Source organism: Styela clava, chromosome 10 (assembly GCF_964204865.1).
Source record: "Styela clava chromosome 10, kaStyClav1.hap1.2, whole genome shotgun sequence".
NCBI classification, from domain to species: Eukaryota; Metazoa; Chordata; class Ascidiacea; order Stolidobranchia; family Styelidae; genus Styela; species Styela clava.
The window spans coordinates 20,298,282-20,442,460 of NC_135259.1; the positions used below are offsets into that span (position 1 = coordinate 20,298,282).

Here is a 144,179-nt window from a genome sequence, read left to right on the forward strand (position 1 = left end):
TGGCTGTTTGAATACATTATATCTTGTTTTGTTTGAAGAAGTTAGACTATGATCTAACGAAAGTTTACAAATATACTTGCTACTTCGGGAAAAGAAATTATGCTATTCTCAATTAGGATATATTAAAAAATGACTTATAACAAAAATCGTCAGGACTTTATGAAAACCCCGTATTATTGGATTGTGTAAATAGGTAATAGTCAAAAATCTATGAGGGTAGATTGATCAGTGTCACTTTAGTATTATAATTTTATTTTTTAAGTATGTATATTGAATTAATTCAAAATAAGACTTTTTTTATATTTAATTAATATGAAATAATCGAACACTATCTCGGGGGGAAAGGAAGCTGATAAAACGGCATATTCGTATGGCAAACCACGGCCTCTTATCTGGTTACCAGTCCGTGCCCGGTATGAAATTCTGTCGTCCGTTTAACACACATATACCGTAACGTTGATTCTCCAATACGTCTTTAATGGTGGAAACAGAATTTAGAAGAAAATAATATTAAATATGGGATCGTAAGATTGAAGCTTAATCTGTTTTCTCTACCGCATTATAATAAGATAGGGCAGGGCTACTCGATTGGCGGAGCGCAGTCCGAATCCGGACATTTCTAGTACTTAATTCGGACCTCACTTAATTCTTTATTTTATATCATTACGCCCACTTTTAAAGTTTATTTTATAAAATGACTTTTATTGTTTTAAGTATATATATATGAAAATAACTATAACACCATAATAAACAATCTTGATTAGATGATAATCATTAGCCGGTCGAGGAAGTGCGCGTTTCGGATGACGAAATATAATTTCTGGAAACACCGGACCCAAATAATTTTGAAGTTTTGTATGCGGATCTCCTCAAGTATGCGGAAAGAATAGTTGAGTAGCGCTGAGATAAAGTTTTCATTTTTATTTTGGGGGAGACCATGGGCGCACTGCATGCCGTTTAGTATTTCAGCATATCCCAGGGCCGCGAGATTTTACACAATTTATTTTTTACAAAAGTTGGGTCGCTTACAAAAATGTTGAGAACCACTGGGTCTATAATATACATATAAAAATCATTTTTTTCCTAACAGCATGTTTTACTATACATCTGTGTATTTGATATTATAGTTGTAAATATATGGTGACAGTACATTTGAACCCACGTACATTTGAACCCATACATTTGCACCCGTATATCCGCGGGTTCAATCTATATGCGGGTGTTAAAATCTATGGGTTAGGGTTATTATTGGTTTAAATTTAAGAAAAAAAAAATTCCATATGGGCAATTGTCGTGGGTTCAAATGTAATGAAACCTAAATATATACATTGCCTTTTATTTCATTCGGTGCCCTTGTATCGAGTACATAAATGTTACCTTGGATTTACAAAAATATGGATATCTGGCAACACAGATATTCTGTTTCTTTACCACTGAAGAGATTAAGGTAGTGTCATTATGTCACGATCAAATATGTCATAATAGTAATCAGTAATCAGCAATTTATTTCTTCACTATACTGAAAATACAAAGTATACATACACAAATTCAAAAAAAAAAAAAAAAATTGAAAAAATACTGCTGAGCATACGCAGAAAATAGAACCCATTATTCTTATACTCTGAAGATTTTCCTTACCTTGTGCAAAGTACAATAGTTCACTATAAACAATTCGGTAGCCACCTATTTTAGCATATAGTTTGAAATCTCGATTTTATTAAAACTGTTTACAATTTTCCCGGTGAATTCTAAAATTTAGCTCGCAATATGTTTATACTTTCACTATTACCAAGTCCAAAAACGACAACCCTTTCCTAGAAAGCGAGGCAACAAATAGTTTGGCCAAAACTGTTCGCCTTTTCCTTGTGAGTTCTAAAATTTAGCTTGCAATTCGCGCGTATTCCGTTATTGATAACTTCATAAACGACGGCTTTGCTAGAAAACGTAGCAAAAAATTATTTTGGCAAAACTTCACCTTTTCATGCGAGCTCTAGCTTCCAATTCGGGCATATTTTTACTATATCTAATTCTTTAAAATAGTCGTATTTTTTTAATATTTTATATATAATATTTTTTTGGCTGTTTACCTTTCTTTTTATTAGTTCTATCATTAAGTTTGCACTTTGTGTATATTTTTGATATTACCAGGTCCATGAACAACAGCCCACCTTTTTTAGAAAGCTTGGCAAATTTTTATTTATAGCAAAACTGTTCACCTTTTCCCGGTGAAAAAAAATTTAAAAATTTAGTTTGCAGCTTGTGCATATTTTCCCTATTACTAACTTTACAAACGACAGCCCTAGTTTTTTTGAAAGCATGGCAAAAAATCTTTTTCACAAAACCATTTACTTATTCCTAAAATTTTGTATAATTTATGAGCGACCCTTATAAATCTTAAGCCGACCCAATAATGTCCAGCGGTGATAAATATTTAAAATACGATTAGGAAAAGTCAGACTCCTTGCCTTCTCGGCGCCATCAACTCATCGATACAGGTCACCAGCGGTGATTTTATTTGTTTTTAATTGTTTAGAGAAGGGTTACAATGCGATTAGTTAGCAGAACTTGTAGCCCGAATAGTAAGTGAGTTGTCGCGTTTACATTGTAAAACAAGAAGCAAATTATATACAAGTCTTTTTGCATTTTCAATTTCAATTTTGTGTTTGTGTTTGGTACCACGCGTTTTTATAGCAATACATGCCAGATTTAAAAAAATTAAAAAGCTACTGATGAACGATATTCTAGTGATTGTATGGTTTTATATATTACTTTTTATTTTTACTATTTAAACTTGTGAAAAATGTGTTTGAATAATGCAAAAAATCGAAGCAAGAAGCGAATAAATTTTAGCCAGGTTTGTTTTATTCGAATCAGTATTTATTCAGGATTTTTATTTTTTTCAATACACCAGTGGCATTGTGTTTTTTTGCGGTTTATAAAATTTGAACACTATTACCATTTTGTATGTGTGAGTGATTAAACTAATGTACACTAGGTCAGATATATTTCTGATAGCTTTGGTCTGAGGAGGTCCGACTTTGGTCAGGCGAAACGTTACAGAAGTATATTTGTGTTAGTGTGCAGCAAGACTCTTGAATCACTTAGTACAGATATTTTTATTCTTGCTGCAACATCTTTGTGTTATATGCCTACATATCCACCAGCGACAATGAAATGTGGAGCTCCTGGGAGTGAGTTTAAGTGAACTGTAATTTTAAGTAGTTCAGTTGGCTAGTGCACTATTGCGTCGAGTTCAAACTTTAGGTGTGTAATTTTACAGTTGTCATTTTTTACAGGACATCAAGTCACTTTTGATTTGCATTGAATTGTTTTCTAAGTCAAGCTTAAATTAAACAATTTTGAGAAGTGAAAATATCTCACGGAAAACACTTCGGTAATCATTCTAAAATTCGCCGTATTTTTTGTAACGCGCTGCCGCGCGATAACAGTATTCGCGCGGGCAAAGAGCTAATATAACTTCTGTTAATTAATGAACTTGCAAAGCCCATAGTATTACTATATAATGCTTTTGCACTGAAACTGTGTTGGTGATAATCAAAAAAATAAATAGGGCTAACTGTTGGGGTTACGTAAAACTAATCACCTTTCCTTGCTCTATGCCTTTGCGCAGGTGGATCCGTATGCGTAATACGCAAGGATGCTGTAGCAAGAGGGAAAATGATTATTCTATTTAATTCAAGAGTCTTACTGCACGCTAACGCAAATGTATTTTTGTAACAACTATATAGGGCATCGTGGAATTGCCTCATCGTTGTTTTTTTTTGATTTGTTCGTTGACTCAGTTTATATTACGTTTGGTCATAGAGAGTTCGTTTTGCTATTTAAACAAAGAAAAGCGGGACGATAAACCCGCAAAAAAATTAAAATATCATAATCTCCTACTACGTAATAGCAAGTATTTTTGTGAACTTTAGTTAGATCATAGTCTAACTTCTTCAGACGAGCGTTGAGGAGTGAGGAAAATTCACTATAGTGTTAAGACTGTTGAGAACGCTAATTGTTAATTTGATTAATCAAGAAAATTTTGACTTATTTTATCACCGTGAAAATCCAGAAATTCTGATTTCGGAATATTTTAAAATACGACTCCTATTCCACATGCACCTTCATAGTTCAGACAAAACAAAACATAACTTATAATAAATGTTATTATCTTTGTCAGTTGAAATATACCAGTCTAAAATAGGTTAACCTCTGTCAGACCGAACGTTACATATAATACATGTGTGCTAGTGAGCAGCAAGACACTTGAATCACTAAGAATAAAATTAAACTAAACTAAATCACTCGCATATCTGTTGGTGGATCGTTTTGTAATCAGCTATGGTCGTTGCTATGCTGTTCGTTGCCTATGGTTACCCCTCCCGTACTTGGCGGTGCCTTGAGTCTCTTTTCTGTAACAAATTTGGTTTTAGGACTTTAATACTTGGTGTATCAATTTATATATTGTTCGTCTTATTTCTATTAAATTTGTATCAAAGTTAGACTCTTATCACAGGTGTCGCTGCTCGGTAACCAACTTTGTTTTATTCGCGTCACGTTTCACCGTGAAATGTCATTTTCAACTTTTTTTAAGCTTAAGCTCATTGTAAATGCATTTTCAATTTGGTGAAAAATGAACTACTGACTGACTGAGCCATTGTTCTGTTTTGTGGGACAGAAAAAACAAAAGAACTAATATCCTTCCCTTATAGCGTATATGAATAGACGGAGGAAGTCGGTATAAGCAATAAGGTTAATTTTTACGCTTGAATTATTTATTTTCGAAGTATTATGCTGCCTGTAATATTGGAAGTTAGCAGAAGATTTACACACGTAATCGATTAAGTTCGATTGCGTGGCTCACCACTCGACATTATTTGTCCGGAAATTTTGAAGTAAAATATTCATTTAGGTGACCGTACATTTGAACCCATGGGTTAGGGTTAGTATGGGTTCAAATGTACGTGGGTTCAAATGTAATGGAACCATTCATTCAGCATATGTTATAGTCCTAGGCGAGCATCGTATCAGAAATAATGTAAAGTTCCATTAGTCAGGCGGCATAGTTGAGTCGTGTAGTCTGTCTTTACTGAAGAAAATGCTAAGTTTTGGTCCGAGATCATAGAAAGTCTGACTCATTTTGGTCCGAAGTTGTCAGTTCCGAAATTACACCATGGTAAACTAGGACGAGTAATAGCCACAATTCAGAGGGAACTCAGATTCAAGTTCATGGCAAATTGAATTACCGTTGAAAAATTTTCACAGAAAATATTCGAATATATGTCATTCCTTATTTGCTAACCAAACGAAAACATAATATGCTGAAATCGTCTAATCAGCTTTCCGCTCTCGTCGTATTATTATGAAATATTCATTAGTCGCATGCGAGGTCCGAAGTAACTCTTGATCGTCGATCTTCCAAATTAGGTTTCGTAAGTAACAGCGCGCGAACGGTCAACGATAATTATGTGCTTTTCATATTTAGGATGTCTTTATTGATTTTTGTGCTCATTCTTGCATAAAGTGACGTCATTTAAAAAGAAAATTCGGTGGTAATAAAGCGACATATCCTTCGGGACTTGGCGTACGACGGTTACATGTTAAACGTGCTAATGTGGGGTGTACCTATATGTAGGAAAATACACCGCTTCGAGGTAGAATACTCAAATGTGTTGAGATGGATTTTCTGTTGATTTTTTTAAGATAATTTTCTGAGGTCGAGAAGGTATTTGTGGCAAACAATACTTCGCCGAGGATGTAGTTTTTAGGATATTCTGATCAGAAGTTATCAGCGTGTCCTTGGGATGTTTACTACAAGCAAGATTTACTCATCTCCGACCATGGTTATGACCACTCACTCAGAAGTAAAGTTGACTCATCTTTAAGCAAAGTTATAGTCGCACTAACAGCGACATTTATATACTAGGATTTTGTGTATTGTATAGCACGTGTTATAGATGGATTTCATATGAACCTATTTTAAACTTTGAACCTATGTGTAACGCGGAAGATTGTCATCAGGAAGTTTTCAGACGTAAACAAACAGACAACTTGTTGATAATTGAAGGTGATTATTACATTTGTAAAATACATCCTCGGACCATGTATATTACCAATAAAATATCGTAGGACCATACTTGGCATATATGTACTGTGTATTATCCATTACTAACAGTACGACCCCTTACCTTTAGGAATAAGTTTGCTTCAGACACGGATCATTCAGTTTGAGGTTTCGCGAGTGTTACTACCTGTTTTTACTCTGTGCTCTGTGCTGTGGTTCTTTCTGCGTGAGTCGCTGGTATACCTATGCGTGCGTATTACGCAAAAAAGGCCTTAGCAAGATTAAAGATGACTGTTTTAAAGAACTTAAAAGTCTTGTATTGAATATTCGGTACTCCCGTAGTATGTGTACCAGGTTAGGGTTAGGCCATAATTTTATTCCGATTATCCTCATTTTAGTCCTATTACGAGTTCGGGGACTGTCTGTGTTTGCGAAGTGAATGTACCCATTGCTCATATGCTCAGTCCCTTTACAAAACTTGATGTAAAGTAGGCGAACAAAATTAGTTACCTCCATATTGGTACACACACTTCTGGACCGCCTATTGTGTTGTGCGTATTGATATGTTTTGCTGTATGAGTGCGTGTTTAGGAAAAAGAGTTACATTAGCCGCAAAATTACTCTTTTGTTTACGCGCTGTTTACTTTGCAAAAGGTCGACGTAACAGTGTAAATATATGATTTTCATGATTTATACGTGGTAGAAAGCCGACAAGACGACTTCATAAAATCGAAAATTACATTTTTGAATGGCCACCAACGATAGTAAACGCATTTATTGTGAATTAGGGTAATAAATGCTGTCAGACACGCTACACAGATTTTGAATTTTTAAACTAAATAAGGTTTTGATTTATGTACGTGTTTATGTAAATGTTGTATTGGCTGAACACATCTTCGGTGTCAATATGGCCGCGCAACAGACAAATGGCGATTGGGGCCATATATTTATTCCTATTCATAACTTACTGATTGAATGGCAGTTCAGTATTCATAAACAGAGGATGGCGATTGATTGGGCAAAGAGCCTATCCCAACACCTGACCTAGTTCAATTTAGCATCATTTACTAATTTACATTTCCAGGAAATAGATAAATAATAAATGATCTGAGATTGATGAAGAAAATTAATAAATGATAATTGTGATCACGTGACATACAGAATGAAAAGGAATACAAAATGGATTTTACAACTGATTATATTGGGAATATGTTGGGCCCACGTCAAATGTGAGTATATATGTATATAATTTTATGCGACGGTGTTTACTCAGAACAAACTGTTCGCGGCAGCAACCGCTCAAGAGCCTAGCCGGCCCAAAATTTTGCGGTAGGGTTGGGCGGGGTGTCGTTTGTGCAAGTCGTTTTGAATAATGACCTAATAAAATGTTCGCGCGTGCTTTTGCATCTATTTTGCTTGCCACAATGACAAAAATTCGCTTATGGCAAACAAATAATTATGTCGAAAAATGGCATTAATATGTATATATATATATGTGTGTATGTGTGTATATCCGTGACCGTGAGATTTTACAAAATTAGTTTCTACAAAAGATGTGTCGCATAAAAAGACGTTGGGAACCACTGTTCTAACACTACGTCATCACTTTTGTAAGTCATTTCTTGGTATAAGACAAAGGATTAGGAAAGAAAACCTTTTAATTAGAATTATCTCAAATTTGCCCGAGATCTCACTTGAACAGATTTATCGTGTAATGAGATCAGTGGATTAGTCATTAATATTAAAGTTTATCTTTGTCCGCTACTCGATTAAAAAAATTTGAAAATGGTAATTTTTGACTTTTGCGTTAATCGGGGCTTGTATACGGGTAATACGACACCATAATTATATATTTTTTTCAGTATCCTTTAGCATTTCAATCATCGAATCGGGGTTGGGGTGTGGAAATTTCCTATTGTCAAGTTATACCGTAACACCTAGCGGATCCGGTTCGAAAACTCTTTTAAGGCTACAAAAAATGCTATGTATGATATAGGAAAATATTTGCTTTTTATACACTTAAAATAAGCAACATCTTGGCTACATTCATTCTTTGAATGTAGACGAGTAATACGGCACCGTAATTATATATTTTTTTCAGTAGCTTTTAGCATTTTAATCATCGCATTGGGGGTCGGTGTGTAGAAATTTCCTATTGCCAAGTTACACCGTAACGCCTATCGGAACCGGGTTGAAAACTCGTTTTAATCTACAAAAAATTGCTATGTACGATATTGGAAAAAAAGGTTGACCGTACATTTGAACCCACGTACATTTGAACCCATGTGTATATCCACAGGTTTAATCTATATGCGGGTGCTAAAACCCATGGGTTAGGGTTAGTATGGGTTCAACTATCCGAAAAACAAAAAAAATTCCATAGGTGCAATAGCATACAGGTGCAATTGTCATGGGTTCAAATGTACGTGGGTTCAAATGTAATGGAACCGAAAAAAAGTTACATACTTGCTACATTCATTCTTTGAAATATAGTACATCTTCATGACTCCGTTGCTGGTTTTACAGAGCCTCATTTGCAGTCTGTACGGTGCCTTATCAGAACAACAATGTACTTAGAATGCAAGTTTTATCACGTAATCTAATTAAGTAAGAATTTGTCAAATACATTTTTCCACTTAGACTAATATCTATTTGAACATTTGAGATTAAGGACTAATTCAAATCCTCTTTATGTGTCTGACTTATTTTCTAACCGAATCACATGTATATTTTAGCATATCTGGCTTCAAATACTATTATCTGTATGATAGGCTTATGGTATTGATTTGATAATCTTTTAAGGTTTTAGTCCAGAATTAGATAGAATAATATGTTATTTTCATTCCATGCAGTTTTATTCAGTGATCACTTAGTGAATTGCTTTGAAAATGTTAAGTTTCAATGAATGATAGTATCACATATTGATAATTGCATATTGTAGTAACGCGGTTAAAATCGTGTTGTCTTCGTTCTTAAGAGTCGTGGAGCGCCCACGTTAGCGTTTCGTGTTCAAACTACGAGCACAATATACCTTTATATTCCTCTCACAGAATCAATTTGGAATAGTGTTTATTACACTTTCACGTCGAACGGTGATGTAAAAGCAATCGTGTAGCGATCTACTATTAGGGCTGGGCGTTTCGTACATTTGAATCGAATCGAATAGTAAATTATTCGAATCGTTCAGACGGAAATTCGAATCACCGCCATCTTGTTCACCCACAGGTTGAGATTCAGTCCATTTTTTTTATTCACGGTGAATTTCTAAAATGCAATTCTGACATTTGAAGCACTTCTTCCGGGTGAACTCTCTTTGGGAAGGTGAAACAGAATTTCCTTCTACAATACATAGCAATATTTCGTAACTTGAAACGTCTTGTAGACCCTTAAGAAGCATGGAAACCTACGTTTTCCGACCTCCTGCCATGTCCGCTAGCTGTTACAGCCTAACTTGGCGATTGAAAATTTTAGTAACTGATTCGGGTATTGACCTGACATCCGTATATAGATACGGTTTTTAACGTTTTAAAATAGCAACGACCCTTATATTTAATTCATATCTATGATACGATATCAAGAATTATTGGAGCATTTACAGAATAATATCAAGATTTGATATGTTACAGATACGAGATTGATCGTTTAAAACCAGTCAGCGACCTTTTCTACTTAATCCATATGTATAACTAGGCCAGGGGTTCCCGTAACATATGCTTAATCTGTTGTATCGGTTTTTTTTTCCCCGAGGGACGGTTAAGAAAATTTTATTTTATCTTTCCGTGCTTTAGTAGTCTTTATTTGAGATAAATTTTTTTTAAAGTTGGGATGAGACGAATCTCTGAGCATTGATGGCCACTGAATTGCCAAGAGCTACTGAAACTGTAGAGTCGATAGTCCATTTCTTGGTACTCCCGAAGTATGTGAACCAAGATGGCGGGCACCGCGCCGCGGTGTGGCTCATCGTGCTAAGGGTGAGGAATATGCTCGCCACCGCACCTCTGATTTCTCTGCGTGGTTCGCAGGTTCAAATCCCATGCGGGAATGGTCATGTGCGAGAGTATTGCTGGTTTCTTCGCCGCCGTTGGGTGGTTCACGTAACCGCTGGCAAGTCCATGCTTCCGAAAACAAACTACTGGCTAACTGATTCCATACTCGCATGGGTTGGTAGCTGGACGAAAAGCGTGGTTCGCCATATGATTAAGCTATATTATCGGCTTTCCTCTCCCCCGGGATAAATATGTAAATCCTATCTTATCCACCGGAACAAGTGGACGAACAAAATTAGTTCCCTCAATATTGGTACACATACTTCTGGAGCGCCGTTTATTGTATGTTCCTGGATGAATATTATAGTAATAATAATAAATAAACAAAGAATATTAGTACAGCAAATACAAAGCAAAATTCCTCCCCAATATCTACAAAATCCCCAATCCCCCCCCCCCCCCCCCCGATTGAAAAACGTGGATTTATGTAATAGTATTTTGCTCCTATTAATATTCAAACTGATACATGTTGAAGGAAAAATAAACCATCCGTCAAATGGTTTAAAATGAGCATAGTACATTTCATTGTGCCTCATATAATTATATATAAACATGCTATTTAGGGTCTATTTAAAGAAAAATTAAATTCGGTTTCAGAACTGTCATTTAAAATAGCTCAGATGTCTGCAACTGTTATTTTTAGCTCACTTACATCTGCCCAGACAGTAAGTGCTGAAATATTCATAATTTTGGCACAAAATTGTCGTTAGATGAAAATGACACGATGAAGCGTACTGGACAGCTAATTAAATAGAAAATTTTTTGGGGAACGATTCCACGAATTGAGTACTTAGCGCGTCCACGCTATGAAAGTGGTGACATCTGTTAAACGCAAAAATTTTTGCGGGAAAACTATTTGAAGCGTATAAAAATCCAAAGATTGAACGTTTTCGCGAAAAGTTTTTTGTGAGAACGTCGAAGAATGGAGGGCGCATAAGGACAATGGTGGTGGACTAATGGTGGTGGCCGTTAGCGCTAAAACTGTTTGCACAAAAATATATTCTGAGAATAGCGCTTTTAATTCGTATAGATATTCAAAGCAGCGTTTTGTGCAACAAATATTGAGGGGACGATTCGAAGAGTTGAGTACTTAATAACTTTAATTAGTTAAGCCCTTTGACGAGAAGATCATTGGCGCGAAAACGATTTTGAAGCATGGGGTATTCAAACCGCACGATTAGAAGTCGGTGAACCTTTTTTCGCAAGAACCGTTTTCACGAAAAATGTACAGGATATGAAAAGAATATAGTTATTTAAAAGGGTAATGTCGTTTGCGCGGAAAATAATTGTCGAGACTTTTTTCAGACGAAACGTGATCAAAAGGATGTTCGTGTTGGTGTGCAGCAAGACTCTTGAAATAATTGTAATCATTATAATAAAATATTCAAGACGCTGCGGCTCCTAATCCTTGACATCGACGCCGGCTAACTGTCAACACGGACATATATGAGTCTGTCACTATTGTCAATAAATGATTGAAATAAACTACTGCAATTCACTGATAAGCATTGTTTTTTTAAATCACGCGTGTTACATGTTACATATACGGTCCATAAGGCGCACTTTAAATAATTAAATAATTTCTCGTGCGATCTATAGGCCGGTGCGCCTAATGTATGGATAAGGTAGTGCAGGGGTGTGCAACAGGCGTCCCGCGGGCCACAATCCGGCCCGCCAAGGCATTTAGTGCATCCTTGTCAACACTCAAATTTTTCCCATCAAGTTTAAAATTCTAACTTCTGTCAAAGCTGATGTTAACAAAATACGTAAAAACGTTAACGCTATATATGGAATATGGCAGTTTTCCTAAAAAACTTTTTCGATCACGACCCATTTGGCACGGGCAAATTTTTTTCTCGACCTCGAGAACCGATGTGCTTGCATAATCTCGCTGGTTTACCAGTCCATGTCCGGAATGGGATTAGTTTGTCTTTGTTTACGGAAGCATGGCCTTGATGATGGAGGAAGTTGTAACCGACCAGCGGTTACGTGAACCACTAGGGCGGAGAGGAATCAAGCAATCCTCTTGCATATGTATATTCCCGCGTGTGATAATATATGATATGGTAAAGCTTCTTTCATGATAAACTTACGGTATTTTGTATAGTCTGTGCTTTTTTCGTCGACTTTTTGTAATTTCCAGATTTTCGTCAACGAGACTCAACTCATTTAGCTTGAAGCTTGTTGATTAGCAATACTGCACGTTTCCGTCGCGCCACTAAATTTGTCGAATATGCCAAAACATTTTGGCACTCTATATCGTGTTTTCAGTCAACGCGGTATTTAGTAATTATGCATGCATTTAAGTCCTTCCATCTAAAATTAAGGATCAGTCAGAAATTCCCATACCTGTCACGGCCTGAAGGAATGTTGCACCAGATCCGATAATTGTGTTTCGAATCAAAATATATAGATATAGTACTATAGTGTGAAATTGGTGTACTCTTTGATGTCCATGAGATTCACTGATTCCCCCCGCCAAGCGGGCTCGCGACCCCAGTTTGAGAATCCCTGCTTTAAGCAACCTTCTTTGTATATAAAAAATAAAACGAAATGATGGATGTTTTCTCGACCTTTGACACCAGGAAAATTGTTTCATTGCTCTGCCCTCGTAACATTTTTGATAGCGGTTTTGCGAGTTGCTGCTAACGTGAAACATCTACCTCTGAGTATCCGATGTTGGCTTCACACCTTCGATTTAAGAGGAGTACTGGATTCCTGTTTGTCGTAGGGTGGTTGATGTAACCCAGTATGTTCCCCAGCTTTTCATTTTAGGGGACAAGGTAAAAAGGAGATTGTATTTTATTGATCATCTGCACCGGCATATAAGCCGCTATTTTCTGAATATTCAAATAAATTCCTATTATCTCTGAGATTTTTATTAATTGTGGCGTCATATCTCAAATATGGGTGGGTGTTAAAAATTTTAGGGGACTGTTCACGCCCTATAGAGGGGGTGTAGAGAAATCACTGGCGTAACTGTTGATTGGTTGATTTAATTTGTGGCCAGCCCCAATCTTCAATTTCGAAACCCACCCCAGTTTTGGTCATAGGAATACCCCTCTACTAATAAGAATATCTCCTCACATTAGTCAGATATCAGTTCGTGAAATAAACCTTTTATAAATAGAGAGAGATTAATACCAATATGTAATTAGGTCTTATGTACTGTCGTCAATTATCCAAAACCATAAAAGGACATTTTCCGACTTAATTAAATATTTGTATAATAACCTTTTCTAGACAAACAAATTTTCCCATACGATTTATTTTCGTCTCATTCGTACTACACATGGGCCGCAGCTGAACCACAGTTTCACTGTTTTTAAACGTCTTGAAAGGTTTTTGGTGGTTTTCACGGGTTTTCACTGTTTGTATCTTAATGACCGTTGCGACCAATGGATCAAGGATGACCACGTATACATTTTTGATCAATTACAGTTTAATTCGAGCATAAAATGAGTCACAGCCAATAAAGCGTTATTATTTGCTTATATGACTCGGTATACATCGTAAATATGTTATTTTGTTATGCGATTTTATTTCAAAATATTAGGAGAATATGCTTCAGGTATTAGCGCTTACGTGAATTCAGTTTGGCTATTAATTTCATTTTCAATTCGGAATTGTTACCGAAGAGATTGTCTAATGTTATTTGAAAGTATTGCTACGCTCTAACTCAAATGTATTTCTGTAATTATTTTGTCATATGCTTGTATTTACTCCCAATCGTCAAGTATACATCCCGTATTTGTATATCTATTTCGGCTCATAATAACGTTTATATTTGAATGTACTATATTTATAGCGTTTAAAGCGTTATGGCTAGTTATACATCGTAAATATGTTATTTTGTCGTGCGAATTCATTTCTAAAAATTGCTTGAATAGGCTTGAGGTATTAGCGCTAACGTGAATTCAATTTGGCTATTGAAATCATTGCCAATACGAAATTGTTACGGACTAGATGAGGCCCGCGACTTCATCTAGCTATTTGTATCTTGCCCTCGTGTGTTAAAGATTTCACACCCCCGGTCTAAAGCTTTGTGAACCAGACAATATCATCTAATTATGGTCTCAGTCATCAAATCGCTTTATTTCGTTTGCGATTCTATCCGTTTATATGGATCAAGGCAATATTTTTTTCTCTTTGTTGTCGCATACATGGCCGTAACCTCCATGGCCGAGTTTTTTTTTTCTTTTTTTCTACTTGAAAAAGGGCATTTATCTATATTATACACACCAATTTTTTGTATATTGAAACGCTTTATACTGGAGTTTATAAGATTTACAGAATGGGGTTGACATAATTATCCAAGGGGAAAGAAAAGCCGATAAGACGACTTGATCATGTGGCGAACCACGTCTTCTCGTCCGTTTACAAGTTTAGGTCTGGGACTAGTTGGCAGATAGTTGTTCTCGAAAGCACGAACTTGACATATCTGACTATACATATTTGAGCTCTTTATAACGTTTCAATTGAAATGTAATAGCAATCAAAACGGTATTATTTTATTATATGACTTGTTATACATCGTAAATATGTTATTTTGTTGTGCGATTTCTAAACGATTAATTCCAAGTATAGCTTAATATGGTATTGCGTAAATTCGTACATCAAGTCACGTAAAACTACGTAAATTGGTTCACTTTCAAATGACGTATCATTTGTTAAAAAAAATTGCTTTAGATTTATGCCCAAAATACGAATTTTGAATTGTAGACACTTTTGCTCGTCTTGTTATTTCTACCCACTTTTAAGTAAATATTCCTAATGCCTTCTGTTTGTTTGACCTATTTTTGGATGACAAATGGAATCGGTTTTTGAAAAGCCCAGCATGCGCCCAGACAGTCATCAAAAATAATGGTTTAAATAATGGTTCGACCGTTTAAGAGTGATTTACTGATTTAGGACCGGATTTTGAATTAACAAAGAAATCTCCAAATTTATTGAATCAATTTCCATTCGGGATTTGACATTCCGTTGTTGAAATTCATTTCTGTGAAGTAGTTATTGTATGTATTTAAAAATTGCTTAAATAATCATTGATGTTATTTCGCTCTATTGTAATTCTCTGTAATTCGCGTTTTCAATTACTAAAATGAAAGTGAGCGTTACATGTACTAAATTGTTTTTCGGCAGCATACATAAACATGGGGAAGTTGAGAGTCAAAACCCGCTAGATGTCATGATCTAACTTGGCAATTAGAAATTCAAGACCTTCCTTTTTTAAACTGCCTGGCTATGACCCGAATGCCAAATTATAAAAAAAAATGGGAATACCTTATTATTACCAGTGCTTTCTCACCCTGACTCTCGTCCGGGTTCTTCAAATGTTTATTAGGTACTCCGGAAGTATGCGCACCAAGATGTTGCATAACCTGAATGAACCCTAACCTGTTACACAACAGAGTTCAGGTTGTGCGCCATCTTGGTGCGCATACTTCACGAGGTCCGTTTTTCATTTATTTCTAACACTCGTTAAAATATCATATACATATCTTTAAATTCTCATCAATTCTCCGTATGCCAATTTTAGAATATCAAAAGCATCCCGCATAGCTTTGTAATATATAGGGTCAATCGTCTGACCTTAATTTGAAATTATAATTTAATTTTAATATTCCACTCGGCAGGAAATGTATTCAGTAAATTATTAGGAATTTGACGATATATTTTATATCAGTATTTCCTAACCTGGGTTCAATCGAACTTTTGGGGTTCGACGAAAGCTCCCAGAGTAACATATGGGGTCGACGAAGGCTTGCAAAGGTTCAAAAACCACCGCTTCATTTATAAATATGTAAAGGAAATTATGTATTAAATTTGAAGATAATTTACGTTCATTCCTATTAGTATCTTGACCAGTAGTGGGCAGAAATGGATGAAAGAATTCTTTTGTAGAAATGTAGATATTCTAAATTTATTGCGTTTTAAATTTGCATACCTACTAATAAACTTCTCTGTAGTCAGAATATAATAACATTTAATATGCAATATTTTCACTTTTTATGATTGCGAAATTTCACTTTAATTTTTTTGATGACGTCACACATTCCATTTATATATTTTTAAGCGACGTCATCACAGTGAAAAAAAATTATTGAAAAAAATCATGATGACGTCATTGAATCAAATTTACTTGTTTGTGATGTTATTCAAGTAGCAATTGTTTTAATTGCTGCGTGTCCATAAGACTTAAGAGAACACTTATTTAATCTTAAATGAACAATCCTTTATCCATTTTGTCCTCTTAGTTCAATAATATTTTACATCACCGAGCATTAAATTGGCATTCTCATAGTGAAAGTATCTGGTCGAGTGCTTGTAATAATGAGTTTTGATTTGATGAAAATGGAAAATAAAATTGCACGACAGAGACGAGAATTTTTCACAAGGCATACCAAATTTTATCTTTGGGCTTTGTAAAGGAACCGGTGATGGAGGTCGGTTGGGTCATGGATTCTATGTTTTCAGAATATTACCGTGTTTCCCAAAAAAATAAAACGGTCTTATTTCAATTCCCTTCTGGAAAATAACACTAGGGCTTATTTTTATTTTTATTTATTTTTTTTTTTTGGGGGGGGGGGGAGGAAGGCCCATTTTTATTTATTATTGAAGGCAAGATTAAAAAGGAGAGAATTAGGAGATTATAAAATATACAAAATATGAAAACCGACGGTCATTTACTTTTCAATAACACGTTTTAATTTGAAATAAAAACTACAAAACAAAGAATATTCAAAAATTACCATACCGTACGAGAGATTTTTTGCTATCGAATAGGTCAAAAAAAAAATTTCGTCCTATCGACTAGGTCTTCTTTTAAGGGAGAGCTTATAATAAAATCGTTTTAAAAATTCAGGCTGGTTCATTGCAATAAAAAAAAGTCGCATTCAAACAAAGTTATTTGATATTCTTCTCAATTCGAGAAAAATATTGCATTTGTTTTTGTAATTGTCAGGTGTTCGAAATTGCTCAGCTCCACTCACGGCCTACATCAGTAAAATCATAATTCAGTGTTACAAATTTAACCGAATATGACTAATGTAATATTAATAACCTATAGGCCGTGGGAACGTTTCGAACGATAATTTTATTGCTTATTATATTACGTTACTTGATAAATGGCTCCATAAGTAACGAGACTACATTGTCTGGTTTCATAGGCCAAGCTAATTATATTCAGTGCCAGCCGTTATCAGCTGATATCACTGACGCCTGTAACAAAAAAACACTAAAAATCCTGCAAAAACTTTCAAAAACAATCCAAAACCGTGGAAAACTACCATGGAAAATTTATGAAAATCGCTAAAGTGACCCAAATCGTGAAACAATTATTTGAGAATAGTATTTCTATAATTTTATTCTTTATTTTTAGCTTTCGACTGGGGGAATGACTTTCCTATAAAAACGGAAATTGGATGCGACCTGTACCCAATAGCACTCGGATGCCCCGGAAGTGACGTCATACAGGTAGGAACAAAGGTCCAAATTTTCAGATTTTATGATTGCAAAATTACATTTTGAATAATTTCGATGACGTCACTGATTTCATGTTTATTTATACTTGACGTAACCACAGTAAAAAACGTATTACGTCATTGGTTCGACTTCCACTTGTGTGTGACGTCATTCTAGTAATTTTATTATAAAATTTCAACTTCGATTTTTTTGAGTTTTTGTCATTGCCAATAAACGCTCTTATCCTTGATAACCGCCTAAGCTCTTATGATGTCACAAGTTGTGTATACGTGTGAAATGTCAGCAAAATTGTCCGCGTTGAGAATTTCAAAATATTTTTCAACTCGAATAAACGACAAACCATACATAAATTGGATTTATCGTGGCGTGAAATTTTTAAAAGCTTCGGATAGATTGAGGTTTTGTCTTGTGGTGAATCCACAGCCGTTATAACAGATGGCGTCACTGTTAGCTGTGAAAAAATATGTTTTAACAAAAATTATGTCTGGAGTTGTACATCGGTGGTAACGTGCATTATCACGTAGATTTTACCACTTTGAAACGATTAGAAATATTATGAGGGGCTGCAGCTTCCATATTACAGGGTGTCCATAAAGTCCCTTTGCAATTTCAATTTTGTTATGAAGTCAGTTCTCGATATATCTTAACCAAGTTTATTGTTTTTAACCAGTAATTGTTAAGCATTTTTAGTTCATTCAATACATCTGTGAGGTCCAAAACAATATATGGTATCGATAGATTCCTTTTGCATTTTCGAAACGTTTTGAAACTTTATAAACTTTATCTGAATCATGAATACAGACATATAGCGAGTGTGGAGGAGTTGACACATTGCCGCCTATAATTGCCTACTGCTTTAGGGTGAGGCCATAATTTTATTCCAATTTTCTTTATTTTAGTTCTTTTATAAGTTTGGGGATTTGCCAAGTGACTCTGTACCTGAGATGATTGATTAGTCCTAACCTAGTAGACATACTACTTTGCGGTGTCCGCCATCTTGTTTCACATACTACGGGAGTACTCAAATTTTGGTTCTCCTGAGGTATGCGCACCAAGATGTCGCACAACCTGAACCCTAACCTGGAACACAACCTGAGTTCAGGTTGTGCGCCATCTTGGTGCGCATACTTCAGGAGGTCCTAAATTGCTTTATTAAACTTAAATACACAATGACAAAACATATACCTATTCATATATTCAGATTGTCACTGCAGAATATGGCCGTCAGAACACAGACACTTGTATTACGTCCAGTGGGAAAATGAGGAACACAAAATGCTTTCTTCCCGAAGCTAAAGAAATAGTAGAAAATCTGTAAGTACATCATTTGTCTCTTATTCGAGGGTATTTGAAGTTTTGTCTCTAATTTCAGGGATAAATAATTATATATGTGTTTCCCATATTTGCTTCGAACTTGGCTTTAGACAGTAAGCCACTTGTTTTTAGTGAGCAAGTTTGTTTTGGGAGAACCAGACTTTTTTTTAAGTCGCCACACTCTGCATTCTGGGTAAATTTGGGGTTCTGATCCAAGATTAGTCCTGAGCTCGCCACCAATTTAAATGCGACAATCGTGAACTTTTGATTTTTCTGAAGACCTAATAATTTGAACAAATGCAAAAATGAGTTTTGACTGTTGGCATTCATAATTAAATATGCTGTATTTATTCACATATACAATTACTATTTTGTAACACTTCAATTCAAATATAAAATAAAATAAACAATAAAATTTACTAGAAAAGGGAAACAATAACTTTTAGGTTTTTGTTGAAAAATAGGCGACCCACGAAAATTTTTATAGGACGCAATTTTGGGTAGCGACACATAGGTTGGGAAACACCTCCTTAGCTGGTAATACGCACTCTATAGCTTTCGTGCAGTTTTTATAGTGTATAATGCGTGCATAAATACAGCAGCATAATTACTATGCATATTACAGAAAAATACTTTCTTCTACGTTCCATAAGGGTCAGACCTTCAACATCGTATAACTAAATTTCTCCCGCTCATAAAGTTCAAAATTATCTGAACTGTGGGCAATAAAACAAAACCCTAAAACAACTTATCGTGTAGTTAAGAATCTGTAATACGATTAAACTAATCCCTCAATGTTCCGCATGATAGAGACCGACCGCCTGAACACGCAATTAAGTGCTTTAGGTGTTGTTAAAATATTTGAATTTCGAAGATATTATGTGAGCTCAAAAATTTGAGGTTGACTTGTTGGTAAAAGGAGAAATGCGAGTTCACGCATGGCGTTAGATCTCTGCTTTTTTCTGAAAAATGTTCAAAAAATAGAAAACGAAATTTCAAAATGAATTTATAGGGATATTTCAATCATATTTACTTTAGTTACAATAATCTTGTTGTATATTAGTGGTTTCCAAAGTTGATTGACCGGGGGCAAAATAGAAACAGAAGGATATTTGCGGGCCAGGCAAGGGGACGCCAGCAAGGGTCTCGATACCAGTACCGTATGATTAATATACCGGTATATTTGAAATATACCAAATATACAATGTGATAATACATATACATAAAGTGTTTGCAATATATGCTTACGGTTTGCCCAGCTAAATAGCAATTTTAAGAGTTTTCAAACCGTAAAAATTTCTTCAAATATTTGCTGTCAATAATCTTTTTCAAATAAGAATTCAATCCCATCCTAGAATATTTGTGTTAATGTGCAGCAAGACTCTTGAATATTATGTTTATTCTTGGTAAAGCATCCTTGCGTTAAACGGGTTCACTAGTGCAAAGGCTTAAGGAAAAGAAAGGTGGCCTTTGCAGATAGTTACATACAATTCCCTTACCTTTTTCATTTTGTTCGCCATTTTAAGATGCAATTACTCATTGACAGAAACCCCCAAGTTGGACTTGTATTCTGATGTTTTGATTATTACAAATGACCAACGCAGCTGCATCTCCCAGCCCAAAACATTCAATTAGGCACGTTCGCTATCTTTTTGACCAAAACATTGGAAATGACCTCACTCTTGGTTTGGGTTAAGAATTTGGGATGAAAACATTAGGAAAATTAAAATGGAATTTTGTAGTTATTTTTTAGTGAGCGGTTCCGATAACTGTTTTTTTTCTACAAAACCTAGCGTATGCAAGCGTTCTGCAGTTAACTTTAAGGAACACTGATTGAAACTAATTGTTTTTTAATTGTCGTAGAAAGTTTTGAATTTGATTGACACCATCAATGTGGAGCGTTCTAGCGTTTTTTTTATCAATAAGAGGTGCTAACTCTCAATTTTAAATATTTGTGAAATAAGTCAATTTTTTATGCTATGCTTCTTACAGTATTTCTCTCAGAACATAACTTTGTACAAATTATTTTATGTTACGATATGCGAGGAGCTACTTTTTGATACGACCAGAATTCTGCGATTTTACCCAGCGATGCCATCAAAGTTCATGCTTCAAATACTAGTCCATAGTGCTTATTTTTATAGCTGCATTTTTCAAACAATTTTTTTTATATTCGATGTTAAACATGTCAATTAGTTTTATTTCAGACCACCCCGCCGTCTGACAATCTGACAAACAGTCGGCAAATTGAAGTATTTCTTTCCTTCAAGCCAGCCCATATGTTTAAAGATCGGCTGTCAAGATAACGTGTCTCTTCTTTTAATGAGTTGAAACCGCATCGGCGGTGTCCATTTTTCTTAAAATTCAAAATTATTTTTGTTTCGCTTGACCGGCGCTTGTTTCCCTTTAAGATTTGAATTTTGATATGAACATGGTTGCTATGGTTACGGCACGAACGCCGTGTTTGAAAAGAATTAAATCATTATGACGTAATTTTGGGCCAATTTTGAAACGATGTCTTTTGCTTAATTCTATATGTTCGGAACTTTTACTCAAAATATTCATCAGTATTGGGGCTTGTAATGGCGGAAATTTTCACTCATTCTTTGTGGAAAAGACCAGTGTATTTTAAACTTTTTTCATCACGAACCACGTGACACGAACAAATTGTTGCGATCCCCAGAAACTGATCTTAAAAAATTAAAATAAAAAATAATGAAATTGTAAATTTCTCCAATTTGACCTACGTGCTTACATATTCTCACACAAGATCGAATCTTGGTTCTATTTTGGTGATGGTGGGTCTCAGTACTGGCTCTATATCTTCCAAATTCAATCAAAATTTTATTTTAACATTAGTTAGTGTTAAAAAAGTGGGAAAAGTAAGCCTATTCGCGACCCACCTGGGTTCGGACCCCATTTTCAAGAGCCCTAAAATATATTCGGCTGGAACCCAAAATCGTACCCGCGTAGTTTTTCTTGTGCTATTCCACGTATTTGTGGTGTTGCATTACATATTAGTTTGTCGGCTATGTCTTCATCCACAGGCATTAAAAATGTTGGTGCTCGCGTAGTATGCGCACCAAGATGGGGCACAACCTGAACATATTGGTATACCAGGTTTAGTTTCAGGTTGTGCGCCATCTTGGTACACGTACTACGATGGCGCCAAAATTTTCACAGCGGACGCATTTTCAAACTTGTCATGAGCGTCATTTTACGTAGATACGCTACTGACGTCTTCAATCTTGTTTTTTAGATGCAACAATCAAACACAATGTTCCTTTCAAGTTTCGTCAGCCAACTTTCCTGATCCTTGTCCCGGTACCCACAAGTATTTGAAAACAACGTTCAACTGTGTAAAATACAGTAAGTAACTGAAGCCATATTTTCAAACAAATATATTATTCGATATTGATTGAAATTACTAAAGATTTCAATTTCAATAATTTGGACTACTCCAATTTGAGTTTTTTGAAAGAAAAGGCTTTGCCTACTAATGTTTACTTGGTTCATGAGTGGCCGCTTGTTAACCTAATAAGGGATTTTCGTGTAAATGTCGCTGACATCGGGTCAACCCTTTTATTCTATTTCATCTTCTAGTTGTGGTGTCGAAACATTGCTTTTGCGAAGCTTGCATATACAAATGTCACTTTCGGCGTATCAGTGAGGATTTTTAGTCGAAAAGTCGGGGCCTTGCTATGTGCAAACTTGTCCTTTTATCAATATAGTCTTTCCACCGAGGTATCGAGGCCTTACTTTGAATAAACTTCAGTATTCTTCACATTTAAAATCGGGGGACCTTGGTTTTACCGAACTTCTTCAACAGCGCGGTCTAACGTAGCCTATATATTGATTTCATGTCAGTATATATTACACATCGTTAAGCACAATAAAATGACACGTTACGAGTTCATGAACTGAACTTTTGGCAAAGTCTCGGCATGTGTAGTTTAACCTTCATACGAGGCAAAGTCGTTTTTAAGAAAACCTCTTGCACAATTGACACAGCATTGAAATATTTGAGTTGGTTTATGTGCAGGGTACCCATAAAGTCTTAAACATTTTTTAAAAATTGCAAAGGAAATTTATCGATACCTTATATTGTTTTGGGCGTCACAGATATATAAAATGAAGTAAAAATACAATTACTGATTTAAAAAAACAAAATAACTGACTTCATAACAAATTGAAATTGTAAAAGGAATTTATGGACACCCTGTATATAGGAGCACTGGAATTATAACCTCAAAAACATATGTAAATGATAACAATGAAAAAAATGAAAATAAAAATAAAATAAAAATAAATTAAGGCAAAGTTATTGTATCAGGTGAAAACAATTTAATTTTGAGTAATATCTCATAGATTTCTAATCTAGGTATTCCAAAATGGATATTCTCCCTCAAGAATAATTGAATCGGATAATGCCGAAAAAAAAGTTCACGATCCTTCTGAGAAATGTAGCTCTTTCTGTGTCAGTGTTTATCTTAACCATCTGGATTGCAAAAAAAATTGTTGCTTCTGGAATTAGCCCAAACAAGGGCAAATCGAGTTATTCAGTTTTGCTTCCAAAAACAGCATTTTGGCAACTTTAGCAATTCTAGAGTCCCGCGGCACATTAACACAAATATATTTCGGTAACGTTTCGTCTCACCAAGGTCAGAAATATATTTGTGTTAGTGTGAAGCAAGACTTTGAATCAATTAAGATAGTTATCTTTACTCGTGCTACAGCATTCTTGCATTATATACGTACGCATAGAAGGATAAGAAACTAAATCGTTAGTCAAATCGAGTCTCAAACCTGGCCACCTCCCTTGTTCAGAACCTCATCCAAAGAGTAATAATTAGGGTAGATAGTTCCTAACCGGGAATATCCTGATATCATATATCGTTGCGCATTAGTGGAAATCATAGATACCACAATTGAAAAAAAGAATTTTCATTTTGGAATTTGGTTAAGACAAGACCAAATCGACTTATTCTGCAATACTCCCAAAATTGCATTTTGGCTACTTTAGTTTTACCTCGTATTCGCAAGTGCAACATTGTGTTCCATCCAAATTGATTTTTACTTCACTTGATTGATTTTTAATTTAAAATTAAAAAGTGACGTCAATGGCTATCTAGCTGTAGTTATCCATGGCCAAGCGTGGTTCAAATATGTGTATTTACATGTTTATCTACCGAGCCATGGTTGGTCCGAATATAATTTAGATAATTGTGCAGGGTTGGATTTATTGCAAATTTTAAGTGATTTAATTGGTTAATTTAAATATTTGAATCTTGAAATCTAGCCATTGATTGGTTCGTCTGTTTAGTCATTTAATGCATACTAAAAATTTAAATGCATTCATTATGAGAGATGTGCACGAAACAAGGTCACACGCAGTTACTCAAATGTAAATGAAACTCGTCTTTGGTGAATTATTGACCAAATACTTAAAGAAATGATAAATGAACATGATAAACAGGAGATGAGATATGAGTGCTAAAACTCGTCGGAGAAGATTCATAAAATATTAGAAACTGCTGTCATATAAGACATATCACCAGTAAATGTGCACTGTAAAAAAAGTAAAATTAGGTGAATTTTATCGTCATTCTGCTAGACAATGTGGCCCATCTTTGTTCATGTATTGTATTTTGTTTATATATAGTGACAACCGTTAATGCCCAATGTCATTAGAAATTTGAAATGGTGTAAATATTGACCCAACTCGCGAATTAAACGCTTTCTAATAAAAGAAGGCCATCGCTTTAAAATGTAGGAATTTTTACAACCTTCAGGTATCCCGGTTTGTTCACTGATTAATTGGATATTTCGAACAAAACGTATTGAGTTGGAGATCGCGGGTTCAAATCTCATTCTAACCAATCATATTAAACAAACAATTTTGATTTTCCAGTGTTTGGATGTCCTGGTTCTCTGACTGGAATCGGATCCGAAATCGTGACTGCAGTTGAAATTCAACCTCAATCTGGAACTTGGACGAAAGATCCGCTTTCCAGTCCAGATCACGTGTTTTTCATGTCTTCCAGTCAACAAATTATACAGGAATACCGGAATTGGGATGATTTTGTGACGGGAAATCCCTCATATCGATATAATTTGCCCTCGAAAGCAGCTCTGGGAAATATTGTCGTATATGACAGGAATTTATATTATGTAAAGGTAAGAATGATTTTATATGTCGTGCACCAATTGTACCATTTGTAACGTACCGCCTGTACCATTTTTACAAAAATTTGAATCGGGAAATATCTTCATTTATGGTTGATATATAGGGTAACCATAAAGTTTCAAAAAATTGTTTAAATTGCAAAGGGAGTTTATCGATACCATACATTGTTTTGGCCCTTTTGTATTAAATGAAGTAAAAATACTTAAACAATTGCTGATTGAAAAACAATAAACCTGGGTAAGTTATATTGAGGGCTGACTTCATAACAAAATTGAAAATGTTAGGGGATTTTATGGACATCCTGTACATGTTATATATGCAAGATAAGTTTGTTTGCCACGTTTTTTGAATGTTTAATATGTCGTGCGCCACTTGTCCCAATTGCATCGCTTGTGCAATTCGTTTAGAAGTCTATATCAGGAAGTAGCGACGTTGTGATTCAAAAATCTCGTGTGCCACTTACACCCCTTACACAACTGTTTTAACTGTACCGTGCATTTTGAGATGCATATCTCGGGGCTCCCGAAGTATGCGAACCAAGATGGCGGACTTCGGAACGAATATGTGTACTAGGTTAGGGTTAGGCTATAATTTTAGGTATAAATACTACGGGAGGCTCTTGGCTAGTTTTCGAACTGATAATAGGACTAAAATAAGGAAAATTGGAAAAAAATTATCGCCTTAACCCTAACCTGTTACCCATGTTACGTTCCGATGTCCGCCATCTTGGATCGCATACTTCGGGAGCCCCATATTCCAGTAATCTTGGGGAATACCCAACAACCCTACGGATATAAAGAATACTCATAATCGACTTGTTAAGCAAAAAATCCCGAAATTCCGAATTCCGTTCCGAACATTAACGCTATTGGAAACCCCACCTCAGAATTTCGTTTAATTCCTGTTGTTAAGTTTATCTCGGCTATTTTGGTTATATCTCACAACGGGGGGAGACTGCTTGTCTAGTGTAATTTTATTTTTGAATATAATTTGTCGAGGTCTAATGTCGTTATTTTTTTTTAGGCGAATTCCCGCAGTATCATCCGATACAGTCTGATCACTCAGCGACGAACAAAAGAAACTGTTATACAGCCAGAAACTGGTATCACTCAGAATCGTGATATCTCCTTATCAGTAGATGAGAATGGAATCTGGGTTATATATCCACGACAGAGAGGCCTTATCACTATCAGTAAACTTGATAAAGACCAACTAACTATATCGGTAAGCTTTTGGCAGATTTAGATTTTTAATACGACGTATCCATTACATACTAGTTTGGGTGCACCAAGATGTCGCACAACCTGAACCCTAACCTGGTACACAACATAAGTTCAGGTTGTGCGCCATCTTGGTGCGCACACTTCCGGGGGTTCCTATTTTGTCTCCAAACAAGGCCGTGTACAAGCAGCCAGAGGGAGGGGGAGGGAGAATCCGGAAAAAATGGGTGCTCAATAAACTAGTGGATTTAAAAAAAAGTTTTAACAAAAATTTCTATGTGTCATACAATTTTTTTGGACCCTCAGAAGTATGTGCACCAAGAGGGCGCACAACCTGAACATATTATGTGTACAAGGTTAGGGTTCATCTTGTGCGCCATCTTAGTGCATATACCTCTGGGAGCGTCTTTTATCTTACATTTTTAAAATGAGGTCCCGTCCAACCTTGGTCGGACGAAACGTTACCGAAATACATTTGCTTGTGTTAGTGTGTACCGATATTCCTAGGTCACTTAGAATCGCCATATGTCTTGCGTGTTTTACTGAATTTTATGCATGGTTAATCATGTGTGACAGTAGAATTCACACTCGAATGATCATGATCACCCATCCACGAAATTGATCATATTTGAAAAGAAACATGTTGTATTCGACACTTACGTTTAAATTGGGCCTGATTGATCCATATATATTATTGGTTTGCGAAATATATATAAAAAAAACGTGAAACTCAGCTTTTTGCGTCTTTTGATGTCTAGGCTCAAACTTGGGTACTCCCGTAGTATGTGTACCAGATTAGTATTAGGCCATAATTTTATTCTATTACGAGTTCGGGGACTGTCTGTGTTTGCCAAGTGAATATACCCCATGCCCATAGGTTTCAGTCCCTTTACACAACTTAATGTAAATTGGCGAACAAAATTAGTTACATCCATATTAGTACACACTTCTTGGGCGCCCCATTGCCAATATAGGTTCCGCTTACTTGGAACAAACAGATTAGCTTGTAGTGTTCCTTTAGTAGTCTTTCCACTTCTATTTGATTTATTAGCTTGCTTTGAGCAATTTTGCACATATATTTATCGTTTTCAAATTTTCTCATCAGTGCAGTGAAGTTTTTCTGAATAGAAATTCGAAACGTCGGCAAATTATATCGTTTTGCTATACACCGGTTGTGCTTTATTTATCTTTGACAGTGCTCTTTCCACGTTAGTCGAAGGGCGATTGCTTTTAGCAAACGTACAGAAAACCGTGAAAAACCATTTTTAGTCGAAGTGATATTCAGTTGCTTTTAGCAAACTTGCAAAAATCGTGAAAAACCCCAAAAAACATTGCAAAAACAGTGAAAACCGTGAAAACTTTGGCGAACTCACATGTATAAATATTGCTTGCAAATTTTTCTATCTGTGCTGTTTTCACTTTTCGTCGAAGGGCTATTCAATTGTTTTTAGCGAATTTGTATTACATATCGCAAGCGCTTCATTGCTGTAGTATAGCAAAATCTGACGTCATACGGATCTTTGATTATATCCCGTCCCCCGATAATGAATAATTAAAGGCCTTGTCCGTAAAACGGATGTAGATTCAGTATTACAGTCGCGAGATCTTTATCGGTCGGTAGCGGAACTTGTCCATAAAGTAAAATGTATCGACTGTTTATATTTTCTTTCGTAAATAAATAGTTTTTGCCTAAACTATCCATATCGTCGAATAGATCGATTCAAAACTACGCAAAAAACGCTAAATGCAGCAAAAATAAAACACACGAATTTCTTAATTACTTCAATTTTCCACTTCAAATCTGACAACTTAAAAGCAAAGTTGATTTCAAACTTTTCAAAGTTTGATTTTAAGCTTAATGGATAAACACGCCTCAAACCATACCATTACGGGTTAATCATGTCAGTTTCCAATGCTGTGCGTATCTCATCCAAACGTGTCAAATTAAATAGACAACACCTAACCTGAAGATACCGTTGCTCAGAAGAGTAGCCAGGGTGGTGGCGGTGGTGACGGTTGGGGGGGGGGGGGGAATGTCAAAAACTTGAAATTACACCCCCCTCTCCCCCATTTGAAAATTTTTGGCCACGTCCGTTGCTTCAAAGAAACGTAGAAAGAAACTTATTCAGAGCTTTGTTATGTTAATAAAACACTACATAAAAATTATTTTCATACATATATTTTTATTTTATTATTTTCAGGAAACTTGGAACACGAATCTTCGAATATCTGAATCTCTTCACACTTTTATCATATGCGGAGTTCTATATTCTATTAGTTCGTCAACTGGACAAATGGACTATTTCTATAACACGGAACTTAAACAAGAAAAACGCGGAATTAATGTTCCTTTTGACGCAGTCCGGGCACCTAATTTTGCGTATGGGAATAATTATCGAAGCGATTCTGGCCGTCGATCGTTTCTTCGCTACAATGCTACCTCTGTAGCTTATAGTCCTCGAGATAGACTTTTATACGTGTGGGATGAAAACAATGCCAATGCTGTCTACTATAAGCTACATTTTGACGACGGGAATAAGAATGGCGGCGGTATGTTTGTTTATATTGCTAGATATTGTGCGTAATTTTGAATTTTTTTATTTAAGCCTCGCATCAGTTTCCATTTGCTGGAGCGTAATATACCACCGATCTATAGTTAGGAATAGGGATAAATATAGGGTCCCAATTGCCATTTGAATTGTTCTCATCCTTGAAGCGTATATGTTTCTTTAGCTTATGACATAGCGTTGGAAGTAACTGTGCTAGCTTTTGGGTCACCTTTATCTCTGAGTGAGGGCACGTACCTCTGCTCCGAGCTCCGATGGTTTCTTTAAATTGTTGTTCTTGCAAAAAATTCGATTTTTTCAGCAATTAATACAAAAATTGATTTCATATCCTCAATAATCGGAGGATGAAATTTCATTTTTTCAAATTTCATTTTCAAGATTTCATCATGAAATTTTGTCATTCTATTTCATTTATATGGGAACACTTTTTATAACAAACGGAAGAACTTTTATGTGACATTCGGCCTTCAAGTCCATGAATTTCAGCTTAACACCCTTCTTATAGTCACCCACTTGAATATTTTAACGTTTATTTACTATCCACAGGTGGACGTGTTAAAACAACAAAATCCACGTACACCACAAGGATCCTTACGACACCTAAACGGAAACCAACTACCAGAACTACAACAACTAGGCATGCTAAACCAACTTTGGTATCCAGTGTACCAGTACAACCGTTACCGAGTGTTGGAGAGCCAGATGGTGAGATATAGTGTTTTGTTTAGTTTACTATTTTCCTCGCGGGGAGAGGAAAGCTGATTAGACGGTCTAAATCAATGGTTTTCAAACTTCCACAAACTCTTCTTGCATCTTCGCTGTTCCTTCAATAAGAAGCATTTCAAATAGTTTCTACCAATTTTATTATGTTCCATGTATGAACAGTTGAAATAAAAATGGTACCTTTGCCGAGTATAGAAGGGCAAAAGGGGAGATAGAATGAAATACGTTGTTTAGTTATTTTTTTCTGTTCATCTTGAAGGGGGGGGGAGGAAAGTTGATAAGACGGCTTAAATGAATATTGGGAACCGGTGGGTTTTGTCCCGGTAGCATGACCTTACCTGGTATTCTAGTTCCAAGTGCATTGGCTTGAATATTTGAGTAAGCCGCAACCGTCTGTCATTAATTTGGAGTTGAAAATTTGAATTATCTGATCTTTATTTCGGAAAAATTTTAATTATAGGGCAAACCACTGACTCGTTTGATCTGCCGTCTAATCCGTGCATGAGAATAGCTTACCTTATCCAGATAATTGTACTAAACACGTCGACTTGCTCGATGTAGAAAACAGAACGTAGCATGTGCCATGTAACATTTTGCAAATGCCAGCAACTATCGCAATTTTGACAAATTTCATGGGCTCATCCGTTTATGGAAAGAACATTTTGCGCAAAACAACAACAACAATAATGAAATACTATCCCGCGAAACCAAACCGAATCTAGCCATGATGAATTTTTATATGTATTCTTCAATTCATAAATTTTACATCCAACTATATTTAACAGAGGATTTCTTCCCGCTTGTAGACTTCTGCTTCCCGATTACACGAGGGAATATCAATTGGCCTAAAACGAACATTGGGCACACAGCGATCATGTCTTGCTCGGATGGATCCGGCGGTGAGTTTCAGCAAAAATTTTATACAATATACAGCACAGAATTTTTTTTTTTTTCAATTTTATTAAAAAAGCGTCTTTGTAGCGTCAAAATATGCAAAGAGGTGGGCAAATTACGGCCCCCGGGCTGGATTCGGCTCACCGAAGTGTTTCATCCGATCCACTTGTGTTTGTTGAAATTACGACTGAAGTTTTACGAATATAAATTTCCGTTGAAAATGTCGATGAAGATACCGAATCGTGAATGGCTATTGCATTAAATCGGGGAAACAAGCATGCAGGCGAATTTTTATGGACGCTTGTTATTTGCAAATAAACTTTTTCATTCATAGTTTCATATTGAGTTTTGAATATCCGTCTATTATCTGTAAATGGCCCACTTAGAAAAGAACAGGTGGTAAGTTGCAATGAAAATTTCATACAATATTCAGAACTGAAAATTTTTCGTTTCGACTTAATATAAAAGCGTTTTTGTAGCGTCGTAATTAGAGCAGTAAATTATTCGAATCGGTTCGGACGGAAATTTCGAATCGCGGAAAATTTTTTTTTTCTGTCTACCAAATGTTGAGATGAATTCTACAATTTTCTTTATTTCAACCATATTTAACAGTTTTCCGATTTTCATGTATGAAACAGCGGTACATGCATAGTTTTTTCGTTGTTTGTATGCACATGCCGGCATCACACGCAGATCAGCTATTTTGTTCATTGTATTGTCGATTTAGTCCACGTATGTTATATTAATTAATTGCTGTTCCACGTCTTGCAATTTTGTTGGTTCATGTCCTGACATGTGCATTTCTCTATATCACACATAGCAATATTTTGTAGCACTTTTTAGAACTTCAAAACTCTTGAAAACACGACCCGCTGGGCATTATGTCTAACTAGGCAATTTGCATCAGGTTGTGTAAAGGGACTGAATCTATGGGCAGGGGGTATGTGTATATTCACTTGGCTAGCACAGACAGTTTCCGAACTCGTAATAGAACTAAATTAAGAAAAGTCGGAATAAAATTATGGCTTAACCCTAACCTGGTACACACACAACGGGAATACCCTATTTTATACTCAACAGCCTAAGTATTGCGGTGCCCAGGCACGGATTAAGATTGAATTGCTTTTCCGCGATCCTTTCCTGCTTGGCATGCCTACATATAGTATAGAAGAAATAAACACCTTTTCAATTACTTATAAACATTATTTTCTGTCTGCATTTCCCTCCGCCTGTCAATTTGTATGAACAGCTAAACGCAGTTCCCGTGTCGAATTACGCATTAATTATTGAATGACTTTGACAATAAATATAATTGAGACCCAAAGATACTCCGAATGTCATGATGGAGTGTTCCTAGATGTTACGGATGTCTTGATTAAGTGTTCACTTTTTCGCTCATGTATTGAATACGGTTCCATTACATTTGAACCCACGTACATTTGAACCCATGACAATTGCACCTGTATGCTATTGCACCTATGGAATTTTTTTTGTTTCACGGATAGTTAAACCCATACTAACCATAACCCATGGGTTTTAGCACCCGCATATAGATTGAACCCTTGGATATACGCATGGGTTCAAATGTACATGGGTTCAAATGTACGGTCACCATTGAATACGTATATTTCAACAGCGAGATAGAAGTTTAATCGTCTATTAAATTTTAGCCGAGTGTCATAGAAAAGTGCTCCTCGATGCTTAGAATGTCATGAATAGGTGGTCACTCCGTTGCTCTTGGTCCAAGTACATATATAGGATTTAACTGCTGTTCGTCTACCAGATACTAAACTTTACCAGAGTGGCATAATGAAGTGTTGCAACTTTCTATATAAAATCATCATCTCTATGTGTGTGCCAGTCAAAATTTTTACCCTATCCGAAATGTCCTAAAGCTGGTAGAATGCTCAAATCCGAACTGTTCAGCCGCGTCTACACACCAAATCTTATGCGAAAATTTTGGTCGAATTTACCAGATCAATCCGATTCGATAGTAATATGTAATATGTATGGTTGAACCAACTAAGTGTTTTTAAAAACTTTACCGTCGAACGCAAAGAAATTCCCGAAAAATCCAGATGAATATATCACTGAAAATGATGAAAAATCGGTCACGTCCAATTGAACATATACATCTGGTCGGGAATGTCCGTCCGAACAATTCTCTTGTCCGAAAAGTTCGGCCGAAAAAACAGATGAAATAAAAAAAAAGTTTGGCGAGTTGGCGAGCACGCAAAGTATCTCATAAAGGTTGATTGAATACACACAATTAGGAGGGAATGAGCTCAGAGCATACGAATGGGTTCCGTTTGGTCGCGCACTTCTAAACTGGTCCGAAAACCTTGTTGAGAATGACAATTTCGTCCGAAAAGTTCGGTCGAATTTAATAAATCCATCCGAAAAATCCGGCCGTGCACGATTCGAATCTAATTTAAATCAAAGCCAATCTTAATTTTATCTTTCCCCCAAATTCGACCTTTTCAATGAATTCTTTGACTTACATAAAAATAATTAAATTTCCCGAAACAAATTAAATAAAGCCTTGTCACTTTGGACTTGCGATCTAATTTATAAATGCATTCGTCCGTGTTTGCAAAAAATCAGCATAATAAATTGGGTATGATATGAATATATAATCTTCTGAGCTGCCATGTTGCCTTTTTGAGTCGATATCAAAAATAGTTCGTCCATTTTGAAGTTCGGAAACAGTAAACACGCAAGAAAATCCCTCTAATTTTGCTTTAATCATTCTACTTAGGTTCAGGGGAAGAAATGTTTAAGTTGTCAAATTTTTTTACTAGGATCTCCAGTAGAAACTATTTTTCTTGATGGTGATTCCTAGAACTGTCCCGGGTTTCACGTCATTCAGTATTTTTTGGCGCGCACTATAATCTTTATATTGTCATTGGCTCTTCGCATTTTAGTGGTGACCTTGCTCAGAAATGATTCAGAAATAGATGCAAAAATCCAGCAATACGGGAAATGCATCAATCTCATTTGGTATTTGCTGGCACATAACGCGCGCTCCGAAAATTTAAATATTTTCTATGAATATCAGCATTTCTGTAGTGCCTGTAGCTCTGCTCATTAATTCTCTGCTGCAAAAGATGCTACTTCAGTTTGAATCGACTTGGGTCATACTGGTTCGGTATTGTTTGCTCAACTTAATACACCCTGAGGGGGTATGCATGCGGTGCTTGTGAAGTGCCTTGTTAAGAGCGAAATGCGCACATCTTATAAGAGAAAAAAATATCAATATTATTCTGAATTAACTGGAAACAATGGCAAGCGAAAAAAACAATTTTAATTGTTATGGTTTTTGTTTTCAATGTTTTCAAAACATTCGCGACGAATGATTATACTTTATTTCTTAACCAACTCGCAATTTTAATGATCATATATCTAGAAATGAGTTTACTTCTGAATGAAAGCGAAAATTTACAACTCTGCTCATGAATGAATATGCTTTATCTCTTAAGTCATCTCGCCATTCCAATGGTCGTTTTCTCGGAAATGAGTCCCTTTCATTAATGAGTGAAAGCGAAAATTTGCAATGCGCCTCGTGCTACAAATCTGATTCCATTACATTTGAACTCACGAACATTTGAACCCCTGACAATTGCACCTGCATACTATTGCACCTATGGAATTTTTTTTGTTTCACGGATATTTGAACCCATACTCACCCTACCCCATGGGTTTTAGCACCCGCATATAGATTGAACCCGCGGATATACACATGGGTTCAAATGTAAGGTCACCTTCAAATCTATATAGCTTCATTATGACATTGCATTTCAGTTTTCGGGTGAAAATGGCACTTGGAATTTGTTTTAATTCAATTATCCTTGCTTTTATGCACTTTACTAAATATCTCCATATTTTATATTTTAGAATTCGCTACATGGAAATGCGTCCGTGAACCATCCATGCGTGAAGCAGCATGGCACGTGGCAGGTCCTGATTTGTCGAAATGTATCACGTGGGCAAATGACGTGGAAACAAAATTCGACGCAGGTAATGTGTTATTACTAAAATTAAATTATGTACTTAATTAACCAAACTCAAAAATACATTCGATATTTAATATCAGGGTTGTGCAACCTTTAACACAAGAGTGCAATATACAAACTGTAACCCCGGACGCGCCCTTATTTAACACAAGCTTTTCTAGTAGTTGCATGCACAGAAATTTTGGTTGTTGATCTTATGATATGCGTTGTTCGCTAGTCACAAGCTAGCTGTTAGGGCATTGTAACGTCATAGGCATAGATAATAAATTTGGACTCGGGTATACGCTTTGCGACGCAAAGGGATCAGAATTACTCGCACTTACCAGGTTAAACTAAATTAAAAACTCATTTTGAGGGCCGCCTATCATTCAAAGTGGCACATATTCGCTGGCCGCACAATATTTCCTTATGTTCTGCATTTGGCCCGCGGGTCGCAGGTTGCACACCCCTCCTATTCTATACTATAAAAATACTTTTTGAGAATGTATTTCGTTTGCTAGACTATTCGGTTTGTATATCCATGAATGCTCCTTCCTTTCCAGGTCTCATAGACCGAGCAACTGCATTCTCGACTCTCGCTTTGCAAATTTCCGAAAAAAACGAACTCAGTGAAAAGTCTGTTCAACTTGCGATTGAATTGATGAAGAAATTATTGGAAGACCCGGCGTTAGGGTCGGTGGAAGAAGTTGAAATTATACTCGAGGTTTGTTTGCGTGAATATTTATATTTAATAAGAGTGACATCATAAGCTTGTGACGTAGTCTTGCATATGTAATAATATTATCTCAATTGATTTTGATATCGTGAGATTGTATACCGATGACGTGATTTGTGACATCACGTTGTATAGCAATGACATTGGTTGAGATATGACGCCATTACAATTACAATCCACATACATTCAAACATCCTTCTTCAACATGTCGCTAAAAACAAGGCCCACGGGGTGCTCCCAATTAATGTTAACCAAGATGGCGAACACCGGAACGTAGTATGTGTACCAGGTTAGGTCATAATTTTATTCCCATTTTCCTTACTCTAGTTCTATTACGAGTTCGGGAACTAGCCAAGTGACTCCTGTAGTATTTGTACCTGAAAGTATGGCCTAACCCTAATCTGGTACACATATTACGTTCCGATGTCCGCCATGTCGGTTCACATACTTCGGAGTACCCAAGGCTGTACATGTTGGTTACAAACACCGTTTTAAACTTACATTAGTTCAATAGTATTGAGAATAGTTTCCCAGACGTTACAATTCATCAGTCATCTGCTCAGCTAATTGAAGACTGATCCCATCCGGATAAAATAGACAGAAATAGACGCGACTATTGATCTAACGGACTAATTCAAATCTTTCAGCACTTTTTCAAATGTAACGATATTAAAAAATCGAAACCATTTCACAATGGAATTCTAGAAGGGAAGGTTGCACGTCTTGAAAGTGGCTTGTATGAAACTTAGTCGCAAAAAATAGTCTGTTAGATTAAAATGGTATCTAATATTATTCATAATAAAAATTTGCGCAAAGAAACATCAAAAATACTCTTGCAAAGTAAATATGTAAATTCCTCAAGCGTCTATCTAATTCCCAGGAGTATTCCAATCATACACACATACGAATTAAGGTTTAATCCTATCCGCCGTTACTGGTAAATGTGACCTCTGGTGATCTCATGAAATGTTACGTCAGGACAAAGGATATACTTACCACAGGCCAAGTATGGCCACTTTTCACCTGGCGGCCGCTGTCTAAAACGAGCGAGACTGTTTGGAAACGTAACTAACAGTCGGGGTTACGTGAAACTAATTACCTTTTCCTGGTCTATGCCTTTGTGCAGATGGATCCGTATGCGTATAAAGCAAGGATGCTGTAGCAAGAATGAAATTGACTATTATATATAATTCAAGAGTCCTGCTGCACGCTTAGACAAATGTATTTATGTGCATGCCATTGCTTTTCTTGTCCCAGTTGTAAAATACTTGTCTGAAGAAGTCTTGTCTTCGGTCAGACGAAACGTTACGGAAATACATTTGTGTACTCTTGAGTTGAATAGACTGTTTAGAAAGACGTTCAAATACAAAAAAATTGATTTTTACGGGTCCCGTATCTGAGTCATGAACAATCAGGCCACATATCGAGTTACTTGAAGAGGTGTGTTTTTGTTTCAAAATTCGCAAATTCTTGCGTATTAATGGATGCATCCGGAAGGCTTTGGATATAGGATCGGAAAACTTGAAATAACCTTCTTACAAAGTATCAAAATTTCACAAGTACACGGTTAATAATGAATTAGCTAATTGAGAAGTGTTACTGATTGCTATACTCATGGGAATAGGCTAGACACGTGCGTGGCAATTTTGGTTCGAATAACAGTTAAACCGCAAATCTGTTAACAACATATTATCATTACAGTAATTATGGTTACTGAAAGATAGCTGAGAGACACCGGTTAAAGAAATATGATTTGGTTCAGCAAAGGCCGGGAATAAAGGATCGCTTTGAACCAGGGATTCCAAAACCGCGCGGGCCATCTGCGGCCCGCGTAACGATTTAATATTGCTCGCCGAACTTACGTAGAAATAGTTTATACGTTGCGTTCAATACTAATGTTTTAATTTGCGATCCAGATACCACCAATTGTTACGTCATTATCACAGTTTAAGCACGTGTAATTCAATTCTACAGATATTTTATATAAAACGGTAAAAAACGCACCGGTACCGGTATCGGCTCTTTGTAGGCGCACCTTTCTCCTGGCCCGCGAATAGCTTTCCGCTCTTATTTTTGACCCCCGGTCAATCAACTTTGGTAACCACTGCTTTGAACTGTCTGACAGCCATACCCATGTCCACAATTTATCAGGTTACTGTGCTGGTATTGTTGCGCGATCCTCGTGTCTAATTATTTTAACATGTTCACCCTCTTATTCAATTAGTAATAAATTGGATTCTAAGTTTAGCGGCGTAGCCAGAAGTTTTCGAAGGGAGGGTGTGTGTGAAATTTCAAATTGCCAATTTAGACTGTAACAGCTCGCAACTCTTGTGGGTTTTTCAAGAGTCCTCAGAGCCTAAAGGGTGTGGCAAACTACCGAAAACTGATATGCATGATACAGAAAACAGTTTTCTTTAAACGGGGATGCGTCCCACGTCCCCTGGGTACCACCTGGCTATGTTACAAGTCGGGAATATTCCCGTAATTGAACATAAGTTGCAGATTTTATGATTAGAAATTTTCCTTGTCACGGTGCGTCTATTTTTAGTGAACTAGTTACTTGCAAGCATTGAAACAAATCTACTTTGTGTCCCTAATTGATTTCATCAAAAACAATATGGACCACATTCATTTTTGCGTAAAAGTTACAATGCTTCCCTTTTACACAAATTTATTCATTTATACGTTCATTTCAGTTTCACGACTTGAAGATTTGAATAATTTATTGGAGCTTTGTCTCTGTGGTTTTAGTATCTCACTTTATTCAATTATTACTTCGTGGTATTGGCAAAGACGGTAATGTAAAATATATTTCCAATATTCATCGCTTCAACGAAGCATTGACGTTGGAATACGAAAATATGATGTAATGGAAAATATCGTTGCAATGGAGTTCATAGGCAACGTGATGGTCTATACGCCAAGGGTGTGCAACCCTAAATACAGGAATAATAGACACAAATAACTGGGTGAAACTGCAAGTCACACCTTCATTTTACATAGGCTTTCTAGTAGTTGCAGCACAAAAATGTTGGTTGTTGATCTTATGGCATGTGTTGTTCGGTTAAAGGACTTGGATATGGGCTTTGCAACGCAAAGGGTTCGGAATTATTCGCACATACTAAATTAAATTAAAAACCTCAGTTAAAAACTGACGCTTCTCCGCGGGATGCACAAGTTTTCCGAAGACCGCAGGTTGCGCAAACCTCGTCTAAGCTCTTAAAGTGTTATATTTAACTCTGTTGCCATCACAGAATACACAACTCGGGTTCAAATACTATGCGAACCACCTCTCCCATGGAGTGAAAAATTGTGTAGATCATGCCAGAAAGCGTTGGTTCTTCCAAATAAAGGTATCTTCCCTCAATTCAGTGGCGTTCGTGCAGATGCTTTTCAGGCAGAAGGCGCGGTGATATTTCCATGCCCTAAATCTTTCCGGTTCAAAATTGTCTACTCATTCGACAATGTCAATTATAACACTTTGGGTGAGATGGTGAACATGGGGGTTGATTTTATCCTGTGATGCACGGTCGAGTCTAACGCTTAACCATTCGGCCATCGCGTCCACATGTAAAAATAGAAATACTACATTCACCCCGTACGAGAAAGACAGGAATCTGGGTGTTTTCTACCCAATTTATTATACTTTGGGAGGGCATGGGGCATAAGACGCGATACCAGCAAAGTTAGGTTTAACGGTAACCGCTAGGCCACCGCGCACACTTTGCACAGAATTCATCAAATTTTTTTCACATTTTTAGTCGGTGACAACTATTGCAAACAAGATACTCAATTCTGCTGAATTAATGAAAGACATGAATACGAAGAAAAAAGCTGAAATTGCGGATACACTAATGAATGAAGTTGAAAAGGCTGCGTTCCTTTATGCCGACTCGGTTGCTATGACACCTCCTGACACAAGAAATAATGGTACGTGATTATGACGTCATTTTATTACGTCGAAACACCTATGCGTTGTGTTTGATGAGATCAGATTTATTACGTGATCCTGGTACATTCATGTCTTAGCTTCAATAGTGACGTCATACTGTTACGTCACAATGTCTGGCGTTTTTTACGGTTTATTGATCGATGTTTATTATGGATAAATTTATGACGTCAGTGTAGTATCATGTGTCATAATTACGTCAGCTTACCACGTCAAAATGTTTTTGACAATAAACATTATTTATTCACCTAATTTGAAAGAGAACCATGTTAAATATTTTTCTCATACTTCATAAAAGCATAGCATTAAGAGTTCTTCAATACAATGGCATCATTTATCCACTTCGTTTCAATTTCGCAAATAAATATTATTTGTAGCTCGTAGCGAATCTGCGGTCTCTTGCAACTCTCATAACAGAATTAGTCGAAAACTCGGAACCTCATTTTGCTTGAAATTGTATAAAATATGAGGATGGCTGTTTTACGTAATTCAAGATTCCTATTGTCTCACACAACTCATTCTCTTATGAATTAACACCATCGCTTTATTTAATTTTTTATAAGTGTTTTTTCAATATATTTAGAACCATTCATAATTGAAAACGACAAAATGATTGTTCAAGTTGACGTCAGGGAAAGAAAATCCGAACCTATGACGACAGAATCTGTGACGTCATTTCCAAGTGAAGAATCCTGTGCTTTTGGCACGGAAAATTGTGGTGATGACGTCATAAGAATTCACGACTCCGAAATTATGGGACAAAAAGGCCTAGGTAGGATTTTAATGAAACTGGTAGCTACTCTCTGGAGATTGCTCCGTATCTAAATTATGCCTTTTTTTATTTAATCTGTTTTTTCCTAATTTGAGTAAGTCAGGATGCTTTATATTTGGGCAAAATCCCGTTATGGACCTCCTACCGGTTTTTGTTGATTTGTTGTTTATCATAGGTTAGGTTAGAAGGCAGGCCAATAATCTAAAATAACCATACTAAAAAGTCAGGATGTTACCCACTGAAATGTGTTGTCAACTTCTGAGATGTTTTAGTGATTTGGGTTTTCTTACCTTGGTCAAAAAATTGAACCGTTCAAGTTGGCGAAGTCAAAATTCATATAAATCTCCATTCGTTCAACAATTAAATGTAGAGTTCCGGTGCTTCGGGTTCTCGCTCTTCACCCGAACAGCAAGGAATTAAATTTCTAGTTGATTTAGTTTTAAATCACTATGTACGAGTTAAATTGAAGTAAAATATATATGATTCGGTTTTGCACTTCCTACCTAAACCGGAAAACATTCAACTTCCTAGTTTACTCAGTACCATTACAAATAATGAATCGTGCAATAGACTACAGACTATTTTTCAACTTCTGAGTTCACGTTAGTATTTTTTCCTTGGGTCGGAAAATTCGATCTTCCATGTAATATATCCATGTAAATCACTGTTTGTCTTGAAATGATTTGGGCAAAATTTAAAAATTCGAGTTTGCGCTACTTACCTAAACCGGAAAAATACAAAATAAATATCTAAATAAGTACATCAATACAACAAAAGATTTAAAGCCTGTAGTTTCATTTTTTAATTTCTGAGATTGTTTCGGGCCTCGGGTTCGCTCTCTTTACCTAAACCGGAAAAATCGTCTCCGATACGCAATATAAATACCCGCATAACACCTGAGCGAAGTGAAGCTGGAGGTAAACCCCTACAACAAAGGTATCGTTAAGTTTTCTTTGAAGTATTTTTTTTAAATTTTGACACATCAAATGATAAACGTATTCCTTGAGTATATTTGAACAATTATTTGGTCTAGATAACTATTAGCGTATATGACTACGATAATATCAATTTAACTTATTTGGCGGTAGGAACCTTTATTAATATATAGGCAATCGAATTATCATTACGAATTCTTTGCTGTAACGCTAGGTATTAATGTGTCATTTAACGGTTTTGAACGGTTTTGCACGTTTTAGCAATTTTTTTTGTGGTTTTTGACAGGTTTTCATTTAGGACAGATTTATCGAGCTTTTTTGGTGATTTTGAACGGTTTCTGTGCGTTTTATCAAGTTTTTTCTTGGCGATTTACAACGGGTTTGACGGTTTTTGCATTTTTTTCGAGTTTTTTTTTTGGCGATTTCCAACAGTTTTTGCACGTTTTATCAAGTGTTTTTGGTGGATTTCGACGGTTTTTGCACAATTTAATATGCTTTCGGAAAACGCGAAGTGTTTTTACTTATATCTGCTACATGGCCTTATTTGTTTTACGTTGGCCTCGTCTCGCTTTACAATAGGCAATCGAATTGCCATTACAAATACCATGCTGTACAAATCGCAACGCGCTTCAAATACACCTTTGGGAAATGCTTAGTGTTTAAAATATATCTTCTACGGCCTCACATTTGCTTTGCGTTTGTCTCTGCTTATCTACCGTTCAACTTCGACCTTTAGATATTAAACGATATTTAAATTGTCTGGGAGTTGTGTCTAAAAGCGTTTCTCGCGATTATGATAATGCCATTAAATCGTTATTTAACGCTTTCGAGATATCGTGGTTTATGATAGCTACACTCATTACCATTACTATGTAGTACATTTAAATCATTAAACAGAGTGTCCATAAAGTCCCTTCACATTTTCAATTTTGTTATGAAGTCAGTTCTCAATATACCTTAACCAGGATTGTTGGTTTTTAATCAGTAACTGTTTAAGTATTTTTACTTCATTTTATGCACCTGGGTGGGCCAAAGCAATATATGGTATCGATGAATTCAATTTGCAATTTTAAAAAAAATTAGGACTTTATGGAAACCACACATTTTATAATTTTTGTGCTTGAACGTCGATAATCACTGTCATTTTGTAGTTTTTATTTTCTTAAATGTAAGTGAGCTTACTCAAAACACAAGGCGTCAAACTCCCAAAAAATATTACTGATAGTTAAATTTTTGGGGAACACTGACGCGCTAAGCGGTATATGTGGAAAATTTTTTTTAGAATCCACTCCAAATGAAGTTTACAGTTAAAAAAAGTTAATTTGAAATTATTGGTTCTTATTTATGACCCTAGTCTATAGTCAAAATATAATTCAGACGTAATCACCTGCATTGGCACCATTTGAAATAAACATGGATTATTCTGTCTCGTCATGTTTCATTGGTTCCGATCGTGCAATTAGTATTATTGATTTATTATTACTAATAGAAGAGTTTTAGGTGAACACAGACGTACCAATCGCGGGTGTTCCAGAAGTATGTGCACTAAGATGGCGCACAACCTGAACATAGTATGTGTACCAGGTTAGGGTTATCAGGTTGTGCGCCATCTTGGTGCACATACTTCTGGAACGCCCGATGAGATTCGCCCCAAACAAAGCTTTACACAATCAGGGACTCTTTATCTTTTTTGTGACCCAAGTTTAAATGCGTTTGCGGTAAAAAACGTTGAAAATATTTACTTTTGTGGGATATGACCTCATTCTAACCTGAAAGTTATTCAGACAGAACCGTTAGCATCTGCACCATCTGTAGCAAACATAGATTGTTCTGTCTCTTCACGTTTCATTGATTATTATCGGTTGTGCTATTCGTAATCAAACATTTTGTCTTCCATTTTAGGTCCAGCGACCGTCGTTTTTGCGTTGTACCAAAACCTTGGTGATTTTCTCGACCAATCAAGTAATGACGTCATCGATGAGGTCACATCGTGGAAAATAGACTCCAAGGTTATATCTGCAACTTTTAGAGGTCATGGATTCCAGACAAAATTGGATAAACCTGCCGTAATCGTGCTTGAACATAAGAAGGTAGGTTCACGAACATATCATTATTTTTATGATTTTTTATGCTTTTTTACAATCTCGATCTAAGCTTGGATCTGCCTAGGCAGCTGAATAGACATTAAAAAGATTTCAAAAAAAATTCTCTGTGCTGTAACATAGTCTCCTAGTTTGACCATATATAAACTCGCAATGCAATACATGATATCATGTAACTCATTGTTGTTAAGTTCTTGGTGTGTTTTCGAGCCGTGCTTTTGCGCAAAAAAAATGAACATAACCACATACATAATTTTGTTGTGTGTTATTCCGAAAATGTAGGTGTTTAATTTTTTATGTGCCATTTCTGGGATCTCTGTACTTTAATGCGATGCGATCTGATTTGCAACGTAGTGATGAATATTATGCAAATAAATATATTGTGTCCCATTTATCACATAAATAGTTTTTTGCAATTCGCACACAAGGTTTACTCAAAGTATACATTTTCTTCGTTTTTTGGTGTTCCAGAATTTACACAAATTTACACATTACCGCGAATGTTATTTGGTACTAATTTATAATCTTTCATTCATTTAGGACCATTATATATTGATTTACCATAAACACTTTATCATCTCGTTTTCCTATTTGAAATAAATGTGTAATATTATTTTTAGCCGTCACACCTGCCACACCGCTGCGTCTACTGGGATTACTCGGAAAGGTTAGTGTAATTTGCTTGTCATATTCGTGTGATAATATCCATGTAATAAGTTTTGATAAGTTGAAAGTAGTTTTCAATGAGTGTTTGCATATACAAGTTAGCCCAAAGGGAAGTATCGAATAAGAGTATTGATAGAAATGTCACGCTAAAAGGGATGAATAAATTCAACCTTCCAACATAAATGTGATCAGATAGGGTTGACTTTGAAACAGTTCCAAGTCTCCTTTATCAGAGTTTGCAAAATATACACCAAATTCAGGTACAATTAACCTTTTAAGATGTACATTCATTTTGTTCGCCTATTTTACATCAAGTTGTGTAGAAGGACGGAAACCTATGGGCAGGGGGAACTTCACTTAGCTAACACACAGACAGTCCCCGAACTCGTAATCGAACTAAAATAAAGAAAATCAGAATAAAGTTATGCCCTAACCCTAGCCTGATACACATACCACGAGAGTACTCTTTGAAATGGTAAATTTATCCCCAGTGGGAATTAACAAAAATAGTTCGAGATAAATTGTCTTCGGGCTTACTACTCAAATCTCTATTACAATCATTACATTATTTTGTTCTATTACAGCACAAATTCTGGCAACTGGAGCGACGCTGGTTGTCAAATGATACAGAACAACAAGTCCCATACAACCTGCGAATGTGATCACCTGACAAGTTTCGCGGTTCTTGTAAATCACGCGGGAGTTACCATGGCACCGATTGATGACGTAGTGCTTGACATCATAACGAGTATTGGAATTTGTATCTCTATTGTCTGCCTCGTAATGTGCATCTTTACGTTCTGTTATTTCAGGTAAGCTTTGACGTCACAATGGCCGAATGGCCTGTTTGGTTTGTCATTAGAAGATCCTTTAGTTTTGCCAGTATTAGTTTTTGTTTTATAATTATTTATGGTTCATACAAGTCAGGGTATTATTCTGAGCGAATATCGCGTATGAGCGTTGTAAAAAAAATGAGCCATCAATAACACAGCCTTTACTTTAGAAATGTCATGCACTTTTTTTATCAAATAAAAGGAGTTTTCCAAAAACAAACTCAGCCACGAGAGATAACAATTTAGCATTTGTTTAAAATTCCTCGGTCGCTAAGCGGAACTTCGTCGCGAATGTTTTGAAAACATTGAAACAAAAACCATAACAATTGAAATGTTTATAACCGTTGCCAGTTTCCAGATATTCCAGATGAAATTTGTATTTTATAGGAGGTAATTATACGCTATCGCTCCAAACAAAGCTATGCACAACCATCCACTGCTAGGTAAAAATGCTGGCAGAGGCGCAGCCAGGGAGAAGTATGGATCGAAAGCCCCGTTTGTGCATGATACAGAAAAATGCTCTTTTTTACATTTATAAAAGACGGGTGGGTTCCAACCCTCACCTCAACCTCTGGCAAATATTAAAAACGAGATGGCGGCAATTCTAAATTTTCGTTTAAATTTAAACCAATTCGAATGATTAACTACTCCCAATTGATTCGAATTGCCCAGTCATAGTAAATAGTTGCTTGTCTAAAGTCATCTTTGGACCTTACGCCCAGCCTACGCCTTTTAATAACGTCACTGACGCGAGAAGTCAAACGATAGCACCATACATAGGTAACACAACTGGAGCTTTGTTTAGACTCATGATTTACCTGCCGACTTTCACGACGAGATTAGAATGAAAGGGGACTTAGTCCATTTCAAATATTTTCACAGCACCTCCTTAGATATCCTAAATGTTTCAGTTTTTTGTAATTTTTTCTGAGTATGTCACTCAAACATCAATTATTGTTTGCTCTTTTGTACAATTCAATATTTTATCGCCGGTCCGCCGGGGCAGAGAGATTGGGAGCCACTGGTCTAATCGACACACCTTCCTTACACCCCTAGAACAGCTGTAGTTAACAGTAATCAAAATTTTCGATTTCCTTTTTTCCAGAAACCTTTACAACGATCGCAACACAATCCACAAGCACCTCTGCATCTGCCTTCTCATCGCTGAAACGATATTTTTAATCGGAATCAACCAAACGCAGAATAAAATTGCTTGTTCAATCATTGCTGGTTCGCTTCATTATTTCTTTCTTGCTGCTTTCTGTTGGATGACATTGGAAGGCTTTCAACTTTACGTCATGTTAGTTGAAGTATTTGAAGCAAACAGTTCAAGATGGAAATGGTATTACCTTGTTGGATATGGTGAGTTTGTTTGATAGTGTTGTAAGTTGAAGTTCCGGGGTTCAAACCCCGTGTCCACCGCTTTACCATGCATGATATAGATTGGATAAATAATGCCAAACTAGAAGAAATTTGTGTCTTTCAAAATATAGTAAGATCATACATTGTGGGCTGAAATGAATGCAGGGCAGGAAGGCAATAATATTACTTCGGTGACATCGTAAATTTTAAAAGACAATATTTACATGCTTGGCTTCTGGCATCTGGAACCCTCTTCAGACTGCTTGTAATAAATCTAGCAATAAGCCACATGATATTTAAGGAAAAAAATTTAACGACTGGAAGGCTATAGAAACCACCACGATATATCTTTTACTTAAGTGTTGGACTAAATTTCATAGAGATTTTGAGATAATTGCCCGAGCAAACAAATGTCTATAAATATAACATATAACAAAACTATGTGTAATAAATAGTTGTAAATGATATTTTAATTTATATTTTTTATATTATATTTTAAGTGGGATAGCTTATACTTGTAAAAAGACGTATAAGCTATACATGGTGCCCATAAAGTCTCTTTACAGGTTTTTAATTAATTTCCCAAGCTGAAAAGAATGGGCACCCTGTAAACTCATTCTTCTGAATTTATTTTCATTCACTCAACATTACTTTTTATTGCAGGCGTTCCAGCTTTAATTGTCGGTGTGTCTGCTGGTATCGATCATGCAGGGTATGGGACAGACAGTGTCTGTTGGTTGGAATTCGATTCCGGTTTTATTTGGAGTTTCGCTGGTCCCATACTAGTCATTATTCTACTAAACCTCATTTTCCTCTCAATCACTGTATATAAGATGTACGTTCATACGATGTCGTTTACTGATTCTGGAAAGATTAATTCAATCAAGTAAGTTAGAGTTTTTGCTTCGTTTTTATAGGAAATTTTCATGTTTCCGCTTCGAACAAGTCTCATTACAAGTTTCTGATAGGTAAGAAAGCAACTTTTACTTCACAATCAACAGACTTCTCCACGCTTTCATTTCGAACAAAACTGATACGTAAGATGCTACTAATTTTAAAATGTTCGGAATGTTCCAATTCATTGTAACTTAGGCGTTGAAAATACAACAAATGGCATGTGGCCCAAAGGTAAGACCACTAGATAGTATACGTTGACATTGTCAGCTAAATATCTTGCCTACGTATCCAATTAATCAATATAACCCCACCATTCCGTACGAGATCTGAATTTATGGAGAGCAAATTTTGACGTAAAGCTAAATTTTTTTCTTATTCTCGGATATATGAGATTCCCAGATTGATGATATAATAGCGAAAAAATAGATCGATTTTCCATATATATTTTTACTTAACTCAAACCGATATTTCTGTTTCAGAGCGTCAGTTCGTGGGGCGTCTGTTCTTCTCTGCCTTCTCGGAATAACTTGGGCGTTTGGTTTCTTATGGATCAGCGAACACATGACAGTCGTGGCTTATTTGTTCTGCATATTCAATGCATTTCAAGGAATGTTTATATTTATATTCCACTGCTTATTACCAAGAAAGGTGAGTTCTTATGACGTCATTAAATATTACAAACATCATTGATTGTTATAATATCATTGTCTAATGACGTCATAGCGAAAATCTGATTTTGAGATTCTATTGAATATTATACGGTGCTCTCACAAACTACCAATATAATAACGTTACTGATGACGTCATTTGTGATGCCATTAATGAAGACGTCAATAATTTGCAATTCAGTAGTCGTGACGTCATTTTGATAATATTCTTCTCTTTTGGTTTTGTTTAACTCAAAACGCTATATGACGTAATTATTGACGTAACTGAATTTTGTCATCTTTAGATACGCGAGGAATATAAAAGGGCTTTCGACTCAATTACATGTTGCCAGAGAATGCAACGAGGGACTTATGCAAGTAACAGCATGTCGTTCTCAAAGCGATATACACCCGAGAGGACGTTACCAAATGGATTGACTTGCCAAGCTAGTCAAAATGTAAGTAATCAATTGGACTACGTTGTGAACTGCTTGTCTGAGGATGTCTGATTTTGGTCGAACGCAACGTTATTTGTGTTAGTGTGCAGCAAAGCTCTTGAATTTCACATTATGGTATTTTATTCCTGTTACAGCATCTTGCATGATACCCATACGGATCCACTCGCGCAAAGGCATTGAAGGATTGGGAGTTAGTCTCGCGTAACCTCTGATAGACAAATTGGATTGTTTGAATACATTAATAACGTTTCACACTGTCTTATCCTGCTTTTATTGCGTTTTCTTCACGCCGAATTCCTTTTTTCTCGTGTTTCAGTGATTTCACTCTGAACAAGATTCTGTATTAATAATTTAATGGCTGAAAAATATGGTACTCCCGTAGTATGTGAACCAAGATGGTGGACACCGAAAAGTAGTATGTGTACCAGATTAGGATTAGGGCATAATTTCAGATACAAATAGTACGGGAGTCACTTGGCTAGTCCCCAAATTCGTAATAGAACTAAAATAAAGAAAATTGGAATGAAATTATGACCTAACCATCACCTGATACACATACTACGTTCCAGTGTTTGTCATCTTGGTTTACATGCACCGGAGCGCCAAAAATAGCTATAACCGACTTCGGTCAAACGTAAAATACAAAATGAAATTAGTGCAAGTAACGAATATACATATTGACAATATTTCATTTATTTAACTAGGCACAGAGCCAGCTTCAAATAATGTGGAATGAGACTGTTGCACCAAAAGCTACCGAATCATCACCGATTGCTGGTTCTGAAATTTCAGCGAATATTCTTCACGACAGAGGTAGGAATATATGCGTGTGGGAATAAAATAAATACAATTGGCCACATAAATTATTGACATGAAGCAATATTTAGGAATGAGAAACACCGTGATGCGTTCTTGCAATTTACTTGATTTGCGCTATAAACACCAATGAAAACGTGAGGGTGGTGTGCGGTGCTCTGGTAGTTATGGGTTAACCAATGCAGTGCACTCTCTGGCATATTTCATTGTAAGAATATACATCGGCGCATTGCTAAGAAGACGCTGAATTTTGGGTTTTATCGCAATTTGCCTGGAATGTTCCAAAATGTTTCAATTTGATACTCATTTAAATGTATGAACCTAATAAGTTTGTTTTTCCATTTTTGGGTCAATATTGGATGCTTTTTTTAATATTTCTAACGATTCATCTCAATTTTGACAATTTTTTCCCCACGCTGCTTTCTTATGGAATGGATGCAGTCACTCAATCTCTCTCAAGAGAACTCTCAAATATGCAAGGAGTCTCACTCCGCGATCGTTCCAATTCAACATCGTCCTTTCTTTATTTCTACTCTGTTGATAAAACGCCTCATAAGCCCGATAAACCGGCAATATTCGGTTCCACGGAGCCCCGACCTGTGAGACGGCATATGGTTATTGTACCAACTTGCAAACGACACACTATTATAATACCAGGTTCGCATTGGCATGCCATTAAATGTTGGGCATGACGTATGTTTAGTGACGTCAATAATGATAGATGTAATATTTTGTCTAACTTTATGTCACATGCGTACCGTTGAATGTGAAAATGTGGGGCTGATGTAATGTTGTGATGTCATCATTGAGCGTTGTCATATGTCTTGTATGACTAAATGCTGTCTACGTCATTATGTTTTATGGATTGCGTTTCTTTGATAAGTATGACGTCATTAATTGGTCGCGTCATATTCAGTTTTATTGGTTGTAATGTGGGTTTTAATATTGTATTGTTACTCCTAATGCTTAGGCTGCCATCAGTGGTTATTCCTGAAAGTTTCCCTCATAGACGCTTGGTGATAGAAGCCAAGACGCTTGGTCATATTTATGATAGCTCGCAACAAATCAATGTCTCCAGTCGTACCCTTAATAGGGACAATAGCTGCGAGCTCTGCGGTAATTTCAAAATCATTATTAACTACCCGCAAGAAGATCGCCAAGTCGCCAACTGAGCAGTAACCTTGATGTCAGCGCTTTCGTCAAGCGCTAAGGAATACGATGGAAATTTTCCCGACTTTGCAATTAAAGTTTCCGCTACAGAGTTCTTAAGCTCTTCGACATGAAGAGTTATGGTCTGTCTTGACAGGCTATTTCTGCAAGAATCTCTTTTATTTCCCGACGTAAAACATTGGCAACCCGAGCAATAGGCTACCAAATTTTCAATCTGAGAATGGCTTCGATTGTTTTGCGATAACGTCATATAGAGTAGCAAAATACCAAATGTGTAAGCGGCTCCTTTATTTATCGATATATCCTTCCAGTTGGTTTCGATTCAAAATGGCACTAATGGCTTGTTTGAAAGGGCTGACAGAGCGCATTTCAGGAAAATAAACAAATCGTTTGTATCAAATCTTTGTATACTACATCACTCGAAAAATAGTTTCGCTTCAATTTTTTTATTATTTAATTCTGAAAAATACAGCGCGGGCCACTCGAAATGCCCCGCGGGCCACGGGTTGAACGACCCTGATGTAAATGATCTGTCAAACACATACCACAATTTTATAAGTTACAAATAGTATTATCGCTAAAAGCAAAATATTCACCACCCCCTCATTTTTAAAACACTTCTTTATAATGAAAAGCTTCCATAGCTTTCAGCACATACTGATCTATTGTAAAACCTCATTGCATTAAGCTTTCTATTTTATATTACAGATTCCAGTCGCGTTACCATGGGTACAAGGGGTTTCTCTACTCGTAATCTGCAACAAAATCATACACTGCAACAGGAAGACGAAGTATTCCTTCCCTCGCAACCTGAGTTCGAATCCCACCCACATCACCAAAATGAGACAATGTTACAAAACAGCACGAATGAAGTTTCGTATGATCGTTTACAACATCACCGACACCAGGAGGCGCCATTTTATTCTCACCCCCACCCCCCACCTGGGAGATTCCATACCGGAATACCACCATCATTTAGACATTACAATGGAGATAACCGTACGTCTACGGTCGCACAGCACGACTGCCGTACGCACCATCACGCTATGGCCAACACCCAATCTCATGTTAACAACTTTACAGTTCATAGTTCGACTCCAAGGCTTGCGGAAGCTATCCATCAATGCGGAAATGAACATCATCTAAAGCGCTACCCCGAACGACAAAGTAGTTACGATGACAACATAGTAAATAGAAAAAGAGACTCTGGAATAAGTATAAACAATTTACCACAAAATTCGATTCTACCTAATATGGAACACGATGCAAAAAGGTCGCATGATAATTTGATATACCATGCCAATGGTCCCAATATACCGATCATACAAAGGCAGTCTCAGCCAATCAGGTTAGAGAATTCACAACGAGACATTTATTCGCCCAGTGATTCGGCAGCCAGAAGACTGTCTCAGCCAATCAGAATCGAGAACGAAATTTTGTCATCCAATCAGAATTGCCCATTGGTATCTTCGGACGACGAAAGACATAATGAATTACAATATTCAAGTTCGAATACTCAAAGGTCCGAATTGGCTCAAAATTGCGCAGCTAGAAATAATGTAGCAGGCAATCGTACTAACCCTACATCGAGACTACAAAATGTCCGAAGATGCCGTAAATCGCTGAGTTCCGAATCGGACGATCCAATAGTTACTGATTGCAGCATCACCAGCAGTGCGGGTTCGTCCTTAGAAAACGCATCTCCGTCCATACATACTTGCCAAAGCATACACGAAACACTTCCCAAAGAGCCGTATTACGAAGAACCTATTTGCGTTCACAAACGAAGGCTTCCGAATCCACCTATCAGCGTCCGAAATCACAAAGAGCACTGGCATCCCACAGCATCGATAATTTCGGACCACAGCAGGGACGAAACCGACTTTGAAGTTGAAAGGTTAACTTCGGACGCATGTGCCAATGACTACGATACATCTACGGACTACCAACTTTCACCATTATCAAGTATAGGACATAGTGATGGGACATCTCGGTCCGAATTTACGGACGCAGAGGAGAAGTTAATTTCGGCCCCAGCTGGTTATAGAACGGGTATGGTAGGAAATTCTACTTATTCATCAATGCCCGTGAACGTTGGGGGCAGAAATGTCCCTCAAATGGGGTGTTTCGGACAAAAAATATTTCCAAGTTCTCAAAATAGCGTCGATTATTCTCAAAACCCAAATACGTATCTCTCATGCAAACAGCCGAGCATTCATGAAGATATGGGCACGCGCATGATCACCAACTTATGAGGGTTCACTTTGTCAAAATCTGGAATAATTTATGTGTTTCGCTCCTTTGCTTTATATAGGGCTTAAAAAAGACAGATTGTGCTGTGTAAGAAACTATGTTGTTTCAGTAGCTCTTGAGTTGTTCAGTGTTTGCCACTCGCTTTTGCTCAGAGATGAGTCTCCTTCACTTCTGAGTGAGTGTCTGTAACTTTTGCTCAGAGATGAGTCTACTTCTGAGTGAGTTTGCATAACTTCCCTCAGAGATGAGTCTCGTTCACTCATGAGTGAGTTGTTGTAACATTGTTCAGAGATGAATCTCCTTTGTTTCTGAGTGAGTAATATTCAAGATTCGATTCGAAAAAATATCCGATTCGATCCTGAAATATCACGTATTGGAAAATGACTAGACATTATACAAAGAATTCATTTAAAAAATTCTCTTTATTTATAGATTAGAATTGATTTTCTCCGGGTGGAATATTCCATTGTGAAACTTTACGAGGAAAGAATTTTCTGCGTGTAATTTCGCTTCTTATTTCTGTTCCAACTAATTTTACTTCAATTTCTTTATTAATTTTTTTTGGCATTAAGTAGCACTACTTTATTCTTTTTTAGTTAATACCTAGGAATGCATTAGCCAAACTTAAACGTTAAGTTAAACGTATGAAGCTGATTATTTTCAAACTTAATTTTCAACTAAGCCATAGAACTGTTTTTACATATGTATTGCTATTGTAGCATTTTCACATTTTCAAAACAAGTCTCTACACGAAAAGCCTCTGGTATTTTCTGTGTCAATTTATTTGAAATAAGTCTGAAACCCTAAAACAAGTCTCTACACGAAAAGCCTCTGGTATTTTCTGTGTCAATTTATTTGAAATAAGTCTGAAACCCTTGATTCGATTCATCAAACTGAACTGAATGGGTGATTTGCCTACACTGGTTTCTTGCAAAAGTGTTAAACCCTAATAGGTAATCTAGCTTAGCGATCTTCTGAAAGCCTGAAATTAGTTTGTAGAATGGGTACTCCCGTAGTGTGTGTACCAGGTTAGGGTTACGGCATAATTTTCTTTCGATTTTCCTTATTTTCCTTCTATTACGAGTTCGGGGACTGTCTATGTTAGCCAGGTGAATATACCCCCTGTCCATAGGCTTCAGTCCCTTTTACTTGATGTAAAGTAGGCGAACAAAATTAGTTACCTCCATATTGGTACACACTCTTACCCATATTTGCAAGTTAAGTATTCTAAACCGTTTCGACATATTTCAAACTTGCTTTTCAACTCAGACCGTTTCAAATTCCAACTTCGAACCACTTGCGTAGAATTACTCAATTCGTTTATGTTTGCAAGTCCGATATTCCAAACCGTTTACTTTATTTACTTTATATTACTTAATTACCGAACTCGAAAACTATAATTGTTTTAGCGTTAGACTAAACTGTATTGAAATCTATATCCACCACTTCTTCCAGCGTGTAATAAATTGAGTAGGCAATGTCTCTTCAAACCTATAATAACTTTAGTGACTGCTAGTTACAGCTGAAGGCTATCAATATGCCGTATAACAAATTAAACCCGGCAGCATTTACAGCTCACTCACTCCCAAAACGTCCTTCGGTCAAACTATATTGTTACAGAACACCATTATTTCAAATTTCATGTAAATTTCTGTTTTTTTTTTATTGCAATGTACAAACATAATTATTTAAACTGCACTTTTCATTTTTTTTTCAACTTATTTTTTGAAATAATAAATTTTGATGCGAACACGATTTGCAAATTTGCAAAGAATGATAATAGTTAGTCCAGGGGTAAGCAAGGTTTTAGGACCAGGGGCCAAAAGGGCCACCTAGAATGTTGGGCCATGTAAGTGTGACGTAAAAAGTTTTTTTGAACAATATTTAGTGTTAGCAAGTGGAAAGCCTCGTGCCAAAACTGAATTTGATCGTAATCTCAACAAATTCCTTGAGTTATTTTTTTAGCTAAAACGTCGGGGCTCCGAAGTAGGCGAACCAAGATGGCGGACATCGGAATGTAATATGTGTAGTAGGTTAGGGTTAGGCCATAATTTTAGGTATAAATACTACGGGAGGCTCTTGGCTAGTCTTCGAACTGATAATAGGACTAAAATAGGGAAAATTGGAAAAAAAATATCGCCTAACCCTAACCTGTTACCCATGTTACGTTCCGATGTCCGCCATCTTGGTTCGCATACTTCGGGAGCACCGCAAAGTTTGGTTTCAATTTGGTTGTGGCGGCATCTAGCGGGCTAGATTGAATTACCCAACGGGTGAGACTTGGCTCATGAGTCCTAGTTTGCCCATGTCAGAGTTAGTCCCATTTATTCAGGTGATTGATTGCCTACCATATTTTTTTTCCTTGAATCGGTTAGAATAGTTATCTTTATTCTTGCTATAAAGTCTTGAAGCGTCTTTCTTTGGCCGGACGAAAGAAAGGTTACAGGAATAAATTGGTGTTAGTGTGTAGCAACCCTCTTGAGTTAATAATTATGGTCAGTTTTAAATTTAACGCGCGCTTTATAACTCAATGCGCACCTGTAAATTCCGCCTCCGATATTTTAAAACAGATGAGTATCACCTATTCCAGTGTTACCCAGCCTTTTTCAGTTCGCGACCCACATTCCCATTTTTTTCGTGCGACCCACAATGAGATGTTATTATATGAGAAATAAACATTCTATTTCCATGCAATTTACTAAATATACAAAGCTTGATCTTGCATATTATTGTATATCATCAGATCAAATCTGATACCGACGCTTAAATTTAATTGTTACATTGTTTCATAATTGTTATGTAATGGTAATGTCACAATATACCGATCTAAATAAAAGCTATATGTAACATGTGGTAATACTTTGCGACCGACCTTGAATAGACGCGTCCCACCGGTTGAGAGGCACTTCCTATTCAATACCCATAAAAAGTTATGCTCAACCAAGTACAATCCAATTATAAACCGCGTCCAAGCGCTCGTAGTATAATCGGTCAACATATGGCCACGTATAAAGAATCAAATTTATCTAATCGACTCTAGCAAGAGCGTTAGATAGAAAATCGTTACAGAAGCGCAGCGTGTGGTAAGCTTCTTCTAATACCTTAAAATGAAAAAAAAATAGATTAAAATTTTTTGCGTACTTTGGAACACAGCGTGCACCTTGAATTCCATATTTAACTTTATATAATAGGCAAGTATCAACTATTTTGTACTAAAAAGTATGCAAGCTTTTTCAACCTTAATTGAATGCTAAATTAGGGATAAGCGATTGACTTTATATGCGGCCATTACATGGCCATGTATAAAGAATCAAATGTATCTAATCGACTCGAAAACGAGCCTTGGATAGAATTACCTCTGATCTCACCGCTAACCGTTAACACTTCAGAAAATCCCTTTGTAAACTTTGTGGCTGTTTGAATGGATATTGGATATGTAGATAACCAAACTAATGAATTTTGGGTGCTCCCGAAGTATGCGAACCAAGATGGCGGACATCGGAACGTAACATGGGTAACAGGTTAGGGTTAGGCCATAATTATTTTCCAACTTTCCATATTTTAGTCCTATTATCAGTTCGAAGACTAGCCAAGAGCCTCCCGTAGTATTTATACCTAAAATTATGGCCTAACCCTAACCTAGTACACATATTACATTCCGATGTCCGCCATCTTGGTTCGCATACTTCGGGAGCCCCGAATTGTGTGCTTTAATTATATACGTCCATGCATTTCCCGATGTGAAAACATGCTCTCAAAATATTGCCCGTAGACGAATTTGGAATTTTATTTAGGATTTTAAATAAGAAATTAAACTTTATAACTGATTGACTGGATATGTGAAATAAAATAAAGGATTATATGCTTCAATTATATACGGCCATTGACTGCTGTGAAAATATGCTCTCAAAGTTTTCTACGTAAAATAATTTGGATTTTGAATTAGGATTTTCTTCAGCAATTGCTAACGGAGGGCAGAAGGTCCAAACTTATGTTATTATGTCGTCAGAATGTCCGATGGGAAGAATTTTGCTTAGTATTTGCTGTCGTATAACTACTAATATTCTTCATTATTATTAATATAATGCTTATACATCCTCACATAAACTACTTAAACTGCTAAATGCGTATAAAACGGCGGTCCAGAAGTATTCGTACCAAGATGACGCACAACCTGAACAACCCTAACCTGGTGCACATACTATGTTCAGGTTGTGCGCCATCTTGGTACGAATACTTCAGAAGCACCCATAAAACCAGCTGTGGATCCATTCAAGGTTGAATATATAAAGTAGTTTCTATGCATAGTATGGGAGTAATAAAGAGTTCCTTATTAGGCAAGAAAGTAATTTATTAATAAGCAGATGGGCACCACTTCGAAGGCATTTAATAAGCGCAACACAATATGATATGCCCAGAATAAGATAATTTAATATGAACCTAGCCAAGAGACTTTGAGCAAAACATAAGTAACAACATCGTTGTAAAATAACAATCCTAATCGATTGTATCCAATAGGCGCGTAAACACGGTAAATGTGTCGTCCAAGTAATTTAATATATTATGCTTTGTATCAACTACATAAAGGAATTCCAATTCTTTTTGTTGCGGATTTCGTGAGGTCGCCATTTTCAACGAACAGTTGCCAGGGATCGGCCTTTTTTATTATATGTTAGAACGTACGTGGGCAAAGCACGGCCCACGGGACATTTACATCTGGCCCGCCTGATACTACCACAGCCGAACTGAAATCAAATTTTGATGTTTCAGCTAAAACAGCTCCAGGAATTTTCGAGATGGCGGGGTTTATGGTTTTTCACCTTTGCTTTGTAACACTGTGAATATTGTTCATAAAATGTAACTTTTTACGTCACACCGACACGCCAGTCTAAGTGGGCAATATTTTCGGCCCCTGGTTCAGAAACCTTACCCAACCCTGGGTTAGAACACAATGGGGTACGTTTTGAGTAGCTTTTAGGGTTACGCCGAAAAGCGGTTAGTATTTTTTGGTGACATCTTTCACGCTGAACGTCGGTATAGAATGGCTTTTATCGTGAAAAGCCGTAGCTAGGAATTTTGGTTCCATTACATTTGAACCCACGTACATTTGAACCCATGACAATTGCACCTGTATGCTATTGCACCTATGGAATTTTTTTTGTTTCACGGATAGTTAAACCCATACTAACCCTAACCCATGGGTTTTAGCACCCTCATATAGATTGAACCCGTGGATATACGCATGGGTTCAAATGTACATGGGTTCAAATGTACGGTCACCAGGAATTTTCGAAGCGGAGGTCCTGGAATTTCTATTAATGACCGTAACAGTTAGCGTGTTCTGCAGAAGGCTGGAAAACGTGGGGTTTCAAGAGTGTTGGGGTTTAGAAAGCGTTTTAAGCTGCATGATATGTATGATACAGAAAAATTATTTTTTTATATCTTCTATGGAACATTGGAACATACATACAACATAATTTCATGATAAAGTTTAGATCCTTTGCCCAGCATGGGCTGAAGAAAATCCTCATTCGAAATCCAAATCTCCTACGAGCAATACTTTGAAAGCATATTTCCGCAACAGGCAATGCATGATCATATATAATTGAAGCATGCCTTCCTTTAGTTTAGTTATCTACATATCCAATACCCTTTCAATTGGCCACAAAGTTTACAAATGGATTCACTCAAGTGTTTACGATTCGCGGTGAGATCAGAGGTAATTCTATTCAACCCTCGTGTTACTATTAGTCTATTAGATACATTTGAATCTCTACACATGGCCATGTGATGACCGCATATAAAGTAAGCATTCAGACGCGGTTTATCTTTGGACCATGGTTGGTGCAACAACTCATTCTGTTTAGAGAAAAGATGATACCCGTCTGCTTTTACGTTAGATATGGAAATCACAGGTGCGCGCTGTGTTCCAAAGTACGCTCCAGAAGTATGTATAACTATACAGAAGTAACTAATTTTGTTCGACAACTTTACATCAAGTAGTGTAATAGGACTGAATTCTATGGGTAGGGGATATATGCACTTGGCTAACACAGACAGTCCCCAAACTCGTAATAGAACTAAAATAAGGAAAAACGGAATAAAATTATTACTTAACCATAACCTGGTACGCACAGGGAGTACCCTTTGTGTATTATAAATTGCGATCTTTTTTCATCAACAATAACAACATATCAACATATAAAGGTCCATTCCATGTCCGATTAGGAAAACGCACCACGGGAATAGATCAATTACGCAATTTTCTCACAAACTGTTTGCTATTTGTATTACTTTTCAAATTTCAAAAGAATGCAACGTTTCCTATCATTCGACACCGGGTATTGTATCTAATACATAGGATTTGTGTAGCGGGTATAAACATACACGTTGTTTATAGACAGATTATTTTAATTGAGGTATTTGAATTGAACATACAGTGACCACGGTTGCCCAATTGAAGCAAGCGAATGTCAAGGGATACTCCAGTAGTGTGTGTACCAGGTTAGGGTAAAATGCATAAGTTTATTCCGAATTTCCTTATTACGTTCTAATTCCAATACACCTATGTTTGAAAATATCCTGTGAACATGTTTGCCCAATCGAAGCGCACGTAAAGATAAAAGTATACGTTTATTTCCACTACGTAATCAGCATAAAAGACGATAAAATAATGGATGAAAACAAAATAAATAAAACTGATTTTACAATCGGGAAAGCGAACAAAACCTTTAAAATTCAAAGGTGTTGTTAAAAGTAGTAGTTTTCGTGCTCACCCAAGGTGATTCCAAACCCCACACATGGTGTAGCCCATTTATCATAGTAATGCGAAATGGAATCATGGCTGCTCTGCGAAATAATATCGTTTTCTTTACGAAACCTTTTTCCGAGCGATTCGTAGCAATTTGCAACTTTTAGTTTAACAAACCCAAACAGAGCGTAATAAAATTTAGCAGGCAATGCAGATTGATAGACTCCCGTCGCATACTTCTTACGTACGCTTGGCGAATTTTTCCCCCAACATGGCGACCATTACCGATTGGAAATATCCAGTTGATTAAGTCGACACGATCATTTTGATAGGCTTTTATCAAATTTGAAAACCTGCACATACTCGTATATTAATTAGGGCGTGCGTAAAAGTCAACCTTTACCTAACGCTTGTGTTTCATTTCCAATAACTTTCAAAGAACAGCTATATTTGGAAAAATATTTCTAATCCAATGTCACAAATTATATATAACTTGTATAGTAGGCCGTGCATGAAATATAAACCCCAGTTTGAAATTATTTAATCATATTTCCTATATAAAACTGATAAACTAACCACACATATGCGTATGTGTGGCCATGAATAAAATTTGAGCTTTATCTCAGGCCCATCTGTAGTGAGGTGTAATTAATTTCTAATTGCTTAATTGTTCTTAATGTCTAAATATCACATGATTTATCAGTCTTTATCAAATCCTTTTGTTTTATTCAACTTTTGTTTTCAAATTGTTACAAATTCTTTGTTCTAATGTTGATACATTCCCCATATTGTTATTCAATCTGTCTCCCACGCATTATGAGCTCACAAAAGTATCAACTGACGATTTGAAACAAAAAATGTTTTTACCAACCGAATGTTTGGGTGGTTACAATTATTTTTTTACTCTTTGGCGCATCTTGTGGTCAAGTGGTACTTTTTCCACACTCGCGCAAATAAAAATAATACAATTATGACTTCCTTTTTGGGAAATTTGTAAAGTCACGCGCAACCACTCATAGGTGAAGTAGAATCACCTCTGAGCAAAAATTCAAAATAAAAATATTTGTTGTTCGCTTCACTATCTGTTATTTGTAGCTTATTGTTAGCTAGGTATTTTTGAGGTGGGACGCGAAACGAAATTTGTTTAAATTACAACGGAAACGCAACAAAAAAGAGAGTTTAGTGTCTACCTGAAGTGAAGCCTTATACTAGAATTACAATATTTCTAAATATTGGAAAAGATTAGTTTTTCAAAATTTTGTCTGCAAAAACGACAAAGTAGAGCAATCTCTTTTTAAAAATTTTGAAACTTCAGCTCATTTACAATATAGGGTGTCCATAAAGTTTTTCTAAAACTGCTAAGGGAGTTTATCGAAACCATATATTGTTTTTGGCCCTCACAGATGTATTAAATGAAGTAAAAATACTTGGACAATTACTAATTAAAAAACAACAAACCTGTTTAAAAAATATTGTGAATTGATTTTATAATAAAATCGAAATTGTAAAAGGATTTTATGAACACCCTGTATGTTAGTGAGTTGCGCGTACTTTTTACCCTCTAGCACTTCCCGTGGATCGAATCACCTTTTTCTATCGATTCGTTAGGTATTCTCTCGTATTAATTTGAGAGAGATAAACTGCAAATAAAGTCATAGGATTTCTAAAAAACGCTTGTAACGATGAACAATGATGACATGTTGAGTTACGACCCCCTTTACTCATTAGCGCACCCTGGTGATTGTTCTTTGCCTTTTTATTTTCCCAAAATTTATTGTTTCTCGACGCATATTAGATTTTATTAGATCCTCATTTTGGCCATTCGCTCTGAAATACTGTATATGTAAAAGGCTATCTATTAGGAAGGGCAAAAATTTATTACATTATGTTTAAGGTTACAGTGCATATTAGCCAATATCCAGATGCTGGCGGCAAAATTGAATATTTCGAATGTCTTACAAATAATCATTTCTCAATATTTATTTGCTTGATTGGATCATAGCTTTTGACCTCAGAGTTCGTCAGTTAAGAGAAATATTCCTCATATTAAGTTTCCCGTTTATCTATTTCTCATTTTACTGGTACACGGAACCACCCTTTTGAAATGTAGGAAAATCCTTTTTCTGCTCCATACATGGCAACTTTTGATAGTTTAAAACGCTTTTCAGACCCTCAAAGACTATTGAAAAACCACCATTTCCGCTGGCTGATGCGTTCCAACTCGGCAATTATAAATTTTAGAATTTGAAATTGAAAATTTCTTGCTACTCACCTGGGTGGGGCGTGGCACCATGATAGGATAGGATAGGATTTACATATTTAATCCCGATAAGACGGCTTATCCATATGGCGAACCACGGCCTCTCGTCCGGTTACCATTCCAAGTCGGGTATGGGATTAGTTTTTACTGTATTGTTTGTTTTCGGAAGCATGGACTTGGTGGTGGAGGAAACCGTAACCGACCAGCGGTTACGTGAACCACCTAACGACGGCGAGGAGTCCAGCAATCCTCTCGCACATAACCATCCCTGCATGGGATTCGAACCTGCGAACCCATGCAGAGTAATTAGAGGTGCGGTAGCGAGCGTATTCCTAACGCTTAACCCGTTGAGCCACACCGCCGCGCCATAGCAGTGTCCTATCCCAACTTAAAATCAATATGTCTATCTGCCAATCTAGACGAATCAGAAAAATTGTTGGGAACCATACTATAATTTAACCCAATCCTATTTACTACTTTTCTCTTATTAGGAAAAACCAGTGGTTCCCAAAACCGCGACCCTATTACCTCCAATTGTCACGTCATTATCATAATTTAACCACGTGTATATACGTAACAATTCAATTATACCTGTATCTTAATTACCAGCGAATATCTTCTCACTCTTAATTTCGGCCCCCGATCAATCAACTTTGTGAAACAATGCGGTGAACTGATGGACAAGCACACAATTTCGCGCGGAAACTTTTATTGAAATGACATCATAATAATATCATTATTATATCACAGTGGTATTTAATACATAATATAGATAAACATAATATTCAACAAAGATCACACACTGCAATGCATGGCCATCGATAAATCGTGTATAAAGCACAATCCGTTACCATGGTCACGGTTAACAGGAAATGACGCAATGCTCATTTATGACGTCATTAGCGCGAAATCAGTGCACAGGTTAATATTAGAAATATATAACAAAATGCTGCGAAAGGAATCTTGTAAACTCTGATTATTGTGCTAAATAATTTCAGTATATTTGAACCGATTGGATCATTTTAAATATTAAGCTAAGGATAACCGGCGTAATTTGTTCTCATATTTCGTTAAGGCATAATGATGCGCATTGGTTTACTCTGAAATGAAATTTTTTTTAATAACCTGCAAATGGCGTCTTATTCATATCCGTAGATTTCAACAATGTGCATTTATAGGGCACGAAGTGTAAATTTGAATTATTTCTTAATTTTTTTCAACTCGCTGTTGTTGTTGAGTTAATTCGCCTTTTTAAATATCCCGCGAATGGTATTTCATAGGTGTCAATACAATTGAGCATTTTTAGAGGATATAAGTTAAAGTCAATTCCATGTTTGCTTATATTGGAGTCAAATTATGAGTATTTTATACTATCTGGAGTTGAAGGACTTGACATATGACTCAAATTGGAGCCGGAGCCGGGTCCAAATTACAACGTTTATTTTTGAGTTGATATGAGTTGCTCATATCAATATAATGATAGAAATCCAAGGTTTTGCTGTAGTTGGAGTCAAATTTGTTAAGACTGGGACCGGAGTTGGAGCCAAATTTTTGAGTTTTTTTAATTGTTAGTAAAAGGGTGGAGAAAAACTGCTAGCATGAAAAGGCAAACATGAAATTAAAACAAAAACATTTTTGTTGTCAATATGCGGTTTGTTGTTATTGGTGCTATTGTTAATTAAGGTTGATTGGTAAATAATGAAGCTGATTAGAAAATTGATTTGTCTTTAAAAATGATTCAAATTAATAAAACAAATGTACAATAAATGCAACAAAAATGTCATTTTTAGGGAAAAAAAGAAACAAAAATAAAATGTAAAAATAGCACTACCTATTTGGTATTTCCTATGCTTCAAGTAAACAATAAATCTGGCAACAAACATTGATATTCGCCATTTGATTACGTTATATGGAACCGTGCTTAGTATAATACGATTTAATAGTGAGTATCAATGAGTGTTGCCAGATTCATTGGAGCAAAATTAATCTACTTATGTTAAATATTAGCGAACAAAAAATCTCAAAATTGCAAAATAAGGCAGCGTTCAATAAAAGCAAATGATTAAATCTATAATAAAACTGGGGCTCCCGAAGAATGTGAACCAAGATGGCGGACATCGGAATGAAATATGTGTACTAGGTTAGGGTTAGGCCATAATTTTAGGTTTAAATACTACGGGAGGCTCTTGGCTAGTCTTCGAACTGATAATAGGACTAAAATAAGGAAAATTGGAAAAAAAATATCGCCTAACCCTAACCTGTTACCCATGTTACGTTCCGATGTCCGCCATCTTGGTTCGCATACTTCGGGAGCACCATAAATCTTTATCAAAGACCCATCCTATAAAGTGTTTTGCAATTTACTCTAACAAATGCTCTTCCACGCACACTTCGCTTATGTTGGATACACTGGGCTACAGCAACCAACCTTTTTAAATCGCCATAGCAGACCCATTTTGTAACGCAATGGAAGATACGACAATATAACTGATATAGCTTAAAAACAAGATCTCTAGCCGCAGACAATAATGCAATGTGGCCAACGACAGGGCCATTCTGATAGTTATAAGTAAGAAAGGAAGTGGTGATGTGCTCGAATCTTTGAAATGGTGGCACTCTCTCGCACAGTTTTGACACATGCAACAATTTAATTGGTCGTTGTTATACCTCAAAGCTAGTGAAAGTTTGCAATAAAGTTGAATAAAAAGTAAACCTCTGGAACATATATTAAATAGAAATTTAAGTTTGACGTGTCTTTTCTGTTGGTTGCGTTTTTTACGCTTTTTACGTTTTTCTTTATATTCAATATTTTTTTGTAATTAAAGTTTGAATGGTATTTATCTGTACATATTGTGGGCCATTTTGAAACCCACTTCTTAGCCCCTAAAGCAGCGGTTCCTAACGGGGGCTTGTAGTCTTTGAAACGTTAGCAAATATTATGTTTGCTTTTCACCATTTCAGCATTTACTAACCATGAATTTATTGAGGTCTAGCTTGCAAGATCAAGCACATTCTTCTTGACCAGTCCATTGCCTATATTGTCTGTTTTGTGGCTTATCAAACGATCCGGTACTACTAGGGCTGCAGTCACTAGTAATGGGATCGTCCGAATCGGTACTAAGGGACTTGCGCCTCCTGTGCCCTCCTTGGTGAGACTTCGGGACATCCTGTCTCCCGGATAAGGGGATTACAGCTGGGTTATGTATGGCGCAATGTGGGGGCATTTGAGTATCCATACTGCTCGTTTGGTACTTCTGTGGATTCTCACGATCTTCGTATGATGAGGGCTGACCTTCGTCGTCAGAGAACCCACCTCCTCGTCTGTGATTGGGTGAAAACCTTTGATGCCCGGGTTCAATTTGCCCCGCCTCCATGCCATCCTGTCCTCTAATTGGATAAGGCACTTTTCTTGGCATCCCGTGGTTTTGTACATCGATATCTGATTGGACACCACTTGTCAGGTTGTCATGGGAACTACGTACTTTGTTGCGATGCATTTCGTTTGCAAGGTTATGCATCATTGAGTTTGGCGGCAAATGCTGCATGCTGATACCGGAGTCTCTTTTAGTATTTCCTAAACTGTCATCTAGGCTGCTCTGATGGGCGTGGTGATGCGCTAAAGGGGCGTCAAGGTCCCAGTAATATGGGTGTACGGGTTCTCGATGCCTGCTTTGTGGGTATCTAACGTTTGGATCCAAAATCGCATCGTCCCCCATGTCTCGTATTCGCGATTGGGAATGGGATGTGGGCCCGAATCTGGGGTGGTTATGAATCCCGGTAGAAGTGTGCGTGTGGTGTCTTGGTGCGGGAGGGAGTCCTGTATGAAAATGTCCAGGTGGGGGGTAATGTTGAGAATGAAATGGCGCCCCATCGTGGTGAAAATTACCATCACCATGACGATGATGGTGTAATCGATCATATTGGATTTCGTCTTGTTCATTTTGAAGAAGTCCGACATTTTCTGAATTCATCTGAGGCGACCGAGTTTCGAACTCATGTTCTGAGGGTAGGAACACGTCATCCTCTTGCCTTACGACCTGTAGTTGTTGACGAGTAGGTATCGGTTTTTCAATGTTTCCAGAATTTTGAGGTAAATTGGATGTCATTCGGTGATTACAGTTTGGTTGCCTTGATGAGTCTGAAATCAAAAATCACATGAATAAACTACAGACTTGTTTAGTTAGATCACCTAATGTTTAGGAGCATATTCAAAAATACTTGTCCGATTTATTGATGTGCAACAGGCAGCCCGTAGGGCCCGTAGGCAGCCCGCCAAACCATTTAGTGTGGCCCATATCAGCACTCACATTTTCCCTCATAAAGCATAAAATCCAAGCATGTTCCAGAGAAAACATAACTCTAGTGCAAAGCTTTTTTTCCTTGATTACTGAAGCTTTCGGGTACAGTCATACACAAACAGAAATTCAAGTGTTAAATAATTTTCCTCATTTTTATAGAATTAATTAATTTTTTCTGGGATTGATCTCATTTTATTTTGAGTGAGTGCACGTGAGTTTGCTTTTAGTAAATTTTCCTAAAAGACTTCATCGGAAAAATACCTACATGGAAAACACGTGATAGGAAGAAATATACTAAATGCGCTCGTAAAATACAACTTATTCGACCCAGAAATATAAAATGGCACTTAAATCAAAAAATAAATAAACTCAAAATAGTGAAGCAAACATAACTAACACAGCAGTTACATGGTGAATAAAGGTAATCGTGCTTTGAAAGGTTGAAACTCAAATCATGAAAAGTTGTCATACAAAAATCATAAAGTTCAAAAGTGACATCACATTCTAATGACGTCAAGGATAAAATAAAACTCTTTGTTTTCCAAGGTGATATATATTCACAAGCATGCATTATTTATGTAAAGCAAATTTACAACATTAAAGTCGTTAAAATTTAATGACGACATGACAACATTGATGTCGTCACTATTCAATGACGACATGACAACATCGATGTTGTCACAATTAAAACGTCATGGCAACATGGATATGCCATCACTGTTTGATGGGAACATTAATAACGCCATGACAACATTGATGTCGTTACTATTTAATGACGTCATGACAGCGTGGATGTCGTCAATATTTGATGACGTCATGAAAACATTGATGCCGTTACAAGTTGATGACGCCACACTACATGCAACATCAAGTCACACCTGATAACGTCATTGTGTTTCGTTGATAATAGTTGGCTATGATAGTGGAACGGCTTCTTCGGGGTCGTGGCTCAGTGGCGCCAAATTTAAGGGGTTTCCCTAATCCATATTTGGGCTTGTCAACGGAATAAAAATAAAGAAAGGACGATGTTGAGTTGGAACGGTCACGGAGTGAAACTCCTCTCATTTTCGAAAGTTCTCTTGAGAGAGATTGAGTGACTTTTAATCCTTATATAAGCAGCATGTGGAAAAATGAAATTTTTTTATGAAATTGAGATAACAAAAAATATGAAAAGTCTTTTTGCCGCCCAAATATAACTCAATATTGAAGAAAATACAATTTATGCTTAGCCAAACAATTAAAATAGGTATAATAATGTTTCCCGATATGAAGTTATCTTTTCAATGTTTAATGCAGCAGTCGAGCGAAGCAAGGAGAAAAATACTTCCATACATTTACCTACAGAAAATGTATTGAAGGCAGTAGCGTTTCTACGTAAATTGACGTGGCACGAGCCATCAGCCACGGCTTCCATACGCCAGATACGGGACTGATTGAAGGGAAATTAAATCCTAGTTTTAAAAGCTTTCTTGCAAAAGCATACAACTCTATCAAAAAATCGAATTAGTAAGGTTGCTTGCTATCTTATAAGCGCAGCCGTCTATTCGTTAAAGCGCTTGCACTCAGCCCTATTTGAAATGAAAGTGTAAAATTACCTATAAAAATGAGCTATGATTTGAAAAGCGCTTAGCTAAACACAGCACCTCAAGCAATTAAAAAAAAATGCAAATGAAGTTAATGGCAGATTTCACCCAAATGGCAAAGTGTTATAGCTTTGATTCGAGATGTGGAAAGACTTACTCATGCTAATGTGTACCATTCGAATAAGAAGAGTCTGTAAAACAGCAAAATGGGGATGGGTGAGAATGTGAGATGTAATTAGTGATCTTGCAAGCTATTAGAAAGACCATGATGCTTTGCTTCTAGACTTGTAGTTTTTTATTAATTTCTGCTTCTCTAATCTATATTGGTAATGATGACTCAGTATCCAGGGCTGTGTAACCTAGGTTGAGTGTCAAACTTTTTCAAGTTTACAGAAGAGTTGTATACTTTTAAAGATGACAGAAGAAGTCAAAATTATTAGCAGAAACTATAAAAAACTGTGAGTTTATCCGACGTTTGAATCGTCTATTTAAAAAGACCTGCACATGCTGAAGTTTTTAATACCAACATTTTTTACGGTTTGGAACCGGAGTAATATAAATTCTCAGACAGGAGTCATTATCATGGATCTAACACTTCAAAGCTCTAACAGTTGCTATATTGTCGGTCTTAGCTATATTTGAGCGCATGTTTAAGATCCCCGTCCTAACACAATTCTCAGGGCATAATACTCACAAAATTGTATTTTTTTTATTAGTCAGGAATCTCTTTTACATAGTACTTCAGTAGTTGGTTCAGATTCTGTGTGATAATTCTAACAAAACTCAATGATTGTCTTTAAAAGCGCGCGGATTTAGAAGAGAGCTAGCCTACAGCGTAGAATCGCGCGTTTGCAAAAAACGTCAAATGCAAATCGTCAATATGATTAGGAAACAGCAATGAGATTTAATTTCTATAACTATGGAACGATCCTTACCTCTGTTTTGCACAATATTGTTTGAAACTTCTGAAGCGATCGGAGAAGATTCTGAAGTCTTTGGAGCGACTGTTTCATTCCACATTCTACGGAGTTGACTGTGTCCCTGTGAAATGTAGAAATGAATATAGGTTGGATGGCTGGAAGGTGTTTTTTAATTAAATGGTTGGATGGTAAGTCGAATTGTCTAGGCTGAAGGTTTCCCAGTGGAGTTTTCCAATTATTCTGTGAGAAATCGCAATAATGTATTCTCAAATGACTATTTGTCCAAGGCTCCTTCTAGTGTCAATGTATTTGTTCTTTGTAGAAATTTTTTGTCATTAAAATAGAATAACGTACAGTAATACTTGACTGTTGAGTGGGTCCATTTGTCCCGTTCGGTGCAAATCTTCCTGGAGTATATTGTTTTGAAAACGTCATACTATTGCTGACGTAGGTATCACGTGATATATTCTTACAACAAGGAAATCTGCTAAAACATCTGCTGTATTCTTGACGTACCTAAAATAAGATTTAATGACGTAATCAGTGACGTAATGAGACACAGAACAATGACGTCATAAGACTCACTTCTCTTGGAAATAAGTACCAGAACTTTGAATTTATGAGGTGACGTCATCATGCGACTACGTCATAAAAATCACCTTCTTATTTATAAGTGATGACGTAATTTTACTGACGTCATAAGAACTCACCTTCCTTGGTAATAAGCAGTGGAATATAAATATAAACATTCCTTGAAATGCATTGAATATGCAGAACAAATAGGCCACGACCGTCATGTGTTCGCTGATCCATAAGAAACCAAACGCCCAAGTTATTCCAAGAAGACAGAGAAGAACAGACGCTCCACGAACTGACGCTCTGAAAGATAAAAGTTGAAATGCGATTGGTGAGGAAGGATTGATTTTCTATCAACGGTCCAGTATCCAAGGCATTATTTGCAATGGTATATATATATAGTCATATAGTCATATATATATATATAGTCATATTGGCAATTAATGTCAACAGATAACTCAATAAAATTATTGTACGTCATATGGTCAAGCATATCCCATTGGTTTTTTTTTACTTCGAGAAAGATATGTATTTTTTTATTATACTGGTATCTAAAACTGAAATTTATTTAGTATGATAAAGTATTTGATATTTGGAGGATTTGGCACCGAAGTCATAACATAAAATCATAAACCCATTTCTTGAAACAAAATTAAAAATTATGTTATCGTCAAATTATAGTCTTGTGTTGAAGCCGGAGTCAACATCTCGAAATTCCGAAGTCAGGAGTTAGTTTCATGCAAAACAAAGACTCTCACTTACTTGATTGAATTAATCTTTCCAGAATCAGTGAACGACATCGTGTGAACGTACATCTTATAGACAGTGATTGAGAGGAAAACAAGGTTTAGTAGAATAATGACTAGTATGGGACCAGCGAAACTCCAGATAAAACCGGAATCTATTTCCAACCAACAGACACTGTCTGTCCCATACCCTGCATGGTCGATACCAGCAGACACGCCGACAATTAAAGCTGGAACGCCTGAAAAGAAAGAAAGCAATGAATTAATGAAAATATGAAAAGATAAACAATTTTATAATCTTATAATTTTAAAAATTTATTAGAAATCTGTAAAGAGACTTAATCTACGCCCTATCAAAATAGATAAAACCAAACAAATAGGTAAAACTAATGGAGGAGACGTAATAGACGCGTGACCTGAAAGTTTCAGAGAGGGGTTATGAAATCTGTAATATCCAAGTTAGACTGAAGTCGGAGAACGGGGGTCTTCATGGATCTTGAGGGCCTAAAATGTGTTTCAAGCTAGAAAAATTGATATGTATAATATAGAAATAATTTTTTTGATAAACACAAAAGGCTCCTACCCCCCCCCCCCCCCCTCTAAGCTAAGGACCTTACGTAACATCACAGGGTTGATCAATTAGCCCACCCCATTTATGAAATTTTGGGTAAAGTGGTGGGCACAGGTTTAAACCCGGGATCTTCAACATACAACGCCATTGAACAAATCCAACTCACCATATCCAACAAGGTAATACCACTTCCATCTTGAACTGTTCGCTTCAAAGACCTCAACCAACATGACGTAAAGTTGAAAGCCTTCCAATGCCATCCAACAGAAAGCAGCAAGAAAGAAATAATGGAGCGAGCCAGCAATGATCGAACAAACAATTTTATTCTGCGTTTGGTTGATTCCGATTAGAAATATCGTTTCAGCGATGAGAAGACAGATGCAAAGGTGCTTGTGGATTGTGTTGCGATCGTTGTAAAGGTTTCTGGAAAAGTGTATTGATATAGATTACTGATGAACTATAGCTGTATTAAATGGTGTGAGAAAGATGTTTCTACTAGACTAGTCGTTTCCAACCTTTTTTTTAAAGAACCAGAATATTTTAAGAATTAAATTAAATTTTGTAAAATCTCGCGACACAAGGGTTTGCTCAAGTACCCAATGGCAATATCTTGGCTCCGATAGTGAATGACTAATATAAAGCGAAGTGGAAAAGCTGCGATGCTATAGATTTAATTGCCCTCAACAATGTTTTGAAGTTCTTGCGTGGTTTTACTTTAGGAAAGGGACCCAAGTATTTTTCAGATGACCCAACTGCCAACAAAATATTGGAATGGATAAAAAAGCAAACAATACCTGATGTTTGAATAACATCCTTACAAAAATCACAAAACACTAAAAAAGAGTCCAAATACTAACGTTAAAGATTACACACAAATATATACATTTCAGGACAAAAACACGTTTCGAAGATGTGATCAAATTGTATGCCAAGAGACACCGCCGTGCAATCAATATCATACTTACCAAATACACAACTCCGGGCATTTTGAAAACTGTGCTGAGCTCTGACTCCATTGGAAACATGTCAAACCCCGACACAACATTTATAATAATGAGTTTAATACCAACCTGAAACACGAGAAGGTCAGAATACACAGAAGCAAACACACGATGGAGATAGAGATCCCAACACTTGTTACGATTGTTAGCGCCATGTCGTGGATGGGTGCTATGGTAACTCCCGCGTGATTTACAAGAACCGCGAAACTTGTCAGATGATCACATTCACAGGTTGTATGGGTCTCGTTGTTCTCTGTCATTCGACAACCGACGTCGCTCCAGTTGCCAGAGTTAGTGCTGTAATAGAATAATAAATTATATCAATACAGTGATTGTTTAGGTCTTCGAGTAGCGAAGTCTAAGGTACAAAAATCATGGCCTAACTCTAGATATCTCTACGGGGGATAAATTTACCAATAACGCTGGATGAATTTGGTTCGTATTTGTTGAAAGGTTTGGGAGAACAAAGTGCGAATGTGGCCATTGGCAACATAGCATATTGCAAAGTTGTTGGAACGTCTTATTGGGAGATGTGATAAAGAGTATCGCACCAAGGCGGGGGTAATTTTCGCAAAAAATGAAGTAGGTGTCAAGCCTAAAAAACAAATAATCATAGAAAAATCATTTCGGAGGCAGGTTTGACCATCATTTGGTGTAAATTTTGCTCTCAAAGAGAGACCAAATATGCAAGTTTCCTACATATCATATTGCAACGTCCTGTGTTGGGCAACACTTGGTAATATGTTGTTGCGAAGAGATTGTATCCAAAAATAAGTATTCAGTGTAAAAAAGAGATTGCGAGTACGGGAAATCTTTTTGGTGATCTAAACTGAATGGAGTGACAATATTTTGAAAGTTAACAATTTGATCAACCGTATAAGTTTTTATTATTTGCCAAATGCAATACCACGCGCACTTAATCGCCAAGAAGTGAGGAAGTATCATATTTTGGCAAAGTTGCCACACATACCACGTTCCGGTGTCCGCCATTTTGGTTCACATACTTCGGGAGTACTTTTCTCTGAGCAAAATTAGGCAAATATGCCCAGAGATGATTTCATAATTGTCACACTCATAGCTGCGATGAATTTATGTTTCCATGTAGAACCCTTCCGGCTCAAACATCATTATCTACTAGCAATATTCAATCATACTAACCTTTCAGAGTAATCCCAGAAAACACATCGATGTGGAGAATGTGACGCCTGAAAAATTATTATTTCAAATTTAGGGGAAAACAATAGAACTAGATGAGAATGCACAAATGTTTCGAAGGGGGTGGAGGTTGAAATTTACAATTAATACCAAGTTAGAAAGCCATCCGGGAAACGCGAGTTTTCAGGAGTCTTGAGACTTGATAGCCTAAAAATCGTTTCAATCTAAAATTGCTATGCATGATACAAAAAAATGCTTTTTTTTAAATTTCAAAGAAGAGGAGTTTCCGACCCCAAACCTACCCCCCTCCCCCGGCTACGTCCCTGCGGACTTCTACCCAAACTCAGAATAAACTTCGTAATTGACTCGAATTCCGTCTTGACTCGAGATTTAAGGACTTCGACACAATGTTACACACATACCTTTTTATGTTGCAGTACAATAACTGCTGGTTTACTGAGGTGCGTTTGATATCCTGGTTGTCTGAACGTTGCCGAAATAACTTTAGAGTCAATTTCCCATGTGGCGACGTCATTAGTGACGTCATCATTCTTGGTGTCGTCGTCATCTAGATCTACATCATCCGGTTGGTTGAGGAAGTCTCCCAGATTGTTGTACAAAGCGAATACGACTGTAGCTGGACCTGAAATAAATTTAACAAACATTTTACTCTCATTTGTCTTTTAATTTATTTATTCTCTTGTAGCCTATAACAACATCTATAATTTGCTTATCCCCCAATTTTTTTTTAAGTCAGGTATAAGGTGCAGCATTATCAGAAACTTGCCCCGGACAGCAGGAAAGTTTGACACGCCACTGCCAGTGGTCGAGAAATTTTAAGTATGAACAGCAAATATGAACAGTGATAGTAGCGTACGGCCAGCATTAATTCCCGCCTCTAAATAATTCCCGCATTAAACTTCAAATTATTACGGACCCGCAACTATTTCTGTGTTAATTACGACTAGCGGTAATCACTTTCGGGAAGTAAACGATATACAACTGACATGTGCTTTCGCTCACGCCAATTAATACAAAACAAACGCCACAAAACAGCCATTGTTAGGGCATACATCCGAGCGCAGATAACAAGAAAATTTTGATCAATCTTTGTTAATGGGCAGCATTAGAAATGAAGTTTCTTTGAGGGTCAAAAAAATTTGTTTGCGGGCCGCATTTGGCCAAAGAGCCACATTTTGCCGACCACAGCAAACAGTTAGCCAATGACAGTTATGCAATAGGGTACCATTTCTCGAGAGAGGGAATTTTTTTGGCTAGTTAGATCTTATTTAATTTATTACACCTTGGGTGTATAATATTTACATAATAATTTGTATATTTACATTCTACATACTCGGGTGGTGTAATCTCAGCAAAACAACTGGTGTAAAATCAGCAAACGGCTCTGTTGTGTCTCTCTTTAAAACATACCTTCGCCTTTTTGTCCCAATATTTCAGAATCTGCAAGTCTGATTACGTCAGATCCGCAATTGTCGATCCCTGCACAAGTCTTTTCATTTGGAAATGACGTCACAGAACCTGACGTCATAGATTGCAATGACTTCTCTCTCACGTCCACTTGTATTATAACTTGGTCCTTTGCAATTATCAAAGGATCTAAAAAAGTTTGTAAATAAAAAAATATGACGTCATGTTCAATACACATTTCTTAGTAGAAGTTTAAAAACCATTGACATTCGTGACGTCATAAAAACAACGGTATTACTGAAAATTTTAACAATTAATATGATGTAACAAATGACGTCATAGTATCTTACCATTGTCTCTTGTGCCAGCGGGTGTCATGGCAACAGTATCGGCGTAAAGGAACGCAGCTTTTTCTATTTCATTCATCAGTAAATTTGATAATTGAGTTTTTTCATCTTTTTCCATACTTTTCATTGATTCAGGAAAATTCAGTAATTTGCTTGAAATTGTGGTCACGGACTAAAAAAATGTTACATCGAATATTATTACAAGATTTAGTAATAAAATGATGAATCAAATTGTTCGGAGGCACGGTCACTCACGTCTATTTGTTATATTCGATAAGTCACAAGTTAATTATAACACAGTTACATGAAGAGTGTTTTTTGACATTCAGAATATCGATAATTGGAATATCTCATTGATTTGGAAAATAGCTCTCAGATCAGTTTTCGTGTCCAATTTCTAACCTCGGAGTTGGAGTGACTTTTTAGAATCTGGAATGGAGCCGAGAGTGGGTATGGCCATTTTTGAATACCTGATGATTTCAGAATCGAATCGAATATTGAATACTTTTTTACTGAAATGGGTCATTCTGGCACCTAAGTTACTGAAAACATAGATTCCATCGCCAGGTAGCTGATCGTTCACACACGAAAAACATGTTTTAGCATTAACTATTAAGGAAAAACGAGCCGTATGTCCAAATTGCAATGTAAAATATGGCTTCAATGAAGAAAATTGTAGAATTCACCTCGATCTTTTGCAAAAAAAAAAAAAAACATAATAGCAAACGATCCATAGGTCCACTTCATATACGAAAATATGATATCCAGCTATTAGTATTGGAACTTGCTTAGAACAAATTTTAAATAGGTCGTTTTTCGACTTCTTGAGGCTTTATGTGAGACCTTTTCAGACGTTTTTGGAATGAATAATTTAACATGTCGTCCAGTGACGTTATATTATGTCTGAATGAAAATACATTACTGGCTTCTTACAATTGAATAATTCAATTTGAAAGCGCAATCGACATTGTTAAGAGAGAGAATAGCAATTTATTTCTAGAATAAGGACATGTGATGAACTTTTGGACCTCCAGAGTAATCACACCAAGATGACGCACAACCTAAACATAGTATGTGTGTACCGTTTAGGATTTAGGTTGTGCGACATCTTGGTGCGCATACTTCTAGAGCAACTTTTTATATAGGAAATACTTATACTATTTTCTCTCTGAACAAGGAATGGCGCTCTAGAAGTAGATGTATCAATATGAAGGTAACTTTCGCCTACGTTACATCAAGTTGAGTAAAGGGACTGAAACCTATGGGCAGGGGGTATATTTCCTTGGCTAATGCAGACAGTCCACGAACTGGTAATAGAACTAAAATAAGGAAAATCGAAATAAAATTGTGGCCTAACCATAACCTGGTACACATACTACGTGAGTACCATACTTTTTATATAGGATATTTATATTTTTTTTCTCTGAACAATGCACTCAACAAACCACTGCTAATTAAAGGGATATCATGCTCGCACATTTACGGTTTCGCATTGGCTACTCCATTGTTTCCCAACCTATGTGTCGTTACCCAAAATTGGGTTGCCCGCAATTTTTCTTGCGTCAATTGTTTTTCCAACAAAATCCCAAAAGTTACCAAGTTTTTTTAGTGGATTGTAATGTGAGAATACACAGAAAAACTGTCTGTTACTAAAAAGTGTTTATTACTTTCTGCGCTAACGCAAAGAATAATAACTTAAATAAAAGTTAATAAAGAAAATATCACAAATACATTAACAAAAAAGTATAAATCCACATATCATTAATAAAACTGGCAAAATTCATAAAAAGGCGTTTTTCTGTCAAAAATGCCACATATTTTGAAAAAACATAATGTTAAACATTCTCAATAAGCAATGTTTCTTTCTTGAGTTTTCACTCGGAAAGTTTATTATTTCGGCCTAATTTGATTTGTTAGACGCCGTTGCCTTATAATTTAATATTTTAAAATTTGGTTAAAATTATGGTATAAAAATTAGATTATGAAAAAACAATGTATTCATTTGAAAAAACGAACAAACGTACTTTGACCTCATAATTAAATTTTGTTTTCACAATGATTTTGCATTAGGGCACAGTGTCATGTAATAACTGAACATCGAAAGGCGGAAAATTTTAACACTGTGGCAATGAAATGGAAAGTAAGGCATAATTGGTTACGAATAATTGGGGAGCTCTAGGGATTGATTCGAATGCATGAAATCCCTGTGCAAGAGTTATTTACTCTCTTTTAAATCTTATTCGAAACCGGATCATAGCTCCATACAGTTCATCGCAAAACTAAAAGAGCAATTGATAAAAATTCATAGCAATTTGTGTTTTAAAAAACTTGATTCTCATTCACATTTGAATTTCAAACTATAGGATCGGTTTGCCGTGGAGTAACAATCATATAGAACATGGCTTTTCAAACTGGGGGTCCTGACCCCAGGTGGGTCACGAAAGGGCTATATTGGGGGTCGCGGTAATATATTTTTTGACAATAACTTATGTTAAAACAAAATATCGATCAAATTTAAAAGATTTGAAACCAGTACATCGAAATAGAGCCAAGAAATTTATTTTAGTGCGAGAATATGCCAGCACATTGGTCTTACTGAAGGTAGTGTCAATTTTATTATTATTGTTTTTATTATTTTCCGTATTTTTAAATTTTACTCTATTCTTATTTTAGTTTCCAGGGGTCGACAAACAATTTCGGGCCGGGATGAGAATAGTTTGAAGAACACTGATATATAACACTTGTGGTGATTTGATAACTTATATAGATGGAAATGATGATTTAGAATTATCATTTCTTTCACAGCATCGTTTGTTTTGCTTTCGAAAAGTTAGTCTTTTATAGGAGACAGATTTTAGATTTTTTTGTGGAGTTGGAGTTTTCCCATTTTGTTGCATTATGATTTGATAAAATTGCAATCCAAAATTTTGATTCCAGACGGCTTACGTTTGCAGAGTTTTTTTTTGTTACGGCATTCAGTCTTTTGCCATCAAGTTTCACTCACACTATCCAGAATAGGCTCATGAGGTTTTAACCGCCTGTCAAAGCTTTGGAGAATGCCCGACACGTCTTACCGCTTGCTAATATAAAGCTATTTACATTGATTTTAACTTAGGATCTGCGTAGACATATCGATTACTTGCAACCGTATTAGCTTTGAATTAAGATCTTGCCAGGATCGTAAAGGATTTGGCAATCTCTGGACAGTCTATCGGATCTGAGCCAAGTATAGAAATTTGTACTTCAAAATGTCAATATGCTATATGACGTCATATTGTTTATTGTGATAATTTATTTTGCACTGTGACAGCATTTCAGCTTCACACTTAGCTTCTTTTTATGTAGATGTAATCCTCGAAAATGTCGTTGTTACTTGAAATGGCACATTGTCGCATTGTGATGCGACAACCTTCTCCAGAGTGTAAGACAATTTTGAAAAAAAAGAATCTGGGAAAATTCCACAAAGGCATTACAGTAATTGAAGTTGAACTTTAATTTAATCGAGATATTTGCATACGCGTTTATAAGATTAAAGTGAACTCAATCTCAGAAGATCTGAATTAAAACCAAAGTCGTGGAAAACTTTTAAGAATGGGATCGTAATATGCAAATTAGCGTCTAGTTTTGCAAAGCCCTGTCTAGATAAAAAGATTGTCGTAATTGGAATTGAATTTTAATTCAAATTGTACATTTAGATATTTGGAGTTCAAACATAACGTTACCCTCTTATCAAAGTGTAATATCTTGTGAACCTCCAAAAACATGACTATACTTATGCATTGTCTTGTTCAAAAGAAAAAGTGGAAAAGTCGGAATTGATTTTAAATTCAAACTGTACATTTAAATATCTGAAGTTTAAACCTAATGGCCACCATTTCATACGGTGTAATATATAGTGAATCTCCAGAAGTAGTAGATTGCATATCAGCAACTGCTTATACTCATAAAAAAAGATGAGTAAAAAGTCATAATTTCAAATTGAACATTAATTTAAAGGAGATATTTGCATACGCGTTTACAGAATTAAAGTTAACTCAATCCTATAAGATTTGAATAATACAGTCTCTATAAATTGTCTCTTGTTGAGATTAAATAAAATAAAACTCCACAAAGCCGTATTTATAATTTGCATACGCGCGCATAGGAATAAAGGTAATGTCAGTTAATCTCAGTACAACAGTACAAATGCAACCAATCCCGTTCCAATAACCCGACCTAATCGAAATACAACTTTAAAGTTCAGAACTAAATCCAAATTTGGCGCGACATTTTGAAAGTAAGGTCGCAACATGCAAATTTCTGATAAGTTGGATAGTGTAGTTCAAATCATTTTATCAACAACACTAACTGCTGTGTTAGCCTTGCGTGAGACCAATTATATATAAAAGAAAAAGTAATAGCCTTCTAACAAAAAGTATAATCTTTCCCACTAAAAACTTCAAAGCTAACCAAATACTAGCAAATCAAAATCATTTTTCAAGTGTCGCAAGTTTAATATTAGTGGCGGACCTAATCGGCATTTGATTATATTCAAACAATATACATATTATACTTTGTTAATATAGACCAGCAGTTCTCAACCGGAGCCAGTGACCCGTGGATTTTGAATCTATCGATCAAAATAACACTATAAATACCACTGGAATAATGAAACCGGGTGCTTTGAGGGAGGTTGGGTCATGAGTGCTAAAAGTCTCCGGGAGTGGGCCACAAGCGATAAAATTTTGGGAACCACTGGTATAGACCAGGGCTACTCAACTGGCGGACCGCGGTCTGAATCCGGACCTTTCGACCATTTAATTTGGACCGCGTGTGCTTGTGTTATTTTGGCAGCATAAGCATCGTTTTATAGTTTTAGGTGATTTTGATACAATTCAAATACACAGCTATACAGTTTGTCGTGCTGGTACCGATGTGCGACATTAGTGTCTATATTGTGAGCCATTTATTGCTCTTGTGCTGAATTTAATATTGCATTTAAAGTTTCGTTTATTTAAAAAAATAAAATTTTAATAATGTGCGGAGTAGGACTGCGGACCCCAGTAACTTTGAAGTCTCCCAAACGGACCTTTGGTGAAAATAGTTGAGTAGCCCTGGTATAGACTATCAATTTTAATTCAAACTTGCAGCCCCCCTGAACTGTATTGGCGAAGCCTGAGGGAGGTCCCGCGGAGAAGTGCCAATGGCGCTACAATGCCCAACAGCTAGCTTCTGCGAAGCAAACAACACATGTTATAAAATCAATAATCAAAATGTATGTGCCTACTAGGAAGCCTATGTTAAATAAAAGTGCAACCCACGGTTTATCCAGTTATTTGTATCTGGCCCTCCCGTATTAAAGACTGCACATACCAGCTCTAGGGTGCCGCGGAATTCCGGTTAACAACCACTGGTTTAGAAGAAGGATAAGTAATCTCGCGTAACGTTTCAACAATTTTGGCAATCGTATTTGGCTATGCATTCATTTCACGAACATTTTAGTTTTCTTACAATTTACAGCCGGAACGCGAACTCAAATCTTGTTTGGTTTTAACCACCTTTGCCTCGAGTTTACTTACGCAAATAGGGATTCAATTAGGATTCATTACTTCCAATTTAATTTTGGTTAGGACGGACAAGCTCGCGTAATTAACCCGAGTTTTTGAATCTCTCAAGACATTGTTTAAGGCTGCTTTGAAGGAATTATTTTACAATTTTGGCAATTTTAGAGATTTTGGGCAACAACTTACGTTTTACGTTTAATGAAGTTACAAAGTTTGCTTAAACATCTAAAATGCTTGCTTGAAAAATCATTTATTTCAGAAACATTACGCTGAAGCTGAAGGCTCACGTTACTTCATCAAACAGATGCCGCAATATATAAGGTTAGTTTAGATTAAGAATACAACCATATTACGTCCTTAGTTTAATGACACAATATATATAGTCATGAAAATTTCGTATTGAAAATATCTTCATGACAAATTATCAATTTCATGACATTTGCAGATAACTATCATTTACGTCATCAACTTTATGACGTCATATACACATCACAATATCTCACCTCAACGATTTTCTTGGCATCAGCTTTGCTTGGCAGCGTAGGATCCTCCAACAGTTTTTTCATCAGTTCTGTCGCAACTTGGATGGACTTTTCTGTAAACTCAGTTTCTTCTGATATTTGTGAAGCAAGGGAAAAAAAGGCGGATGCCCGCTCAATAAGACCTGAAGTAGAAATGCATCATTTATTTTTAAATATTTTGTCGAAGCATCTTGATACCTCAACTAAAGAGGAGAAATAGTACTGATTGCAGAGAGCGAGTTTGCCACCGAGACACAATGGTGTATCTGAGGTATGACAGCTAATACTCGTGGCACGGGCGCCGTTTGGGGAAGAGCGCAAAATTTGTAATTGTGAAATATTCAAATAAAATAATCTCAAATTGGAAATAATAAACTCGTAATGTTTTCTAAAGAGTGTGTCAACTCAACAACATATGTTGAAAAATGTCAGTCAACGGTTAAGTGTTGCCATGGGCGCTATTTTAGGTGGTTACGCTACTGCTGCCGAGGCATCAAATAAGTTGGAAAGGATGCAATAGAAGAATTTCAATCGGCCTAGCTGAGAGTTGCAATCAGTTGCAAAGTTATAGTACAATATAACAAAATATTTGGTTTGCTTTAAAAAGTGTAAAGGCACTTTCAAGAACTTTGTTCTAAGCAAAAAGAAGTTTTGAAGAAATTTCATTTTCCAGTCATTTGCCCAAAGCAAGTGCTCGTTCATTACCTGCATTAAATTTTGTTTCAACGTCACTTGCCCAGGTGATACATTTTGACAAATCGGGACCTGCCACGTGCCATGCTGCTTCACGCATCGATGATTCACGAATACACTTCCATGTTGCAACAGCTGTAAAAGGGGGAAAAAAATGTTTTACATATGCATATATTGCTATTCATTTGCTCAAGCAAAGACGCCAAACAAGCAGAGGAAGGTATGATTTCATTAATAACAATTGATTGGAAAACTACATTTTAATCTTTTTAAAACGTTTTAGCTGTTATTGGAGACACCAGAATAAATGAAACACACAAAATCATTTTGACATAACATTGACATCATGTCGGCTCGATTCTTCTTGTGACAATTTAAAAGACCTTGAAAAAATATTTATGGAAAATACTGAATTGGAGCCATAATACTTTAAATTCAATATTTATTCAAAATATCCGTATGAAAAGTGAAATTGCAAAAAATGATTTGCCGATTCCCTCTCGATTTTCAAGGCATTGAATGAGACTAACAGGCAAATATGTCATTTTTGCAAAGGCCAACAAATAAAATGAATATTCATATTCATATTCATATTTCATTTTAATTGTCGGTTACCGTGTGTAAACGGGGGTGGAGTTCTGATACTCCAGACTAAACCCCCTGAGCAGGGGCAAATTGTAGATATCGAGTATGACCCCAGAATTCCTAACTTGCGACGACAACACAGTAATTAACCCCCAGATCAAAGCTTCCATAGAAATAATCACATCGAAATTCTAGTTAGATTACCACGTTCTTTAACAGCGTAAGAAATTAAAATATCGCCTGACAGTCAAGGGGTATCTTATTTATACTTTACTGTCAAAATTCTTTAAATTATTAATTACAAAATTTGTCATGGCGTGTCTATCTTCTCGACAATCATAAAACACTTAAATTGAAAATTTTTATTTTTTCGAATATTTTTGAACTCCGTTTGTGGTATGTGTTGACATTGCTATGAAAAAAAAGCAAAAATAGACTGAAATTTTACGATGTATAAGTTGGAATAAACGTTTTGAAGTAACACGGTCGTTTTTTGGAAATTGGGAGAGTGTCAAACATTTGAATTCAGACCTGGTATTTACATTTACGAAAAGGTAATTCAAATTAATCAACCAATGACAAATTAAGAATTTTTCACTTTCGGTGAAAAGATAACACCCACTTATATAATATTGCAGTAGCTGCTTTTCTACGCCCTTGTTGCTGAGTTTTTTTTGCCAATTGGGAAGGTGGACAAAAAATTTAAATTCAACTCTCATTTTTCGCCTTGTGTAAGAACATGGCAAATAAATTACTTTCAAGGATGGGCGGGGGGCGGGGGCTATAAAATACAAGAGTCAATCCAAAAAAATGATCCTTGTTATGGGCGAATCGATAGGTCACGTGACCGTAATTATTCAAGCATATCACCTGTTCAAAATGACAACAACTAACTCAAATTATCATAAGTGTTGGTGTCAAGTAACGTAAACCGTAAAATGAGAACTAAATTACAGGGTTGCTTAAAATAAACGGAAACAAGATCATTTGGGACGAATTCTAGAAAAAACACAACTTTTATGAAAAATAGGCTTCTTTTTTGAAACTTTTGGGTACAATCATACATAAAACTGAAGTTCCAGCATTTGAATAAATTTTCTACACAAAAAAGTTCAAATGCGAGGTCGACTGAGCTAAGTAATTGGAGTCACATAAATGTATGCACTTGACTTACTTCTCGTGAAAAGGTTGAGTAATAAATAATTGCCAAACCCAGATTTAGGTCCTACTTTCAGTAACTTTAGTTATTCAGTTATTTCAATGTTTGTCTATGTGATTACTTTGAGGTTGGATTCCTTTACACGCACGCATGATTCGTTACAAATTTCATAAAAGATAGGTTTCGCGCGCAAAAATATGCTAGAGAAATAGACATCTCAAATTATATCTTTTTTGCAAACCCCACATAAGGTTCGCGTATACGAAATATATAAACATAGGTTCGCGTTAGTAAATTGGTTCCATTAATAGAGGATCCCCTTGGTTTCTGAGTAGGTTCAAAAATTGGTAATGCTTGTAATACACTACGTTTCTATATAGTTCCGGCCATTGGTGTTTCAATAGGGCCCTAGTAACTATGCTCAGAGAAAGACTCCATTACTTTTGTGTTACTGAGCATGACTTTGATATTCTTAGTGATCAATTTGCTTCATGTTTGCGCGTAACTTAACAAAATTTTACAAAAAATGAGGGGGCAATTCTGGTTTCAAACGTAGAAATATAACAATGTTGATAAACAAGCCCAATTATACCTTTTGAAACCCCACACATGGTTCGCGTATACAAAATTATAGGTCTGTGTTAGTAAATTATAACCTTCTTACAATGATAGCTTAGCACGGACATTTGTAAAGCGAGCTATTCAAAAGCCTACTTGTCATCTGTAATAAGCAGGTAGGGTGGATACGGCAGCTGTGTAAGATAAACTATATTGTATATAAAAATATTCAGAAAATTTAAAGGGAATTTATAGTATTTGTTTATGGCCTTTGATAATAAATAAAATTGTCAAAAAACGTATCACGATGTTCAGTAAAGTGACCAATTCTATTATAATGATCACAATGGATATGACGTTATTATCACAATGACGTCATCAGAATATAAAAATGATATAAAAATATTTTTGAAAATCGGATCAATTAATTTCAAATTGATCACAATGTTCTCACTACACGCCTCTCGTTACCATGGTTACCTATGACATCATCATAAGAATCGGGGAGAATAAGTTACAACAGAAGTGAAGTCAATATAAAAATTAGGTCCTCAAATTTTAAAAATAACAAAATTTTTTTTTGAAAATTGGATCAATTACTTTAGTATTGATCACAATGTTCTCACTACACGCCTCTAATTACTATGGTTACCTATGACGTCATCGTACGCATCTGGGGGCACAGGTTCAAAATTGGGGTCAATGAACTGGTCGACTATGCTGTCAGGATAATCATATTCTGAAAAAGGGCGAGCATACGGGTTTCACCTTGATATCAAACTAATACGCTGACAATGGTTAATTGGATTTCTTTCGTGTATATATATATATGAATAAATTATTTATGATTCGGAGATCAGAATAAATATTTTGCCAAATCCGGCTGTATACAATTGTGACTACCAATATACCGAGTTTCTATATTATTTTTGAGGGACTCCAAACAAGACTCTATATGAGAAGTCTATTGTGTGTGAGGAGTTATTATTATATGGAATTCCTTCAGTTCCGTTTTCGAAACTTTTCGTTCGGCACTGCCTATTTCTCATTTATCCTGGGTGAAATGATGAAAACGGCGTTTAAACACCTGATTATTATGTTAGGTATAACGCTTAACCACAAAAACGCCGCGCCAAATTGTCAGTGAAAAGATCATTTTAATATCTTACCTCCTGTCCCATCCAAACAAGGCATCCTCGCAGTTTCGCTGACGCTGGTCTGTGGCCAGCTGATGCCATTTCTCATTGTAGATCCGCAGTAATCGACTGGCCGAGGAAATGCGTCTTGAAAGAAAAATAAATATTTGAATATTATAAACTATATACGTTGAGGGGCAATGGTCGCATAGGGCTGTTGTTCATTGCGAGAACCTTAGGTTTTGAACTAACATACTCCCGGTCTAAGAACTATTCAACGAATTAACTTAATAAATGGGATCTCAACATTTTTTATAGCAAAACCCTATTGGTTGCAAGTTTTATGTAACCATACAAAATTTATCATCGTCCATTTTCAAATGTACAAGTGCCGAATAAGGATTACTGCAAATAAATATATTGGTAATGTTACTTCTTATAAGAATTCTAGAGGGTCATCGGAAGGTATCAAAAGAAGAGAAGTTGATTCGCGTAAAAGTCACTACAACTATTGACACTGCACAAGTTAGTACATATATCTAGAAAACTCGACATTCGACACTCGCTTCTCAATTTTAATTAAAGAAAAAGAAAATTTAGAACCTAAATGTCTCAATATATTTACAACCAAAAATATACCTGGGGGAATTACTTCTGGTATTTCTGTGGTCGGGTTGGTAACAAGGACTGGTCGTGTGGTTCTAGGTGGCAATCTACGTCTGGTTGTCATGGTTGTTGTTGGTCTGGTGGTTGTTACCACATGAGCTGTGAAAATGGGCATAATAGATGAATTCTTTGTCGTTATGATAACATTATCACACCATCCAATTTATCTAAAAGACGGTCGACGGTCGAGAAAACATTTTATTCCGCAAAACTTTGTACACAATTAATTGGACGCTGCCGAAGTGTGTGTACGAATATGGAAAATCGGAATAAAATTATGGCCTATCCCTAACCTGATACACACACTACGGGAGTATCATTAACTGTTCAAAGTACAGCAAATAAAATCCAAAAATGTGCCCGAATTCTTTAATTCCTAAACAACTTGTATTATATTTATGAAGGATTCTTTATAAAAGGAATAATCTATATTTTCTCTTGAAAACGTTAGAAGAAATTATCAATATTTTTATTTCAAAAACGCTCACTTTTTATCACTTTATTAAAAAAATGTTCGACAAAATAAAAAGACTGAATCAGAACATATTGGGACATTCTTTTTATTGTACAATGTTTTACTCGAAGCAAGATCCCGAGACCATGGAAGTAGAAGTAGAAAGACTGTTGATAGAAAAGTTGAAACCGCTAACACACTCAAGGGAATAATAATGTATGCAGGTTTGATTAAATCCTCAACTGAACGTTGAAAGACTATCGGTAGAGAGTAACACAAACGTTCTAGGATAGTGGCCCTCAAATGGTGAGACGTGGCTCACAAGAGGAGGGGGTGTAGAAAACTTTTTGAGGGGGGAATAGCTAATTAAAAATAAAATTTTTTGTTAGATTTGATCTTGCTCAAATTATTTTGAATATTTACATTTTTTTATTCCTCAGTTTAGAGATTGCTATCCCACCCATGATTTCAAAAATGTTTTTTGCCTTACTATCTGTTTTTGTAGCCTATTGTTAGCTAGTTATTTTTGAGGTGGGCGCGAGACTTGACAAATTCTAAAAAATGATCGCGCTTGAAAGGTTTGTGACCCAACTGTTCGAAGAAGTATATTAAATATGAGACATAAAAACACTTACGCTTTGAAGGATCCTGGCTATCAAAATGCAGTTTATAATACACAGCATTAGCACTATCGCCATCCCATATGTATAGCAGCTGATCTCTTGGGTTGTAAGATACAGATGTAGCATTGTAACGTCGGAACGAAGTCCGACTGCGAGACCTTCTTCTGAAATTATAGGCCTGGTCGGCGTCAAATGAGATTCGAATTCCTCGTTTTTCTTGTTTGAGATTCGTGTTGTAAAAATAGTCTATTTGTCCAGTCGACGAACTGACAGAATATAGAACTCCGCATATGATAAAGGTGTGCAGTGATTCGGATGTTCGAAGGTTCGTGTTCCAAGTTTTCTGAATTGAAATAAAACAGGTGTAATTGATTGATTCATTTATTCCAGCTTAGTAAACTAGTACTTCACGGTCTATTCCTCAGAAGCTGCCAAATCGAACGAAACAATTTTTGTGAAATTAAATCTCTTGTGACGTCATATTTATCAATATTGACGTCATCATCATCACTAAGATGTCATATTACAAAACTTGACGTTTCAATGATGATGCTCGGAATCATAATAATAGATGTGGCCTCATGCACATTTTGAATATGTTCCGTGCAAGTTAAATTGCAAGATTGGTTTTCAAAACATAAATAAAAAGCGCCAATTTTTTTTTAATATTTAATTTTTCTGAATCAATTGAAAATTAAGAACCATCAACCAGAAGCGGAAAAATACTCACAGTTGCAGACGACAACTCGTATATCATAAGTAATATTCACTCGCCTCGAAGCAATATTTCAATGTGAAAGTTCAAATGCCCTAAATTTAAGGCTTTGACCCCTCAGGCCCAAAGATTCTAAGCTCCAATCAAAATGCATTGACAAGCAATATATAATTGGATATATAAAGCTTTCTTTTCATGGCGGGAGTGTCTTATCCGTACTAAGCCCCCTAGCCCCAGGATTCTAAGCACCTATTAAATGTCATTGTCGAAAGACTACATATGCGGTCATATATACAAAGCTTTCTTATGACGGTGAAAGTGTCATATATGTACTTACCGTTACAATACTATATTTTGTAGCTTATTGCTCTAATATTTTGAACGACAACTTAGGGCAACAAAGTCTTAAGTGCTTAGTGTATTTAAAGGGCACAATCCGGTCCTGGCCCCAAGGCCCCTCAGCCCCCAAGTCTCAAGATTATGAGCGCCAATTAAAGGGCTTTGGCAGCCGAAGATACCATATGCGTTTGGAATCTCTTGTATTGGTGGTGAGAGTGTCGAATCCCAATACGTACTGATCGTCAAGTCATTCCTGACATTTGAACATAATTTATTCATGAGCCCAAAAAATAATTTGCACTTATAAAAATGCCATACGACAAAATGTTAAATTTGGAATTCTCCGATATATTATAATGGAATTTTGGCCTCGTTTCGGTGGTTACTTTTTGTTGGGCGAGCACCAAAGGTTTTATTTATTAGGAAAATTGAAAATTATTTTTACTTTGACCCAATTTATCAAAACGTGTACCTTTGACCAGGGGCAGTCAAACTTTTGGTGTTATGGAGCTCGTGAAGTGGTTGACTATTATTTACGGAGATTCACAATAAATTCATAAAAATAAAAACAAAAAAAATACATTCTCACCGGTAAATGTTCTTGAGTGAAATACTTTATTTAATGACTGGAATGTATTTATTGCTTATTTAGAAAGCTACAAAATTAGCCAAGCGAGCATTTGAATTGATAAACAAATAGCTCACAATATCTCCTAGGTTTCTCCCATGGATCACTGCGGCTCCGATACAGGCTATAGATCTTGTTTAAGGGCCAATATTTTGATTCACAGTTCCTTTTCGTGGTTGGAACGGGTGTCTCGTGATTACACCAATGTAAAAATGTCATATGTATTTATTCTGGTGTATGGAGCCGGCGGCGTTCGGTTGCCGGCTATCCGCTCTGAAGACGGTTTCAGGCGGGGAGTTTGACTGGGGCAATACATCTGTCAAAGAGTAACGCAGGTGTCCTAATGTGAGCTCAGCAAGGACGGAAACCTTGCGTAGAGCAAAGGGGCAAAAGCTCACTTAATTTGAATTTTCAGTATGAATACACACCGCGGAAGAGTGGCCTATCAATCCCTTTGAGTTTGCGAGTTTCAAGCAAGGGGTGTCAGAAAAGTGACCACAGGGTTAACGGGCGGATCTCCACACATTGTGCCTGCAACTACCCTAACAGTAATTTCAGGGGCGTAGCCAGAGAAGGGTCAAACAAGCCCATGACCCCCACCCCCTTTAAAATGTAAAATAATCCGTATCATACATAGTTTGATACAGAAGCATAGCATAGTTGATTAAAAATAAATACGAGTGGATTGTCGTCGAAGCAAATCAAATATAATGAAATCTCAGCCTATGAGTACCATTTATGTACATAGATAATGAAGCTTACCGATAAAGTTAGCTGATCTTTATCAAGTTTACTGATAGCGATAAGGCCTCTTTGTCGTGGATAGATAACCCATAATCCATTCTCATCTACTGTTAAGGAAATATCACGATTCTGAGGGATGCCAGATTCTGCCTGTATAACAGTTTCTTTTGTTCGTCTTTGAGTGATCAGACTGTATCGAATGATACTGCGGGAATTCGCCTGAAAAACATTTACTGTTATAAGACCTGGTAAAATTAGTAAGACATACTGATAAAATCTTGGGGTGGCATACCGACAGCCTCACCCACGATGCGGTGTAACAAATTGGGTGGTAAATTTCGAACCAAAAATATTTCGATGATCCCCAAATAAATTAGCTCCCTAGATACTAGTGTCTGCTTTTGCATTGTGCCTTGTATGGAGTGAAAAACGTATTAAAATGTCAGTAATAAATTGTAAAATTCAAGTTAGTGAAGGTTGTTTTCTCTTTGTTAGCTTGAACTGGGTATACGAAATGTTCAGGTTACATTATTTTTTTAAATGCCGCGCATGTTAACAAAGAAGGCATGCTTGATTCAAGCATGCCCTATCAACTCCTATTTAATGAAACGTTTTTAAACGTTCTTTATAAACGAAGATTCACCGATATGTAAGCTACAATTTATGGGGCATTGAAATGTTTTCATTTCGGTTACAAAATTTCAACACTATCGAGAGAGAAAATATATCTCTATCAATATCATATATCTCTCGTCATGCGAAATTGCAGTCAGAGATTTTGAATTACGTTATCATCACGCTTCAATGATAACCTGAGTCATATTCGGTTACCTGAACTACTTGAGGATTTGAAATACAATTTACCAAAATTTACCAGAAATCGGCGTGTCTGTTATTGCTTTAATTAAACTGAGTTATTCACTACTCTTTTTAATTTCAGTGAAATGTTTGAGACCATACTTTTTGGTACTCCCGTAGTATGTGTACAAGGTTAGGGTTAGGCCATAAATATTTTCGATTTTCCGTATTTTAGTTCTATTACAAGTTCAGGACTGTCTGTGTTAGACAAGTGAATATACCCTCTGTCCATAGGCTTCAGTCCCTTTACACAACTGGATGTAAAGTATGCGAACAAAATTAGTTACCTCCATATTGGTACACACACTTCTGGAGCGCCAAAAGATGAGCAAAAATGCATACAATGTTCAATTTACTTATCTGTAAAATATGTGTGAAAAGCCAGACTGAAATACGAAACCCTTTTTAATCCTTTGGGTCAGGCGACCTCCCCGACGAATTGTAAAACATGATCGCATAATGAGGAATAATTAGATGGCAATATATTTGCGGAAAAGATTTGCGGAGACGAGGCTTAAAATGAAAGAATTACTATCAGGTAATGCGCCACATATATCTGTATAGTGTCAGTAGCTCTGGCTCTAGGCGCGTAATGCACCATTATAAATCTATATACTTTGTGCGGGTCTTAGCATTCTAGTGATTGCCCGTTACTTTCCTCAGAAATGAGTCTCCTTCACTTCTGAGTTAGTGCGTGTAACCAGAATAATATCTATTCCTCTTTATAGTCTTTTTAATTTGATAGCATACGGCTAAGATCTCAACGCTTTTTAAATAATATAATCTTGTGTAATAGATACTAATTGCTAATTAAGAAGCAAAACATTCATAAAAGCAGTGCGTCCAAAACGTACCCCAAATTTCAGGACTAACACGAATTTATCGCCACAGAGTGCACAAGAATTGATGACGTAATCGCACAAAAAAAGTGATTTATAGAAACCATAGAAATTTTTAAAAATAAACAAAAATAATATCCTTTTGGCGAAAAATGCAATATTCAGCCACTGAAGATTTTCAAAGTAATTGCTCCAGTAGTCTATGAAGAATACTAACAAAATGATGATCAACAACAGCATAATAACAAAACGATTCACAGGTCCACTTCGTGCCTATTAATATTAAAAATAACTACCGCTTTTCCAAAACCTTGCTCTGTGAAAAAGTGTGAAAAACCCAACAACCGAAGCCTTTCAACACTTAACCAAACACTACCGCCTTTGAAATTTATCACATAATATTTACTTTTCGTCTTAACGCGTGACACCGTGGCAAACTTATACTATTAAGTCTAGTATTGTCGCGTTAATGCCGGCATTGTTGAATTCCTCAGAATGACCTCGCGACTTGAAAAATATAAAGTTAAAATATTTGTAGGCCGCATGGGTTTATTAAGTAGATTTTCTACAATTTCTGAGATATTTTTCAATTTGAACCAGGTTAGAATTTAAGTTTACTTAGATCAAATACACAATATGCAAGTTACAAGTTACAAAAATTGATTTGCACAATTTAACAGGATTGACTTTTTAACCTTCAAGCATACCATTAGTTTTGGATTTAAACTACGGTTACGACATTTTCAAGACATGTCAAAATACCACCGTTACATAATATAAATTCCTTTCATAAACGACGCATCAATTTGCACGGTTTAAACTTCTACAAAGAAGTACAAATGGTAGAAGTACGACAAGCGGTGCAAGTGGTGCATTAAATATGAAGCAACTCAGTAAACGCACTTACCTTTACATAATATAAATTCCTGTCATATACGACGATATTTCCCGGAGCTGCTTTCGAAGGCAAATTATACCGATATGAAGGATTTCCGGTTACAAAATCATCCCAGTTCCGGTATTCCTGTATTATTTGTTGACTGGAAGACATGAAAAACACGTGATCTGGACTGGAAAGCGGATCTTTCGTCCAAGTTCCAGACTGAGGTTGAATTTCAACTGCGGTCACGATTTCGGATCCAATTCCAGTCAGAGAACCGGGACATCCGAACACTGGAAAATAAAAAGTTGTTTTCAACGTGAGTGGTTGGTATGGAATTTGAACCCAAGACCAGAACATCCGAACACTGACAAATTAAAAAGTTTTCCGTTCAATTTATGTTTGCAAAAGTTAGCCTAATAATTTTTCCATAAGTTTTTTTTTTATTTGAACGAGTAGAAGCGATGCTAGGGCAACAGACGAGCCGGTTTTGAAATTGTTAATCCCGTATCGTTGTGCGTCTATATCTTGTCAAGTACGACTATTGTAGTCTCTTAGTATGAGATTTGAACCCAAAACCAGGACATCAGAGCATTGCAAAGATAAAGTTTAAAGTCTAAAAAGTTAAATTGGGTTTTAAATTCAATTTTTGATTCATAAGTGTTTTGATTTTTGTGTACAAGGTTGACTAGAGATTAAAAACATTCAAACACACACAACAATTTTTTTTTTTGAGAATGAATTGATATTTTGTTCAAAATAATCTTTTCGATACTCCGAGCATTGTTAGAAGTTGTTCTTGTTGATATAAAGACAAACTATTGACGCCTCGAGTCCATATCAAAAAAAAAATTTTTACTGTGGAAAAACTTGAAATTTCAGTGAGTCGTTATACAACTTTTATTAAAATGATAACCCCTCCGTTTTGCTTTTTGAAATGTAAAAAAATATATTTCCGTGTTTTTATAGGATTTTTTTGTAGCTTGAATAGCTCTTTAAACCCTAAAGACTCTTGATACCCCATTAGTTTTAGTTGTTACGGTCCAACTCGACAATTACAAATTTTAGGACCTCCCCTTTAAGGCAGTGGTTCCCAAACTGGGGGTAATTACACCTAAAGGGGTAATTTGACAATATTATGGGGTAATTCAGACGTTCATTATTGGCAATATTTTTTTAATTACTGTTTTTTTCGCTGATCTGCGGAAAAGCTGGTCGTTCAGTGTTTGCATTAAGTTAGTGAATATTGTTTCAGCACAAGCCAGGCAGTGAAATGCTGTCTGCCGTTCACTTTTGTTCCGTTAAAAAGATCTGATAGGATAATTATGTTAACTTACTGTTGCTGTTAAATTTAATAAATTGCACGATGAAAAATTTTGTTTTTATGAAAAGGGGTAATTGAGCTTTTGGTAATCTAATTTAGGGGTAACGCTTACAAAAAGTTTGGGAACCACTGCCTTAAAGAATTAATGGCTACGTCCCTTCTATCATGTATTACTAGAATTTGTCTTCTTTGCAAATAATTACGTTATTTCTTCAATAAAACTTGAACAGCAAACGCTTATCGAAGGAATTATTGGCTTTGAAGTTATTCTTAGTAATTTCAACTGTCAATCAAGTCGGCCTCCTTTGAAATTTCGAAATTGTGTGTAATTATGTTGTTTTTGTAAATGGGAAGAATTGTAACGAGTATTAGGTTGGATTTGTTATGGAGGTGTAGTGCATTCCAAGGAGTTAGCTAAACATAACTTTTATGTTTTGGTATCCGAAAGCAGGGGTGTGGCCAAAAATTTTCCAATTGTCGAGTTAGGCCGTAACAGCATGTAGATATTCAAGGTTATAGAGTTCCGAAAAATCAAAAATTGCTATGTATGATAAAAAAAAATGCTTTTTTTTTACATTTTGAAAAAGTCCGGCACTCAACTTCCCTCTTGGTTACGACCCTGGTACAGAAACTTGAACACTTTAGAAGGAGGATTACCTAAATTTGACTGTAAAAGGTCGCTTCGAACGATTGAAAACCAGAAAGGTACAGCGCATGCAAAGGGTTTAAAACTGAGCTTTTTTAATATTTTGGGATTACCAAAACAAAATAATTATTTTGGCGTCGGAGGTCAAGAATTTGAGGTTCTACGCCTATAATACCCAATATTTGAACAAGGATGTATGGGGACTCCCGAAGTATGCAAACCAAGATGGCGGACATCGGAATGTAATATGTGTACTAGGTTAGGGTTAGGCCATAATTTTAGGTATAAATACTACGGGAGGCTCTTGGCTAGTCTTAGAACTAATAATAGGACTAAAATAAGGAAAATTGGAAAAAAATTATCGCCTAACCCTAACCTGTTACCCATGTTACGTTCCGATGTCCGCCATCTTGGTTCGCATACTTCGGGAGCACCGATGTATGAAACTAACAAAAATGGTCATTGCACGAAAACTATCACATTCAGTCAATTTAGTATGTGAATTACAATCATAGTATACAACTGAGATCTTTGGTACAAAGCCCCCGTTAGAAAAACACCCCGTCAAACTTCAAAATAAGAAAAATTAGTAAATATTCAGATAGGGTTAGAGCAGGGATTCTCAAACCAGGGGTCGCGACCCCAAATTGGGTCGGTGTGATAACTAGGCAGGGCCGCAAACATGGGGTCGATGGGGTCGCTGAGGTATGGTAGAAGATAGATGTACAAAACATCTAAGATTTGACAAACCATGTTAAATTTAGCAGTTTGTACCATGGCTTACTGTAAAACAGGCCCATAGGCATCGCTCTATGCTTATGCCATAGAAAATGTAGGTGCTTATTCTGACATCACTGTTTGGTTTTAGCTTATTTTCCATAATACAATACCACCACATGATCAAACTCAAAAGTTCAGTGAAAGAAGCTATAAACTTTCATGAATAAAGTTTCATTAAAAAAGAATATATATTGACTTGGGGTCGCACTGGACACTTGAAAGTTGTCTTTGGGGTCGTCCTGAAAAAAGCTCGGGAACTCCTGGGTTAGAGTTATAAATGCAGACTGAACTGGAATTTCAAATTTTTTAATCATTCCTAACCCGAACCCTAACTGGACAATTACTAATTTGTTATTTTAAAACGTAGCGGAGTTGTTTTTCTCAAATCTCACATTTTTTTGCATCAGGGGTAGAGGCATTGTACAAAAGATCTGATAAGAAACGTTATATCACAAAATGGCCATCAAATTCTAAATTGACTTCTTTTACACGCAAGGGCCAATTAGAGTTCACGATTATCCGCGAAAAGCTTTCTTGTGATCTCAAACCAAAGGCCACATCGGACTAATTTAAAATTAAAATTCAAGTTCCGCTGCTTAATTATATTTACTTCAGATTGCCCTAATGTTTTTAATTTGACTATCTGGGACATTTAATCAATATTGCGTCAAGATTCGGACACAAATAAGGTCGAGGAGACGTTAATTTTTAGGAAGAATACCCCGATCGAGAGACTAATTAAGAAAATTATGGTAAAATTTGGCCGAGTGTGGTGGCAAAGTGATTACAATGAGATTGTGTGTACTAAAATTCGCTTTTAACAAAAAAATATTCGTGTTTGTATTTTTGTGGGATATACGTTGCCAACAAAAGACTTTTTGTAGCACGGATAAATTAAGTTATATATAGGCCCCCAGTGTTTGCAACTCTGTTATCAGTACTGAATTTCACTCCATTTTTAGTTGAGGGCTCGAACCCTGCTTTGAGCAAACTTGCACATAAACGTAGTTCTTACTTTGTCAATGAATGTTTGAAACTCAATACTCTAACTTGGAAAAGCGCGATCCTAATTTATGAGGACTTGCAGGACAATTTTGTTTCAGACCGTATATCTAAAAATGGCGATTCAAGATTTTTTGACACAATAGCTGAATTGATAGTATTATTAAAAATGTTGATTAAAATGAGTCATGCTGGAAGCATTTTTGGGTGAAAATGTGTAAAAAGTGAGTGGATAAGAAAATATCTTTAACGACCCCAAAACATTGGCAATTGGCCTTTGCTAATTCTCACGTTTCTACGATGTTCACCGCCGCAATATTTATTACTGTTGGCTGAGGATAAGGTCCGAATCCCATATGTGATGACCATGATCATGTTAAATTTTTAAATGCAATTCTGACGTATAAATCTTTTTTTTTTTTTTGAGTAAGTTATTAGTGAAACAAGTTTCTCACTGTGTGTGAACACTAAGCGAACTGTCTGAGGGATAGATTAAGTATTTTAACTAATTTATGTGCTTGAAAGATCCATAACAATAAAGCAGTCAATAAACCTACATATCTCCAAGTATTCGACATTCAATCCGATTCGAAAAAATATTCGATTCCATTTCATTCCATATTCTATCTCAGCATATATTCAAAAATGCCCAGCCCTACTTGCGATATAAAAAATGCTCCACTTACTATATTTAACACAGTTGAACGATGTTTTCAAGTACTTGTGCGTCTCCGGACATGGGTCGGGGAAATTTGCTGTTGAAACTTCAAATGAACATTGGGTTCTGTTGTTACATCTGAAAAATATGAGAAATATACATTATATTAATTATATTAATATATCTTAACAAACCCGTATTGTTTTTATAATGAGTTTCGCTCTGAACAAGACTTCAACAAGCATCCTAGCCAGGTAACCAGGAATTTTCAATCGGGGGGAGGGGGAGGGGAGGTTTTTTTAATTGCCAAGTTAGACCGTCACAGTCAGCGGAAACGTGGGTTTTCAGGTGTCCTGAGTCTAAAAACAGTTTCAATCTACGAAAAATTGCCCCCTCAATTTTGCAATCATAAAAGTATTGTATAAAAGTTCAGTATTTCAGCATATCATTGGGTCGCGATCTTTCACAAAAAATTTTTTTTTAAATATTTGGTTTGCTTGAAAAAAAAGTCGGCAAGCACTGTCCTATACCATTTAACTTGAATGGTTAAAGGATTATAAAAAAAATTCCGAGCGTTCAATATTCTGACTTGCTTTTGTGTATTGGTGGCGAGTGATGTCTACCGCTCTCAATGATGGAGGCTAAGACCTTTTCTAAATGGCGCATAAATTTTGTTTGCAATTTGCTGGTTGAATTAGGATAAAAACACTGTTAGAAAAATCGTTGAATCGCGAATCCAGAAGCAAGAACAAAAAAAAAACATTAAGTATTCTAGCCATGTAAAAGCCTTTTTAAACATAAAACGTCGGATTAGGATTTTATTCTTGATGAGGAAAAATTTGAGTTTTGCCAAGGACCACACTGAATGGCTTGGAGAGCTGTATTCTGGCTCACTAACTTCCTGTTGCACACCCTTGATTTATATATTTGAGTATTTTTTAGGCAGTGTTAAACGCATGATGGTTATAATCTTTATACTTGGTGACCGTACATTTGAACCCACGTACATTTGAACCCATGTGTATATCCGCGGGTTCAATCTATATCAGGGTGCTAAAACCCCCGGGTCAGGGTTAGTATGGGTTCAAATATCCGTAAAACAAAAAAAAATTCCATAGGTGCAATAGTATGCAGGTGCAATTGTCGTGGGTTCAGATGTACGTGGGTTCAAATGTAATGGAACCTATTCATTCATATACTTTTTAGAGTTGGGGCTCACTATTTAATATCACAGCTTATGCGACCCATTTAACAATAATAAAATAATAAAATTCAAATGTCTGGGGAACACGGTAAGAAGTGCTGTACAGTGTACAAAACTGCTATGTCTAAAAAAGCCACATGCTCATTCTTTGTGTAGCAAATTTTTGTTCTTTTGTTTTTTTTAAAGATTTACGTATTCAAGTTGCCACCGATCCTAATAACCAGTATAATTAATTGATCAAAGCCTTCTACATCTTTTCACGACCCACAAAGATTCCTTTTGCGACCCACCAGTGGGTCGCGACCAATAGTTTGGGAACCGCTGAATCAATTATTAAAAATCACGAATGTCACCCATAACGATCTAACGTCAAATCAGAAAACAGAAATATTTTGAAACATAAACAGACCGTTCGTGATAGCTTATCACGTATCTGAGATTTACTAGTTCACGGAGTCAATGCCAAGGCTGTCTGGTGGATCAAGTAACGTTAAAAGGTTGGGAACTGCTAGAGAGGCGATGAAAGAAACCTATTATACCTATTATAATATTTTTACATGATTTTCACCCCGAACAAGTAGTAGGATGGGCAATGGGGTTGAGGTCGAACCCTTCTTTAAAGTATAAAAAAGGGACCTCCTGAAGTATGCGCACCAAGATGGCGCACAACCTGAACTCAAGTTGTGTACCAGGTTAGGGTTCAGGTTATGCGACATCTTGATGCGCATACTTCAGGAGTACAAAAAAAGTCTGCATAATAAGCATTTTTCTGTATTATACATAGCATAAGCGCATACGCGCTGCCTGTTAGGTCTAACTTGGAGATTAGAAATTTCAGAACACTCCCACGCCCGCATCCTACCCCTTTGAAAATTCCTTGATTTTGACTGATATGCCGATTTTCAATTTGCTGATATCGGAAAAAAATACTATTATTTCAAAAAGTACCGGACTTTCTTCGATCTGGCAGTTCAGTTGAATTTATCTTACGGAGTCTATTCAGGTAAGATAATTTAGAAATAATAATAACTTCCATGTTAAAAAAAATTACAAAAATCTCACATTAATTCCAATTTTAAATTCTACAATGCTCTAAGTATAATGACTTATTCTTATAACACCTGTTTATTTTGGGAAGGGACAGAATCTTTTTTGGTTCCGTTTGACTTATCTTACGCAGAATATTTCAGTAAATCATTCAGATATAACAGCAAATACCATTTTTAAAATAGTTTTTAAAAACGCCTATTCTTTCCATTCCTAAATTATACAATTCTTTAAAAAATAGCCTGTCCGAATAACACCTGTCTTTATCGCTGCGGTTTCAAATTTCACTTCATTATTGTATCACAAATGATTTGGATAAGATCACAGGTGTTTGGACTTATGGTTTTATCTATAACTGTAATATTTCATACTCATGAGCGCCATTATTTTTGATTATACAGTAGCGGAGTACGGTTTCAGATTCTGGCTATAGATAAAGGAAATACTGTATATATGTTGTATGTTAATTTGCTCAAGTAAAAGGTATCGGTGGGTTGAGGCGTACTTTAAAAAAAAGTAAGGTGAAGTGATCTTATTCAGATGTAAAAGAGATTTACTTTTGCGCGAAGTTACTGACGATCCCCGAAAGCTACTCAAACTATAAAGAATCATGATGGCGCATTACGCCTAAGCATTAGAAACATTTTAAACGTTTAAAATAGTGTGATCCGTGAGTCACAACCGATCCCCACAAGCCATTTAGTGTGATCCTTGTCAACACGCAGATTTTTCCCCATCAAGCATAAAATCCTAATCTCACAGTTTATGTGAAGTCGCTCATGTGAGTAAAAATGCAAAATGTTTTTCTGTTTTTTTCGATGTTTAAAATCTTTCGCCGTTTTCCCGTTGACTTTATTACTGTAATTCGTTTCGTACATTGAACAACTAATTTGTTTGTGAAGTCAAGCTAGATATCTGAAGTCGGTTATATTGCCCGCCGACGAAAAATGTCGCACACCCTTGCTTAAGCACTAGGCCTCTGTTCCAACCAATTTAATATAGCAAACATATATTTTTTGGAAATATTTCTCAGTGAAAGTCATTTCGCACTCCTATGACACGAAGACTAATGAACTTGGCATCTAAAATCAAAGCAAGAATTTTTTTTAGATAACATTGGAAGACAGCCAGAACCAATTACCGTTCAAAAATTGGCAAAACAGATAAAAGGGTGTATCTAATGGCAGTCTGTTGTGAATTTTGGCGTGTTGCCAATCCATTTGTTTTGATCAGATAGCACTTAACGGCTGGGAAATATAGAAAATTTCATTATAGTTTAATATAATGAACAACCAAGTCGAGGTTGTGTGACTTTATTTAAAATTCGGCGCGGATTAAAATTTTTGATGACTCGAGATATGAACCTGCAATGTCAACATAGAGCAGAAGTGTGCAACAGGCGGCCCGCTGGCCACATCTAGTGTTGCCCTCAGAAGATTTTTCTCCATCAAGCATAAAACTCCGATCCGACAGTCTGAAAAGTCACTCACATGGATAAAAATACAAAATGTTTTCCTGCTTTTGTCGCTGACAGAATATCTGATGACAGTATGTTGTGAATTTTGGCGTATTTTCAAGCTATTCGTTGTATTAGAGACACTTAACGGTTGAGAAATATAAAAAAAAAGTTGATTACAGTTCAATATAATGCATGACTTTGTCAAGGTTGCGTGACTTTATTGAAAATTCGGCGCCGCTTTGAGTAGACCCCCCCCCCCCCCCCCCCCCCAAAGAAAGTGAATGGGTTGATGGGGTAGATAGGAGATGTAAATATATAGCCCAAAAACTTCTTTTCTGTGAGATTTTAAACAACAGCGATATACCTGCCAGACGCGCCCAATAACTCTTTATTTCTTAAATTTTGCGTGGGTAAATATTTTTTTTCCTAAAAAAAACAATCTCAAAACGTGATCCGAACTACATGTATCGTATTATCTTTGAAAACCATCTTCGTCGGAAAAACTGTTCTGTCAAGTGTGACGAAACAATCTGATTATGACATAACATGGGGCAAACGGACAGCAATGATTTTATCTTTAACTTAACCGGCGCCAGTTACTATATTACGTAATTAGTAAATTTAAACATAATTTAACAGTATTTTGAGTGATATATGTTACCTTACTAAATCTGCTTATTAAGTAACTAATCCTATACCCAACATAGACTGGTAACCGGACGAGAGACCGTGGTTCGCAATACGCACTCCCCCTAGAATAAATATGAAAATTTAGGGTGTCAATGAAGTCTTGAAATTTTTTTAAATTGCAAAGGGAATTTACCGATACCGTATATTGATTGTTTCGACCCTCACAGATGTATTAAATGAAGTAAAAATACTTGAACAATCACTGAATAAAAAACAACAAATCTGGTTAGGGTGTATTGAAACATCTTAATATAAAACTTCCTAAAACAAAATTGAAATTGTAAAGAGACTTTATGGACAACCTGTATGTATATTTTATGTCCCTTTTTTCATTAATTCGTTTGCACACAACGAGAAATCAAAAATTTTCTCTTAAAAATGATTTTTAGGCTTTTTTTTAAAGAAACATGGGAAACGGTAATAAATCTTTTTATTGTCTATTCGCTTTCGCGTCACGAACGGATTTATGACATAACCGAACCGAACCGAACTTCTTAAAACGAATTTGAAATTGTAAAAAGACTTTATGGACAACCTGTATGTATATTTTAAGTCCCCTTTCTCATATATTCGTTTGCACACAACGAGGAATCAAAAATTTTCTCTTAAAAATGTTCTTTAGGCTTTTTTTTAATGAAACGTGGGAAACGGTAATAAATTTTTTTATTGTCCATTTGCTTTCGCGTCACGAACGGATTTATGACATAACCGAACCGAACCGAACTTCTTAAAACGAATTTGAAATTGTAAAAAGACTTTATGGACAACCTGTATGTATATTTTATGTCCGTTTTTTCTCATATATTCGTTTGCACACAACGAGAAATCAAGAATTTTCTCTTAAAAATGTTTTTTAGGCTTTTTTTTAATGAAACGTGGGAAGCATAAAGAAATTTTTTTATTGTCTATTCGCTTTCACGTCACGAACGGATTTTTTATTTTATTTTTTTGTCAGAAACATTTTTCAACCTTTTTTTAAACGAAAAATATGCAAGGCTATGTTAGAAGTCTTATCTTTATAGTTGACCGTCACGGACATTTTATTAAATATAAGATTTTTAAGTTTTCTTGTTAAAAAAAATGATTTATATTATATCTAATATAATTACTAGATACCATGGTATTTTAGAGTTCTTATCTGTATACTTGCACGTCACCGACAATAAATTTTTTTAAGAAGCTTACTTGTTAATAAAAATGGTTTATATACTATCTATTATATTTACTAGACAACATTTTTGGGAGAAGTTTACCATTAATAACTCTCCTGACTTCAGAAAGATTTTGAAAATTGATAGGGATTTAAAAAATAAATACATTTTAACAACATCAAAATATTTTTTTTTTTTAAATTTGTTAATAAATCTATTACTTTTACAGATTAAATTCCTTCAATGTATATTAAAGCTGACATGAAAAAATATTTTTCGTCGATAAATAAGTTCAAATCTGATGCGATACGATAACGGTAGGCTACTGTAACAGATTGTACGTCCGTACCACTTCCTGTCTATATATTTGAGTATCGCTCTCTTGTTATTTTATGATATGGTAGTCATGGAATGAGAGCCAAACACGGTTAAATGGATAATTTCAGTCGCTAGGCCAAATGTAGTAAAAGTCTGAGGAAGACTGACTTTGTTAAGGCCTAAAGGAAAACTAATCATGATAAGCTCTTGCATGAAAATAAACCTAAAATTTCAAACTGATCGAAATTGTTTGAAGAAGATTAGGATAGAAATCATCTGACATAAAAATGATTTATCCATGATAAATTACATGCATGAAGTTTGAACTATTTGGAAAAAAATCAAAAATTTAATCTTCATATTTCATGACTCTTGTTCTTGTAAATATTTTTACCTGTCAGATTCATCAAATCAAACTTGACGGAATTTTGTTAAAAAATATCTCAACGCAAATCAGTTCATAATATTAAAAGATTTGTATCTATGATAAATTATATGCATGAAGTTTGAAACAAGTTGGATGAAGACCAAATATTTTATCTTATATTTTACAAATTGGCCCAGCGGTTCTCAAACTTTTAGAATTTGTGAAGTCTCGCACCCACCTCAAAAATAACTAGCTAACAATGAGCTAAAAATAACAGATAGTAAGGCGAAAGTATATTTTATTTTAAAAAAACGTTGAATATACGTGGATGGAACGTGAATAATGAAATAGATAAAAGGTTTTGAAAAGTAAATATCCAAAATGAGGCAGGCAAGATCAAATATAACAAATATTTTTATTTTTAATTAACTTCACGTCTCCTCAAAAAATTATCTACGCCCATTTGTGGGGGGGGGGGGGGGGGCACCGTTTGAGAACCACTGACTTAAGTCCTTTTCATTTCAAAATTTTTACAAATAAAATGTCATTAAAAATAATTTTTGTGATGTGGAATTAAAAAATATATCAGATTATAAGATTTTTAAAAGTAAATACCCATGCTGGCACACCTCTCATTTAAAGTATACCAAAATTTAAAATACAAGATTATTAGAATTAGGAAAATCCGCAATACGTGATTTTAAACATAAATATATCAGATTAAAAGATTTTTGAAACTAAGAATCCACGCTGGCACACATCTCATTTGAGAAATACCAAAATTTAAGACATAATATTATTAGAGGATTGCGGACATCCGCAAATCCGCAATACGTTGTTTTAAACAAATATAAATGTCAATAGGAAACCGTGTTTGTCTAACATCGTATTTGTGTCAGAGATAACGCATTGAACCGTGAATGTGACCTTGAAATCTGACATTTATGGCGATTTTAAACTTCACGGATGTTGACAACTCGCTTCTGATCTTTTTGATTGACATTCGCCCGTGTTTTTTTTTTCAAATTTAAGTTTTTCATGCTTGAATGACGTGTTGGTATGATATTTACGTATTACAATCTAAAATTGGAAAAGTTATGACAAAAAAACGAATTTGGCAGCTCACCACTGATCTTTTTGATTGACATTCGCGCGCGTTTATTTTTCAAATTCAAGTTTTTCATGTTTAAATGACGTGTTGATATGGGATTGGCTTATTAGTGTTTAAAAGTAAGAGTTATGATAAAACATACAACCACGAACGAATGTTAGCAGCTCGCTACTGATCTTTTTGACTGACAGTTATGCGTGTTTATTTTTGAAATTCAAGTTTTTTTTTATGCTTGAATGACGTGTCGATATAGAATTGGTGTATTAGTGTTTAAAATTGAAAGAGTAATGATGAAAAAATATTGCGACTGTTCTAATTTTGAGGGGTTTCAAGGGTTTCTAATATCAAATGACATTTTTTTATATTTTAAGTTAAGGTAACTCTTCTATCTATAATTTTCCCATATTCAAGTGAGGACATATAACTCTGCTTTTAGCAAACCTATATAACAATAGGCTTAAGATTGCCCTAATTGAATTTTTCTACTTGACCATGAAAAAGGTACGTGCTTTATTGGAAATCTGCTTCGTTCAAAACTGTAACGATATTTGCTTTTGACCGAAGATGATGTTATCAAGAGGAAGTCTATAAAGAAAAGTCAGAAACTTTGAAACTGAATTATTTTAAGCTTCGACGTCTGACCCAAAGAAATTAAAAATTGAAGATTTTTTAAGCTAACCCACTTTTGGGGGTTCGGACGGGGAATTGGAGCACTTTCTCTTCAAATAAGGCTCTTGCCAAGACGCCGCTATACGTATAGAAATATTATTATCCCACAGTACAGAGCGGTAGTTATTTCTTGAATACGTTATTCATCTATAAACCTAAACACTAAAAAACGGTTTTTCGATCTCTATCCCCTTTTGTAGAGTTAAACAAACTTTTTGAGGGAATAAATACGGACTTTGTACCTAATTCCTCATTAAAACGTAAATCGACTCAAAAATTTAATAAAGACCGTTATGTTGTTTACTTTTCACGCATCTGGATTTTTGCTGACACGCAGCTCTGATTTCTAAGTGTCCATAAGTCAGTATGCTAACAGTATAATGTAGCCATTATTTATTTGATAAATTTGAAATAGGCTCGGAATGAAACAATTGCATATAGTGAGAGACCATGGAATTTTATATGACACGTTACCGCTTTTTTTTTGAGGGGGCGGGGGGGGGGGGGGGGGCTAATGACTAAGGGTCTAATGACGAACTTTCATTAATGTTCTGTTATAACAGAACGTTACTGAAATACCTTCGTGTAGTGGGTAGCAAGGCTCTTGAATAACATGTATTATTTTGCATAATATAATTCCCTACGGTCAATTCTGCCCAGTAGTCGTTAGTTCTTTAAGGATCTGTTTTTATTATTGAGTATATTCAACATTAGCATTCCGAAAGGTTTCATAATATAATTTTGCTTTAAATGCTAAATGTTTATAAATCATAAATCTAATCAACTCGGGCAAAGCGAGGCAGAATAAAAACCTAATTTGATTTCATATTTTCAAAACAGTCAAGTGGGGTTCCGCATCAATGCCAAAGAATTTGATACCGACACGGTTCATTTCATTTTGTCTAACAAATGATGCTGTCAAATGATCCATCACTCCCACATCGGATGCGGGTTCGAAAATATATCTTTCTTTAAGCACGGCGGTAAATTTTATTTAGCTGCTTTAAAGTTGTTATTAATGCAGCACAACAGCCCTCTATGGAGGAGGTCAATCAAATGGCGATGGGGGCCATATGTCCAATCCTATTCCAAATATACTGCCCATATGGCTGCCCGTAAGACCTCTATGAAAGAGAACATTCAGATCGAGATTGAGACTATATAATAATGGTTAGATTTTGGCTCTGTACTTAGAATTGAAACCCAAAAAATATTGAAAAAATCGAATAAGTGCACAGCTCAAATTACACTTACCAAGTGTTCAAAACGTGGTAAATAATACTCATTTCAAGGTACTCCCGTAGTGTGTACGGGCAACGATTAATGACTTACAACTGTGCATTCGCACTAAAGTATGACAGGTTGCGAGACCATCAAGTTAACGTAAGCCATAATTTTATTCCGATTTTCCTTATTTTAGTTCTCTTTCGAGTATACGGGGACTGTCTGTGTTAGCCAAGTGAATATATGCCCTGTTCTTAGGTTTCAGTCCCTTTACACAACTTGATGTAAAGTAGGCGAACAAAATTAGTTACCTCCATATTGGTACACATACTTCTGGAGCGCCCATTTGAACTGCCCGAAAGTTTCATTACTATCTCATTATTGTTTAGTTTTGCCCAATCGAAACTAATTCTAGCATATCAAATGTTACGGGGGAACCGAATTGATGGCGCTCCAGAAGTATGTGCACCAATGGAAATAACTAATTTTGTTCGCCTATTTTGCATCAAGTTGTGTAAAGGGACTGAAACCTAAGAACAGGGGATATATTCACTTGGCTAACACAGACAGTCCCCGAACTCGTGATAGAACTAAAATAAGGAAAATTGGAATAAAATTATGGCTTACGTTAACCTGACACACACACTACGGGAGTACCGAAAACAGTCACAGTTGATTCCCTAATAATAACAACTGCAAAATCTTAGTAAATTTATCAATTTTTTAACAGCACGTTGGTAAATTTCCAGTATTGTGGGTCGCAAATCCCTTGTGGCCTGAACGTAAATGTATCCAATGTCTCTCGGGGCCACAATACAATGCGAAGGATCGGAAACGATTAATCTCCGTACATCTCACTATTTTAAATAGTATAAATGGTTCGAATAAAATTTAATAGTGTGAGCTATTCGTTCTCATATTTAAATACTGAATTGGCTAATTTTGCAACTCTTAAAAGAAGCAAAAACACATTAATAAAATTTGGCAACAGAAATTATTTTAAAAATGACATTATCTAAAAGTTTGAACAGAATATTTTTATGACTCTATTGTGGGCTGTAAATAATAGTCAATAGTCTATTCCAGGTTAGGCCATCGCGCCCACAAAAGTGATTAAAAATGATACTGTTGAGTTAAACGAACAATTCACATTGAAATATATACGTTTGAATCCTTATCCTAAATATTTTAGCAAACGCGCTGCTATGATTTCAAATCCCATGAGCTTAAATGTGGCAACGGTAATTTGTCTTGTGTTGTGGTTTTAGGAGTTTGAAAACGATACTGCTACAATGGTATCAAATTAACGCGGTATGAAGATGCCTAGCCGGAACGAGTGAGTTTTAAAAAAGTCTCCGAATCGGGACTGGCTTTAACAGATAGTAACGTAGTTACACCTCTTTGGAACAGGTGATTTTGTAAAAAAAAGTCTTGATTTCAAGACGGTTTTAATGCTATTGAATTTCGCACCAATTGATTTTAAAGCAATGTCCCTGTAACGTGCCCCCCCTCCCCCCTCCTCCATCAAAAAAACTCACCACCCTCAAAAAAAATAAGTAACAACTTTGCGGCATTTGCAGTAAGACATAAATTAATACGCCTTTCACAACATCATTTACTCTATTCTTGAACGATTTACTGATAACCGGACGTTTCCTGACTTGATATCAACAATCCTCTCATGAAATAAACCAAGCAAGATAGATGGAAATGCGCGCTTATACCTTGGAACACTTCGACTTCGAAGTACGTCTGTCCATACCATGAGTCGCTAATTACCATACCATGAGTCGCTAATTAAATGGATAGAATATACCAGCTTAAAATATAGCTCACGTTATAGTAACACCATAAACGTGAAATTGTGAGCAATGTTACTTACTTTTCAGCCATTATAGATTTGGCTTCGGGTAACGAACATTTTACATTCTTCATTTCACCAGTAGAAGCGCTGCATGTGAAGGTATTTTGCCGGCCATATTCTGCGGACACAATCTGAAATAATGATAAAATATATTATTGTTAAATGTGTGTATTACAAAAATAATAAATGAGTGGAAATTTTTAATACTACACGCAAATACAAAAAATGATTTTTTCCTCAGAAACTGTAAAATTTCTTCACGGGATGTGGACATGCAGTAGACCATGACCATAGGACATGAATAACATAATTTCTTTCCACGAAATAGTAAACTTATTTTTGACATTTCATTCGATCATAGTCTAACTTCTTCAGATAAAAAAGGATATGGTTTAATCATAGCAAATAATAGTTATATATAGATTTACGTTGATTCATTATACGCCATTAAATGCCGTTTGACACAAGACGTGACACAAGGTACATGGAGCCCCCCCCCCCCCCCCCCCCAAAAAAAAAAGAACCAAGGTGAAGAAAATATTAAGAAAATATTTTAAAGATCATTTTTGTGAAAAGCGTCCTAGAATATTGATTCAGATTTTTATTTTTATGATGCAAGAATCAATGCACGAAAAAGTGGCAAAAGTGTATAACGGCATTAGAAAAAATAAATGCAAATATAAACATAAGAAATAACGTTATAGGGATCGCGAAGGTCTGTGGCAGTCTTCGGTTATTGAAATTTTTTGGGGACAATCATACTCAAAAACTAAAAGTTCAAAACAGAATCTAGGTTATTCGAATATATTATAGAGAAAACATAACTTTTATGCAAATTGCCCTAGATGTGATTCATAGTTAGGCTCAAACATATGGCAGACCATAGGAATTATCGGTATATATATATATGTGGGATATATATGGGAATTTATATTTTTCCTTATATCCAAAACTAAATTAGGTATTCTTCACAACTCTATTACCAAAACATGCTTATACATAGATATTGTTTTGATATATATCCTGTGGAGAGTAAAGCTGATGGTATTGCTTAGATTAAACCAGGGATATGCAACAGGTGGGGCCAAAATCCAGCCAGCTAAGCCATTTAGTGTGGCCCTTATTACCACTCACATTTTTCCACATCCAATGAACTATGCGAGAACTCAAAATTCCAATTGTCCCACAAAATGTTGAATAACTAAAATTTTACATTGTGGGTATTTTTTAATTCATAGTGTACATGGAAAAACTAAGTTTTTCTGTGGCCCGGTTAGATGTTTGAAGTTGGTTAAATGCCCTACCGACAAAAAATGTTGCACAGTGCACACCCCTGACTTGAACAATTGAATCGCCCCTTTCGTCCTGTTACTAGTCTAAGCCAGATGTGAGAATTTCTGTTTTTTAATTTTCGAAAATTAATACAGATGTTCTGTAAATCTTTTAGATTTCAACTAGTATCTCTGCTTGTGTGGAGCCTACTTAAGTTAAAAACACAAAAAGTGTTAATAATGCAATAGTATCAACTATCAAATACTGTTCCTTTTTTAACCCTTTTCAGAGCGAAATCCATCATAAAATATTCAATTACCTTCAATTACCAATCATACATTAACAGAAGTTTGAGTAGTAAATAAATTCCTAATTTTTCTAGTTGAGTAATTGAGAAATTTTGGGTTTTTGCTTCATATATTGGTAACAAAGATATGCTGAGTAAACATCTTTTCGTCTAATCACAAACTCTTTACACATCGACCTATGCTTTCAAGCGACGTTGCAAATCCCAGCAGAACCGCAAACAACTCATTATATACATTAACAGCTTTAAGTATTTGCCCGAACCCGCGTACATCCTATTTAAAGATTTTTGAGCTGTAAGTGTTTTACTAGAAACGCAAAATTGATGAATAGGGTTTGAATTGAAAAAAGATGCTCTTCTATCGCTATTTATTTAGAGCCTTGCTCTGACCTATTTTTTTTTATTCATTTAAACACAAAAATTTGAAATTACGTGATTTTCATCAAAACCTAAAATTATTGAATTGGGTTTTAAATAGTTAACAAAAAAATACTTTTACGGATATCTGTTTTTTTTTGAGTCTTTTTCTGAGTAAATGGGTGAAAGCGTTTTCATAACTGGCAGTTTGGTTTAGTCTTTCTTTTTACATATTATTATCTTCTCTTGTAAAGACTTGTTCTGGGTGATAATGTGAAAGTGTGTGCTTTCCAAACGCGTGACATTTTTATTTAAAAATTAGCAATTACTTGTCAAGTATAGGTGGTGATCTATTCAGAGGCAATTTTTGAGTGAAATGTGACGCAAACAATGATTCTTCACATTGTCTAGCCTTGCTTCCAGTGTGGATGTCCAAGCCTTAATGAGCTAATTAATTGGGTAAAGATGGATTCTTCTTTCAAATAAATACAAATTCTGACAAATTTCCAGTTATTGGAAATATATGACGCTATCAATGACGTAATATTCTCACTTGAATGACGTCATGTCCAGGACATCTTAGTGATATTGGATACTTCTCGCAAGCCATTTCGTTCCTCATTGGGAATCCTCCAAATGCCCAGTCTGTGTTTGCTGTAAAAGAAAATAGGGTTTTAAAAAATTACTTTAAAAATCAGTGACTTCTTTACGATACTTATTCTGAAAGTAAGTTAGAACACTACAGGAAAAACAATTAAATTTAGCATTGTTCGTATGTGTCTGCATTCGATTACAAAGGTTCTCTAAGTTACCCTCTAAGTTAAGTATGAATACATTAAACGGCAGTTCAAACATTTTGTTCATTACATGCAGGCCACATACCGAAGCTAAGAAAAATCGAATATATTAAGCATCAGTGATATATTGAATAAAAATACGCTTCTTTATGTGCCCAATTTGGTCAGATACTGCTTGAGGAGTGTACTCAAAATGAATACATTACGCGGAAGCTAACAAATTATCGTCATTACATAAATACAGGACCCACTTGGCCAAATCCTTTCTCAAAAACAGAGTGTGAGACATCTCATGAAAAAATCATGAAAACTTATTTTTTACGACGTTGAAAATAATAAGTTTAACAAATTGTCTCTTTAATAGCGGTATATTATATGTGATAAATATATCATTTTATGATCTCATAACAAGTCATAAATAATTACATTCTTTCGTCATCTTGACGTCAAAAATAATGGTTTTATAAAATGACTCTTCAAATATATTTACGCATTTGAATACAAAAATAGTCAGAAGACTCATATCTCGAAATAAATCATAAATTCTAAGTGATCTAAAAATCTAGCTAAATACTAACACAAATATTTTTCTGCAAGACTAACTACTTATCATTACTCTATGCCAGGGGTCGGCAACCTTTTGTCGCTCGCGGGCCAAAATAGGGGTTGCAAGTCATTGGCGGGCCGCACATATTTTAGTTGAGTCAAAGTTGAAAACTGAACGGATGATACTTTTTATAATAAAAATGAAGCAGTGATACATCTCTCGAATAGAATACAAATTTATTTACTCATTGCATTACATTTTCGGCGCAATTGAACCCTTCCCATCAACTTTTCTGCGTTTTGTTGCCATTTGTCTGATTATAATTAAATTATAACCTCATGAAACGAGTAATTGTGATTTTTATACTTGTTAGAATATAATATAATTTAATCTACACGCGTTTCACAATGAATTGTGTAACGTGAAAAATAAATCGTAAAATAGCTGTTTTGTTACTATAATTCAATGAAGCGTCGCGGGCCGGATTAAGTTACTCCGAGGGCCGGGTCCGGCCCGCGGGCCGTAGGTTGCCGACCCCTGCTCTATGCTTTTGTGCAGGTGGATCTGTATCAATAAAATGCTAGGATTGATGTTGATCATCGATGTACGATGTACTTAGCATAGTTATTTGTATTCCTTTCACAGCAGCGGGTCTCAAACTTTTTAGGTATTCAATAATTAGTATTCAGTAATTTATTTTTCCACCAATACTGAAAATACACAACATACATATACAAGCAGAATAAGATAGGGATAGTATTTACAGAGTGGATGGAGACGCTGAAAACCAGTACTGGTTATCGAGCAGCCACACGTAGATGGGGTCTAACACAGCAAAATAAAAATACAAAGCTTAAATTAAATAGTAACAAAATAGTCACTCTAGATACGGCGACTACTAGACAGATAATACAGCGTAAAAAAAATAAATAAAGTAGAAGGCCCTAATTAATAATAATAAATATAGAAACAGAGTATTCACACTAATTTATTTTAGAAACGTCAAGTATCCGGAGGACGTCAGAGAAATCCAGAGGCGCTCGATAATACAAAAGAGAGACTCCAAGCACCTCCGAGTCGAGGTAAGCCTCTCCCCCTTTATAGAATTTATCGAGTCTCTCGCCCATGTCAAAAACAACTGGCTAACAACAATAAGCTACCATAACAGATAGAAACTAGAAAGTATGTTTTATTCGAAAAACTCGTTGAAAATACGTTGATGGAACGTAAATATCCAAAATAAAGAAAAGTAAATATCCAAAATAGCGCGTGGAAAATTAAATCTGTAGGATTGTTAACAATTTTTTCAGATTTGGCCATGATCGACCTTTTTTGGATATAGATGTGAAACTCGAATTTTTACAGATTTTTTTGAAATTCGGATCAATGGCAAAATTTATATATTCGTGCATTGGATTTTTATCCCAACAAAATTTCGTCATATCTCTTTGAAAAAACATACTTTTAATCTTCCAAGGCCTGCTTCATTATCAGGTAGATTAGGATCTCAACGTACATTGGTAAATTGATGACTCCCGCATTTAATTTTCTCATAAAAAACACCGTCATTTCTATTTAGAAAAACACAATTTATATCATTCAAAACATTATTAAATTTAGTTGGGAGAATTAATAACATGATACATTTATGAGTGTAAAAACAGGGCAATATTGTTAAATCAACGCCTAGAGGCATTATACTATTCATGTGATATCCACAATCTTATTTATTATGTTTTTTTTTAAATGTATGTGGGCTGAATTATGGAAGCGTTTCAAACTACGACAAATTGCTATGTCGATACAGAAAAACTTTTACGTTAGAAGGACAAACGGGCCCTCATTTGATATGCCCCCGATTCCGAGGTGTACACGACTTGTTATCCGGTCCATTTCGTGTATAAGAATGGGTACTCAAGTTAATCTGCAATAGTAGATTAAAAAACGCCCAGCAGTTTTGAATTAGTCCAGCAATCCCCTTATATCTAATACTAGTTTAAATCTACAGATGTCGGATCGGTGTGGTGTACCAGACTTTGAGTGAAGGTGCGAAAGGTATACAATTTCAAAACAAAATGCATGCGAGTACTCTCAATAGTAGACCTCTGAGTCCCACTTTGGCTATATAGACCGCCGCTTGATAGCACATCAAAGAGTATATTATTAATTTGTCTCGGCCGTTTATTATCAATATTTGTTCTGTCGTCTCGTCTTGTGATGTAAGATATTAAAGTACTTCATCTTTTCTTTTGATTTATTACCCTAGGTAAAGGATGGTTTCACAAAATAAGGCCAAGAGTTAATGAATCCTTGTTTGCTTAAAATATATATCAAACCAAAGTTTTGAATCCGAAATTTGGATAAAATCAGGCTGTAGTATTGCTAATTGAATTTTTCTATACTCTAAATTACATTATATTATTAGCTGGGGATTTAAAGTTGTTCGTATGCTTTAATTCTACTGGCTAAGTGGTTGACTGCAACGTCTCAATATCATCACAATGCTATTTACCTATATAGTTGTGACATTACAATACGTAATTTGATGTAAGTAAGTAAGAAGTAAGTAAGTAAGTATAGTTGTGGCATTACAATACGTAATTTGATGTAAGTATGGATGGATATACGACCCCAACTGTGTTTTGAATAGCCTCCTCCGTAAAATTCTTAAACAGGCTGCTCTGTTTGACACCAGTTAGATACTTAGGGCAGCTGAGTACACTCCAATTTATATTTTAATCTTTAGCTCAGAGCTCTATATTTTAAATTAAGCAAACATAAGACAACTAACATTCTATTCATTTTAAGTTGAATGTAAAGTTATAATAACTTTTGTGAAAATTAAAAAAACTCTTTTTTCAAAGACAATTATGTGACTAAACAAAAAGCAGAACAAAGACACATAAAATAAGACGTAATTGAAAACAAAAATCTTTTTATAAATAAATCAATTTGTGCGCTCTAGACATAAAACGGCGAATCCATTAGAGAACTGTTCAAACATAGAGACAATCTGATTCATATCCCAATATGAAAATTCAAGTGAATCAATTTGAGCGTTTGGGCACAAAAGTTATGCAAAGACAATGTGATCCATTTAAAAACGAAGATGAATGAACTTTTGTCACTGCTAGGGCTCAGAAAAAGGACATAACATCGGACTTTTTTTGTAATAATTTATCAACTCGTGTCCTGTAGACATAAAAGCGACTCCATTAGACAAATTGGCAAACATATGGACAATGTAATTCTTATTCCTAAATCGCGTTTATCAGTAATATTCATCGATCCGATCTAGGAATGAATAAACATTAGATTCACGTATTAGCTCTTATTGGGATTTCCGCTAGAAAAGCATTGGCAAATATAACGCTATTCAATTGTAAGGATTTGAATGACCAACTGAATACATTTAAATTTTACATTAGTCACAAACAGAATTATATTGCGAATATTTGGGCGCAACCAGCGTTAGAAAAACGATTAAATTTGCCCGAAATCAAATTTTAATACTTCACCATCCCATACATGATTTGAATAACCTAATTCCATGATTAGCAAAGGATGAGACGAGTTGCTAAGTGCGCCACAAAAATTAACTTCAAAGGCATGAAGTACACATTACCGATCACAAAATTGAGTTTAATTCAAAAGCCGTATTTTTGTGTAAGTAGGCCGTGAGTTGTTTTCCCGGAGCTCCAGAAGTATGTGCACCAAGATGGTGCACAACCTGAACATAGTATGTGTACTAGGTTAGGGTTCAGGTTGTGCGCCATCTTGGTGCACATACTTCGGGAGCGCCGTTCAATCTGATAATTTGGCGTCACAGTAACAAAAAGTTTGGGAACCGCTGAACTACTTCATAGAGCTTGGCTTCCATATAAATTATAGACAGCATGTAGAACTGCCATACGGAAGAACGGTTGATTTTGTTGGCAAAACCAGTTTAATCTCACGTCAATAGAGAAAAGGGGAACGTTTCTATATATTTCGTTTCTTGAATATCGCTCTGATTAGACGGCGGCAATTTTTATTTGAAATAAAAAAATACGTAATCACTATTAATAGAGTTTGGCTTACAGTGTGTTTAAATTTAATATTAATGTGGGAAATTTTAATTCTTTTCGTGGACGACTGTCTTAATTATAACAAATAGGCAAATAATAATACGTAATCCCTATAAAATATATTGTTTATCAGAAAATGTATATTAGATATTTGGGTGTTGCAAATATCAATTTATACCTAAAAGTATAAAAAGTCAATTAAGGTAAAAGAAAATGACAAAAAGCGCGTAGGAAAAATCGGGTATTTCGTCAGAACTCATTTCTATATAAAAAAGAGAAGCATGTTCGGACAATTGATATCATAAACCTCTTAATTAGACGTTCACGCTAAAACTATAGCACTAAAACCCAGAATGGTCGCCAACAATAGAATTATGTCATTTCTAAAACATAATATTTACAAGAAAATGGACATTTTGTACCTTTTGTGTCGCAAAAACACATTAACATCGACGCCATAGAACTATCCATTAAAGAAAAACAAACATATGGCTGATACAAAGAGGATGGCCAAATAAGCATTATAGTGTGGGTTGTTAAGCGGAGGTATTGTATAAAAGAGACCGCTAAATTGGTGTTTTTAAATGAAAAAAAAAAATGAAGTCAGAGAACTCGGGAACGCGTCCGAGCATTTCGAACTTTACTATGTTAGATATACTGCAGGCGAGAGTATTTTTCAGAATGTAAATAATTATAAGTTAAATACCAAGGTCACTCAAATCAGCGCTTCCGTAGTATGTGAACCAAGATGGCGGACACCGAAGCATAGCATGTGTACCAAGTTAGAGTTAGGTCATAATTTTATTCCAATTTTCCTTATTTTTGTTCTATTACGAGTTCGGGGACTAGCCAAGTGACTCCCGTAGTTTTTGTATCAGAAATTATGGCCCAACCCTAACCCGGTACACATACTACGTTCCGGCGTAGTTATCTTGATTCACATACTGTGGGAGTACCTCCAAATCAACTGGTACTAGAATAAGTATCATGCAAAGCACAACGTATCAAACATTGCGTAGACGCAGTAGGTTTTATGGTTTTTACGGCATGTTCGCAAAGTATTGGTAAATACCCATAAAAATGTTTGCCCCTGAGATCATAAAAGTAAGACAACGCTAGGGGTTTGTAAATATTGATTATTGGGCAACGTGTGTACACGGTGTCCTGACAGTTTAGAACACGGGTCGGCAACCTTTTGTCGCTCGCGAGCCAAAATTGAAGGTTGCAAGTCTTGGCGGAACGCCATATTTTTAGACAGTTAAAAAACGAACAGATGGCTGATTAAACACAATTTTTTCACAGATCAGAAGTATAAATTAAGAAGACTGCTACAACTCTTGAACACAACTTAGTCGTCTCGATAAAACAAAAAATGTTACAAATGACGTGTAATGTAACACTTTTTGTCGCATCACGGTTGATAGGTTTTCGAAATCAGGCGGCATGCTGGATGAAGCCAAGATCAAAACATTTCCCCCCCTGGTTTACAATGTCGGCTCATCCAAAACTCAAGTCGAGTCTATCACTAAATTAGCCACTACCACAAGTCCAGGTTATTCCATAAATGTATCGGTCACTCATGCCACGTCGAGCATTTTAATAAATGAAGATCGAGTGCAACTCAGACAACCCCCCTTTATTCTAGAAAAGTATGTGCAGGGCGTGTTTAACATCCGTAATAGTTTGCGCTTTACTTTGATATTATTTTCTTTATAAACATTCGAAAACTTGGCAAAGATATCTTATTCATTTACCACCCAGCTGTGCATGTTTTAAAATTAATGAACCTACTATCGACCTCTCTCTATTATCATCCTATTATTCGATTACTCTTATACTACACTAGTAATCCGTATGGAACCCAGTCAATATTGTTTGTATTAACCCCCGATCCCCAGATGGACATCGACATGGATTATATTGTCCAGTTACATCGCTAAACGAAGCACCGGTCAATAAATGTACTCTATTATGATGTGCGTTGTTTACTCTGCCAGAACAGCGTTGTTTTGTTGATATTTTGGAATATTTGCTTCGACTTAGATACTGCATAAGCAGACACTTTAATATTAAAAGTACTGAATTTGGAAAAACCGCATTTTGTCGGTAGGTACGCAACTAGGATCTTTTGTACAAATCCTTTGCCAAAAAACATCCCCGCCGACGCTTAAATCCCAACTGGATCATTACTATTTTGTTGATTATAAACGTGTCGGGGGTGTTTTTCTCAATTCTCACATTTTTGCATTTTTTGATATAAACATGAAAATCTTATCCTATTAGAAACAGCATTATTATATAGTTCATTAAACCCTGTCCCTCGCGTGGGTTTTACGAAAGTAAACACTGAGTAATCCTCGTTCCACCATATGTAAATACACGCTTCGTAATATCGAGTATTTGCTTTTCATAATTGATATTAATTTATAGAGACACTTCAATGGGATCATGATAAGTACTATTTGTAAGCATAGACTTAAGAGTTTTATACGGTGACCAGCGTCCTTTTGCGGGTTGACTGAATTAGTTTCAAGTGGACAAACGATCAAATATTTAAGGAAGTGGTTCCCAAACCGCGGCCCAGTTGCGGCCCGCGTAACAATTCAATATGGCCCGTCGAACTGGGTTGAAATAGTTTACCACTTTTTTTTTTGTGGGCGGATAACGCTAATTGTTACATCATCATTACAATTTAAGCACGTGTATATTCGTAACAATTCAATTGCATCAGTATCTTAATTATACGTAACGGTTCAGGTATTGGCTTCTTGAGGGCGCTCCCATTTTCCGTAACGCAAATATCGTCGCGTTTCTAAATTTTTGCCCCCAGTCAATCAAGTTCGGGAACCCCTGACTCAAGGTATAAATATGATAATTTGAAATGGACTACGTTGCGGCCAATATTATCTGAATATATGCAAAGAGTTACTTTTATTTTGATATGATTGGAATTATTCCGATTCGGCCTTTCCTACTGATGCTTGGCGAGATTGGGCACATACGTCATAGCCATACTTTATCCATATGCGATAGACTGGATGTTATAATATTGGAATGAAGCGCCCAATAATATTTTAAAACAGTAAATTTTTTATTCAGAGTCATCCAAAATGATTGAAATTAAATTTTTTAATTTTAGTTTATATTTTCAATTCGTATTGATTATCTTCGCAGACTAATTAGTAATTCCTAATGAAAATTCAACGCAATTAAACTGCAAAAAATAAATAAAATGTCGGAAATGTTTACGGCATTAGCAGGGGTTGTCAGCCATCCCGGAATCGTTGTCAACATTGGCCCAAAACAATTAGGAACATGGTAGTGCAACTAAACGTGTTTCAGGGGTGTAGCCAAGGATTTTCAAAAGGGGGTCTGAAAGTTTTAGACCAGTGGGGGGAACAGGCGGCCCGCGGGCCACAACCCGGCCCGTCAAGACAATAGGTGTGGCCCTTGTCAACACTCAGATATTTTCCCACTAAGCATCAAATTTTACCCTGGCAGTTTATATTTAAAAAAGCGCATACACGGGTTAAAATCCATAATTTTAAGGCCATTTTGCCTTTATTACTGTAAGACTAAGCTATATAGCCTTTTTGTGGTGAAATTTTTTCAATTCATTGTGTACCCGAAAGATATTGAATTTTTTGAATGGCCCGGCTAGATGTCAGAAGTTGGTTATATGGCCCGCCGACAAAAAATATTGCACACTCCTGTTTAGTCCGTAACTGCTTGCGGGTCCGGCAGAAGGCCAAAAAACGTGGATTTTTTAAAGTCAATAATCTTGCTAAAAAGCCGTAAAATGAATCGTGTGAACGACCTTATTCACTCTTTGTTATTAACGAGACCTAAATCAAATATTGACCGATTCCAACGGCGTCAAACTTTCATTAACTAGCGAGTATGAAATATTTATTACCGTAAAAAACAAAGCTTCGGTGCTTGGTATGGAAAAATGTTTTAAATATTGCCAACTTTAAGACAATGAATAGCGTTGTTACCAGTCTGATTCATAGTAAAGCGTTTCGACGATTCTAATCATGCAAACTTTATTAGAGAAAATAATGGCAACAGAAAAAAACATTTTATCATTTTACATGGAATGAACGATGTATTTTAGCCAATGTTTCTGTTACATCAGGCCTAGACTCTTTCCAGCTGGATATTTTATAGCAATGTCCATTGCTATGGCCGATAGACCAAAAACAATATAGGAGAGTAAAAACAAGTACAAATACCGAAATACTTATTCCCTATCTTGGCTTGGTTTCGAGTTTGTTAGAAATTTTCCAGCACTTTCTGTGCTCAGGAAAGCCATTATTCAAACCCAAAGCTTAGTTTAGAATTATGATATTAATGTTACCTATATTATAATCGCACAATTAGGGCGTACAGTTCATTTGCTTAATGGCGGACGTATTAAATCAAAATCCGTATCTTATCTCATCCGGGAATGACAGAATTAATTCTGCATTTTATGGATGAGTGAACAAATTAGTCAGTATATAATCGATCCACATTCATATTTGTTAACTAATGTAAATATGAAATATTGAATATTTAAGATGTCTAATTTAGATGGAGAATCAGAACTGTTCTTTCCTGTAACAACCTAAATAATTCGGGTTAGAGTCCCATTCTAAGTGATTCAAGAATCTTGCCGCGCAATAACGAAAATATAGTTCTGACTGTTTTTGCAACAAGATTTTTGGATCAATTTGAATTTCAAAGTACTGGAACGGTGGCCTAGCGCAAAAGTGAGAAAGGCTTTTAGAACAGGGGCCAAAACTTTTGCTCACCTAAACTGGCATGCCATGTAAGTGTGACGCAAAAAGTTACAATGGTTTTAGTTTGGTTATGGCAACATCCGACGGCCGAGATTAAATTACTCAACGGGCCAAATTGGGCCCGAGAGCCATAGTTTGGCTATGTCAGGGCCCCAGCGAGTAAAGCATCGGGCATAACTATGTTTGCATAGCAAGTTGAGATGGCGGCAACACCCCCCTGTTTGCCGGGCTTGGTCCGAAGAAGGACCATACATAAATCAAAAATAAGATACAATTCTCGTAAAAACATTCCGATAGGCTAAGCTAATGGAAAATGTCATGATTTCTCAATTACAATTTTTGTATTTCTTTGCTATCATTTTGTTTAGTTTCCTTAAGAATATTTACAGTTTTCTATACAATAAATAAATTTTTAAAACGCCACAAAGCTATATCCAGCTACCTGCTCTTGAATATTTTATTATTTAACATGTTCGAAGATTTTATCTCGGGTTTCTGAATGTGGAAACTATGCACAAACTGAAACTGTTAAATATTTTATATGGGTCGACTTTAAGGTCAAAAAACCTCAAGAACTAAAATATGGTTATTTAAAATTTGCTTAAAACATTTTATATTTTTCGAAGAAAAAAAATTCTGCTGATATTGTAAAGCACTAAATTTTTTGTAATTCTACCCGGCTTGACCATCACTTAAAAAAAATATGTAACGAGCCAGTATAGCTTGCCCGGGGCCTAGTTTTGAGCAGAGTTGTTTAAAAATCACTAAACTAACGTCTATTTAAGTGCAATGTGCGTTTTCCGAAGCTGGTTTACGTATCTGCTTCAATTTATTGCATTCTGTTATTTTATTGATATAATTTTCACAATATGACAGTGCTCTTCAATCTTTTTGTTATTGTGGAACCCCTGATATAATTCTTCAATTTTTATGGAACCCCAATTAACAACATTAAAATAAAACACGAAATACTCGTAACACGAAATATTTGAAATTCAACAACGAAACAGAAGGATAGTAACAAGCGTGAAATTCAATGACTAGGTTGTTTTTGTATTTTCTTTGCAATCTTCTTGAATTCTCATACTCATGTCTACACTTTTGAAACAACTTCGCAACGACGCATCAACATGCTGAAGCAAGAAATGATTCCCCCTAAAAAAACGCGGAACCCCTAAGGAACCTTATAAACTGACAGAACCCCAATGCATGCATTGCGGAACCCCTGTTGAAGAGCACTGCCATATGACGTCATATGGTGAAACGGTTTATATATTTGCTCAATTTTATTCATATAGTGTTCCACCATATGACGTCATAGGTTGAATTGTTTTATGGATTTGCTTAATTTCATTCAAATAATTTTTTACCATATGACGTCATATGGTGAAATGGCTTTGTATATTTGCTTAATTTCATTCATATAGTTTTCCACCATATGACGTCATAGGTTGAATTGTTTTATGTATTTGCTTAATTTTATTCAGAAAATTATTCACCATATGACGTCATATGGTGAAATGGCTTTGTGTATTTGCTTAATTTCATTCATATAATATCTCACCAACGGCGCCATCTTTGATTTCATTTATATATTACTTTTCTATATTTGATATTTGAACAGATTTTCCTCAAAAGAACTTAATTAATATAAATTTTACAAAACATTTTGTAAGTAAAATTAAGGGTTACCGAGCAACGACCGTGCCGTGGCTTCCAAGATAGAACATTTTTTTCATATGAAGGCAAAAAATGGAATGAATACATTTTAATTAAGATTATGTCGTCTTCAAAAAACTTTTTGGAGGAATTAATTAGGGAATAGTATTGTGAAGGAATGGAACATTTGTTGATGGAAATGCCATATACACAAGTTGCATGGTATTATAAATTGGTCAGTTCAGAGATGGCCATTCAAATGGGAATGGCGACTATATACCTATCCCTATTCCTAACCTACTTCCAATGTATAATCCCATTCACCCTCTACAAAGAAAGCCATTCAAATTGAGTATATGACCATATATCCATCAATATCCTAACCCGCTGTATATATGACATCCCAACATGCCTTTAAAGAAGAAGACTATTCAGACATGAATTGGGAGCATATAACCACGCCTATTGCCAAATTTTCATATAATACTGATTTGTGATTGGATAGATTGGGTTTCTGAGCCACGCCCCCCAACTTTTCATCAAAATTTGTACTGTCTATAATTCAAGCTAAGACACCGAAGTTTGTGGCCGCATCAGGTCATCAGGTGTGGCCGCATCAGGCGGGCAATATTGAATTACTCAACGAGCCGGATTTCGCCCATGTCATGTCTATATAGTTAAAACTATAAAGGTATTTGTACTCACATTTGACATGGGCCCAACATATTCCCAAGATAAACAGTTGTAAAATCCATTTTGTATTCTTTTTCATTCTGTATATCACGTGATCACAATTATCATTTATTAATTTTCTTCATCAATAACTATCGACCTTATATCATTTATTATTTATCTATTTTCTGGAAATGTAAAATAGTAAATGAATTAGACGGTAGATCAATTTCCCTAGCTTTACTGATTACCACCGCAAACACCTCGAGTGTAAAGAAAATTATAATAAAAAACACAAGATTTTTAAGATTTTAAACCAAAAAACTATCAAACAATAAACAATATCAAAATAAACATCGATTTCTAAGAAGTCGCCATTTCCCTTTCAACGGGTCCATATGTTAATTAAAGACAACGAAAATTACATCGTTAGCACGCGAATGTTAATTGCTCAATTAGCAAGGTGCTACTTAAAACGCTTGTTCTTTTAATTATACTTTTAGGAATACACGTGAAATGAATTATCTTTCGATATAAATTGGAAAGGGTTTATCATAACGAAGATTTAATAAAATTTGGAGATTTATAGAAATATTCTCTATGCGTTTATTATTTGTCTGACAAAATTTGAAATTATCCGAGAAAAGCGAGTTTTACCGATATTGGCTTTGTTTTAGAATAGTGGTCTCCAAACCGCGACCCGCGGACCAATTATGGGTTGCGTAACGATTTAATATTGCCCACCGAACTTAAGTAAAATAATTTATCACTTTGTTTTTTTTTGTGCGTTCTAGATACCGCGAATTGTTACGTCATCATTACAGTTTAAGCATGTGCATATTTGTAACAATTGCAGTATACCGGTACCAGTATCGACCTTTTGCGGGCGTTCCGTTCTCTCGGTCCGCGAATATCGTCACGCTGCTTTAAACGGTTCAATATATAATTGTATTTTTTCAATTTCTTCACTATGTTCCTCACCCCATTGTCTGATTTCGCAGATTTCTCAAATTCGTGAATCTACAAAATACTAATGCAGACTCTTTAAAATTACTCTGAATAGCTGACTATATTTTTGTCACAGGTTAAAAATACGAGTCGAGGTCTTGACAGTTCCAATTTTTTGTCAGGTGTTTTTAAGTTGCATTGGACATTGTCCCAATAACATTGTATTTTGCTTGCAAATCCGCAAACTTTTTGGAATACTAATGCAGACTTCGGAGCTATCAGATGTGTGCCAATATAGAGATAACTAATTTTGTTCGCCTACTTTACATCGAGTTGTATTACGGAACTGAAATCTGTGAGCAGGGGGTATATTCACTTGGCTAACACAGACATTCCTCGAACTTATAATAAATCTAAAATAAGGAAAATCGGAATGAAATTAAGGCCTAACCCTAATCTGGTGCATATACTACGGGAGTACCGACTTCGAAGCCTCACTTAATTAGCGAAGAAATTACTATATAATTGTTTGAACGGTATACTTGAAAGAAAATGTTAATTGACATATAGGTTTATACAGAAGATTGATTCGAAGGTCGATTTGTAAAACCATAAATGATTTGAATATTGGTTTCCTGAAGTTTTGAGACAGATTTGTCGCCGACAAGAAAAAACGGGTCTTCGAGAAATATTATATACATACAATATAAATATAAGTTATTTGATAAATACGCTGGGCAAAAAGCCCCGGTCCATAAAAAAGTCACTGAATAAGCCCTCCATTTACAGATGCATTTATAAAATATTTTATATCGATACGTTGAGCAAGGCCCTATAAAAGTAGTCACTGAAAAAGTCGGCTTGTATGAGATGTTTTATATACACTATATTCTTATAAAGTATTCTGTCTATCTACGCTGCGGAGAAGGCTAAAAACAAGTATGAAAACTTCGATTTCCAAAGCTTTTTCCAACCCTTTAGCTTTAAGTTTTATTATATATGTGCTAACCCAGATCATACAATTGAGAATCTCGACTTTTAAATCCAAATACATCTTCACACAACTCATCTATCACAACCCAGATCTAACTCGGGTTTTTACACTAACGATGCTTCGATTTTGTTTCCGTATTTCAGGTTTTTGCAAAAAAAAGTTTTCTTCCATATAATTGCTCTCACGAATCTGATTATCAAAGCTTACTATTATAATTTGCCTAAAGTTATATACAGGTTGTCCAAAAATTAGCCAATTTTATAGTATTAATATTTGTAAGTTTGGTAAATTTTATTATATGATAAATGAGAACTACAAGAACAACAAGAACTTAATAAACAAAGACAAAAAATTTTTAATTGGTAATACTATAATGATTAGGCGAAATTTTTTTGGCACTCCGTGTATATTCTATCCCAGAACATACCATTAATCCCACTTCATATACCTATTCTAACTATCAGTCCGCGCATGCTTAACGAAAAAAATCCGTGATCTAATATAATTGCCCTTCTGACCCGCTCGCGTCAATACAACATGTACAACTAACTGTACATTATAACAAATGACCGATACCATAGATCATTGAATCCCTGAGGGGATGTAGGCTCATTATTACGTCATTTTATGCATGAGTAGATAAGTACAAATCGATACAAATTCTAACAGACAATCTTCAAGTGTGCTGGAAGGACGTTTCATAATGGATGTTGAATATCGATTTGAATAAAAATATTGACGGGATTGAAAAATCTTGCTACACGCTTTGCTAATTATATTTTTGTGATGTATCGCTTTGCAATGTAAGAATGTGGTGCTGGGTAGAAAAGCCGCAAAATTGACTCGCCAGGCAAGTTCAGGTTCGAAAACACTAAGTCAAGTGTCACACACAATTACGTCTCACGGGGAGTAAGCCCTTACAAAAATATATTTGTGTTAGTGTGCATTTCTTGAATAATTATTGTCATTCCTGCTACAGCATTCTAGCATTATACACACCCGGATCTACAAGCCCAAAAGCATATAGAGAAAGAATATGTATTTAATCTCGCTTATCTATTACCATTTACCTAACAGTACATTATCGATTATAATAATGTACTAATTGCCTTGACTGACTGCAAAATAAATTTAGAAAACTGGTATACAACAGGGGGTTGCAACCTGCGGCCCGCGGGCCAAATGCGGCCCTCAAAGAAAAATTGTTTGGCCCGCGGAGAAGTACTAATTTTAAATGAGGTGCGGCCCGCGAAAAGAGTTTTTAATTTGATTTGGTACGTACGAGTAACTCTAATGCCTTTGCGTTGCGAAGCCTATACTTGGGCACAATGTATTATCTATGCCTATGGCTTTACAATGCCTCAACAGCCAGCTTGTAAAAACAACGCATGTCACAATATCATTAATCAAAAGTTGTGCCTGCAACTACTAGATAGCCTTTGTTAAATAAAGTTGCCCCACGAGGTTTCACTCAGTTATTTCTATCTGGCCTGTATTGAAGGTTGCACACGCCTGGTATACAACACTATATTTATATAACAAAATCATTATCGTGACTACAGTAAGCCAAAACGTAAGGCCGTGTATTATAAAATTGAATGTTCGATTCTGAAACGGTTCTAATCCACAAGAATCTTTGTTAAATCGCTATGCGCGCACTTTAAGCCAAAACGAACGGCCGAATGACGCCAGTAATTAGTGTTATCGCGAATAAAACTCGGTTAAATCTTTTTAAACAAACAATTTATAGTCAACATATGGAACGCAGAGACGGGATTAGAGAAGACTTGTTAAATTTGCATGAGGGGGATGTCGTTAGGTGTGATGTAATGTCGCAATGGCTTTAAGGTTTTTGACGGTACTCCTGTTGTCCTGTAGTATGTGTACCAGGTTAGGGTTAAGTCATAATTTTATTCATATTTTTTTTATTTTAGTGTATTGCGTGTTCGGGGACTGTTTGTGTTAGCTAAGTTAATATACCCCCTGCTCATAGGTTTAAGTCCCCTTTACACAAATTGATGAAAAGTAGACGAACAAAATTAGTTGCCTCTATATTGGTACACATACTTTTAGAGCGCTTTGCTACTTTCTCCTTTGAAAAACGAATTTTCTGGCTTCTGCTTCGTTCAAATGAGACGTCAGGGCATGGCATTTTCATTCAGCTGTTCATGACTTTACTTTCCTACATAAATCCTATATTTTATGGACTTGTGAACTTCTAACTTATGAATGGTAGTTCAAAACTCGAGCAAATAACAATTGGTAACTACATAGCCACCCCCATTTCTAACATTCTGTTATCCTTTCTAACCTTCTGACAGCTCAATAGTTTTCTACTGTAGCATTTGTGACCCTATATACCTCCATATTTCGAACCTGCAATCTATATTGCAGCTCAATAACCCCTTCAAGTAGAAAGCCAACCAAACGTCGAATGGGGCCATATTAACCGTCTCTGTTCCTAACTCTACACGTTTCTCCGCGGGACAAATCTGGAATTCCTAAATCCCGTGTCCAATGTCTAAACCGATAAAACTAGCCAAATAAATTGCTTTTACACAAATAATACTCTCATTAATCTCAACTCTAATGCCAAGTCCTGACCATTCCTAACATTGTTACGTGACATAGGTTACCTTTTATCGAAAATTGTCACAAATAAACTTCAAAATTCGTCAAACGCGCTTATATTAAAAGCCCGACCGCCCACACCCCCGTATATATCACTTAATAAAACATTTCTCAAACAAGATGAAATTATCAAAATGTGGCAACCGTGGTCCTTGGTTAGGAAGGCGAAAGCTTTCTATTGACTTAAATTGTTCGCTTCAACAAATAGTCGATAAAAGAAAAAGCGCGAACGCGAGTATCTCAAAATTTGAAAATAGCGTTGTAAAATCTAAATTAAAAATTTCCGGATTCGATTCATATTATTAATATTTTATTCATATAAAAAAATCTAACCAGCTATAATACAAATCAGTAAAATGATATTTCACTGTATTTTGAAGTTTATATATTTTTTATTTGCTTTCAAGAAATTCAATTTTAAACACTCTCAAATGGATGAAAAGAGTCATTACTACTGTCTAAATTTTTTGATTTTTAAATTATTTATTGCGCAAACAGACACAAATCCCTAGTTTTATACATAAATACTGTTGTAAATTCAAAACATACTGTTCTATACCAGGAAACAGTAGTAATGTAAAGCTTGACGGTTTTTCGAAATACTCCTATTTCTATGCTCCCTTCCTAACGGTAGCTTCATGCTAATATATCATATAAAATAACCGCCCGTTAGAATTTTAAGTTACCAACGTTTTCATGCGTTCGCGCAATAAATAAACGGCAAACCCACATGAATAAGCAAAGAACCTTTCCCGAATACGCAAACACTCAAAGTGTTACATTGCCTTTGATTTTCTCTTTGATTATGAACCGTCGTGATATTGAAAAGCAAATATCTCAGACAATTCCAAGAGTTTGTTAAAGTAAGGTTATATAAAGTACTTTATCGCTAGGAAGAAGGCTCTGTGAAAGACAGGTCACAATCGGATGGAACCAGATATATACGAGATGAACCGAATAGAATCAAAACTGATTATTTTTGTTTAATTCTTGATGTAATAATACGTTAAGTCCATTTACGCCGAAGTCTCGCGGTATGATCAAAAAGGCTGACTGGCAAAACGGCAAAGAATTTCTGAAATTGTATAAATATATTAAATCAGTCGTCTTGTCGTTATAAATTGACTTTAAACTAAAAAAAAAAGACACTGAATATACAGTTCTAGTAATCTACGGATATAAGTATCTCCTATCTCGTCCAACTATTGAGACAAGAATGTCATACATTTCAATTAACATGTCACAATACTAAATTATTTATCATCGCGCGGTATCGTGGCATCGTGAATTAGCATGCGGGCACACTTTTTATTATATTAGTTCAAAAATAAACTTTTGAGTTTAGATATTATGAAACCAATGGATATGCTATTCTCATGATATAACACAATCGAGACAAGGATGTCATACATTTCAATTAACACGTTACAATGCTAAACTATATTTATTAACGAGCGGCATTGTGTGTTAGTATGCGGGCACACTTCTTATTATATTAAATTCAAAAATAAACTTTCGAATTTAGATGTTATAAAGCACACAATTCAGTGGTGAATGGTTATGCTATTCTCTTGATATAACACAATCGAGACATGAATGTCATACATTTCAATTAACATGTCACAATGTTAAATTATTTATTATCGCGCGGTATTGCGAGTTTGTATGCGGGCACACTTCTTATTGACTAGGTTCCAAAATAAACTTTTGCGATCATAAAGCACGCAATTCAATGATAAAACTAGACTGGCTATGCTTTTTGGGTTTCGAAAAGTTGCTATAAACACGCACTTGTTGATTTCAATCATTTCGTGCCGAATTACACCTTCAACAACAGTTTGATGATAAGTGTATTAATACTCATAATTCGTCCATCACTTTGAAATTTTTTGATTGTGCAGTGCTGATACAAGATTAAACATTTGAGGCCCGACATACACATCTCTTTAATTAAACAAGCAGTACACGTTTAACAATAGTTTGACACCAAAGTGTCCCAACTCTCATAAATCTACAGTCTCCAATTACACTCACTTTTCACGCTTTGATTGTTCAGTATTGTTACAAAATTAAATATTTGAGTTGCCGGATGCTCTTTATTTTATATGACCCGTGTGCTCACTTTCACTCTAGAAACTGCCTTGTACAAGCGACCAATTATAGTTTACTAAATAACATGACAAGTTCGGGCCAAAGAGGATTTCATACGTTACACTATGGCCATATTTGATAAACTATCTCAAAATATACAAATTAATAGTCTAACAATCAACAAATAACAGCGATAAGTCTAGCCACTGTAAATACAGGTGGACGTGACATTAACACGGATACTATTTAATAACCCGGACGAATTGTGATAATAATTTTCCTGCGTTTTTACACTTCTACTCCAAGTCAGGCTAAGAGTAAGCAAACATGTATGTAAGAGGCCACCAAAACTAAAAAAATCAAAATCTTTATTTAAATGAAAAAAGTCCCACTTCAATGAATCATGTACAACCTTTACGATATTTTAAACTAATGTATAAATAGAGTTATTTACACTTTATCTCAAAACAATGCATTAAACAAGATAGAGGAGTCAGGGTCGCACCTCCCTCCCTCTTTGAAGTTAAAACAATCTGTATCATACGTAACAATCGTACATATCCGGACCCGCTGGTTGTTACTGTCTAACTCGGCAATTAGAAATTTCAAGGTGCTCAGAGACTTCTGTGAGCTATTCGTTTACCTTTTGAAATACTCAAGATTTTTCAGATACAAAGCAGCAAATACATTCGAGTCATTAAATAAAGTAATTTTAGTTTACTCAGGAACTATAATCGGTAAGAAACAATGTTTTTTCGTTTTTATTTTTGTAAATTTATTGTAGGCTCCGAAAATAATAGTCAACCTCTTCAGGGGCTCCATAACACCGAAAGTTTTTGAACTCCCGATTTAAAACAATCGTCTTCACTATTGCTACGTCATCCCCACATTATACTCATACGGCTCCACCAGTCAAACGCATAAAAACGCATGAGTACTTGGCGATACAGAAATACAAACAATAAATCCACTATTAATATCTCTTTGTTGGCTCTAATCCTTGGCCCAAGATTGCGTATTCCATGTCATTACTAATCCAATATAAGACTTTAATCTAATTAAGAAAATACATCGGAAAAATATTTGCTATAAGAAATTTTATATGGTTTTATTGGGGAGATGGTACTGTAAGTGAAAAGTATGGGATTTATAATCAATAATAAAAACCAGAAAATAATTGATAGTACTATAGTATCGAATTTAAACTATTGAATTGGTTCAACTCAAAACTAAAATGTTCGACATTTTTCCGTCAGTATAATTTAATATTGGACTTCCTCATAGGTGACATGTTGCTCGATAACCATTACTAGTTTATCGCGTCTCCTTTCACACGGAAATGCATTTTCTTTTTATCTTTTTTCATTCTTTATGCACAATGTGTATTTTCGGCATGTTTAAAGATAAACTACTGACTGACTGAATACACATACTATTCCAATAGCCTTCTTCTAACACTAATCACGGACTAAATATAAGAACACGGCTGGTGCACAAATACCGCAAGACCATGACAAATTGGAATTTCAGGATTTCACTATTAGATACTATATTCTAATAAACAGCATCTCTTGATGCTTGAAGGCATCCTTTTGAACAACTAAAATTGAAATATTGAGGGCTTCATCAATTGAGTTTCTGGTTTACCATGTCTGCTGTCTTTCTTGTTGAATTAGACGACAAACATCTAGAAAACTGTCTAACTGTCTAATTTGGCTATGTTGATAATAAATGAAGCACAACCGGTGTTAGCAAAACGATGTAATTTGCCGACGTTTCGAATTTCTATACAGAAAAACTTCATCAGGGCATGAAATGGTAGCTGTATGGTTTCGTTGAATGGTTTCGTTGTAGCTGCTTTTTTTTGCGATGCTCCGAATTTGGGGCGTGTCTCAACCTTTTCTCATAGCAGCATTAACTGCAATGCAAGTAATGCAAACACAACTACCCACTCATCTAAACTACCAAATTAATTCACACGCAATCATACACATAACCACAGGGATATAATAAAATAAAAAAGCAAACAACGTTTCCGTAATGTTAAATTTTAAACGTTCCAGTTTTCGAGACAAGCCTATCTTTATCTAGACAAAGAAATCCAATTTAAACTCCGTTTGATACCATATGATTAGGTCAACACCCCGCTGTGTGAGACCGTTTAAGCCAATATCTAATATAATATATCGAGCCGTGATATCGCGACCTTTCCATTCCAGCCGATAAAGGCCGTTACGTGATAGAAACGATTTCCCAGTACCAATACTGATTCAGATAAAGCAGGAATGTTCCAAATTTAGTACCGGAGGGCCAGATACAAATAACTGGGTGAAACCACGGGTGCACTTTTATTCAACATAGGCTTTCTAGTAGTTGCAGGGCCAAAAAATATCGGTTATGGATCTTATGACATGCGTTGTTTGCTTTGCACACGTTCAGGTATACAGACTTTGCAACGCTAAACGATTGGAATTACTCGCACGAATCAAATTAAACTAAATTAAAAACTCGCTTCGCGGGCCACTTACCATTCAAATTGGCATTTCTCCGCGGGCAACACATTTTTTCCTTGTAGGCAGTATTTGGCCCACGGGTCGCAGGTTGCAAATCTTTTAGATGGGTGTACACATCAAAACCCTTTTAACAATAATTTACGTATTATTTACAGTACAGTTACAACTATTTCACAAAACAAAACAAAAAAAAATTTCTGCGATGATAAATCTCGCTAATGAGTTTTGAATTCTAATTTGTTTTAAATTCACAGTGTAAGATGTAGTGCAGTACAGTTTCAACTATTTCACAAAAAAAAAAAAAAAAAAATTTCTGCGAGGATAAATCTCGCTAATGAGTTTTGCTTTATAATATGTTTTAAATCCACAATCTAAGATGCTCTTGGCAGTATTTTCAGTGCATTTACAAAATTTCTGAAATGAAGGTATTACCATTTCGAGTTATTCAAAAGTCTTGCTTGACAAGTGATTAGCCAGCCTTTAAAATCAGATAGTACTGGCATTTTTGCTATTTATACTCTTGCAGAATCGTTAGCAAAATTATTACTGGTTCAGAACAAAATCTCGATGATACTCACAACGTTTGTGTACCAGGTTTGGTTTAGGCCATAAGTTTATTCCAATTTTCCTTTTTTTTATTGGTTCTATTACGAGTTCGGAGACTGCGTTAGCCAAGTGAATATCCCTACCCGTATGTATCAGTCCTTTTATACAACTTGATGTTAAGTAGACGAACAAAATTACTCACATACATATTAGTACACACACTTCTGGAGGGCCATCTCGATAGCTGATGTATAACTTCAGTAATTTATCTAAATTACCAATAGAAATCTTTTGCAAAAACGCTTAAAATCGTCAGTGGCTTTCATACTTTTCTCAAAACGCCGTTATTTTCCCAATATTCAATAACCTAGCCCTGCAAATTTAATTACAAAGACCGAAGATCGAATAAAATTAAATGTTGCAGGACTGACTTCCGCTTACGTTCAAGAAAAACAACAATACTGAGGTCAAACGCAGGCACGCTCGACAAATAAAAGACCATAAATTTACTGCGGACCGCGGCGGTGCCGACGCTGAGCAAAATACAACGGGGTAGTTTAATTTTAGCATTACTTTATTGAGAGCTCATTGCCCGCTAAACCAGTGGTTTTCAAACATTTTAGGCCGCGCCCTTTTAGAATTTGTCAAGTCTCGCGCCGTTCAAAATAACATGCTAATGATAAGCTACAAATAACAAATTGTACGGCGAAAGTATTCAAAGTATGTTTTATTCAAAAAAAAAACACGACGAGAATAGGTGGATGGAACGTATAAATATCCAAAATAAAGAAATATAACTATCCAAAATAGGGCGGACAAGAACAAATCCAACAAATATTTTCATTAGCTACACGCCTCTCAAAAATCTGAAAATGCATTTCGACGTATATTTGAATAAATATTTGAATGAGCGGCAAGAAGAAAACGATATATATGTGTTCATATAGGCATATGAAACATTTGCAACGACAAACTTTATAGATTAGTTAAGATTAGATTTGTCCAACTTTTACCTGCAATGCTATAAGACAAGTTTTACACTTGAGTACTGAACATCGTACTCAGGTAAAACGTATCCATCCTATGATACCTACCTGCACTTACTACGCTTTAGCAACATCAAAAATACATTTTGACTATTCCAATATAATACCTATTGTATTTCCGCATTCAAATAACATTTTGAAAAACAGAAAGTAACACGAAAACGGGAAACGGGATTGGCATGAACAAAGACGTATTGCCTCGCCAATACGCTTTCTCGCTGTTTACAAGGTTCTGGTGAGTTCACAAGTGCAATGCATAATAAGCAAATGTAAACAACTAATTAAAAGACTCATTTACCATCTTTTACCTAGCATTTCACGGCGTTCACTCGTTTTATTATTCAACCTCTACTTACTCCAAGTATTATGCGTACGATAGCCTTACAGTATAATAGTCTTAGACTTGACTATATACTTTAATTGATCTATGCCTTTGTGGAAGTGGATCCGAATAAAGATCACTAAACTATTTAATTCAAGAGTCTTGCTGCACACTTAACACAAATGTATTTCCGCAACGTTTCGTCTGACCGGGGGGGCCTGACTCTAAATCAAATAGACTTAACTATACTTCGTAAATCAGGATTCATGCTGCACTCTAACACAAATGTATTTCTGTAACGTTGATCTGACCAAAATCGCACTTTCTCAGACTAGAAGTTAGCAACAAACGTTTTTATACGTTACATGTTTTTTCAACGATTTTGCACGTTTTGTATGTTTCCTCACGGTTTTTGCAAGATTAGTAATTATCTAGTTAGGGTTCGGTTTTGAGTTAGAAATGCAGATAGCACTGGAAATTTTTAAATTATTCTTAACCCGACTTGCTAATTACTAATTTGTTATTTCGCATTTTTGCATTAGTGGCGTATGCTCTCTACAAACGATGCACAATAAATACAAAACAACATCCTTTCTATGCATTGCGCTCGTCTTTTCAAACTCGTCCAAATACCCCATTAAATATTAATGAGGAAAATTCCTGCGGTAAAATAAACAAAGGGAGAGGATCGATTCATCAATTTCAGAATGTCTTTATCAGACTTTTTATTGCTGTACCCGTAAGGCTTAAATCCTTTACAACGCAAACTGGATTTGAATAATTTTTTTGATGAATTTTCAGTACAAGTATTAAATTGGATAAATAGGGAAGCTACCATTATCTTAAAATACTGTAACTATAAAGTAACAATTCCTAACTTTCTGCCAAGATGCATTAAACTGCTAATTGTTGGTAAATATTTTTCCAAAAGATTCACTACCTGTTTACCTAAGCGCGTGCTTTAAACCGGATTTGCCCCGCGGGCCATAATTTGCCCATTCCAGCTCTATGTGGTTGCAGTAACTCTTGGCATATTGTGAACGGCCATACCTTTACTCAAATACGGGCCTCTTCTACTTTAGAGTAATTAAATTAAAACTGCCCAAACGGTAGTTAGTAAAAAATAAAATTGCCTTATATGGTATGTTTCATCGTTATTTTATTTTAGTGGTAAACTGTAACTTTGCTCAAATGCGAGTGCGCATGAACCTGTTTTAAGTGAATTATCTCAAAATATGTCAAAGACAAACGTTTAATTCAAATCAAATTGCCTTATTCAAATCGTAATGCCCCCAACGTTAAAATCAATGCAACATGGAACAATCCTTTTAATCCTATTCCAAAAATAAAAATTCTAAATCAATGAACAACAAAACGTTTTGTTGAAATCAATGTCGGAGATGCAGAGACATTCATAATTGGACTCATTTTGAGGATAAAACTGGTTCTAACCGACCCAAACCGGATTGCGCAAGAAAAAACTAGTCCGAGTACTTTTAAGACGTAATTCTATTATTTGCTAAGAATTGCACTACTTTGAAAATGCAACTAGTCCTATATATGCAAACCTTTTTTGAATTGGATTTAAAAAACGCAGTAACCGGCTCAAACTGGAAAAATGCCCTAAAGTAAACCCACGTAAGAATTCTAGCTAACACAGAACATAAGACAAATCCAATTCACCCATCAGCACTCCAAACTACGATTCGCGCAAAAGTACCATTCACTATATTCTCTATTATGGCCCTACATTCCCAATAACGCTTCAATCTAAGCCATAGAGAAATGATTAGAATCAAAATGGCTGCCAAAGTACATAAACTTGTGTTTACGATTTCAACGTTGCGTGACTGACCACAAAGAAACATTTCCATTCAAAATCAATGTGTCGAGTAGCAATTCTTCCATTTTGTGTCCTATTAGGGGAGAACGAGTATCAAATCCTCCATTCTGTGTCTTCTTTTGGTTTACTATAATGCAACTGTAACTATCCACTATAAGTTGAATGAGCATAAAATCTGTAAAATGCAAAAAGGAATTGAATGTTTATTTTCCGGTTTTGAATAAAAGAATGTACTCGAGACCGGCCGACGATCCTTGCATGGTCGCAGCTAGAAATTTTCAAAAGGAAGTTTTTGAAATTTGTAATTGATTTTTACAAAAAAAAAATTAATTTTTAAAAGATGGGAGGAGGAACGACCTTCAAATCCCCCCCATCCTTCTTAACTACGTCCCTGAATACAACCTAGATTTTTGATTCAATACAAGCAAAGAACTCAAGACGCAGACTAGGAACTCTGACACTATATATCAGGGCTACTAAACTATTTTTCCAAAGATCCTTCTACAATACTTCAAAATTACTGGGGCACGGTCTTTCCAGAAATTATATTTTCAAACGCGCACTTCCTCGGTCGGCTAATGCTTATTCGCTAATCAAGATAGCGCTTTACGAGTTGTTCAATTTGACGTTACAGTTTGTTCCACGTATAGTCAGATGCAGATATGAACAAATTATAAAATACGCTTTAAAAATATAAAAGTCATTTGATAAAAGGGAACCTTCACATATCCAAAGTGAGGCGAATGATCCAAAATAAAGAATTATGTGCGGTCCGAATCGAATACTCAAAAAGTCCGTTTTCGGACGCGTTCCGACGGTTGAGTAGCTCTGCTATATATATGTTCATTCTAAGAATTTGACATTAACTGACTGAATAATCGAGTAAAACTGATATAAATAGATCTCGCCATTGAAGTGTGGATTGTGAATAATTGATGACGGATAGCACATACATGTCAAAAAGTTATTATTCGAGAACCGAGAAGATGATTAATTATCTTGCTATAACACTGAGCAATACAGCAGAAGATTTAATGCAGCGACTCGATACAGCTAAAACACACCCATATATTATTATTCATGTGACCACTTTTTTTAACAGAAACTGTCGAATTATAAATTTATCCTTCATGAAAAAAATCTGAGTATTGCCAAGGGCCGCACTAAATAAATTAGCCAACAGGGTTGTGGCCTTCGGTCTGACCGCTGTACGCACCTGAACTAGTCTAATTGAAAATACGAAACCCAATTATTTCGTAATCTCGATACTCTAGCCGCGTTTACTGACCAAAATCTGCAGTATGATTCCTGATAAAAATTGAGATCAAAATTGAATAGACTTAGATAAGCAGGTTTTATTTGTTTAGCTCTGTTGTCAAGGTATATATATACTCTGTTAACACGTCGAATTCTCCTAGTTTAGTATCTAATGCAGCGAATTTCAAACAGTGGGGCGCGCATCACAAGAAGGGTTGTGCGTAGACAATTTTTTGAGAGGAGTGAAAATATTTAAAAATAAAAATATTTTGTTAGATTAGATATTGCCCGCCTTATTTTTGGTTTATTTCATTTTCATTCATTTGCGTATTTTCAACATGTTTTTTGAAGAAAACATACTTTCGCCCTACTGTTTACAATAAGGCCTTTGATAAAAACAGAAGTTTTGTGTTTCCTGTTACATACTCTGGTATTACAACAATGTGAAGACATGAATGCATTATCCTCTCCCATGAGACAAGCACCTATTTTTATGATTTAGTAATTTATATACGCACACGCACAAAATAAAAAACTTGACTCGTTGTATATAAATATTATTATAATAACCCGATCCCTTTTACGAGCGGTTCCAACTTTTTTCGGTAATTTCGCTTTTTGTCTATTTTGAAACTCTTTATTCCTACCTCACTATATGCAAAAAACTGCTTTATTCATTCAATATTTAATGATCCTTATCTAGTGCCATACACAAGTTGCACTCCCGTTTTTCTGCAGTGTAAGTAGTTTATAATGTGCAAAAATAAGTAGTACAGTAATAAATCAGACTTCAAGAATATTAGCAAGGCAAAATTTTTCCCGAAGACCGCCAAAAATCGCCCCTAGGGAAGGCAATGCAATATTTAATGAAATCTTAGCTCAGTAGCAATCGTTTTGCGCAAATCGCATTCCCTCTTTTGTACAGTTTTAGCTTTTTATAATATGTGCATGAGTTATACATCATAATAATGGCTAGGGTTCCATAAATCGACTGTCAGTAGTACAGCGACTGTCAATAGAGCGCGACCTCACGACAGCGATTAATTTAAAACAGCGACTGCCCCAAAAGCGAAATCACTTCCGTTATTGAATCCAAGGCTTACAGGCACACACACCCCCCCCCTCCACACACACACACACACACACCTTCCACCCCCACACCCTAACCCTAACTTTGTTTTGTCATTCCTGTACGAAAAGCCTTCATGACATATCATGTCAAGTTGCTATCATGACAGTCGCTGACAATCGCTGTTTGGAATGACGTTCACTTGCTTACGTCGCTATTATGGAGTCGCCATTATGACAGTCGCTATCCGGCCTGGATACCCATAATAATAAAGAACTAAAGAATAATAGTAATACTATTATTCTTTAGAATACAAATATAAATTCTTTCATAGAATGCCAAACCCTCTGGGAAGAAAAATCTCCCTGACTGGTAAATTTGGACTTTTACAGATTGCGATGCGAATGCATAACATTAATTTTAATGTCAATAAAAACCCATTACCGCGTCGCTATAGTAAATGAAAGTTTTGGCACCGTCGCAAATTAGCAATGTAATATTATATAAAACAGAATTTCTCAATCAGGAGGGATTTCTGCTTGAAGATGATTTTTTTTTGTTGTTCTCGAAGTAAATTTGACTTTCTAATCTGCGTGGTAATACTAATATATTTGAGGGGGAGAGGAAAGCCAGTAAGACAGCGTTACCATATACAATGCACGTCCTCTACTTTGTTTACCAGTTCCATGTCGGGTATGGGATTAGGTAAATATTGTACCCCTTGTTCGTATATTAGTTAAAGAAATTAAATGATTAGTTTGTATTTGCGTGCAGTAATAAAAATATATTTGAAGAGGGAATTTCTAGGTACTCCCGAAGTATGTGAACCAAGATGGCTAACATCGGACGCAGTAAGTGTACCAGGTTAGGGTTAGGCCATAAGTTCAGGTACAAATATTACGGGAGTCATCAGTCGTTGAACACTTAATAGAACTAAAATAAGGAAAATTGAAATAAAATTATGGCCTAACTCTAACCGGGTATACATACTACGTTCCGGTGCCCGCCATCGTGGTTCACATACTTCGGAAGTACCAATTTCTAAAATGCCATTTGCATTGATGTAGATCAGGGTTGTGCGACATTATTTGTTATCGGGTGAAAATAAAACCAACTTCAGACATCTATTTCGGCCACAAAAAAAGTAAATTTTAATGTACAAAACAAATTAAAAATTATTCACAACGAAACGGCTATCGCTTAGCCTTACAGTAACAAAGGCAAAAAATTAACGCAGTGACATAAACAACGAAAATTTATGAATATTTACCCTTGTGAGGTCTTTGAAACATAAACTGTCGGATTAGAATTCAATACTCGATAGAAAAAAAAACTGAGTGTTAACAAGAGCTACATTGAATGGCCTGGCGGGCCGGGTTGTGGCCCGCCTAGAGAGGAAAAAGAATTTAAGACAGCGTATTCATATGGCGATGCAAGGCCTCTCGTTCGGTTACAAAATCATAGAGTATCGGAATCGGTAACTATTTTATACCCTTATTCGTATACTAAAGGAAAACTTATTTAATAACCCCGACGGCGACGTTTCCTTATTATAGATATAAAAGGAAATCCCGTGCCATCTTCTGACAATGTTTTGACTATAACTAGAAAGAGACTGATCTAGGTACGTGCTTAATTAGGATTCCTTTTATCTATTTTGTTTTTAATAATTTAAAAATAAATAGAAGAACGCTAAGTTTGATTTATCTAAGATTTAAGCTTGACCTTGATATAAATTCGTCACAAAATGACACTGAAATCAAAAAGAAATCTTACCCGGAAAAAATAACATCTATAATTAAAAGAAGATTCCACCCGAAAAAATTATTTTCTTTTCTTTGACACGAGTCAGTGATAATTTGGTAAATAACTTTTTATTACGGTTGAAATGTAGAAATACAAAATGGCGTAATTTTATTTTAATCATTTTTCTCCTCTATTATACATAACGCAAGGTCTAGGACTCGACTTAAACCGAGAAGCGGGTATCTAGAATAAGGGCGCGGCCCAAAAAAAAATTGTATCATATCCAGCAATTTTTGTAGCTTGAAACACTTGATACCAATAAAGGTTATAAATAAACAAAACAGCTCTATAATCTTAAATTTAAAATTCAGCTGTTACGACTTACGAATTGAATTTTTTATAGTTATTGAATAATCATTGAAATTTTCGTACCGTAGAAACCAGAAAAGATGAATATACCTTAAAATTTAAATGGTCACAAAATTAACTGAATGATTAATAACAGCAGATGCTAAGTTTTTACGCTGTGATACTTCACGTATTTAAAATTACTCCTGTACAACACTTCAACACAAATATAAAATAAACAATCAAATTTTCCAGAAAATAAAATCAGTAACTTCTAAGTTTTTGATGAAAAAACAAGCGATACAAGAACATTGTGATTCATAGGTTGGGAAACACTGGGGTACTAGACAAAGACAAACCAGAATAATTACAGTCCTTTCATAAATAATGGTTTCTAACATATCATTAGATATAAGTTATTGCTGTGCATAGTCTCGTTCGGAGCATTTCTTCTCAAACTTCTCGGCTCGGCGGTGTGGCACATCGTATTAAGCAATTGCCATCCACCGAACCTCTGATGATCCTACGTAGATTCACAGATTCGAATCCCATGCAAGAATGATTATGTGCGAGAGGATTGCTGGACTCCTCGCGCCGCCCAAGGCTGGTTCACATAATCCCTGGTAAGCTACGGCTTCAACCATCAAGGCTACGCATCTTAAACAAATAACTGGGTCGAAGGTTCGAATTCCACGCGGGGAAGGTTATGTGCGAGAGGATTGCTGGACTCCTCGCCACCATAGGATGGTTCACCTTTCCACTGGTTGGCTGTGACTTGCTCCACTATCAAGTACATGCATATGAAAAAACAAATAACTGGCTAACTAATCCTATAACCGACATGTACTGGTAACTGGACGAGTAGTCGTGGTTTGCCATATGATTAATCCATCTTGTTCGCTTTCCTCTCCCCCGGGATAAATATGTAAACTCAAAGTTTTTTGGATACAACATAAGCCTCTTATCCCTGCTATTTATATAGAAGGATCCGTTCCAACCATAAAAAGTCTCAAATCCCACGGGATCAAACAAATATGCATTAACTACCCACTGGCAAAATAACAATTGCAAAAAGGTTTTGTCAGTCGATATTTATCATGATTGGTAATCGTTGTCAAAATATTTTTGGAAGAAAAAGTAAACTTCGGACGATTGGGAAAATGTGTCAATTTAGGACAGATATAATTTCATATTAATAATTTCCATGATTAACAATTTCCCATTGAGTATATATACCTTGTTTAAATTACATTTTCTCGAATCGTTTCGGAGTGATTTTTTATGGCGTATTGACGGCTGCTATTTGGCAATGTATCATACATAAATCAACGTGTCGTCTGGGATATAGTTATGTGATATACGTGTACGTTCATAAAGTTCTGTTACAATTTCAAAATTTTGTTAAGTTCTCAATATGATTTACCCAGAATTTTATTTCTTATACTTGAAAAGCATTAACTCCCTAATTTCGCCTTGCGGTATCAGCATTTTTCAGTTTATACCAAAATAGAGGTAATTTATTACTTTAATATTTATTTGTATTTTTGTTGACAAAAATTATGAACTCTCTCTCTCCCTAATATTACCCTAATTACTTTTTCGGACCAGAAGTTTATCTTAAAATTATTTTTACTCGTTACTTGTAAAAAACTTCGGACGACTTCAAATAAAACTTGAATATTTCGAACAAAAGGCATTATAACAATTTATTCGAATCTCTTAAAATTATATTCAAAAAATTACTATTTTTCTGATGTACCCATAAAATGACTTTCAGATTTTTGGTAGGAAGCTTCCGTCAAAACAATCCCCAGCCACAATTCAAAAATAAAAATAAAAATAAAAAATTCTGTTCAATTAGGGTCGGGATTGAAAATCTCACATTTTTTGCATTCTGGCAAAGATCCGACCATCCGAACTCTTACTGCGGACTTTTAATTTGGGACAAAATTAAAAGTTTCAGACATTAGACACTACAACAAATTGATTAAGGCTTTATTTCAATTTCTATAATTTTCAAATAATTCCAAATTCTATAATTTAGCTAATTTCGAAGATAAAAATTTTCGTTCGAAACTACTTATTGACTTCGGCTCGTCACCAATATGCGTTATAAATAATTTAACAGGCACATACGAGGTTTGGAACCTAATTCAAGCTCGATGCTGCGAAACAATTGTCTTAACTTACTCAAAACAATAAAAAAAACTATGTTTAAAGCGTGTATGGACAGTGAAAAAGCTTTTACAGACATTCCTAATATGATAATATGAATATGTGACTATTGGCAAATCCTTTTCCAATGTATTGGCGAAGTCGCGGAAAACTTGACAGTGGTATCGTTACCATCCAGTCATATACCAAAAATTTGAAGACCTATTTTGCATGTAAGTATATGTTTGTTTTCTGGTTTGACATAAACAATATCTCTCTCCTCTCTCTTTTATCCTCTCCTCTCGTCCAGCAGTGGGCCAGTGGGCCTTCTGGTTGAGAACCCATGATTTAGTTCATAAATTTACAAACTAGGTCGTATACTCTTATTCTTGTGACAGCGAATATTAGTGCAATTTTTGCATCAATCAGACGAATATTTAAACGCTGCTTGCAGGTGTATTTGCAGAACAAACGGGATTCGAACCCGCGTTTTCAATGGCTCAATTTAACAAATATTAACCATGGGCGAGCGAATGCAGAGGCCGTTGCAAGTTACTATGACATCATTTATGTTTGAACAGGGTCCAGGGTCGATTTATCTATTGCGACACGAGGGGCCTAGTCTGGGTAGAAATAAGGGTAATAACCGAAACCGTACAATTTTGGGACCTCCTGAAGTATGCGCACCAAGATGGCGCACAACCTGGACTCAGGTCGAGTACAAGGTTATAGTTCAGGTTGTGCGACATCTTGGTGCGCATCCATAGCAGGGGTGGGCAAGGTTTTTGGACCAAGGTCTGACAATTTTGTCCACCTGGACTGGCGGGCCATTAACATAAAAATTTACATTTTGTGAACAATATTTACGTTGCTACAAAAGAAAAAGTGGAAAACAATAAGCCTCGTGCCAAAATTAAATTTACGGTAATCGCAATCTCAACAAATTTCTTGAGCTATTTTTTACATGAAACATAAAAAAAAATAGTTTTAGTTTGGTCCTGGCTGCATCAGGCAGGCCGAATTGAATTACTCAACGAGCCAGATTTGGCCCGCGGGCTGTAGTTCGCTTACGTCAAATCTATATTATACATTATATAACTTTATAACCAAGTACGAAATCTCAATTAAGGACTTTACTTTTAGATACTTGAGTGTATAGAATAAACATGCTGATTATAATTTATACCGCATAAATTTATTATTTCACTCCCAAAATTAGCGAGGGTGTATGAAAATGCGGCCTACTTTTTAAAAATCTGAAAAAGCATTTTCTGTATCATAAATAGCAATTATCGTAGCGTGAAATGCTTTTTAGACGATCAAGATCAAGACACTTAAAAATCTACGATTTCCCGCCTCCGGTCGGACCCGCTAGATGTTATGGTCTAACTCTAAAAATAACTTTGATCAGCTTCGTACAACTAACGGTAGGCTTATACAAATGAAATAGAAATATTAAATAAACACTCATTGGGGCTCCCGAAGTATGCGAACCAAGATGGCGGACATCGGAATGTAATATGTGTACTAGGTTACGGTTAGGCCATAATTTTAGGTATAAATACTACAGGAGGCTCTTGGCTAGTCTTCGAACTAATAATAGGACTAAAATAGGGAAAATCGAAAAAAAATTATCGCCTAACCCTAACCTGTTACCCATGTTACGTTCCGATGTCCGCCATCTTGGTTCGCATACTTCGGGAGCACCTACTCATTAAAATAAATCAAACCTGGTTAATATAATAAATAACTGACTTCATAACAAAATTGAAATTGTAAGGAAAATTTATGGATACACTGTATATTGAATAGAGAAATATACATTTAAATAATCACTGAATAATATAAAATAAATCTGACTGAAATATATTGCAAACTGACTTTATAACAGGATTTTTAAATCGCAAGGGGACTGTAGCAACACCCTGTACATTGCATAACTACACTACATCATGATCGTATGACCTGCAAAGGTATTTATTTAGGCCTAATATATCACTGAAAAGCTGTCAATACGTCATGAAAAATCACGTCGCGACAATTCGAGCAAATGTAATAGAAATAGAGTAAATATACCTAATGGGAAATCATTAACTCGATTATTATGAACAACGCGCATAAAAACAATGTTCCCATATCACGCAAGATCTATAGTGTTCCTACTTTATTATCCACAGATCACGTATGTACCAAATTTGTTAAGATTTATTTAAATTGAAATTTAACAAAGTGGTACATACTGATACAGAGTGTATATCAATGTAAGGTATGTGAAATGCAAATATTTTATGAAACCTAAATATGAGAAAAAACATTGAAAACATATGGCTTTGTTAATTGTTACGTTTATCAGTATTTGAAAAATAATTTATTTGTATTGTTGATACTAATAGGTACCGGGTTCGAATCTCGGTTAAGTTGGAGATATTACCCATATTAAAAGACACAAATACATAGGATTCTATCAAATTGCGAATATGGCCATAAATTTTATTTAATTCTATTCCAAACTTGTAGCTCTATACGGAGGACGTCATTTAACGCCAATGGCGATTGGGGACAAATATATATTCCAATTTATCACCTGCCGTCTTTATGACTGGCCTGTAGCCAGGGCTTCCATAACATATTTTCTAAGAAATGTCCTTATTTTGATATGTGTCCTTATTTTTGTTTCACTTCAGAGGTACCGTATAGAATTCTTATACCGGGCACTTAGATTGGTCAATTCGAATGATTGATTTGCCAGAAATGATATTAGAACCTCGTAGATTGCTACGCACATTCATTACGTAATAATAGCAAATTAATTGCCACAATAATAAAACAATAGCCTACCGGCTAAGATCAGTAAGTAATAAGTGTATCAGTAAGTGTAAGTTGGATCAAAATACAACTCAGAAGTGAGATGGAACAGATAGTTTTTAAGAATGAAGAACTGCTGAAGCAAATCCTTTCTAGTGCAAAGTATGATTAGACACGGGTCGCACTGGCATGAATACAAATCGTTCATGATATTTCGTTCTTTGTTATCTTATTATTATTTTTCCCTGATGTCCTTATTTTTGGGTTCATGTCGATGGCAGCCCTGCCTATAGCCCTCCGCGTAGGAGGCCTTTTAAATATCGATTGCGATTTTTTAGTCAAGATAATAAATTTAGTTTTAGTTTGGTTGTGGCAGCATCATGCGGGCCAGATCGAATTACCCAACGGGCTGGATTAGGCCCGCGGGCCCGTAGTTTTCTCATGTCAGAACTAGGTCATCAGATATCACTAAAGATAGTTCTGAACTTACGACCCACTGTTTGCACAAATTTTGCAAGATTATAATTCACACAGCAGGCCAGACATTGGCAAACACCAGCACACCTGCGCCGTATAACGATGGGATATACAATACACGATGTATCGGATCATTAAGTCAACAAATACGTGTAAGGGTTTTATAACAGCGAAAAAAATTCTGTGAGATAATTCTGTCGTCGCGATGGCCGATTAGAACGTTGGGTTAACTATTCGCTTAACTATGTTGTTGTAACTGGCAAGGGCGCGTCAGAAATTCTGAAAGGCAGGGTTTTGGAATTTCTAATTGCCACGTTAGATTGTAACATCCAGCGGGTCCGACAGAGGCCGGAAAACGGGGGTTTTCAAGTCTTTAGGGTCCAAAATGCGTTTCAAGCTACCAAAAATAGCTTTGATACATAAAAAAATTCACATTTTAAGAAAGACTGGGTCCTATTTAACGTGTTCACCTGTTTCTCCCATTGGCAAGATGTGAAAAAGATTCAAAAACTACAGTTTAAGCTTCATAATTTATTTTACTTTTTGGTCATTTCAACACATATTTATTCCTCTTCCGTAATGAAATGAGTGAAAAATAATTGTATGGAAGAGACTATACACTGTATAGTATACAGTATACACATGCCTCGCTACTGCTTTCCGCTTGTAATTGCAGCTAAGCAAAGGTTAATCCAGCAAAAAGCGCGCGAAAATAAAGCCAACTAAACAGCTTTGAAGTGCCGTT

At 35.8% G+C, this 144,179-nt stretch overlaps 2 protein-coding genes across 6 annotated transcripts; one reads left to right on the forward strand and one right to left on the reverse strand.

Moving 5' to 3' along the window:
• The first annotated feature begins 7,156 nt into the window (after nt 1-7,156).
• Nucleotides 7,157-52,940, forward strand: LOC120343916 (adhesion G protein-coupled receptor L3-like). Of its 2 annotated transcripts, XM_039412990.2 has the most exons (23): nt 7,157-7,296; nt 17,495-17,589; nt 18,800-18,912; nt 22,172-22,281; nt 24,824-25,089; nt 26,123-26,323; nt 28,521-28,869; nt 29,433-29,591; nt 30,395-30,508; nt 34,398-34,520; nt 35,059-35,219; nt 38,993-39,161; nt 39,764-39,952; nt 42,790-42,977; nt 43,610-43,656; nt 44,240-44,467; nt 45,594-45,850; nt 46,514-46,736; nt 47,227-47,395; nt 47,700-47,852; nt 48,557-48,665; nt 49,110-49,325; nt 50,547-52,940. In XM_039412990.2, the coding sequence occupies exons 1-23, from the start codon at nt 7,230-7,232 to the stop codon at nt 52,091-52,093; spliced, it is 5,253 nt and encodes a 1,750-aa protein (XP_039268924.2). In that variant the 5' UTR covers nt 7,157-7,229; the 3' UTR covers nt 52,094-52,940. The 2 variants fall into 2 exon arrangements, with proteins under 2 accessions (XP_039268924.2, XP_039269000.2); XM_039413066.2 differs by lacking the exon at nt 49,110-49,325 and having other exon boundaries at nt 50,547-52,935.
• Nucleotides 52,941-61,794: 8,854 nt separating this feature from the next.
• On the reverse strand, nt 61,795-120,828 carry LOC120337597 (adhesion G protein-coupled receptor L1-like). 4 transcript variants are annotated; one of them, XM_078116816.1, is made up of 24 exons: nt 120,678-120,828; nt 108,672-108,772; nt 106,201-106,313; nt 95,107-95,216; nt 90,696-90,961; nt 88,110-88,310; nt 85,678-86,008; nt 84,562-84,687; nt 83,956-84,069; nt 83,439-83,525; nt 80,497-80,619; nt 79,774-79,934; nt 73,731-73,899; nt 73,384-73,569; nt 72,375-72,595; nt 71,956-72,002; nt 70,867-71,094; nt 69,963-70,219; nt 69,242-69,464; nt 68,614-68,782; nt 68,258-68,419; nt 67,919-68,024; nt 66,279-66,506; nt 61,795-65,240 (listed from the first exon to the last, which is right to left on the reverse strand). In XM_078116816.1, exons 1-24 carry the CDS (start codon nt 120,742-120,744, stop codon nt 64,105-64,107), a joined length of 4,932 nt encoding a protein of 1,643 aa, XP_077972942.1. In that variant the 5' UTR covers nt 120,745-120,828; the 3' UTR covers nt 61,795-64,104. The 4 variants fall into 4 exon arrangements, with proteins under 4 accessions (XP_077972942.1, XP_039261369.2, XP_077972943.1 ...); XM_078116818.1 differs by lacking the exon at nt 66,279-66,506 and adding an exon at nt 67,141-67,174 and having other exon boundaries at nt 65,106-65,240; XM_039405435.2 differs by lacking the exon at nt 83,439-83,525.
• Nucleotides 120,829-144,179: the final 23,351 nt, after the last annotated feature.

Bases quoted from the DNA above. Each gene is read 5' to 3' on its own strand.
- LOC120337597 (XM_078116816.1), bottom strand. From the start codon at position 120,744: ATGAAAAAGAATACAAAATGGATTTTACAACTGTTTATCTTGGGAATA. The intron at 84,688-85,677 runs GTAAGTGTTTTT...CCATTTTCACAG, and splicing joins TAGCCAGGATCCTTCAAAGC to CTCATGTGGTAACAACCACC. The intron at 79,935-80,496 runs GTAATGAACGAG...TTTCTACTTCAG, and splicing joins TGAAACAAAATTTAATGCAG to GTCTTATTGAGCGGGCATCC.
- LOC120343916 (XM_039412990.2), top strand. From the start codon at position 7,230: ATGAAAAGGAATACAAAATGGATTTTACAACTGATTATATTGGGAATA. The intron at 29,592-30,394 runs GTGAGATATAGT...TATATTTAACAG, and splicing joins GAGTGTTGGAGAGCCAGATG to AGGATTTCTTCCCGCTTGTA. The intron at 43,657-44,239 runs GTTAGTGTAATT...GTTCTATTACAG, and splicing joins TACTGGGATTACTCGGAAAG to CACAAATTCTGGCAACTGGA.